Source organism: Canis lupus, chromosome 4 (assembly GCF_003254725.2).
Source record: "Canis lupus dingo isolate Sandy chromosome 4, ASM325472v2, whole genome shotgun sequence".
In the NCBI taxonomy this organism is placed as follows: Eukaryota; Metazoa; Chordata; class Mammalia; order Carnivora; family Canidae; genus Canis; species Canis lupus.
Genome location: NC_064246.1, coordinates 59,085,397 through 59,225,578, shown reverse-complemented (window position 1 = coordinate 59,225,578; position 140,182 = coordinate 59,085,397). Strand labels below are relative to the sequence as shown.

The 140,182-nt window shown below is 50.2% G+C and overlaps 3 protein-coding genes, 2 long non-coding RNA genes and 1 pseudogene across 17 annotated transcripts; 2 read left to right on the top strand and 4 right to left on the bottom strand.

The window, feature by feature from the left end:
• Positions 1–32,348: 32,348 nt before the first annotated feature.
• On the bottom strand, positions 32,349–45,657 carry LOC112651280 (uncharacterized). Of its 2 annotated transcripts, none has more exons than XR_007410317.1 (3): positions 45,524–45,657; positions 38,989–39,102; positions 32,349–37,573 (listed from the first exon to the last, which is right to left on the bottom strand). It is a non-coding gene; the product is annotated as an uncharacterized LOC112651280 (long non-coding RNA). The 2 variants fall into 2 exon arrangements; XR_003130710.3 differs by lacking the exon at positions 45,524–45,657 and adding an exon at positions 40,485–40,558.
• On the top strand, positions 45,071–84,498 carry TCOF1 (treacle ribosome biogenesis factor 1). 8 transcript variants are annotated; one of them, XM_049109236.1, is made up of 29 exons: positions 45,363–45,503; positions 45,823–45,939; positions 47,748–47,803; positions 50,666–50,811; positions 54,443–54,516; positions 55,268–55,454; positions 56,064–56,134; positions 58,048–58,278; positions 59,528–59,737; positions 59,950–60,045; positions 60,309–60,473; positions 60,631–60,813; positions 60,986–61,237; positions 61,328–61,537; positions 66,974–67,111; positions 67,301–67,486; positions 67,559–67,750; positions 67,910–68,050; positions 70,159–70,269; positions 74,411–74,597; positions 75,873–76,006; positions 77,444–77,557; positions 77,902–78,139; positions 78,631–78,716; positions 79,159–79,339; positions 81,162–81,713; positions 82,250–82,347; positions 83,337–83,380; positions 84,016–84,498. In XM_049109236.1, exons 3-28 carry the CDS (start codon positions 47,778–47,780, stop codon positions 83,361–83,363), a joined length of 4,236 nt encoding a protein of 1,411 aa, XP_048965193.1. In that variant the 5' UTR covers positions 45,363–45,503; positions 45,823–45,939; positions 47,748–47,777; the 3' UTR covers positions 83,364–83,380; positions 84,016–84,498. The 8 variants fall into 8 exon arrangements, with proteins under 8 accessions (XP_048965197.1, XP_048965191.1, XP_025290105.1 ...); XM_049109237.1 differs by lacking the exon at positions 45,363–45,503 and adding an exon at positions 45,522–45,539; XM_049109234.1 differs by lacking the exons at positions 45,363–45,503; positions 45,823–45,939 and adding an exon at positions 45,072–45,261 and having other exon boundaries at positions 78,634–78,716.
• Positions 53,502–55,379, bottom strand: LOC125754989 (uncharacterized). Its single transcript, XR_007410316.1, has 2 exons — positions 55,240–55,379; positions 53,502–53,763 (listed from the first exon to the last, which is right to left on the bottom strand). It is a non-coding gene; the product is annotated as an uncharacterized LOC125754989 (long non-coding RNA).
• Positions 84,499–85,143: 645 nt separating the features above from the next.
• Positions 85,144–107,815, bottom strand: CD74 (CD74 molecule). 2 transcript variants are annotated; one of them, XM_025434671.3, is made up of 10 exons: positions 107,807–107,815; positions 93,505–93,645; positions 89,792–89,964; positions 89,519–89,598; positions 88,932–88,994; positions 88,174–88,269; positions 87,759–87,846; positions 86,546–86,737; positions 86,002–86,064; positions 85,144–85,745 (listed from the first exon to the last, which is right to left on the bottom strand). In XM_025434671.3, the coding sequence occupies exons 2-9, from the start codon at positions 93,579–93,581 to the stop codon at positions 86,015–86,017; spliced, it is 819 nt and encodes a 272-aa protein (XP_025290456.1). In that variant the 5' UTR covers positions 93,582–93,645; positions 107,807–107,815; the 3' UTR covers positions 85,144–85,745; positions 86,002–86,014. The 2 variants fall into 2 exon arrangements, with proteins under 2 accessions (XP_025290456.1, XP_025290457.1); XM_025434672.3 differs by lacking the exons at positions 86,546–86,737; positions 107,807–107,815 and having other exon boundaries at positions 93,505–93,814.
• On the top strand, positions 106,142–112,068 carry LOC112651715 (glutathione S-transferase P-like; annotated as a pseudogene).
• Positions 112,069–115,950: 3,882 nt separating this feature from the next.
• RPS14 (ribosomal protein S14) lies at positions 115,951–122,770 on the bottom strand. Of its 4 annotated transcripts, none has more exons than XM_025434720.3 (5): positions 122,468–122,770; positions 120,010–120,160; positions 118,669–118,830; positions 117,063–117,139; positions 115,951–116,069 (listed from the first exon to the last, which is right to left on the bottom strand). In XM_025434720.3, exons 2-5 carry the CDS (start codon positions 120,156–120,158, stop codon positions 116,002–116,004), a joined length of 456 nt encoding a protein of 151 aa, XP_025290505.1. In that variant the 5' UTR covers positions 120,159–120,160; positions 122,468–122,770; the 3' UTR covers positions 115,951–116,001. The 4 variants fall into 4 exon arrangements, with proteins under 4 accessions (XP_025290505.1, XP_048965205.1, XP_025290506.1 ...); XM_049109248.1 differs by having other exon boundaries at positions 120,006–120,160; positions 122,468–122,518; XM_025434721.3 differs by having other exon boundaries at positions 122,365–122,482.
• Between the last annotated feature and the right edge of the window lie 17,412 nt (positions 122,771–140,182).

The window sequence follows — 140,182 nt, the reverse complement described above, 5'->3', positions numbered from 1 at the left end:
CACAGCCAAGCCACAGAAGGGCATGAGGCATCATCCTTCAGTGTTTAAGTTCTGTTTAAGATCCTCTCTTCAAAAAGGCTAGAGAAGGCATCAGGAATGTTTTAAGGTTTCTATCCAAGATGGTTACTTTGACAGGTTCATGGTGTAAGCTCAGCTTCCCCTGTAGAGCATCCTCCCCAAAGATGCAGGCTCGGGCAGCAGTACTGGCTGCAATGCATTCCGCTCTGCGTTCCATGGTGAGAAGGATGCCAGCGCCCTGCAATGGTGCTGGATGGAGGTCAGGCTCCCCAGAGGCAGGCCCGACTCCTCCCCCTCCTGCCTCTCCTCAGAGCCCATGGATAACAGCATTACATTCCCTGCACTTTAAGCTCCTCGAGCCCCTGGACCTGGAAAGGGCATGTAGCGTGTGGCACCCAGGAAGGAAGCACACCAAGTGGGAGCATGAGAGTCTGCTTCTGCACCCTTGCCAAGAGTTAGGCCATATCCTCCTAATGAGCCATTTCCTGATTCGAAAAATGCCTCCACAGGATTTCCTGGTCGTCTAGTGTAGTGGCCACTGGTTCTCACTTTAAGTCACACACTCGACTAGTGCATCATGAATTACAATAAATCAATGATCAAAGGTAAGGTCAGAGGTGTCTAAGAAAGCCATGCTGGCCGCATCACAGAGACTGTATTGCCCACCTGGATGAGCTATGCTCCCCAGTGGGCGCCAAGGGGGCATCTGAGGCCTGGTGGTTGTTGCTAGTCATTATTTGGGCAAAATGGCTCTGGGACGAAGAGCATTTTCCTCCTTGAAGCTGGTGCACCTCCTTTTGCATTTCTGGAGTGGGGTGGGGGAACACACCCCTGACCCTTGCTTCCAGACTTCTCGGCCATCTCACCGAGTCCTCATGTTTTAGCGTCAGGATCTCCATATCAGACATCAGAACCGAGAGTGGCAAGAGCCAGGGCACCGTAGTCGCTTGCCTTTAACCCTTCACGGGGCCCCAGTCCTGGGCATTTCAATGGCTCCTTTCTCTGGCGCTCAATGAAACATTCTTCCGAGCAGATTATTGAAAGCAGAGCTCTAGGCCCACAATGGGCGCTCTGTGCTCACAGCCGCTGCCCAATCTGTTTGCCCAGCTCGACTGCGGCCTCGCCTCTCCGCACACTCCCGCCCGCCGCCGCCCGACCCCGGCCCCACCTCGAGGCCAGCTCAAAGGGAGGCCGTATGAAAGGACTTGTTCTCCACCTTCTCAGAAGTTCCCGCCTTGGCCTCTGCCAGCCTTGGGAGGAATTAGCCCGATGGGACCCAGGCCTGCCTCCGGCCCATCCATCCGGGGCTCTGCCCACTTTTATGTCTGGAGATTTCTTTTCTTTTTTTGAATATATGTTTTATTTATTTATTCATGAGAGACACAGAGAGATACAGAGAGACAGAGAGAGAAGCAGGCTCCATGCAGGGAGCCCGACATGGGACTCAATCCCAGGACTCCAGGATCACACCCTGGGCCGAAGACAGGCACTAAACCACCGAGCCACCCAGGGATCCCCCTATGTCTGGAGATTTCTGTCCTCACTGGTCAATGGGTTTCTCTCTCTCACTCTCCCTCTCTTTCTCTCTCTCTCTCTCACACACACACACACACACACACACACCAGGTGGGACTTTCAGAGAAAGAGATGAAGCCCCAGAGAAGCAGACTGAGATCTGGGGTCACTTGGCTGATCCAGAGATCCAGAGAAGTAGAGGGGCTCCAAAAAGCGAGGGTTCCAGGCTGCCCACTAGCATCCCCTCCCGGGTTCAGGGAAGGAAACAGTTCCCCGAGTGAGAGCCCTGGAGCTGATGGCTGTACTCCAGCCTAGCCCTGCCATTTGCTAGCTGTGTGACTTAGCTACCTAAGTCGACCTCTTAGTGCCCTGGTTTTCTTATTTGTAAAGCAGGAATAATTATAGTAGCTACCTCATCAGGTTGTTGTAAGGATTACAACAGACAAGGCACGTGATGCTCTTAGCACGGTGCCTGGTGTCTAATCAGCTCTCATGAAATAATAGCTGTTGTTATTATTGTTACTATATTTAGATTCTATTGTCATTGTATTTAGTCTATTCCTACAAGTGCAGAGCCCTGGGAACAAAAATCAGCATTCCCTTGATCAAGTCCTTGTTCTCTTCCAAAATCTTTTAAAGATTTTATTTATTTATTCATGAGAGACACACACAGAGGCAGAGACATAGACAGAGGGAGAAACAGACTCCATACAGGGAGCCCGATGTGGGACTTGATCCTGGGACCCCAGGATCACGCCCTGAGCCAAAGGCAGACGCCTAACCACTTAGGCAACCCTCTTCCAAAATTTTCAATGGCTGGCTACTCACTGCCTATAGTAAAGGGCTAGAGCTCCTTGGCTTGGCTCTCAGGGGACAAAAACTTGATTCCCTCCTTCATGGTAACAGTCACTAAAAGTGTGAAGGGTAAATGGGTCCTCTCACTGCCATTTGTGACTGTCCTCATCTACTATATTTGGAGAACCTGGCTTTTAGCATCAATATAAGGAAACCCTGCCCATGGGGAGAAAGACGCTGAATCAATACCAAATTGAAATTTGGAGGTCGTAATAGTGCTATAATAGCTTGCCTTTAGTGAACACCCACTATGTGCCACGTGCCGTGTGTGAACATATTATTTCACTTAATTCTCGTGCAAGCCTATGACACAGGTAAAATTATTACCATTATCTGCATCTTCCAGACAGAGAAACTGAGAAGCAAAGAAAGGGTAAGTAATTTGCCCAAGCTCACACAGCCAGAAAGCTATGTCCGAGCCAGGATTTGAACTGGCTGTTCAAACATCTGTTATATTGAATATGCCACGATTCACTCTCCTGTTAGAGACCCTCAGTCTCTCACAAGGCTTCACTTACGGTTCCCCCTGTGCCCTTCGTGGTTAGATGCCAACTCTCTCAGTGCTTTGGCAGCCCCTGGCGGTCCCCGGGGTCCTGGGAGGCACCCTCACATCCTGGGTAGAGCTCCACTGCTTGGCCACTACTGGCTTCTGGGCCCGTTCCCTGCCCTCCTCATTCTCTCCCTGAGGTCCCAGTGCCTGCTCCAGTGGCTTCGGGACATCCCAAAGTCCTCTGAGGCAGAGGCTTCCCCTGGCTGCCTGTCTTCTAGGAACCAGATGTCACCTGTCAGCTCTGCCTCCCTGTGGAGCACTAGCCAGTCTCCCAGGGCAGCAGTCTTGCCGGGTTTTTCTTCTAAGGGACAGTGCAGCCCAGCCCCCACTGCCTCCTGGCCCTGGCTAGACAGCTCCAAGCTGGGGATGCTCACTAATGACAGGGATGAGGCTTGCCTCTGTTCCTATGGCAACTGCTGCGCTCCACTTAGTCAATCACTTTTTGAAGCTCCTGCTGGTGTGAGAGTTATTTTGCATAGACATACTTAACTCTTACCCAGGAACTCTGCACTGGGTCTTTAGATCCTTCCAGATCGCTTATAAAGTTGATTTTCTCTTTCCTCCCTTTGTCGAAGTCCCTTTATCTTGAAAGCTCAGCTCAAATCCCACCTCTTCTAAGAGACCTTTCCGGGTCTCTCCCTCCCCTTGCGCCTCCCCAGGTGGAGTCAATCTCTTGCTCCCCACACTCCCCTGGGGCATGTTTACGGCTCTCTTAGATCACAGTCTTCTGTTTCACAGTTATTTATGTGTCTCCCTCTGAGCCCCTGGTGACTGATCAGCCCATAGTAGGTGCTAAACAAACATTTGTTTGAATTTATTTGAATTTCCCTTTCAGGGTTTTAAAAAATTACTATTATTAACAGTACAGACCATTACTAATAATCCCTATGCTTGTAAAATTATTTACAGTTTATATATAGCTTCATGCTTGAGGGCACTGCTTTAAACCCCAGCTCCACCCTTGCTAGCTCTGTGACAGCGTACAAGCCTTGTAACTGCTCTCAGCTTGCTTCTCATCAGTAAAACGGATTGTTGTAAATATTAAAATAAATGTGTAAAGAGTTTACTTAGCACAGGGCCAGATGCTTGTGATGCCTCAGTAAAATGTTAGTCATTATTATAACTCATGGTCTCATTTGGACCCCACAAGAGCTCTAGGATGAGAAGTGCAGGGCTTTTGTTAGTGTCACCAAGGGCATGTGAAGAGGATGAGGCTCCGAGAGGGGATGTTCTGCCTAAATGTTCAGACCTTATTCAAGTGCTGCGGTGGGTACCTGTTGTCAGCTGTGGGGCCTTTCCGTCTCCCCTTTCCAGGTCATGAAACCTGGATTTCCCTTTGCAGAACTACTCCTTCCTACTGGTGGGTCCACTCTGAGGCAGGCTTGGATAATCAGTGTCAGATGTCCCTAGCCACAGTGATTAGTTCAGGGATGGGCAAGGGGACCCAAGTCTGTCCAAGGAGACTCACTTCTGAGATTTTTGTTTGAATTTCTGAGAACAAGATTGTCTCTTTGCTGCTGGACTGTAAGCCTAACTCTAGGCTAACTCTAGGGGCTAACTTGAACAGAGAGGAAAGCCAAGTGCAGAGGTGAAGACAGATTCATTATATTGTCAGCTGCCGAGGAATCCCAAAGATACAACAACCCCTGGACTTTGGCAGTGGGAACGGATACAGTCCTTCTGTCTCATGCCAGGTTGTGTTGGTATCTGCCATTTGCAGCTGAATGAATACCAACCATTGCAAATATACTATGTCGTCCACACAGAGATCAAGGATCTCTCTATTCCATTCAATCACATGACAGACACTTCTGGAGTACTTACTATGTGCCACCTACTTCCCCGGGCTGACACTATAGGAATGGATTAAGACAAAGCACCCAACCCTCTTGGAGCAGAGGTCCATTATCATCCCTCTTGACATAGGAAGAAACCAAGGCTCAGAGAGGAGGACACCCCGAAAGTACGTGTCCTTCAAATGATTCAGGGTGCCATGGTCCCAGATGAGGCTGGGTAGGAGCTGGGGGAGGCAGCTAGGACTGGCCAGTCACTGGTACGAAGGACTGGTTTAGGAATTCATGAGTTTTTACTCATGCCATGTCAAAGCAGGAAGGTTCTGGACCAAAAGCAAGAGGTTGGATACAGAGGCTGAGACTCCAGTCCCCTGGGTCCAGGAGTCTGGACAAGGGACATTTTCCTGGGAACAGTGTGGCTCTGAAATCTGATTTGGTTGATTCCCATGCTCCTGGCTGATTGGATAGCCTCTCCTCTTGGGCTACAACTCTGATTAATAAAGTCTCTCTAGCATCAAGATTATCCTAGGAGGAGGCTGCTTCTTCTGGGATCTTTCACTATACTTCTCAAAGGGAAAGGCCCACTTTGCAGCCCAAGCTGAGGCAAGTTTTTCTCCTCCATCTGATGACTCACCTCTGGGAGAGCCCAGTCTCTCCAGGGCTGGGCCCCTGGGGGAGGTTGTGATGTCTAGAAGTTGGATTTGCTCTCAGCTTGCTTTGTTTGTCTCTGACTCGTCTGGATCCTGCACAGGGTCTGGCATATAATAGGATGAATAAGTTTTTCTTAAATGGATGTTAGTGAAGTTTTGTTTGTTGGTTTTTTTACTCATAGCAGAGTTTAAGATGCCCATCCTGAGGCAAACTGACTGTGAAACTAATACAGTTTAAGCTTCAAGACCCTTCCCTGGCACAGGCCCCACTCTAAGTCCTGGGAGGGGCCCTAGCAATGTGTTCACATGGTCATGTGCTTCTGTAAAAATTGCACAAGTCATTTTAACTGTAATCAGTTGAGATCACTCACTTTTTCCACTCTGCCCTCCTTACTGTCAGACTTTCCTTATGTCAGATGGCTTTAGAATGGCCGTGGCATTTTTTGGGATCTGGCTAAGGGGAAGTTGCATTTAGTTTGCATTTTGTGGCTGTCTAGGTTTTATGAATAGTTAAGTCAGCTATTTCAGGATAGAAATGTCTTGAAGGACCCCCTTGCTGTCTACTGAGCCCACTTACTTGGCATAAAGACACAGAGGTGAAGGCTCAGAGTTGCATGGTGAAATGTGACCTCCAGGACCTGGTGGCAGAACTGTGTGTGCTGGAAAGGAGGGACAGTTTGAAATCCAGGAAGCTGGAAGTGAGGCTTCCAGCCTAGTAGATAGTTCTTCCAATGACCAGGCCTCTACAATGGTAAGCAGACTTGGTGCTCAGAAATACTTAGACAAAATGGAAGTTATTCCCTGTTGAGAATATTCTCAGTAAGACAATGGATACAATGATAAATGTACCACAACCCTCCCTTTCTTTTTTGTTGTTTATGGCTGAACTGTGTCCCTCTGAAAAGGTATGTTGTTATCCTAACTCCTAATACCTCAGAATGTGATCTTATTTGGAAATAGGGTCTTTATAGAGGTAGTCAAATTAAAACAAGGCCCTCAGAATGGGCCCTAATCCAGTATAACTGGTGCTCTTATAAAAGGAAGAAAGTTTGGATGTAGAGACAGGCACACAGGGAAATCCCAGATAGTGATGAAGGCAGAAATCACGGTGATGCTTCTACAAGGCAAAGAATACCAAAGGCTGCCAGCACACCACCAGAAGCTACAAGAGGGGCCTGGACCAGATTCTTTCTCACAGCCCCCAGAAGAAACCAATACTACCAATACCTTGATTTCAGACTTCTAGCCTCTAGAACTGGGAGACAGTACGTTTCTGTAGTTAAGCCACCCAGCATGGTACTTGGTTATGGTGGTCCCAGTAAACAAATACCCATGGAAATAGAAGTTGCCAGAAGACCTATGTCTGTAGACCACAAACCTGGGGCAATAGCACACACAGTGAGTACATCCAAGTGTGAAGTCCTATGTTTCATGCATTCCAACAATCACAAATCAAAAGGAAAAATTCAGTTAACCATGCAAGAAGGAAGAGCTAATTATCTTTCCACGAGTATACCTAAAATGGCACCTGTAGCTTCCCTCCATCCTCCAAGACCTACGCTGTTCCCACCATCTGGAACTTTCTCTCATTGTCCGCAACTAGGACTTCCCTACCTCCACCCCCAGAGCCTCATCCTGTTACCTGTGTGTGCTCCCCACATCATATTTAGAAAGCAACCAGCTGGGCTCTGCTCCAATGGGCCCAGATCCCAGATCTGAGATTCTAGAGAATTAAAGGGTAGAGTGGCCTGAACCCCATCCCCCCAAACCACCCTTCCTCATCACTTTTCACTCCTTCCCTGAGCCCAGAAAACCAAATCAGAGTTCTTTCCTCTCAGACCCTGAAGGAACAGTGCCTTCATGTTTGGCCCCAGGCAAGCATTCTCAATTACTCTGGAAAGGCCATCTAAACATTGGCGATTCTGCTGGGTTTTTCTTTCCACCTTTTCCTCCTCCTTCCCCTGGCCCGGCCTCCAGCCTCTCTTCCATATTCCCTGCCCCACAGTGTCCTCAGGGGAACCCAGCCCTCTCTTCCCCTGCAACCCACTTCCCACCACGCTTACCACCAGCCTGCTCTCTCTTATCAGACGACCAGCTCCAGTTGTTTTTCTTAGACGTCAATCTGAGGCTCTTGGCTAAGGATGTAGGGAGAAGCAGAGGGAACTCCAGGGTGGTTGGGCTGCAGGGTCCAGGCAGGGATTCAGTGGTTCACAATGTACAGGGTTCTATCTAGAGCACTTTCGGGTACAATTTGACTCATCAAGATCCTGGACTCAGCACTGAGAAGAGGGGATTGACCAGGACCCTTGGAATGACAGAAACCCAACTTGCCAGCTTAAGACAAGAAGGGGGAGTTTTTTGACTGGTGGAGCCAAGTGGAAAGAGATGGGGAAGAGTGGGACTGCTGGGATGACTTGTGTTCTTCCATTTTCACCTTTGTCCCTCTGTGGATGTCACTTTTATTCTACCGGGCTCACCAGGAGGAAACTCAGAGACACTTTCTTGGCCCAAGTTAAAAAGTCCCAGAGAGCTCACACATGGGGCTCTGATGGGGATGTTCAAAATGGGGATGGGGATGTTCAAAATGGTCAAGCCACAGCGAAAAACAAAAGTCAACATAGAATTGCCTTAAGACCCAGCAATTCCACTCCTAACCATATGCCCCCAAAGAATTGAAAATGAGGACTTAAACGTATACTTGCGCACAAACATTCATACAGCACTATTCACAATCGCCAAAAGGTGGAAACAGCCCAAATGCCTTTCAGCGGAAGGATGGGTAACCAAATTGTAGAATATTACTCAGCCATAAAAAGGAATGGAGATCTGATGCATGCTACAGTGTGGACGAGCCTCAAAACCAGTACGCTGAGTGAAATAGGTCAGACACCCAAGTTCCCATATTATATGAGTCCATCTGTGTGAAACAGCTAGAATAGGAAAACCCATAGGATGCAGATTGGTGGTTGCCAGAGGAATTGGAAAGAGGAAATGTAGAGCAACTATTTAACTGGCATGAGGTTTCCTTGGAGGTGATTGAAAGGTTTCGAACCAGATGTGGTGCTTGTACAACATGGAATTGAATTGCTGACTCACTTTTAGAAAGTTAATTTTAGGTTGTCTTAACTTCACTATGATAAAATTTAAAAGCTTCAGAGAACTCTCTCGTTGGCTTATCTTGGGTCAAGTGCCCAACCTAGCCAACCAACAAGGATCAGGGGTGGGATCTACAAAGACAGGGCAGCTCTCCTTAGGGTCACATGGTTGCAGTTGGGCAAAGTTACATTTCCTGAAGAGGTGGGAGACAGGGCACTCTTCTGGGAAAATGAAACTTCAGTTTAATAAATGAAAGAATGGCTAAAACATTCTGATGTCATTCTGATGACAGGGAACATCAGGGCTAAAAGAGAATCTGGAATTACACTATCTGTTTGGTGGCTACTAGTTAAGTATGGCCATTTAGATTTAAATTAATTCAGTTTCTAAGTGACACAAGCACCTTTCAAGAGCTAGTGGCTACAATATTGGACAACATAGATATAGAACTTTTCCGTCACTGCAGAAAGTTCTATGGGACAGCAATAATCTAAAGGTAATAGAGTCCAACCCCTTCATTTTGCAGGTGAGAGAAATGAGACCTGAGAAGGAGGGGACTTACATAAATACACACAGCAGTTTAGGACCTTGGCCAGAACCAACACTCAGGCTTTTTAACCCCTATCCTGATGATGTGCTTTCCCTAAGGTGGCGCACACAGTGGGGTGCTGTCTCTCCTCAGGGGGTTCTCAGCTTCATGGGAGAGGAGACATGCTCACAAGAATGACAGGGCAGCCCCTTTCATTCCTTTCACTGATAGTATTGAGAGGCTATAGAGGGCCAGGCACCCAGTCACACCAGGAAAAGCAGTGTACGCCACAGAGAGGATGATTGGCAAAAGGCCACACAAACGTAGGGGAAATGGAGATGAAATTTTTAATTGGAAAGAAGCTCTAATGTCTTTCTGTTTATAAAAGCAACATGCTCGTTGCATGCAATTTAGGAAGGCTTCAAAAATATTAAGGAAAAATAAATATCACCATAATCTTCATGACTCAGAGATTGTCATGGTTAACATTTTTATATATATATCCTTCTAGGCCTCTTTTTTCTCTGCGTTGCCAATTATAGACACATATATATGGATCAAAATGCATTTTATACACTTTATTCTGTCTCCTGCTTTTTTCGCTTAATATATTTTGTACATTTTTTTATGTAATCAAATGTAGATTCATGTCATCATTTTTAACATCTGTGAGAGATGAATTTTGAATAGAAGGTTCTGCAAGGCTACTTGATGAAATGGCATTTGACCAGGCCCTTGAAGGATCAGGAGGCAGATGGTAGCCAGGGCAACCTCAGCAGAGGAGGCAACTCAGACAAAAGTCAGGTCAGTCCCCTCTGCCCACAAAGCTGGCCATCGATAGAGGAGGGGATCGAGGCCCAGAGGCAGGGTTTAATTCTATCAAGGTCACGTGTGAGTTGGTGTTAAGGGTGAGATTTGAGTCCAGGACCCTAGCCCTTCATCCACGGCATCAACATCCACAAAGTCCAGCCCAGAGTCCCTCCACCCCATGAGCACTTGAGGCCCTGTACCACCTGGTTCTTGTTCCCTTTCATTGTCTTAATGACAGATGACAGCCCATCATAGATCATGCCGTGCATCTGCTTCATGCACTGACAGGGAAATTGAGGCCCACAGGAGGAAAGGCTGTCTGGATCACCACGCTAGAGGAGAACGATCACTTTCATGGAGACAGCCCGCATGCATGTCAGGCCACGAGCTGGGGTCTGGCCTCCAGCCCACCTGGGGACCCTCTCCTCTCCTCCTGAGGGCTGTGCCTGCGCCACCCTGAGTCACCGTCAGCCCGCTGTGAGTCAGCAGCATTCCTGGGGGCTGACAGCACTGCAGTGCGGCCGCAGGCCCTGCCTTGTGCCTCGGTGAGCCTGGCACATTCTCCAGCGAGGCCAGAGAGTCAGCCAGATGAGTGGCCTCGGGTCACGGCCGACAGCCTGGGAGCTGACCTGTCGGGGCCTCAGGGATTTGAATGACTCAGAGAAACCCCAGCGGCCTCTGTGCTGCCTGGGAGCCTGGCTCTGACCCCACACACTCTCTCTGAAGGAGACTGGGGTGGAAGGCCCTGGCCACTGTCCCAGCTGGGAGAGGTGGTGGGGAGGCAATGAGAAGATTCTCTGACACCCTCTCTACCCAGATTTGGGCAAGTCACTCCCCACCTCTGTGTGCAGAGGAGGATGTCAGGAGCACAGGCTTTGCCATGAGACAAGCTTGGGTCAGGGTTGAAGCCCCAACTTAGCCTCCGGCTCACACGTGACTGTGGCCAGTTACTTAACCCCGCAGGCCCACAGCAGGACCAAGTGAGACAGTGCATGGAGGGCACTTAGCACAGGACAGGACACAGAGACGACACTCAAGAATTGGTAGCTATTTTTTAAAAGGTTTTATTTACTTATTCATGAGAGACACGGAGAGAGGCAGAGACATAGGCAGAGGAAGAAGGCTCCCTGCGGGGAGCCTGACATGGGACTCGATTCCAGGACCCCAGGATCACGACCTGAGCCAAAGGCAGATGCTCAACCACTGAGCCACCCAGGCACCCCAAGAATTGGTAGATATTATTAAGGCAGTCAATATTATCCAGAGTCTTTTCTGGCATTCTCCTTTTATGCATTCGCTGATTCACTCATTCATTCACTTAGCCAGTGTTCATTGAGTGCCTCTGAGTGGGGACAGAGCTTGGAACAGGGCTTTCCGGAGAGGGGAGGTCACCTGCTAGAGGATGTTCGTGGTTAAAGCCTTTGCTGAGAAAATACAGACATTGGCCACCACGGTCTCTGCATCATGGAACTTACAGTCTACTGGGGAAAAGAGAGACCATACAGTTATATAGATAATAAGAAAGGAAATTACAGATATATGGTTGAGGGTGTCTAGGGAAGCCCACGCAGATGGCATGGCCAAGAGGTCTCTTGGGGCTGGGGGTTGAGGGGTGATGTTTATGCTGAGACGTGAGGGCAAAACCGTGAAAAGAAGCCAGCCTTGTAAGGAGGCTGGAGGAGGGCCTCCAGGCCAGGGCAAGAGCAAAGGTGAGGACCAGTGCCAGAAGGTCTGTTGGGGAAGCAGGGCAAGGAGGTGCATGGCGCTGCAGTGAGAAGGGGAGTGGCTGGAGAGGACAGGGAGTGTCAGGGCCTTTCAAGCCATGTGAAATGTGTCTCTTTTTTCCTAGAGGCGATTCCATGCCTCTGTAGGCTGGGGTTCCAGGCAGGGCAAGACCCCCCAGTACCTGAATCAGAACTAAGCTGGCAAGACCTTGGCCACTTTCCCACGGGGGCTGTCTGTGCTCTGTCCAGGCCGCTGTGATTCTCAGCCTTCCCAGCGCCAGCAGGACCCTTGGAGGTCAGCCCCTCCTCAAGCAGGGAGACCACAGCAAAGCCACCTGGAGGCTATTTCTGGCAGGGGGCCGAGCCCTCCAGCTGCATTCCGGGAGCAAATCGGCCTCAGTAGTTGGTCCTGAGGAATGCAGAGTCCACCTCTATCCTAGACACAAGGAGCCTTTTCTCACCCAGGCCCCTGGGTTGAGGATTCTGGGGCTGGAGGTCGCCTGATTTCTGCTATTCACGATGAAAACCTTTGCAGAGCAGAGAAAACACAGCTGTCAGTCAGAGGCCCGGCACAACACCGGCATCCCCCTCCCCTGCCCTGTCCAGGTCAGGGTCCTTCCCTGCCTCCTCAAGTTCAATCACACTGGCACTCAAAGACCTGCATCTTCCTTGACTATTCTAAGCAGGGATGACAGCCATAGACCATAGATCATCTCCTGAGCCCACTTCATAGGCAGGGAAACTGGGCCCAGGGACCAGAAGGGGCCACCCAACTGGATAATATGCTACCATTGAGAACTTGTTATGTATCAGGCAGTGTGGTAAGAGCCTGACCAACATTTCACAACAATCCTGTGATGTGGCCACCCATGTTACTGCCATGTTCCAGGGGAGAAACTGAGGCTTAGAGAGGTTCACTTACATGCCCAAAGTCGAGGAACTTCTAAGAGGATGAATCCAGATTCGAACCCAGGCCTTCTGACTCTACAGCTCACTCTAATGTTTTTTGTTGTGTTTTATTTGCTTAAATTAAATTTGTCCTCAAAGGAAACTTGTTACTACTACTACTACTAATGAAAAACCCATGTCGGGGAAAGGGAAAAATAAATGCAAGAAAAACCAAATAACGTTAGTAAATTCTAACTAAAATCTAAAAATACTGTTGCTGTTCAAAGACCTGGACCTGAGAGGTGCTCTCAATTGATGAGAGAGATCAGAATGTGTCGAAAGGGGCCAGTGATACGCCAGTACCAAAGGAGGGTTCCTCGTTGAAAGAATTTCAAAGCTAAAATGAGATTGAAAGGAGATTAGCTTTTCACTGTGTGCTTCCCTGTTATTCAGTGCAGTCTGGCTATGTGGTCCTCATCTGTGCTGTCCAGCAAGCGTTTCTGGGTTTCTGCCTCCCGGGCATGGAAGGATGACGCCACCCCATCCTTTTGTGGTGGGGTGGGGCCACGTGACAAGTGCTGGTTCCGGATTGTACCATATTATGAGGTGGGGCATTTCACTACTGGGGGGAGGCCCTCCAATGCTCTCTTTTCCAGAGTGAGGGCTCCAGAGTGAGGAGGAGCCATAGTGGATATGTAACAGGAGTGGGAACTAAGCCGTGTCGTTATAAGCCATCAAGACTTTCAGGTGCTCATTTACTGCAGCGTCATCTAAGTGTTCTGACTAACATGGCATACCATCCAGAATCATGCCGAAGATGCGGCCCCCTTTTTAGAGTCCACAGCCTCATCCATTGTGCTGTGCAGACACTGGCCAAGTCCGAGCCTTCATGTTCCTGTAGAAGCCATGTCTCTTCCCCTGGGTTCACTACCTTGGAAAACCAACTGTTTCCCCAAAGTACCCTTGACTTGCTTTGCTTATGCATCTCTCTCCGGCAGGAATGATATCTCCATATTAGCCAAAACCAACATCATGGTAGAGATATATTGCCTAGATTTGGATCTGGGCTTTGCTTATTACTAGCTATGTGATCCTAGGTTAGTCACTTTGCTTCTCTAGAATGGACTAATGGGAATATTAAAGTACTCAAGTAGAGATAGCAATAGGACTCCACTACTCACAGAACCCTTGGGAGGGAGGATTCAATGTGTTTCTATCTGTAAAGCAATAGAACAATGTCTGGCACATAGTAAGATGTTTATAAGCGTTAAACTATCAGTGTGATCCTTGCTTGCTGAAATCCTGCTTCGGCCCTGCTCCTGGACTGTGCATTAAAGATCGGGCCACTTTTCCCCTGATTCTGAGGGACACTTTGCATCCTGGGTGGAAAGGTTGGAAACCAAGTATATTAGATTGCCAGGGCTCCCATAACAAAGCACTGCAAACTGGGTAGATTGAAGCAACATAAATTTATTCTTTCATAGTTCTGGAAGTTAGATTCTAAAATCAGGAGTCAGCAGGGCAATGCTCTTTCTGAGATGCTGGGTAGAATCTTTCCTTGCCTCTTCCTAGCTTCTAGTAGCAGCCACCAATCCTTGACATGCCCTGTCTTGTAGACGTGTGACTCCACAATTTCTGCCTTTATCATGTAGCATGGTCCTCTCCTTGAATGTCCACATCCTCACATGGTGCTCTTCTCTTCTAATAAGGACAAAGTTATATTGGATTAGCACCCTACCCCCAATCCAGGATGTCTCTATCTCCAATTAAGGTCACATTTACAGGTGCTGGTGTTAGGACTGCAACATATCTTTTGGGGGGAACACAATTCAACCCACAATGGCAGGAATCAGAAGGCATGGCCCTTTGGCCTCTGGTTTTTCCCTGGTGGGTGAAAGGGGGCATAGAAACTGGAGGGAGAAGGTGAACGGGAGCTCTGATCTGGGTACCAGGACACCTGGTCTCTGCCAGCAGCTTCCAGGGTCACCTCGGATACTCCCCTCTTCTAGGCCTTGTTATTCTTCATGGTAAAGTGAGGAAAAGCATGGCCTACCCTCAACCAGGTTCTTATGAGACCCAAATAAGGCAGGGGCTGAGAAGATGCTTTACATCCTGGAAATCCATACACAGATGAGAAGACTAGCCATCTGCCTTTGACATCCCTCTCATCCTCTCACCTTCTCATCCTCTCACTTGAGCTGGGCAACGTTACTGAAATGGTAGTTTGTCCACCAGCCCTGCTAATTAAGCCTGCAGGAGGCTAGGCCCTCAGCGCCCCCCCTCTCTATCCCCAGGTTTCACATGAACTCATCCTTTCTCCTGTTCCTTAGCTCAGTTCCTTGGCTCTGAAAGTCTGTTTCCTCCCCTCTCAAGTGGGGAGAAGGTTGCTACCACATATGGTTGTTGCAAGGATTAAATTTAGAGGCAAAGCAGTTAAGTCAGCACAGTGCTTGACGCATGGTAAACTTGAATAAACATTCATTAATATTGATTTGATCATCACTGTAAGAAACAGCCCCCACCACATAGATACACAATGTACTGCGACCACCGCATGTCCCCTTAGCTGGGGGACCTTCATTCGTGCCTTCATCCTGTAGCCTTGGATTCGGCCCCTTCTCAGCGTCATGCCAGACCTCAGAAAGGATGGGCCTGGTTTATTGGGAGATCCCACCAGTTCTGCTCACAGTGTGGCTTGAGAATGGCCCCTATGTCTCGGATCCTTAGTCTCCTCCCCTGTTCAATGAGAGTATTAGCCTGGGCGATCTCTGGCAGGCCTCAGCAACTTGCTTGCTGTGTGATTCTAGCCCACAGGGGCCCTTCAAGGCAGTTTGGGCCCCAGACCTGGAGGGGCTGAGCAAAGGCACGGTGGGCAGAGCTCAGACGAAGGCCAGGACTTCACTCTTTCGCATTCTGCAAAGCCTTCCCTTTTTAGCCTACCTAAAACCACACCTATATACACAGCGCTAATACTGCTTCTCCCTAAAACATTTATTACCTGATATTGTACCTCAGAGTTATTTGGAGCTTACTTTTTCCCAAGCTCCCCCACTAGAATATAAAGCCTCTAATGATAGCACCCCAGTGGTTAACATAGGACTGGCCACATAGTAAAGTGCTTGACATATTGTGAAAGGAAGAGAGGGAAGGAGAGAAGGAAGGAAGGAAGGAAGGAAGGAAGGAAGGAAGGAAGGAAGGAAGGAAGGAAGGAAGGAAGAAATGAAACATTACCTACATCTGTGAATTGAGCCAAGATCACCTAAAATGCCTTTTCTTTCTCACCATTGCTGTTGCTAAGCGATGTCTTTTTGTATTTATCTGTTCAACCAATATTTATTGCCAGCTGGCTCTGCCCCAGGCGTGGAGCTGAGCCCAGGGGATATGGGGGCTATCTCCTCTGGGTCTTACATCCTCTGAGGAAGAGACAATTTAACATTTTACCCAAACGGTAAACTAGACTTGTGGTCAGTACAGGGAAGGAGAGCAAGGCCCTGCGCGACCCTGGAACTGGTCACAGGCTGGGGGTTGGGGAGGAGTTAGGGAAGGCTTCTCCAAAGAAATGATGTGAGACCTGAGTGGTCAGTCCTGGGATCAGGAGGAGAGACTGGCTCCCTGGTGTAGCCTGTGGCAACCCACACCCCCGCACACACACACACACCCCCCCACCACACACACACACACACACACACCCGCCGCTAGGGTCTGGCCTGCTTTCCTGAGGCCCCTTGCTCCCTAGCTGCCCAGCGGGACACCCTCTTGCAACCCAGCCAGGACCTCTCTCCTCTGCACCCCAAGACAGCAGATCCTTGCTCTCTGAGCTGTCCCTGCCTTGACGTGGGCTCAGCTGCCTGCCCTCTCCACAGGGCTCTCCCTCTTTGTCTCCCTTTGACACATGCCAAGGTGTTCCCTGACCTCTGCCCTGCTGCAGCTTGCAGATGGCCTCCCTCCTCTCCCATCTTACCTCCCCTGCAGTGGCTCTCTGACTCCCCTTCCCCCGTAGCTGGGGTGTAACCCCCCTTTTCTCCCCTGAGTCAAGACCTGACTGACCCCAGGTAGTGTTGAAGAACATCCAAGGAGGTTGCTGTCAGGCAGGCTCCATTTAACAGCAACAACAACAACAACAATAGTAGCAAGGACAACAATCACAAAGTGCTTCCCTGTGACACTTGTCTTAGTAGGTGGTTGAGCAGGGGCTCTGCGACACGGCTGTGACACGGAAGCCCTCCATGCCTTGCCAAAGAGCAGGGCCCGACTGTTCCACACCCTCATGTCAGGGCTTCTTGGGGCCAGTGAGTGAGCCAAAGGCCTGCTCCTTTTCCAGGAAATGCAGCTGTGCTCCCTTGTGAGGGAGCAGGATACTGTTGAGAGGCAGTCAGAATCATGGATCTTTCCAACGTGGGGCAGAACCTTGGAGAAGGGAATTAGATAACCATCCTGCCTTCTTGACATTCCATAAATAATGGTAATTACAACCGGTACCTTTTATTTTTTTTTATTTTTTAATGATTTTACTTATTTATTCATGAGAGACACAGAGAGAAAGAAAGGCAGAGACACAGGCAGAGGGAGAAGCAGGCTCCGTGCAGGGAGCCCGACGTGGGACTCGATCCCAGGTCTCCAGGATCACACCCCGGGCCGAAGACAGGCGCTAAACCGCTGAGCCACCCAGGGATCCCAACAACCGGTACCTTTTATCTAGTACTTACCATCCGGTGCCAGGCGCTGTTCTCAGCATTCCACATGTGTTAGTGGCCTGATCCTCATAAAAACTGTGATCCTCACTTTACAGAAGACCAAACATCCCCACAGCTACTGAGCGACTAGGCTGCGGTGGAAGTCAGTCGGCTCCAGAGTCAAGCTCTTAAGCTCCACTGGTATAGCATTTCCGAGTCACCAACATGGCCCTCGCAGCCAGACTCGTCCAGGCTCATCGCTACCCCAGCATGGAACACACGAGGGCAAAAGGACCGGTCATCACAGCCCACGTACGCCCCCAGCCCTTGTCTTACAGTCCAGAGGCCTTGTTCACAGTGATGGGTCTGGATGCCTCTTAGAAGAAAAATACAATTTTCTTTTCCACTCAACAAGCCCATGTTTCTCTCCCCTACCTCCAGCCCCAGTGTTTATTTCAGCAAGGAGATGGCCTTTGAAGTCCTCACTTCTTGAAAGCTGAGAGGGAAGGGAGGCACGGCAAACATTTCAAAGCATGTCCACATTTTGGTTGGAACGTGGAATTTTTTTAAGGATTAATAACAGTTTTTGGAATCCACCGACCCTGCTGCTTTTTCAAGGTGAAAAAAAAAAAAAAACCCCTTGAATATCACAGCTGTCGGGTTCTGGTGGGGGAGAAGCCCGTGAGGGCAGGGAGCAGTGCCAAGGGCCTCCGTAAGCAGAACCAGGCAGAGACTGATGAGGAACAGCCCCAAGTGTGGTCTGAGGGGGGGATTTCATAGATCGTAGCAAAGCCAGAGGAGGAACAACCAAATTGTTCCTAAAGCTCCATTCACTCTGTCTAAAGGATTGCCTTTCACTCCCGGGTTATGCCTTTCCTGGTTTGTGTGATGTCAGGAAGAACTCTCTTTAGGGAAATCGTGACTATATTCAATGATAGCCTTTTAAAAGTGTCTTTAGCAAAAGAAAATCATTGCCAATCCTATTTTTGGCCCCCAGCCTTTAGTTTTTAAATTTTTTGGAATGTGTCTGGTCTATGAAATCCCAGGTCTGAGAGTAGAGTTGGGGAAGAAGAACTAGCTGGACCCCAAGTTATCATAATCCAAAGTAGAAATGGGGGGCCTCCTAAGACTCCACCAAAGTGCCAAAGAGGTTCAGAGAAGATCTCTCCAGACACAGATCCAAGGAGAAAGGCTTCTTGGAGGAGGAGCTCTAGATCAGGCCAGGAAGGGCAGGGACCACTGCTCACCCCGGGGCCAAGACAGAGCTCCAGGGAGAGAGAAGGAAATGAGCAAAGCCACAGAGGAAGAAGCAGAATGGCCCTGGGGGACACCTGCTTGCCCACAGGCTCCCTCAAGCTGATCTCATGTACTTCTCATGACAACCCTGGAAGAAAAGTACCCCAGTCATCGCCATCTGACACGCTAGGGAACAAAGTCATGGGCAAGGTCACACAGCAAATAGAGGTAGAGCTGAGTTCTCACCCCGTGCACAGGGAAAACGTGGGGCCGTGAATTTAAACATTATTGCCATCTTCAAAATGGTGACAGCAGAACATTCATCCAAGCGCAGGGCCCTCCTACGTGCAGGGCCCAGTGTGACTGCATGGGTCATACTCCCAGGACCCGAGACCTGCCACCTGGCCCGGAGTCTAGCTCTATATATTCCGCTGCTTTCCATCAGATGGAAGAGTTAAGTTAAACAGAACCAAGACCGACAGTATAACCACATTGTTCCTTGGTGGCTATGTTTGGGGAGCTAAGATGATAGGTGAATTTTTTCCACATTTCTATGTAACTAATTTTTAATACAAGTATAAATTTCTTTAAAATAGAAAAGAAGAGGGTGCTTTGCCTTGTCACTTTCGTGGTTTTACCTATACAACAGGAAGAATTATGGAGTCTCCTGACCATTCTCTGAGCTTCCCTTTCAAGGTCACTTGTGGCTACCTGTCAGGACCAGAGTAGGCTGTGATAAACCAGAGCACATGGACCAATGGAAAGACCACAGCCTGGGAGAGAAACTAGGTCTACTTCCTGCTCTGTCATGCATGTGCTGTGTGGCCTTAGGTAAGCCCCTCACCCTCTCTGGGCCTGATGGTATATAGTAGGGCCCTTTCATACAGAGTGGCCTAAAGATCAATTATGGCAGTGGTCAAGGAGGCAACCCCACCCACCCACCCACAAAGATCCTTTCTGAGTGTCTTCCTTTTCCACAAAGACCATAGTGGGGAGTAAAGCAAGACAGCCTAAGGGAGAGGTGGGGCAGTATAGTGTGCAGAATGCTGAGCCTGCCATCAGGAATTCTCAGTTGGAGATTCACTAGGTGGGTACCATCTGCCCCTCTTAGCACTCAGAATAAACCCTGAGCTCCTTACCATGACCCTATATGACCTGTCTTGCCAGTCTCATCTGCAGATGTATGTGTCCTCCCTCCCTCTCTGTGACAATCAGCAATCATGCCAGCAGGCACCTTCCATCTGGTTCCCTACTGTGGCTTTATGCTTAGATATTCAATAAATATTTGATGAATAAGTGGATGAATGACCATCATAGACCTCCATTTGCCTATCGATGCAATGGGAGTATAGGTGTTACTCAGCTCTGGTCACCGATGCCTTTTCAAATATAGCACAATTTAGGGATTTCCTCCCAGAGACAGTAGAGACACAGAACATTTTTTTAAGATTGATTGATTGATTGATTGATTGAGGGTAGACACAGGGAAAGAGAGAATTCCCAAGCAGACTCCCCACTGAGCATGGAGCCTGAGGCAAGGTTCAGTCTCAGAACCTTAAGATCATGACCTGAGCCCAAATCTGGAGTTAGCTCCTCAACCACCCGAGGCACCCAGACACCCTAGACACACAACATTATACGTCAAGTTCGGAGAGGGTGTCCCCAACCTCTTTGAAACTTACCTCAGATTCCCTGATCTTGCTCTGAGGTTTTCAGATTTGAGAACAGAAAACCGTGAGATCAAGGGGCTGTTCCTTTGGTTCCAAAAGGTGCTCAGTATTTGACACTCCCCTTTCATGGCCTTTGAGTTTCCTTATTTGGAGGTGAAGGTACCCCTTGGTGCTCCCTCTTGCTGCCGTCCCTAACTCCGCAGCCCCCTTGCAGTCTGGGTTCATTACTCTTGCTCCCTGGTTGGCCACCCTGGCTCCTTCTGGCGCTGTCCCCTCCTCTTCCAGCCACTGGGATCTTAAGATAGCAAACTCGGGCCCCCTGGAGAAATAGTCTCCCTTAATACTAACATAGTCCCCATCTATAAAACCTTTCAACTTCATAAACTCGTAACTGCAGAAATCTGTCCAAACATTCCGGGGCGGTTGTAACTATTGGTGTTGGCTTGCAGACCTGAGCCGAGCTGCCAGGGCTTTAATGAGGAAATACTTAACAGTCCTAGCCCAGGGTGACGGCCAGGGAGGGCGGGGAGCCCGCTGATGGGTGCCAAGGAGCCATGAGTTGGCCCCCAGGGCACAGCGGATAGGACAGGCTATGGAGCGTTTTCTCAGAAAAGTGAGATTGACTTAATCCTGTTACCCTTTGCGGGTGTGGGCGGAAGAGGCGGAGATGGGTCAGGACAGCTGTCAAGAGCAAGAGCTTAGCCAGGGCTGAACTTTGGAGTTGAGAGCCCTGTAGCCAGACAGATGAGAAAGGCGCTTTCTCCCTCCCAGGCTCGGCGCGCTGGCTTTTCCATGATTAATGTGGAGAGAATGGCTTAGACGCTTCGAGGGCCGCCTGTGAGCAGAAGTGGCCCTTTCTTCCCTCCTCCTCGGGCGCCTGTCTGGAGGATGGTGGGCCGGGAAGGGTCAGCCGTGTTGGTGGGGTCTGCGGCAGGCTTGCCTGGAACTGGTGCAGGATCCACATCACTGAACACCCAGTCCCCACCCCGCCCCCCACCCGGCTCCCTGAAGAAGGGGGGGCTGCTGTGGACCCAGCCAGGCAACTACAGAGAAGCCCGTGGCATTTCCCCTCCCACAAGCCACATGAAACAGCTCTCAGGGGAGAGGGAGAGAACACACTTCAGAAGTGGGTGTGAAAATCTGAGCCTGGTAGATGAGGTGCCATCCACGACAAGGGGGCGACTCTGTGGCCTCGGAGACTAGTCTGAAGGAGTTCCCTTGGGTCTGGTCACTGGGAGAAAGGGCACACAGGCTGTGTGACAAGAGGAAACTGCTACCCCACCGCAATCCTACCAGAGGTCCCCTCCTCCTGCACTTTGCTGTGCAGACAGGGCTACAGTTTGTACCTGCGGCTAGTGGGCAATTCTATAAGTCGGGTACCCAGAGGTACCAAGCCACCAAGCCAGAGCAGCATACCTGACTACCCCACTGGCCCAGCCTGTCACCATACCTTGGAGCTTCAATTTTAAAAGGCTAGGGCTTGAGAGAGCCTATAAATTCCAGGTACATGGAGAAATGAAAGTCACTGTCATAGGAGCTGAGGGATAGGGTCTTTCCCAAGAGAGTGATGGATTGCTTTCCCTTCATTGCATCAACAGCTCTTGAGACCTTGACACAGGACCTTAAAAGGTCCTCCAAGACACCCATGGGATAGAGCCCTATTCTCTTCACAGGTTAGACCCTAGGAATTATACTTGAAGCCCCAGGGGTCAGGAAAAGGATTGTTTAGGTTTCTGACTAGGAAAGGAAGAAGAACCTGAGGCCCCAGAAAAAAACAAAACAAAACTGAATTAGATCATAAAATGGATTTTTCCCTTGGAGGTCCTCTGGCAACAGGCTGATTTTGCAGGTGGGACCTCTCCAGCTCAGAGAAAGGAGAAGATTAAACATGCCTCTGACTCCCCCTCACCCCAACCCCTGCCACACCACAGCACTGCATGATTCCCTCTGCCCAGGACTCCCTTTCCCTTCCTCTGCTCCCATCTCTGGAGAGGGCTAGGCATGCCATGACCATGCACACGCTCCCCCAGCTCCCAGCAGAGATTGGGCTTGGGCCAGAGGAGTTTCAGGGACCTCATCAGAGCTGGGGGGTGAGGTGCTTGCAGGCAGGAAAGCAACAGATGTAGGAACAGGAGTCAAGAAAGCTGATCTCTCTGCTAGAAAGCTGTGTGACTTTGAGGGGGCGCTTCTTCAAATATCCCTAATATTTGAAGAACCCATTACATTTGACAAGGCTCTTTCACATATGTTACCTCATTCTATTCTGAATCCCCTGGGGGCTCAGTTTCCTTGCATCAAAATGAAGGGATTGGACCTTCAAGGCATTTTGTCTCCCACGTTAATATTTTGCTTTATGGTATCTGATACATTTTATTGTTCGTTTTAGGATTTATGATGCTAAGATTCTGCATTCTGGGATTCTAGAATCTTTGGCTTCTAAAATTCAATGGTCTTTCGTTCTGGGAATATATGACTTTTTTGTTGCATGATTGTGTATGTCACTGTTTCCCAAGTTTCTATCGTATTGGTACCACCTTTACCGCCTAGGCTATGTCTGCATACCACCTGTATTATTATTCATTTAGTATTTTTCCTTAAATAGACTCTTTTTTAACTTAAATAAATGTCTTTAAAATGGAAACTTTATATCACTACTGCAAATGGAAAACCAGTCTCACCTGCCATAAATAGGACCTAAAAGTAAAAATAAATACAATAAAAACAATGTTATTAAATTCTAACTAGATACTGTTGCCTGCCAAAGGCTCAGAGCCCAAGGCCTGCTCTTAAAAAAAAAATCTATTTTTTTTTTAGCACACATGCATGGGCGCACACACACACACACACACACACACGAGCAAGCTCAGAGAGGTATTAAAAACGTGTTAGCATCAAATTAAAACAGTATAGTGAGAAGGACTTGAAAATATCACTGAACTTTTCATCTCCTTTTCCTTAAGTGTTTGTGTGTTTGGTGCTGGCCCTGGATACCACCTACGTTCATTGCGAAGTGTGTCCCTTCAGCATGCAAATCACCTCGCTCGACTACACATAGGCAACAGAACCTAGAATTCTTGCCTTCCAGGCCACACAAACATTGTCCAGAAACAACTGTCCACAATTTGTCCAGTTAGTTTCTTCTCTTCTGAGCTTTGAGCCAAGTCCTCTTTGCATCATTACAAAACCAGGCTCTCGAATTCACCTTGGGGCTTCCCTCTGCTCATCTCTGTCAGGGTTCAAAGAAGCTAGAGGAAACTTCGAAGCCTACCACCTGGAGACAGTGGCTCCAGAGCCAACATCAGGACTCCAAGCCCATCTGGCAACAGTTGGGCCTACGGTGATGCCTTTGCCTCCAGGACAGAAAGAGGAGGCGCAGCCCGGGCTGTGCTGTACCTCCAGGGTTAGGGAAGGTGGAGGCTATGGGAAGACTCTGGTGTGGCCTACACATCCCTGCAAGCTCAAGGCTGGGCTCACCCTCTTTGGAGCTGGCTACACAGCTAGAGTGGCATCAGGATGGGCACTGACCCGTGGGCAAGAAGACCCAAGTCATAATCCCCTTGCCACTGCTGGCCCCATGTGGGACCCTGAGCAAATCCTTTATCCCCTGTGCAGTCACTTCCTCACTGTAAAATTGGGATGGACACACTGGTCTGACTATCAGTTCCAATTACTTCTTGGGTGACACTCTATCTTAAGCATGTGTTCACACTTAAGTAAATGGCTGCTGCTATTGTCATTAAAAGAGTAATAATTATTACTTGAGCCTCATGATTTGTCAGGAAAGGGTAGGGTGGGCAGTGATTTTCTCATTGACAAGGTCAATACATTGAAATGTTTGGGTACACAGAAGCACATCAAAAATTTGATAACAGGGCATATACCTGGGTGGTTCAGCAGTTGAGCGTCTGCCTTCAGCTCAGGGTGTGATCCCGGGGTCCTGGAATCAAGTCCCACATAGGGCTCCCCGCAGGAAGCCTGCTTCTCCCTCTGCCTGTGTCTCTGCCTCTCTCTGTCTCATGAATAAATAAATAAAATCTTTAAAAAAAAAAAAAAAAGGAAAACTCAGTTTAAAAAAAAATTGATAACAAATTCTATTTCCCTCCTGCCAGTCTCCTGGTGCCTAAGAGCAACATCAGTCCCTAGACTGAATTCCGTTTCTGGAGCTGGCCACATGAAAACTTCTCCATGACAGTCACTTTGACCCCACATCCAAGGTAGCCTCTGTTTGACCAACTCCAGAGCAATTCATACAAAGCCAGAGCCATCTTCCTCTCTGCTCCTTTCATTCACCCTATGGGCATTCTCACATTTTGGCCTCTGTCCTAGCTCTTGCCCTCCACCGGGATGCCCTCCTCTCTCTGCCTTATTTGATCAGCCCCTCAGGGCCAACCTCGGAGACCTCACTGATGGTCCTGGCTGGATCACGGGTTCTCCTTCTGGCTTTGGGTAAGTCCCATGGCTGTGCCAGGTCTTAGTCTCCCCATACGAAATAAAGCATTAAGCATGTCCTCCAAGTTCCTCCCAAACCTAACATTGAGAATGGTAGATGCTGTAGTGCCCACCACAGGAAGGATGTGATCCTGGCTACTTGAACTCCCTTGGCTTGTTGATGACCTGTCAGGCTTGCAGTCAGGAGAGTGGGGACAACTGGCTGTATGGCCTGTGAAAGTTAATAGCCATCACCGCAGAGAGTGTAGGCAGCCAGAGGACAGGGCTACACCTACATTTACTGAGCCTCACATCCTCAGCCCAGCACAGTGCTCAACACCAAAGATGCTCAATAAATAATTAGCAAATGGATACACGTATGTCTGAAAAGCAGTATGGTAGGTATTATTAGTAAAAACTGAGGTTGGAGTCAGATGCAATCAAGCTAGAACTCCTTAACCATAAGCTTTAAAGAGAGAAAGCCCCTGACCAACGCTCCCCTTTGTGTTTGCCTCCAGGCTCAAACACCTGCATCAGCCCAGTCTAGAGGTGTGGGGGGGGGGGTGAGGGGAGAGAACAAGAACCCAATAACTTATTTTAACTAACTAGAGGAAACATCACAACTACAGGCAACCTTACCCCACCCAATATTCATTCGTTTATCTCAAAAACATTTCTTGAGAACATCTGTGCTGCTGAGGCTGCAGAGAGGGTTGGGGGGATAGGCATGGATAGGATCTGGTTCCTAGCCCCAGCTCAGAGAGGCACTTTTTGTATGACCTTAGACAAGTTTCTTCATAGTAGTCTTGTCTCCTCATCTCTAAACTTGAGAAGTTGGACTTGATGATATCATCTAAGGATTCTTTCCTTTCTTATTATCTGTGATCAAGCTGCAGGTCCCTCTGCAGGGAAGGAATGGAGATTTTCTTAAGGATCTGGGAAGTTGTCCATGCATTAAGCATTATCTGCAAACTAAATACATGAAATTATAACTCATCTCCTTGCATGTGTGTTGGAGCGGGATGGCTAATGCACTTCACAAAAGGGGCTCCAACTTTGAAAGGTAGAACCTCTACCAGGAGTCGCCCTGTCTCCCTCTGGTCCTAACTCTCGGAGCTTACAGTTTTGCAAATAAGATAGAATCCAAGTAACTTGACTACAAGGCAAAAAACAGACATGGGTTCTAAAGGTTCAGAGACAGACAAGACCTCAGTGACCTTTAAGGGGTCCCATCCCACTGAGAATCTGAGAAAAGGACTAACTGCCACTGGCAGGATGTCCTCATGCACCAGATTTTATGTCCAATTACCTAGTGGTCACAGGTCTCCTGATTCATCTCACAGACCTCAGATTAAGAATTCTTTATTTAGAGAAACCCATCAACAGATGTCAGGCAGGTCTGGAGCAAATGCCTAACTTGAATTCTTGAACAAAACCACCACGGAGGCTATTAGGAGAGACTAGGGCCACACAGGGTCCATGCCCCTGGGACTCGGGGGCAGGGGTTGCTGATGAGGTAGCAAAGGGAGGGTGGGGAGGAAGCTTAGATAAAATAAACCATGAGCCATCCTCTCTGTTCCTTCTACTAGACAAAGCAATTCTTTAAGCTGTTCTAAAAGACCGAACTCATAAGCTTCAAAACATAAACAAGCAGAGCCTCTTAAATCATTGGGGAATTGTCTATGAATATAATTATTGGATTACATTGTTCATAATAAAGAGAGACTGAGCTGAGAGTCCACAACCTCTGTGATTGGGTAGAGAAGGGCAGAGAATCAGGAAGGGTCCCCATTGGGATGAGACCCCCAAAATGATCCTGCTCACAAGTAAGACCACCAGCTGGAAAACTCTGCCTCCTTGCCATGAACATGTTCCTTGGAGTGCTAGAAACCTGATGGACAAGTAAGATTTTTCAAGTGAAATATGCTTTTGATCCTTAAGTGGTAATGATTTTGAAAGTCACAGCCACAGCCGCCAACACTAACAATTACACCCAGCAGTCTCATGGCCTAGGACAAAGGACCCAATGGCCAAGTGCAGTTTGATTGAGGCTGCCTGGCAGCTGAGGGCTCGGACCCCCTGAGTGAGGGTGGGGGCGGACTGGCTGGGGAGGAGAGAGGAAGTTCAGGCTGCTGAAAACCGCCTTCTCCCACTTTGCAGTATATCTGAATTGCCTAAGCTTTTTATTACCACGCAGGTTCTGATTCAATAGATCTGGGGTACACCTGGCAATCTGTATTTCCAGCAACCTACCAGGTAATGCTGATGACACCAGTTCTCAGGCCATGCTTTTATAGCAAGCTTCAAGGGAATGGCCCTGACAGCAGAGCATGGCTAAGCCCATGAACTTCGGAGTCAGGTAGACCTAGGTTCAAATCCTGACTTCCCCATTCCACTAGCTAACTAACCTCAATTACTGAGCTTCCTTGAAACTCAGCTCCTTACCTATCAAATATGAGTTAGAGGCAGGATTATTTGTTCATTCAACAAATAGGTATTTAGCGTCAACTTTGTGTCAGGCTTGGGCAGGCCCCGGGGATGCAGGGGTGAGTCAAAACAGGGCCGGGTTCGACAATCTTAGAGATAATGGATGTGAAGTCATCAGCACAGGGCCTGGTACATGGTAAGCACTCAACAAATGATATCTATTTTTATTAAGAGGGGGAGGAGTATCAGCCATTTTAAGCATCCAGGGGAAAGAATGCTTCTGTTAAATGCTGACTGCATAGAAAGATTTGGAATTCATTCTGTGAACCAGGGGACCCAGATGCGAAGAGTATACAGTCCCTCTCTCCTTGAGGAGCTCCTGGTTTTAGTGGAAAGATGGGTGTGTAGCCTGAGTGGCCCCAGTAAGCCACCCCACTCTCCCCGATGGTATGCGTCAACATGAGTTCATTCACTCTATTCTCACACTTGGTCCTGGCCACCAGCCTCTGCTCACTTCTCCAAGCTGGCACTGCTTCTGTCTTGATTGTCACACCTCAACTTTACTCTTCTTACTCTGCCAGCCAGACAGCCCGTAGACCTCCTACTCAGAGCCAGGCACCACTCTGTGGGCCTCCCTACCTCCCTGGCCAGGGGGCCATACCAGTCAATCAATCCAGACACTGAACAAACAATGATGTCGTGGCATCCTGAGACGGAAAGTCACACACTTGGCCTGCTCTCCAAATCTTCATACTATCCTCAAGGAAAGGCCTAGCTGGGCTGGGATAGGTTTAATCCAGAGGTTAGAGTTCTCAGAGGAAGGAAAGGCAGCTTGCTTCCAGGTGGGCTTAGCTTGGACACCTGGGTCTGGGCCTCCCTGTGCCTTCTTCCTGGTGTAGGCTTTGCTGCAGTGGGGTTCTAAGTCAAGGCCAGAGAAAAGGAACAGGGCGACATTTCAAGGAATAGCCAATGACAGGAGACCCAGAAGCAGCCCCAACCTTCAAATGAACTGCAAGTGACAGGGCCTCTTACAAAACCATCAGGGGCAGTGCTAGGCCTTGGGGACACAGTGAGGATCAGGGCCGAGCCCCTGCCCTCATGGAGCTTACAGTCTAGCCAAGAAAGCCTACGTGCTGGCATTCCATCACTGCTTGTTGGGCACTGTCAGGGGGGCAGCCGTCAGCAGTTCTTCCCCCGAGGCAGGACTTCAGCGGAGACCCATAGGAGAAGGGAGGCCAGGAGGGCAAGCATTCCAAGATAGATAAACAGCTCACGTGCAGTCTGGATCAAGAAGACTGGTCTGTAGGTCGAAGCCACAAGTGTGGGAAATTAGCATAGTGAGGAAGGAGGCCAGGGGCAGACCACAGAGGGTTGACCTCTCTAAGGAGCGGGGGGCTCTTCTGAGGGCAGTTGAGGGTTCCACGGTACAATTCAGCAGCACAATCACTCATCCCCGTTTATGGATGGGGAAACCGAGGCACCGAAGAGCAGTAGGTCACTGGCCTGAGGTTACACAACCAGAAAGTGGCAGGGCCAGGATTCCATTGCGGCAGCCTGAGGCCAGAGCCTATACTCCCAAGCACATGGTTACGTACATCCACAGACACCAATTCACGTATGTTAAAATTTAAAAAGAAAGAAAGAAAGAAAGAAAGAAAGAAAGAAAGAAAGAAAGAAAGGAAGAAAGAAAGAAAGAAGAAAGAAAGAAAGAAGAAAGGAAAGAAAGAAAGAAGAAAGGAAAGAAGAAAGAAGAAAGGAAAGAAAGAAAGAAAGAAAGAAAGAAAGAAAGAAAGAAGAAAGAAAGAAAGAAAGAAAGAAAGAAAGAAAGAAAGAAGAAAGAAAGAAAGAAAGAAAGAAAGAAAGAAAGAAAGAAAGAAAGAAAGGAAGGAAGGAAGGAAGGAAGGAAGGAAGGAAGGAAGGAAGAAAGAAAAAAGAAAGAAAGAAAGAAAGAAAGAAAGAAAGAAAGAAAGAAAGAAAGAAAGAAAGAAAGAAAGAAAGAAAGAAAGAAAGAAAAAGAAAACTGTACCCCGGGCACTGGGCTCAGCCAGAGCCCATCCAGGCAAATTCTATTTAAACCCACTTAACAAGGAGCCTCTTAATGATCTCATTAGCCCGGACAGGGCCCTTAGGAGACTTGAGGCCAGGCCCTGCTTTAAATGGGGCTCCTCTGAAGTGGCCACCGCCTGAAGCGGCCACCTGAGAGGGCGGGCACAAAGCCAGCCTGCGAGCCCCGCACCCGCTGGGCCAGGCGCCACGGGGCTGCTGGCCCGGTGAGACTCGGCCTCGGTGGGGCCCAGGGCGCCCGTCGGGTTTCCATTAGCTCCATCCCAGCCACCCTGTCCGCAGGCTTGTACGGACGGGTGGTCTGGCCCGCCACAGACAGCTCCTGCGCCATGATGGCGGCAGCCGGGAGCCTGTGGCCTTCCTCAGGCTTCACCCTCTCAGGGTCGGACTTCCGGCCCCCTCAGCCCTGGTCTGGCTCATGACCATGCCGGGGTTCTCCGTGACCCCAGACTCAACCTCCACCCTCTGTATCCCTCATTTCCTTCCGTCAGTCCTCCTGTTTTCCGGACTGACCGATTCTGATCTGTCCATGACCCCCTGATCCTCCGGGAGAGTTGCCATGGAGACCCCGACCAGACAGTCCCCCATCCACATGGATGCCTGCCTCTCTGGGCAGCTCTGGGTCCAGCATGAAGGGCGAGGGTCAGCATCCCGGCAGGGCCATGCCACCTTCCGAGCTGCCCCAGGAAGGCTCAGAGTGAGTGACCTTCTGAGAAATGAGCACCTGGCCAATCGTCCCACCGCAGGGTGCAAAATCCAGACAGGCAGAAGGAACTGATTCACCTTTCCAGAACTACAAGCCGAGGCCCTCCCAGCAGGCTGCGGCTGAGGCCCCTGCCTATTAATAGTCAAGCAGCTGTTTGCCTCCCTGAATGAGACTCTTTATTTGCAAGCTGCGTTGACAAAACAGATCCCGCTCCTTCCTGCCGGCAATATTTGGGGATGCAGGGGCCGCAGGGAGATGTTCCTTCCTTCCAGGGAAGTTGAAAAGGTCAGTGCAGGAAGAGACCTTAGTGGTGACCCCCCTCAACATTGAGGAGGCCGAAACTAAGCCTATTACCATCCCCTCGGCCCCCTCCCTCAGTCCTCCTCCCATGTTCCCAGCATCAGCCAAGGGCCCCATTCCTCCTCAAATACTGCCTCCTGGATAATCTCCCCCTCCTTTGTCCCAGCCTCAATCTAGAAGCTCCCAAGTCAAGTCCTTGGGTGACTGTGTCCCTGCTGACATCCAGGACTCATCTTCTGTGCCCCCAGCCTTTCGATCCACTGTGTCTGTGACTGTGTGTTCTCGCTGAGCTCCTGGCCTTTGCACATGCTATTTCCTCTGCCTGGGGCTCTTTTTTCCCTGCCGTCTTCCCGTGTTCAGTGGTCCCTTACATCTTGGTCTAAAAGAGACCAGGAAGCTTTGTCTCCTGGTACCCACCTCAGGGTGCTTTCATGCTCTGCTGAATTTACCCCCTCAGCTGAAGTTCTAGGAGGGTAAAGTGAGGCCTCTTTTTTTTTTTTTTTCATTGCATTTCTCTGACAGCCACAAGGACACTGTATGACATAGAACTAAATCAGAGGGCTTATAAATTTTTTCTCCTTCCCCAGACCTCCACAGTCTGATCAATCACTCAACCCTATTAATTCAACCTGGTTAAGAACAGGTGCTATGGAAATGTCGGTTTGAATCATGGTCCTGCCACTTACCAGTTGAGAGACCTTGGGTAAGTCACTTAGCCTTGCAAAACCTTAGTTTCCTCACCTGTGAAACAGAGCCAGCCATCGTGCCTGCCTCGTAACATTGTGGTAAGGAGTCAATGAGATAATGCTTGTAAAATGTCTAGCCCAATGCCTGACATATTCAGCAAATGTGAGCTGCAAAAATAACTTTCAACATTTTGATTTGAAGCAGAATCTCTCACCCATCCCTGCCTCCCCATTAACTACCACCCATGATAGTTGTTGCTGCACAGCACATGCTTTGAGAAATGCCTGTCTAGGCTAACTCCCCTGCTACTGAACAGGCAAGGCGTGGAAGGAACAGAGAGAAAAGCCATGAATCTAAGGGTTAGGTACTGTCACATGCCTGCATCTCTGCTTACTGGCCAGGGTAGCTGAGCCTGTGGCCACCTGCTGGCCCAAGAGATTGCAATGGCTGGCCTCCCAGGGAAAAACCAGGCACCAAGGAGCTGGCTGTCTTCATATCAGAGCAGCCTAGGCATGTGTTTTGGGTCCCCAAACCCCCCAGAGTGCCCAAGGCATGTTTTTGCCAGGAGTTAATGGACTTTGTTCCTTCTCTGCCTGATGAGGGTAGAGAGGGGCTGATAGAGGGTTAGGGAGGAAGGAGGCATTCATTCAAGCCTTGGAGCTGGAGCTCTTTGCTTCCAAGAGGTTGTTTGCTTGCTCCTCTAAGCTTCAAAGCCTTCTTAAATTGTCTTCAAAGAGTGAGCACTAATCTCTGCTTCCTACAGGACTTTTCAGTGCCCAAAGCACATTTACTTCTATGACCTCACTGGGTCTCTTAGCTGTCCTCCCTGTGAGCAGAGAGTAAGGCTCTCCCCAACTTGGCTGATGATACATTTGAGGCTCAGAAAAGGCCAAATGCCTTGCCCAAGGCCACAGAATGAGGACGTAACCACGCCAAGGCTGGAGCCGGGATCTCCTGGCTTCCCATCTAGCACACTTACCTGGCTGTTGTTCAAGATGAGTAGCTAGCGGAATGCTCTCTAAGCTCTTCAAGGCCTGGACCCTTTAAGCAAATAGCTCTAGGCTCCAAAAACATATGAAAAGATGTTCAACCTCATGGGGATTCAGAGAAGTACAAATTAAGACCATTGTGAGTTACCATTTTACACCCACGAGATTGGCAAAAAAATAAGGAGCCTGACAATACCAAGTGTTGGCAAGGATGTGGGTACTGCTGACAGGAGTGTCTGTGGGGATAAGTGATTCAGAAAACCATCTGGTATTATCTTATAAAGTTGATCATTCACTTTCCCTACAGCATAGCAATTCCACTCCCGGGCATGTATATTCCAAGGTATGTATACATGAATGCTTATCATTTGGACCACACTGGTTATTAAAATTTTGAAATAAATTCAGGCCAGTTGGTAAATAGCTGCTACTCCAAGTCTCTGTCCACCCATCCCCTTTACCGTGTGACCCTACTGCCCCTCCCCATGTTCTGGCTGCCCCAGCTCCTCTCCTGGGGACCCTTCCAACATTCCCATGATCCAGCAACAGTAAGGTTAACACCTAGCCTCTCATAATACCTCTAGGACTAGGTTCCAGCTCCATGGTATTCATTCTGATTACTCGGTGCCCTTACCCTTCCGATTGTTTGTTATTATTATATACACCCCAGAGAAACTCTTGTTCACATGCACAAAGAGAAATGCACAAGTTTATTCATAGCATCAGTGTTCTTGGTAGACACAAGAGCAACTGCAACAGCCACAATAACAAATCAACTATAAATAACTTGATGTGCGTGGACGGAAGATGCCCATCTGAGCCTCATCCTTCTGTTGGGTCCGAGAAGTGCTCAGAGGCTCTGGGCAGATGAAGGAGACAGGTGGGCCTTTCAGTGGGGCCCAAGCCCCATCTGATGTCATGTTGGAGAGCAGGTACGGAGCCCTCATTTCTGTGCCAGGTGTTACATTCCTTAGGGTTGTATCTTACTTCCCAGCTGAGGCGGCAGTTACCATGCTTCATTCCATTTCACAGGGAAGGAAGCCGAAACATAAAGAAGTACAGTGGTTTGCCCAAGGTCACACACTGTCAAGCTAGAGTTTGAGGTCACGTCTGTTGGATTCCAAAGCCCAAATTCTTCTTCACCACTGTGGGCTCACTGCCACAGAGTAGGGGCTTCTGGGGTGTAGGACCTGCTCTCCTCAGAATCCCCAGCATCTAGCACAGAGCCTGGCATATGGAAGATGCTCAGCAAACAGAGACTTGATATCACAAATTAGTCAGTCAGCCTGTTGTGTCAGACCTCAGCCTCTGGCCTGGCCTTGCTCCTGTCTGGTCCCTGAAATCCAGGCCAGAAGGTCATGTATCCCTCCAATTCTGCTTCCAGATCTCTTGACTTTGAACCTGGGCTTGTTAGTCATGTCTCTGGGAGAGGCCCCTCCAAATATTTAAACACAAAGAACTGGACTTGGGGCACCCGGATGGCTCAGTGGTTGAACGTCTGCCTTTGGCTCAGGTGGTGATCCCAAGGTCCTGGGATCAAGTCCCACATCAGGCTCTCTGCAGGGAACCTGCTTCTCCTTCTGCCTATGTCTCTGCCTCTCTCTGTGTGTCTCTCATGAATAAATAAATAAAATCTTCAAAACAAAAAACAAAACAAAAAAAAACACACAAAGAACTGGACTCTAGTTATGGATTCCTTTATTTTTTAGATGTTGATTGAGCACCTACTACATGAAGTGCAGAGCTCAGCTTGGGAAAACAGCACTGACCAGAAATCATCCTTGCTTTCTGAAGCTCTCAGCCTGTCCTGGGTGACCCAACCCTGAAACCACATCCTCCCAAAGAGCGGGTGCTGAAATGAAGCCCATGTGCTTGGCTTAGTGGCCCTTCAACCGGTCAAAGTGGTCAATCAAATTGTCTGGCACTGCATCACTTAGTTGGGTGTTCTGTCCCCACATGCCTCCTATCTGACCTTTTGCCTGAGAAAGAATTTGTTTTTGCTCCGGGAAGAGAGGTAGAGCTATGGAAAGTCCAACGTGCTCATTTATTTGTTTGGTTTCCTTAATTTAATCTATTTAACAAATAAAAATAAAGATAATGTGTTTGCCCAAATAGTGACAGGCTCCACCTGATGTGTTATTATGACACTTCTGGAATTAAAATCACACCACTGCGGCTAATGACTTCAGTGCCCAGGGCAGTGGGGAAGTACCAGGTGGGGTTAGGTTCCTGAGCCCCCGCCACAGCTCTACCAGTAACTGATGTTGGAAAACTGATTTGGCCTCTTCAAGCCTGTTTCCTTCCTTTATAAAACGAGAGTTGAAGCCGCTCAGAAAGACAACTTTCACATTCGCTACCTCATTTTGCCGTCATGATATTCTATGAGGAAGTCTCTTTGGTCCTAATTTATCAGTGGAGAAATGAAAGCAGAAGAGTCAGAAGAATCCAGATGACTCAGCCAATAAGCAACAGAGACAGGACCTCAATCCCGGCTCCCAGTCCCTGTCTGCCATCCTCTTGTCTTCACCAGGGTTTCTCAAACTTGGGAAATGGACATATGCCTTAAAAAATTTCTCACTGACCTTAAGAATATTTCCAGGGACCTTAGGGATCTTACAGACACAAAAATATAAGAACCTTCTCAGTTTGATCTTTGTGGAAATCTTGGTTTGTGGAGGGGGCTGTAGCATCACTGATTATCCCAGTGCCAAAGCGATCATAAATGCAAACACCAACACAGGTATAGTCACAAGACCATGCGACATTATCAGGCAGACATCCAGACAATCCAAAAATATTATCCTTAATTGTTTTAGCTTATCACTGGAACAAACACACAAAAAAAATTAAAGTCTAAAGGAACTTGTGGGGAACACCACCCCCCAATCTGAGATTCTGTAAGGCTGCCTTCACATTGCCTGAAAACCCCTCCCAGTTCTAACATTCTTTGAGTTTCCCTGGTAACCATCTGCTGGTGGAAATGACAATTAAGCTGTTCAGCTGCCTGGTTCACTTAGTTCCCCCATTATGGCTCCGTGCCAGGGTCAAGAAGGCCTGAATTTACCCACCTGCAGTGACATGCCAAAGGAAGAGGGAACCTCCCAAGCCCAGGGATGAGTCTCAAAACAAGGAGTCCGAAAAGCCTAAACCTGGATGAACATCATTCATTTCTCCACCACCCCATCCACTAACCCATCCGTTCTTCAAATATTCACTCCTGCCCGTTATATTCTAGGTCCTAAATTTGGGAGAGAGAAGATAGGGTGGAAAAAAAAATAAGCAAAGTTTACCAAAATGTATATAATGTGCTACTCTCAATGTTATATAAATGCATATATGTATATACCCTCCAATAACATTGCTTCCTCCTGGGCGGCTGGGGAGAAGGGTGGGAAGCTGGGAGACTTTTCTCCACATCCTTTTTGTACCTTTCTAGTTTTTACATCATGTGTGTGTATTGGCGATGCCAGAAATAAGTTTCAGTTGTAAACAACACTCCTGACTGCCATCCCAGTGCTCTGGTCACTTGAGCGGGCCAACCTCTCTGTGATGGTGGTATTGGTGGTGGAGTGATTTAGGGTGAGCAGAGTGAACAGTAAGAATCTTTTGGCCTTACTCTCCACGGGCTCTGTGGTCTTGTCCAAATGGCTGCTCACCCCAGAGGGTTCTGCCCACCTCTCCCCCAGGCTTGACCCTGCCCCAGCAGGGTGCTGGGCCCAGGATGAATTGCTTGGAGGTAATGGGGGTACCCCCCTGCTGTGGCCTCAAGAGACCTGTCTGTGTGGGCTGGCATGTGGTCACGTATGAGTGACAGTGACCGGGCACATGTGCTCTTTTCTTTCCCCAAATATTTTCCTTGGACCCTTCAGATGCTCTCCCAAGCCTGCTACCATGGATAATCGGCTTTCAGCTGCCGTGGTGTGCATCCTCCCGCCTCTCCCACAAGATCAGGAATGCAACTCCATACCCACCCCTCCCTCAGGAGTCACCTGACATGGGCTCAGGACCCAGGGCCAGAGTGCAAGGGGAGGAGTGGTGAGCCTGGATTCCACACACCCGGTTCCTCCTGAGACCTAGCCAAGTTCTGAGATGTAGTTAGATTTGAAGAGAATGGATCAATCCCTTTGGACCAGAAAACATTGGGACGTCCATGCTAGATGGGCTTCAGATGGCAGCCTCTCTGGAGACTCTTGTCAATGAGTCCTTCCCCTCTCCCTCCTGCCACGGCCTTCCTCCTTCCAGGTTCACAGCATCCCTGAAGCTCGAGACTGTCCTTATCCCTGTTTTACAAGAGAGGTGACTGGAAACCAGTGGTAAAATAACTTACTCCCAAGTTCACCACACCCGTAAATCTCTCAGGAAGGAATTCCAAGCTGGCCCAGCCCGGGAGCCCATTCTCTTCCCACCCCAGCACAAGGCCTCCTACGGAGGGCGCTATGCCGGCAAAATGGCCTCTGCCTACCACAGACTGCAGAAGCAGAGGGAGAGATTGACACTGTAATTATCTTAAAATGTAAAAATCCTTGTGCATCAAAAGACTCCATAAATAAAGTGCGAAGACAGGCCACCGACTGGCAGAAGGTAGTAGCAACAGGCCCAGAATTCGAGCTCCCACAAATCAGGAAGAACCACACAGACAGCCCAATGGAAACATGGGCCAGAGATACAAAGGCAATTCACAGGAGAGGAAATGCAAGGGACCAGAGAAATGATGAAAACGTTTCAGCCCCACTGATCAGAGACATACAAATTAAAAACACCAATGAGAGGCATTTGGCCCCCATCAGAACAGCATAAATTCCAAAGTCTGACAATTGCTAGCGTGAGTCTGGATGTGGAGCGACAGAAGCTGGCCAGCCCTTCAGATGCAGTCAGGCGGTGGCAGTGGGGGACGGGAAGAAGCTCCTGTGCCCAGGGACCCCTCCCCAGGTGCATGCGGAGACGTGTGCAAGGACATTCATGGCAGTGAGATTTGGATCATGAAAAACTGCAACCAGCTCAAATGCCTATGGACAGAATAGATTAATAGATTGTAGTACATATTTACAATGAAGCGGATTAAAAAAGTGGCAACGTATGTACTGAGCTCTGCACACAACTCGGATCACACAACGCAGATAAATTTCAAACAAAATGTTGAAAGAAAACAAGCAAATTGCAGAAGGCTATGTACAATATTATATCACTCACAAAAACTTGAAAAAATCTGCAAAGCAGTACTTTGCATGTTTTATGGATATATACATATATAGCATAAACATAAAAATATGTACAGGAAAGAGTCATGCCAACCTCAGGGAACAGGGTGGTGACTGTCTCCGGGCAGGAGGGAGGGGAATAGGCTGAGACATTCTGACTTATTGGTGATGTCTTTTTTCACAACCTAGGTTCCGGGAACATGGGAGCTGTATGTATACGTACCTATAGTTTTCACATGTCAAATGTTTAATTTTTTCAAAAAGCAGGGAGCCAGACTGTGGCTCCCAGGTCAGTCGCCTCCCAGGTCACAGATCACTGTTAGAAAATCTCATCTGCAGTTTAGCCATTGCTCCTAATTCTGTTCCTTGAGGATCCCGTGCGATTGTGTAGGCTGGCAAGTGCAGAGAGGAGGCTGCATCTCCCAGCCACCCCCTCCAGCGCCACCCCCTCCACCCCTCGCCACCCCTTCCAGTCTTTAAAGCAGATGGCTGTTCAAACAGCATGTTCTTTTCTGTGGAAAGTCCTTGAGAAGCCCAGATGCAAAGGAGGCTCAAAGAAATCCCACCACATTTGTCAGTGGAGTTCTCCCTGCTAACCACGGACGAGGCTCAACAAGGGATGCTCAGTGGGGAGAACTGAGCTGGGCGTCAGGACATCTGCTGTTGATATGCTGGGTGACTCTGGGTAAGCGACAACCCTCTCTGAGCCTTGGTCTCGCCACAGGAATGCCAGTTAAAACGTGTGGTCCAGTGTGGTGGTTCCAAACCTAGAAGCATCAGAATCAACTGGCGAGCTTTTGAAAGTGTTGAGGCCAGGGCCCCGATAATCGCAATTGCCTGAGGTGGGACCCTGGGAGTGCATTTCTCTTGAATTGCCAGGTGATGCCAATGCACTGGCAAGTTTGGGGATCAGACAGTCATTCCAGGTTGGACATTCACATATGTGAGAGAACTCTGTCCACGCCGCCTTATCTTCTCTCCCCACCCCCAGTGCCTTCCTGTATCTTTGTTAATCATCACCCTGAATAGTTGATGCCAAGCAGGGTGCTGGGTGAGAATGAGGGAGCAGATGAGCTTCCAGAATGCGGCCCCTCTCAGCCTCCCACTCCTTAGTAACCGCAGGGAAGCTGAGAAAGAAGGCGGGGAGGAGGGGCAGGCACTTGCACCCCCCCACAGGTGGAGGAGGGTCTGGTGGGGGGACATGGCCCATCTGCTGAATTCCCACCCCTCTGTTCCAAGGCCCAGTGGCTGAGCTACTGGAAGTGGTGCCTCCCTCCCTGCCCCCCATCCTCAGCAAGGGCAGGGAATCACCACAAATCACAGAGTTCTAGAACATCCGTCAAAGGCAGACCCATGTTTTCTCGATGGAAGCCATTCACGGCCGCCTTACCACCTGTACTATTATTTAATTGCTACTTTCTTTTACATTGACTCACTGCTTTTTTTTCTTGAATGTCTACTTTAGCCCCATTCTAAGCAATAATATCTGTGAAATAACAGGTTTGATGTGCTAGTTATTTTTTTGTCGAATACACATTAAAATAAATACATAAAGATTTCCATTTTAAAATGTCCATCTATTTATCTCCTGAAGCCACTCTGTGCGTCACTGCGCTTTCAGAAACACGGAGCTGGTCCAACCCTCTCCACTTACAGAGATGCAGACTGAGGCACGGGGGACGAGGGGGGGCTGCCACAGGCCATACCACGGGGATGGAACCCCTTATCCCCACAGATGTCCACGCTGGAGATTGGGGGGGGCACCAAAGGGCTTGTGATGGGGCCAAGGGTACCCTGGTGACCTTGACCTTTAGGGAGACCTTTCTCTGGTGGTGCACTGCCCCCTCCTGGTAGGCCCTTCTGCAGTGTGGCTCCTGGGAGGAACATCCAGAACAGAGGGCCTCCTCTGAAGGTGTGAAGCTGAGGCCTTCAGTCAGGGAAGCCATCCCTGAAGAGGTGGTATTCGCACTGGGCTCTGAAGGGTGACCAGACAAGGCCAAGCTCGAGAGCCTATTAGGAAGCTGTGATTCGTCCTCAGGGTCAGTGATTGACCCGGGTAGGGGGGAGATTTGATAGGCCTGAGAGAGAAGCGATGCCAAGTGCAGTGCGGAGAACACAGGGGAGGAGAGAGTGGGGCAGACACAGCTGGAGGGAAGAGAGGCGTGAAGTGGGACGGGCCTACCTCCGCCTCGAGCCCGCGGGGACCTCACCAAGCTGATTCCTGCCTCGGGGGCCTGTTTCCTTATCAGTGAGAAGAGAGAGCCAGGCGTCATGCTCTCCAAGGACACTTCCAGCTCTGAGAAATAAAACCACGTAAATAGGAAATTATGCTGATGAAGTTGTGAATCGCTACACCCCTTTGGCAGTTAATTCTGCTTTAGCTATTAAAATAAACCAGAGCATCCCCTCTGGCCCACTTTCATTCCATTCTACAGAAATTAAAGTTCCGGTCCGTAAGGATGTGTTTAGCAGGGTGTTGAGAGCAGCACTGTTGTATTAGCCAGAAGAGAAGTAACCTGTCCTGTGCTGTCTCCCACTCTGTCACCAGGAGTCCCCCTCCTCCCCGCCTCCCTGCAGGCAGCTGGCCTCCATCCAAACCTTGCCCCTCACCCATTAACTCAGAGCTCCTGGCCTGGGCCTTACCTCACCTTCCTTCTCTAGGAACAGAGCAGGGAACCAGTAAGGTGCTCCATAGGGTGCTCTGAGGGCTAAACCCGTAAGTGTGGGTATGTCTCGCAGCGCAGCGCCAGCTCACGGTAGGTGAGCTGCCACTCTTACTCAAAAGGCTGCAGCAGATCCCAGTCTCTGGAGAAATGGCTCTAATATGTCAGTCGGTGAAAAAAAAGCGAGTTGCAGAATTGTGTGTTTAATATGATCCCCTTTTGTAAAGCAGAAAAGAGAGATGAAAACGGGGAAATGGGAAGGGAGGATTCAAGCCTTATGGCAGGGTGTCTGTGTCTGTCTGAGCCCGGAGGGAGAATGTGAAGGGACCTGACACGGGACCCCAGAGGTTGCTGAGGGTGGGGGTGGAGGGATGGGGTGTTAGAGGGTAGGGAAGTGGGCTGGGAGTGAATGACATGAAGGACCAGCTTTGTCTTTATACAGCCCTGAATCGTTTGACTAATGATTTCAGGATTCACTTTTAAACCTTTTGTCAATCTTTAAAATCTCCAGTGAGATTGAAGAAAAAAGAAAGCAAGAAATTGTCATCCCAGGAGAGGGAAGGAGGCGGTGAGAAACCTACTGGCCTAAGTGACTTGGCCCAGGGAGAACCCATTGTTACAGTAGATGAAAGGGCCGTCTTTGGGTCCTGGGGGCAAAGGCAGCCTTCCCAGACAGGCCCCTCTCTTGAGAGTTCCAATGTCAGAAGGGCCTTTGTCCAACCTCTCCAACCAGAAGAAATGTTGAGGATCAGAGAGGTCAAGAGACTGGCCCAAGGTCACACAGCAGAGCCTGGCCAAAAAAGGGAGTGTCCTGACTCCTGGCTCAGTAGCTTCTCCCTTGTATCATGCTACCTTCCACTCTGTGCAGCAGCCATCCTGCTGGGAAAAGAAGGTTATAACGTCCCACCAGCTTAGCTTCTTTTCCCTCTGTTGATAGTCCCTCCTTCACTCATTTCCTGAGTGCCCTCACTGTGCCCTGCTTGAGAATTCAAGATGACTAAGTCATGCTGCTTACCCGAGAGGCACTCACAGTCGAGTGGTCTGGAAGCTTCTGCCTTCTACCACTAACAAAGACATCTTTTTCTAACTGGTAAAAAAAAAAAGAAAAAAAAATGCTCGGAGGCTAATTTTTTTTTAAATCCACTGTTTTGTTTGCTGCTGTCTTAATTGTTGCCATGTTATATTTTATCAGTTTAATGTTTTAATTTTGTGCTTGGGCCCTGAGGCAATTCAGTGAAGGGTATGATTTAGAAAATCAAGGAAATAAAAAAATTGTCCACAGAAGAGGCAGCCTCCCAGGAGCCAAGGACAAAGCATAAGTGCCTAAAATGAATTTTATTAGGAACAAAACAAAAACAAACAACCTGTTGCCAGACAGAAGGTATTAGACCATCCTGGTTTTGTTTTTGTTTTTTAATTTAATATCGGTTCTTCATTTTTCTCCAAGGTCAGCCAAAGACTCATGACCCAGTACCCTCTCCATTGACTTCTAGAAGCTTCCACATTTCTGCTTCTGGGCTTGTACTCACAATATGTGCCTTACCTGCTCTGCCCTCCTTTCTTCCTCAGGAGACAGACTATAACCACCCTTGCATTTTCCAATATTTGTTGACTGGGGTTAGGAATAACACAGCCAACAAGACAACCTCAAACCTGCCATAGGGGAATTTATTCCCTACTAAATCATTCATTCTCAATGAGGGTGATAATGCCCCAAAGGGGTGAAAATCAGTTTTTGGAGGGGTGAAAAGAAGCTTTTATTTACAAATTTGTATGCTCATCAGCCTGTTGACTTATCTCAGTCAGTGGCCCATCCGGCCACCCAATCAGGAACCCAGGCATTGCTATCATTTGGAGTTGTCAACTGTCTTCCAGCTCAGGCTGCTGGTTACCAACCTCATGGTGGCCCAATCCATGGTGGCTTCTGCTTTTTCCCTGAAAATTGAGACTCTATCTGTCTCTACTTTCCTCCCTGCCCAGTCTAGAACCCGGAGCCCAGAGACTGAGCATCTCTCTTGCCAACATTTAGACCCCTGTGCCTCTTTTCCTCACCCATCTGGCAAAACCCAAGGCCTCTAGATAAACCCTACTAAGTACTTTCCCCCTGCCTGCACCTGGGTAGGTGAGCTGTGAAGGAGGAAACCTCTCAGTGAGATGGGATAGGACACACGTAAATTAACGATCACCAGCTTCAAATGGGTTGTCAACATTGTCAGGCAACTGGGGATTTTGTGGGCAAGTTTGCTTCCCAAGTCGGAATGCTCATTCTCCTCCTTCCTCCAGACTCTTCACCACCTCTTCCTCGCTCTCAGCAGAGGACCTTGCCTCCCACTTTGAAGAAAAAATAGAAGCTCAAGATGAAATCTCCCTTAACATCCCACTACAAACCTACATCTACATCTGCACCCATCCTCTCTTTGTTCCTTCTTTTGGTTCTAGAGAAGTCATCCCTCCTCCTCTCCGAGACCAACCCCTCCACCCACATGCCTGATCCCATTCCCTCTTGCACATGCTCCTGAACATCACTTGCTGATTATCTCCCCTATTTCCTACACCCCTAATTAATCTCTCTCCCCTTGATCTGCCTTTAAACAAACCCAGCTCTCTTGCACCTTATAACACACCTCCTCCGACACACACACTGACCCTGTCACATTGTCTCTCTTCTCCCCTTCATACAGAAACTTCTCAAAAGACTCACTGCCTCCCTTACCCCTCCTTCACTCATTAGACCACTGCCACCTGAACTTCTCTATCACTCCAAGAGGTAGCACTCCCTAAAACCATCAACAATTGCCACAACTGTCATTAAAACAAAGCTCACGGTTCCATCCTCATCCCATCTGACTTCTTAGACCATTCCCCAGGGGCTTGCCCCACTTTCCTGAAACTTTTCCCTTGCCTTCCTTCCCTACACCCACCCTCCTGGGTTTTTTCCTACCTCTCTGTTTGCTCCTTCTTGGCCTTTGCAGGCACATCCTTGTCTGTGCAGCCCTACCCTGGGGGTACACCTCAGGGCTCCCTCCTGGGCCACCTTCTCTCCTCTGTCCGTGTTCTGCTCCTTGGGCAACCTGGCCCTCAGCCACAGCCTCAGTTATCATCTCTCCTCTGACAACTTCCCACCTTCTTGTGGGTCTAAACCCAGGCTCCCAAGTGCCTACCCGACATCTGTACTCTATGTCTCAAAGGCATTCCAAACTCCACCTGGCTAAAGTGGAACTTGTGCTTTTCATGCCCGCTCCCCCTTGTCACCTTCTCCCTGCTCTGCCCCCACCCCAGTCCTCTCCAGTCTCCTCTTTCTCAGGGAAAGTGGCTGCCTGCCAGGCTGCACAGAAACTTTGCAGTCCATCCGATGACACTCCCTCTGCCTTGCCCTCCATTCCAACACATCTCTATGACAACTTTACTTCCTGATGACTCTGGAATCTTCCACCACTCTCCACCTCTGCTGCCACCAGCATCGCCCTATTAAATTCTGCCTGGATGCCTGGCTGCACTCCTAACCCTAACTTGTCTTCCGGCACATACACATATGTACCCTATTCCACTCTCCACTGGGCATTCACACAGGTCACATTAAAATGAAAAATCTATCCTGTCCTTCGTGGACCTACACTGTCAGTGGCTTCGTATCATGCTTAAGATGAAAAGAAAGATCCTTAACATGGAATTTGCCTGTGTCCACCTTCCACCTTCCTCAATCCCCCTGCTTTTCCTCTACACCCTGCTACCAAGGCCTTTTCTCACCTCTTTTCTCTTGCATGGGTTCTTCTCTCTACCCCGGGGGTCTTCCCACACCTTCCACCCAGCCATTCCTCATCCACACATAGTTCAGATTTCCTTGCAAATATCACTTCCTCGGAGAATCCTTCCCCAACCCCCAAGAAAGGATAGATACCTCCTTCCTGTTAAGTGCTTTCACAATAATGGCTAGCATATATATAGGCACAGCACTATTGTTAGACGCTCTTCTGCTTAGAACTCAGTTACTCTTCATGACAACCCTGTGAGGTAGATATTACAATGATCTCTATTTTACAGATGAGGAAGCTGAGGCACAGCGAAGTTATGTAACTTACCCAAAGTTCCCTAGTTAACAAGAAGCAAAGTCAGAATTTGAACCCTAGCTGTGTGACTCCGCACAATATTTACTGTTCCACAAGAAAACTCAATGCTTTTCCTCTCTGCGTGTATGCACTATTTGTAACAATTTGTAACTTCCTACACTGTTTAGCATGTGTCTCTTCCTTCAAACTCTAAACTCTCTGTTGGGGTGGAGACTACTTCATCCCAATAGTAAGTACTGAATAAATATTTTACTCAATGGCTAAACGCAGGTTAGTCTCCTCCCTCTTTCTTCCTCACTGCCTTTGGTCACCTGGTCCTATTCCTGTTTCTTCCTGGAGAAGGAGTTCTTAACTCTAGGTGATTCAATTATGTGCTTATCCATGTCCTAAAACTGGTTTGAAAATGTTATGTCACATTCAAAATTTTCTACAGCAAAGTCTAGGTGGTTCACGCTGTCTTCAGTTTCTCAATGGGTCCATGAAGTTAAAAAGAGCTGATTCAAATATTTCCCAGCCTACCTCATCCTCTCCCTGCCAACCTCCCCTTGACAAGTACAACAGCCTCACATCTAGTTTTGTTCTCCACAAATCCATCCTCCACATTCTGATGATAGCAATCTCTTAAAAACACAAACCCGGGTCACCCTCCTCCATAAAACCAGTCAGAGATTATCTATCACCCTTGGAACAAAGTGCAAGCTCTGCTTAGCAGGAGAGGGTGCTGTAGGGCCTGTTTACTTCTCCATCCTCCTTGTCCTTACTCATCGCCTCTTACCCACAACTGCAGCCCACCAACACAGACTGGGTTCTATGTTTGGGCTTCCCAGCCTATACCAGGGCGATTTCTCCCGTCTATATACAGGCAGTGCCCTCTGCCTGGAATTCCAGTCCTCTCTTCTGCACCTAGAAATTCCTACTCCGTCTTTAAGCCTCAGATGAGATGCCTCTTTGGGGTTAGGTGCCCCTCCTCTGTGCTCCCGAGGCTGTGCCAGTCCTGGACAATGCGCTCAAGGCATTGAACCACAGTTGCTTGGTTACCAGATCTCCCTGTGAGCTTTGAGGGTAGCCACCATTTCTTATCCATCTTTTTATCTCTCCTTCCTAGGTGAGCAGTAGCCTAAGGTACGGTGCTCAAAAACGATTTATGCAGTAAATGAACAATGACAAATAGTCATGGATCGTAAAATCTATGGGAAGTGAATGCATGAGTGGGTAACTGGAAGTTCGGGACCCGAGAGAAATGCAGATTAAGATGTTCAGAGATGAGTAAAACCCTATCGCGGCCGTCACAGCGAACAAGGAGGGCAAATCCCTGCGGTGAGCAAATCCGGAGGGTTTAAGAGGGAGTCATTCATCGCTAGGCCGGGAGGCGGGACCGGCGGGACCACGCCCCCCCGCCAATGGGAAGCCTTGTTACTCGCCGAGCCTCCGCCCCTTTCGTCCGCCGGGGCGGGGCCGGCCGCTCCAGGAGCTAAGACTACATTTCCCGGCGCGCCGCGCGGCGCGGGAGAAAGAGGAGCCGGAAGTGGGGCGCGCGAGGTCCAAGGGCACGAGGGAAGTGGCGGGCGGGGACCGAGGGGGGCGTGCAGGTGAGCGGACAGGCCGAGTTTCGCCGGCATGGCCGAGGCCAGGAAGCGCCGGGAGCTCCTTCCCCTGATCTACCAGCACTTACTGCAGGCGGGCTACGTGCGCGCGGCGCGGGAAGTGAAGGAGCAGAGCGGCCAGGTGAGCGTGCGCGGGCCGTGCGCTCGGGCCGCGTGCAGGAAGGGCTGGAGAGCGGCTGCCTGCGCCCCCTCCCCCGGCGGCCTGGCGGCGCCCAGCGCCCGACCCTGCGGCGCCCCGGGGGGCGGCCGGGGGTCCCGAAGGAGCCGCAGCCTCTGCCGCCCTGTGGCTCCCTGCCCTGGGCCTCAGTTTCCCCAGCCCCGCCGTGGGCGGGCCGGGGTGTGAGATCCGACGCGCAGGGCTTTGTAATTCCCGCGCCCCTTACCTCCACCCCCTTCCTGGTAGTGGCGGTTTAAAGTTTCCCAAGTCCCGGCCACGTGGCTCAGCTCGGCCCGGGACGGCGGGTGGGCTGGAGGGTCGGGTCGCCGATTGTCGATTGTCGGAGGGGTGATTGCGGCCGCACCCCAGGGAAGGGGGAGGCGGCGAAAGGGAGCGCCAAGAGGAGGGGCCAGTGGCCCCTAATGGAGCTGAAGCTCAGGCCCTCATCCCTCCCGTACCGAGGTAGACAGCTCTGGGATGCGAGCTTGTGGTGGAGTCATTGCCTACTTCATTTTTTCCCCGCAGCTGTCTCTGGCGCCCAGGGTGCTGGTGATAGAAGGCTGAGCAGGTCCCCCAGCCCTCCCAGGGTCTACAGTCTTGAATCTAGTAGGGGAGGTGGGCACAGATCAAAGAATCACAAAGGTAACTGTACACTTAACACGTTAGGTGCCAAAAACGAGAAGCATAGGGTGATAAGACAGGGATGGCAAATTGCCCACATCAGGGATACCCAGCATTGCTTTCCTGGGGATGTGGATGCTGATTTGAGACCTAAGAGAAGGGAAGTGGATATTCCGGGCAGAAGTGCAAATGCCCTGAGGTCGGAGGCAACTTGTTGCATTTGTAGTGGCCTCTGGAAAGTCTATTGTGGCTGAAGTGTGGAGTTACAGGGTGACAGAGCAGGTGGGGAGCTGGCTGGAGCCCTACTGTAGTTAGTTGGGTCTTCATCTGAGGAGTAGCGGTAAGCCACTGGAGGGTTTTAAGCTGGCAAAGTGGATATTGACCTGATTAGTCATCCCTTTGGCTGTGGCGTGGGGTCTGGTCCTGATGCGTGGCTCCCAGAATCTCCCTAAAGGGTGATGGGCCCTAAGACGTTATTATCCAAGCTTTTCTCCACCCTCTCGACCTTGATTGCTTTTGCTTTCTTACTCCATTCAGATCACTTAACAGGTAAGTGGGGCAAGAGATAGTACCCATCTTCTTTGGGGCATTTGTCTAGGCGAAAGTATCCTGTATCCTGTCCTCATGGAACTTGTACTGTAGCAGGAGTAAATGAACAAATATTTTTTAAAAAAGAAGAAGAAGAAGAAGAAAGTTAATGATAGAGTGTGTCAGGTGATCTTAGGTGTTAGCTATAAAAATAAAGCAGGCAAGGAAGATAAAGAATATCAGGGTTCAGTTATAAATAGGAGGATGGGGAAGCCCCATTGAAGGCCTGACATTTCACCTGAACTTTCACCTCTGAGAAGGCAGAGACCTGAAGGAATTGAGGGAGCGAGCCATGCAGTTAGCAGGAGAGCATTCCAGACAGAAAGAGTAGCAAGCCCTGATGGGGTGGGTGGCCTGACACATTTGAAGGACAGTGAGGAGGCAGGTGTGTCTGGGGCAGAGCAGAGTGAAATTGGCGATTGGAATCTGTATTACCAGCTCATGTGCGGCGCGCTGGCTAGAATATCTCATTCAGGCCTGATAGCTTCCTGCTAGGCGAGTGCTCCTCTTATCCCCGTATTATAAAGGAGCCTGAAGTTTGAAGAGGTGAAGAGATCAGCCCAGCCAGTTAACAGAGGAACTCTGCCTGACTCCATATGCACCCTCTTGGCCATTCTGCCCAGATCTCAGATTCTCAGATGCTGCCCTCACCTCACACTGCTCGCTCAACCTCCCTGGGGCACTCGACACCCTGGGTTCTTGACATTTACAGAGTGGGTCATCTGGCCTCGGCTCCACTGGACTGGATTCCACCTGGTTCCCTCTGCTTCTACCAAGAAACTGGCACCATTTGGTTCTAGTCTCTTCCCAGTGGATGAATGGATTGCGGTCGTGCCTCCTGGGTGCCTTGGATGTCTGGGCTGTGGTTTGTACGACCCTGGGAAGATCGCCCCACCTGGCCTGTAAAAGACTTGAGAGGTCAGGGGTGAGAAGAGCCCTGTCTTGTGGCCTCTAAGTGTGGAGAGCACCAGGGAAGTTGGGGGCTGCTGGATAAATGCTAGCCTGGAACATTCAAACTCCAGTCTCCCAGAGGTCCCTCTCCCTAACATGTTATCTTAAAAGGTTTTATCTGGAAGTACTTACCCTCCTTGTCTCTGGAAGGTTTGAGTGGTACTAACATGGCCAAGCAGACCTATTTCTCAGAGCAAAAAGCCTCCCATGAGGTCATGGAGAGTTGGGCCCAAGGAGGACCTGTATTGTCCTAGGGGCTTAATTGCTGCTTTCTTTTTGCTTCTCCGCAGAAAAGTTTCCTGACTCAGCCTGTGACCCTTATGGACATCTATACTCACTGGCAACAGTAAGTCTGGCAGGTCTGAATAGGGATACCCCAAACCATCAGCTTGAAATAAGCTAGGATGCTAATCTGGTCTACAATCTGGCTGCATAGCCGACTGTGGACGCTAGTATCGCTCCTGAGAGCCAGGTCACAGGTATGGGTGTCTGATAGTGAGAGAGGTGTGATCAGTGCTAGTAAGGACCCCAGCTTTTCAGTGGCTTGTTAATCATTCAGTCACCAAACATCTGTTGAGTTCCTACCCAGTAAGTGCCAGGTCCTATTTTAAGTATGGAGATACTGTCCTGAGTGAGACAGACATGGTTCCTTCTCTCCTGGATCTGACATTGGAGTCAGGGAAGTAGGCATGCATCAAAGATTGAAACAAATAAATGTAAAGTTAAAATGGTAGTGAAGATTATGAAAAAGGACCCAGTGACAAATCCCATAAACAGGTTAGCCAAGCCTCATTTCGTCTTTAGGGGGAGGTTTGGGGGGGTTGGGGGCTTAGGGGAGGTTTCCCTGTGGTGACCTTTGATTTAAGGGCTGCAGAGAATGGGGGAGTGAACGAGGCAATAGGTCTGGAGATGAAGGTGGAGCAGACCTGGCAGGGGAAATTGCCGATGTAGAGACCTGTAGCTGCAGCCACAGGATAGAGGAGGTTGGACGGTTGGCAGGGCCCATCCCAGGCAAGGCCTCATCATCCATGGTGAGAAGTTGTGTCTTTGCCCCAAAACCAGTGGGAGCCATGAAAGGGTGAAGTAGAGATGGGTGAGATCACTCTGCAGGATGGCGTGGCTGGTTGGGGCTGTGGACACCATCATCTAGGCAAGAGCTGATGGAGCTTGAGACAGGAATAACAGAGGGGTAGAGAGTCAGACAGTGGATTCCAGGAATATTAGGGGACGAGACCAGGAGCTGTGGATGGTCTGGAGGGGCAGTCTTGTTGACTCCTGGTGCCTGGCTTGTGCACCTGCATGGAATGTGGGCCTGAGCATGGAGCAGGAAGCCAACCCAATTTAGAGGGAAAGATGGAGGGAAAGGGAGGAATGTTGAGTGTGAAATGTCTGTGAAACATGCAGAAACAAGGAAAGGGGGGATAATCCAAGGACCTGTCAACAGAGGATTGGTTTGAGACGGAGGGAGGGGATAACCATTCTCTCTGTGAATTGGCCTGACCATAGTCAACCAGGGGAGTGGAGTGAAGGACTTGCTGTCATGTCCCATGAGGAATGATTAGAAAATCCTGAATTGTCCAGGATTGACAAGAAGACAGGCAAAGGGACAGGTGATGTGTCTGTGCATCTCTGAAGACAAAGGGAGTGGGGTATTCTCCGGGGCTCTGAGAGACTGAAGTGGGACCCAGAAGTACCGCTTTAGGGAGACGGGTTGCAGCTTCTGAATAGAAGCTATCCAAGAAGGAGGTAGGCTACGGTTCCCTGTCCTCAGAGTTGTGTAAGTAAAGGCAAGAATGGTGCGCAAGAGATCCAGCTTCCGGTGGGAGCTAAGGTCTGTGAGGGCCCTGTCAGCAATCAGTTCTTGCTGTCCTCTGCTGCTAAGAGCACAGTACATGCCTGCACTCCCTCTCCCTCACCCTCTTCAGCGTGCCCAGGTGTCTGGATATTACAGCACTTCCTTCCCTAGAGAACCACTCCAGTGAGTCCTTCCTTGTCACTGGTCCCTTCTGTGGATGAGGGGGACTGAATGGAATGAGGACCTCACACACCCACTAGAGGCAGCCTGGCCTAATGGTTCCCAGCAAAGTTCAAACCCAGGGGCTAGCTGTATGACTTTGCGCAAACTTGGCTTCCTTGAATCTATGTCTTCATCTGTAAGATAAAGATAGTAAATAAGGTGCTAAACCTGACCATTGGAGGCATCCTCCCTACCGCCGTGCCGCCCCCCAAAATTTATTGAGCAGCAGCTACTGTGAGCCAGAATTGTTCTTGATATACCTGGAACTAACCAGAGAAAAATCCCTGCCCTTGTGAAACTTACATTCTGTTGGGAGGAGAGGGGCAGGATGAATTGATGTGTAATAAATGAAACCTAGTTTTCAGAGGAGTCTCAACAAAGTAGCCTTCCTGGGAATGAGGGATCCACATCCCAAACTATGGCAGAGTGTATCTATCCCAGCTGGGGAACATGGGGCAGAGACAGTGACACCACCTCAGGGTGGGAGGGTGAGGTCAAAGGGATGGTACTTGCTCAACCAGGAGAGTGCTTCTCCTGCCCATGCCCCAAACTTACTCTGACCCTGAGCACAAGTCACTTAGTTGATAGTTTCTTGAGATGTCTGCTACAGGCTGAAGATACATAGTAAGCCAGCAGAGGTTCCTGCCAGCACTGCTCCCCTCCTCTGCTAGGTTTGACCACGCGGTGGGGGAGTCAGGCAGGAAGTAAGTAGAATAACAAGAGAGAGAAAAGTGCTCTGCAGAAAATGAAACAGGATGGCAGGGCAGAGAATGTTGGGGGGCAGGGGAAGGGCCTTTGAGGTGGCTGTATTGGTGCTGAGGCCTGAAGCACCAGAGGACCTAAGGAGAGTCTTCCAGAAAGAGGGCACTGCAGGTGCTGCAAGTTCTGGAGAAGGGGGAGCCTGGGTGGCTCTTATGAGCAGCCTACAGGTGCTGGCACATTCCCACTCAGTGATTGTTAGCCACTGTCATTATATAATATTATCAACCCTTCTTGATTATTTTGAAGACTAATAGTTATAAAAATAGTTTATGAAATGGGTGAAGATGCAGAATACAAGTATATTACACCGTGTTTTCAAATTCTGTATGCATACTTCCTTTGAGGGAGGAGGTGGGTGTCTTTCTTTTTAAATCTCCTGGAGGTGCCCTTGCCACCTGGTTGGTATAGCCAGTCACCCTCGTCCTGCAGAACCTCAGAGGTTGGCCAGAAGCGGAAGGCAGAGGAGGATGCAGCGCTGCTGGCTAAGAAGACCCGAGTGTCAGACCCCATTAGCAGCTCAGAGAGCTCAGAAGAGGAGGAGGAGGAGGAGACAGAAGCTGAAGCCACCAAAACCAGTAAGAGTCCTGCATGCTGGGGGAGGCTTTGTTGGTGTGGGGGGCAGTGCTCAGCCCAGGGTCCTGTAGCTCTGGGGAGCAGGCTTTCAGATATTGGATTGTTCCAGGGGGAGAGTCCACCTCCAGCTTCTCCTCCAGTGAGCCCTGGGAAGACCAGGAGCTTTCAGAGAGAGATTGGAAGCGTCTCACATACCTTTTGCAGTATTTAGTTGAGCCCTTTCTTGTGCCAAACATTGTGTCCCAGGTACTGGAATTCTGGTGGCGAACAAGAACAGAGCTGGGCCCTTACAGTCTAATTTGGGGTACAATAGCTATGTTGTTATAAGCCCCTGGATGCTTCTGATAAAGATGGAAAGAGGCCCACATTTGTAGAAGATCTGCTGGAAGGATCTCAGAGGACAGCTAGCAGGCACCTCTTCTGTGTGGCCTCTGGGCTGCTGAAAGAGGGGCTGCTCTTCTTGTTTTGGAGTTAACACAGGCAAGGTGTTCCCAGGGGCTCTGGTTTCAGAGCTTTGGCAGGGGTGACCCCGTGAGGCCTCTGCAGCCCCTTCTCCCCAATTCCTCGAGACAGTTTGTGCTTCAACCAACATAGTTGTAACTCCACAGTGGAATCGTCCTTTTTCTCTGCAAGGTTACTGGGCTTTACTTACATAGAAGGTAATTTCTTGGTTTTTAAACGTATTTTCTGATTGTGAAAGAAATACAGGATTCATCATAGGCTATTCATTAGAGGGTATATGAAAATTACTGGTTAAAAAGGCAGGAAAAAATTACCCATATTCTTGCCACCTACGATTTGGCAAATTATTCTTCCATTTATTTTTCCTGGGCATTTTTTTTTTTCTGGACATGTTTTTAAAAAAATTCAAAATCATATTGAACATATATCTTCTATCTTTCTTAATCTTTTATTTATTTTTTAATTTTTTAATTTTATTTTTTTATTGGAGTTGAATTTGCCAACATATATAACACCCAGTGCTCATCCCGCCAAGTGCCCCCCTCAGTGCCCATCACCCAGTCACCCCAATCCCCCGCCCACCTTCCTTTCCACTACCCCTTGTTTGTTTCCCAGAGTTAGGTGTCTCTCATGTTTTGTCACCCTCACTGATATTTTCACTCATTTTCTCTCCTTTCCCCTTTATTCCCTTTTACTAATTTTTATATTCCCCAAATGAATGAGACCATATAATGTTTGTCCTTCTCCGATTGACTTATTCATTCAGCATAATACCCTCCAGTTCCATCCACGTCAAAGCAAGTGGTGGGTATTCGTCGTTTCTAATGGCTGAGTAATATTCCATTGTATACATAAACCACATCTTCTTTATCCATTCATCTTTCAAGGACACTGAGGCTCCTTCCACAGTTTGGCTGTTGTGGACATTGCTGCTGTAAACATCGGGGTGCAGGTGTCCCAGCATTTCACTGCATCTGTATCTTTGGGGTAAATCCCCAGCAGTCCAACTGCTGGGTCATAGGGCAGTTCTATTTTTAACTCTTTGAGGAACCTCCACACAGTTTTCCAGAATAGCTGTACCAGTTCACATTCCCACCAACAGTGCAAGAGGGTTCCCGTTTCTCCACATCCTCTCCAACATTTGTTGTTTCCTATCTTGTTTATTTGCCCCATTCTCACTGGTGTGAGGTGATATCTCATTGTGGTTTTGATTTGTATTTCCCTGATGGTAAGGGATGCGGAGCATTTTCTCATGTGCTTGTTGGCTGTGTCTGTGTCTTCCTCTGTGAAATTTCTGTTCATGTCTTTTGCCCATTTCAGGATAGGATTGTTTCTTTGCTGTTGAGTTTAATAAGTTCTTTATAGATCTTAGATACTAGCTCTTTATCTGATATGTCATTTGCAAATATCTTCTCCCATTCTGTAGGTTGTCTTTTAGTTTTGTTGACTGTTTCTTTTGCTGTGCAGAAGCTTTTTATCCTGATTAAGTCCCAATCATTTATTTTTGCTTTTGTTTCTCTTGCCTTTATGGATGTATCTTGCAAGAAGTTGCTGTGGCCAAGTTCTAAAAGGGTGTTGCCTGTGTTCTTCTCTAGGATTCTGATGGATTCTTGTCTAACAGATCTTTCATCCATTTTGAGTTTATCTTTGTGTATGGTGTAAGAGAATGGTCTAGTTTCATTCTTCTGCATGTGGATGTCCAATTTTCCCAGCACCATTTATTGAAGATACTGTCTTTTTTCCAGTGGATAGTCTTCCCTGCTTTGTCAAATATTAGTTGACCATAGAGTTGAAGGTCCATTTATGGGTTCTCTATTCTGTTCCATTGATCTATGTGTCTGTTTTTGTGCCAGTACCACACTGTCTTGATGACCACAGCTTTATAGAACAACCTGAAATCTGGCATTGTGATGCCCCCAGCTCTGGTTTTCTTTTTAATATCCCCCTGGCTATTCGGGGTCTTTTCTGATGCTTTCTTAATCTTTTAAAATTATAAATGCAAAACAAGTTCACTTTGAACCAATACAAAAGCATGTGGGAAAAAAATGAGAGGTTTTCTATCCTATCCTGGTTCCCTTTCCCCCGCCCCTTTAATATATCCTGGCAGGTAGCTTTGAAACCTCCCTTTGCATCTCTGCTGACAGCCATGCATATGTGCGCAAGCCCCTATCTAGGCACTATGTATAAAGCTTGGCCAATTTTATACTGACCGACGTTTGACGCTAATGAATTTGTATTTAATGAATTTTATTTAGTGATATTTAATGAATTTTCCCTGTGCTAATGGGATCAGAATTATCCTTTTTAAAAGAGTCCCTGTCGAGAGAAGCATGGGGAAATATTTGTGGGCAGCGTGATACGATGGCTGGCGTTTTCTTCAGAGTCCTCCTTGTTGAGGAAGGGTGCCAGAGAGGCTGCTCGACATCACATTGGCCACAAGTTGGTAATGGCTGGAGCTGTATGGTTCACTGTACTTCTACTTACAAATGTGTCTAAAATTAAAGAGAGAAGGAGATGGAATTAAATGCCCGGAAGAGAGTTAGACCATGCAGTTCATCTCCTCAGTGTCCTCTCTGGTTCACAGCACACCCTAGAAATATTGCCTGGTCTGAGGTCTGGGGAGACAGTACCTCCTGATGTAAGAGCACCAGGAATCTAGGTCTCAACATCTAACTAGTTCCCAGTTCCATGGTTCAGCTGCCTTTCCACTAGAAACTGTTGACATCCTGAGCAGCTTTCTCTGTGGTCTCGGGGCTGGCTGGCCTGCCACTGTCCCTGTCCTGCTAGGTGGCCCTTGGGCTGTGGTGTGGTGGCCCGCCCTGAAGTCGTGCCATGCCGTTGAGTGGTATGCAGCCCAACTGTGAGCCGGCCCTTTTTTCTCGTGGGGCTTCCGCGTCTCAGGACTCCATGGGGGATGTGGACCTGTGGCTGTTGTGTTGCCCAGCTCTCTCGCTCCTTCTGGATGTGGCTCCTGCCTACATCACTCCCACTACCACCTCCCAACTCCCCCCGCCCCAGCTCTTTTCCGTGAGTCTGGGCTCAGCCTCACATCCTCATGCCAGGACCAGGCAGCCATTCCAATTGCACTGTTCGGTGAGCTGAGACCTGTTGGCTGTTCTTAAATGAGAAAAAGCTCATCTGCCTCATCCCTTGGATGTTCCTATCTTGCAGCCCCAAGACTAGCATCTACCAACTCCTCAGTTCCAGGACCGGTTTTGCCATCAAGCACAAAAGAAAAAGGCGTGGTGAGTAGGACCAGCTCTGGCCTATGGGAGTGAATTGCCCTATGGGGGGACAGTCCCCTGCATCAGAGAAGGATAGTGTTGTGGGTAATTGCCCAACATGGATTCAGATGTTAGCCTTTATCACCAGTTGTGTGATCCTAGAGTGTCTCTTTACCTCTCTGGGCCTCAGTTTCCTTTTCCATAAGATGGGGACACTGCCCACTGCTCTGGACCCCTGGGCACAATATGCATCTGTAATAGCTCCCTCCCATCCCCCCACTCCCATCATCCCTGCATTGGCCTGTTCAGCCAACAACTTGTTACTGATCCAGTTATTTTCCAAGCACTCTGGGAGGCAGTGGGGGCACCACAGCACTAAGACACCTGTGGTTCTGAAAGCTCAAAGATCATTTTCTAGATTGAAACCACTTAGAGAGTGGAATACCATTTGCTGGTAGTCCATAAAGCAGTGTTAACAGACACAAAAAGGACGCGTCCCTGAGCTGCCTGGCACGCTAGCAACCATGAGAAGTAGTGATAAGAACCACAGCAGACTGCTGGTTACCGCTTAACAAGTGACTGCTGTGTCCCAGGAACTGTAATTAGGCTTTCTCCCTGCCTCTGTGAGGGCAGGTACCACTGTCAGCCCCATCTTAAAGATGAAGAAGCAGACTGAGGGAGGTAATTTGCCCGAACTCTGCACGGCTGGGAAGAGGTGTATGCTCATTGCTAAGCAGGCCGTACCCAGCGTGTCTGTCACTCCTCTTTGTAGGCAAAGACCAACAAAGCCAGCAAGATGGTCAACTCCACACCACATCCGGCCTCTGCCAAGGCAGTGGCCCACATTCTGTCTGGGAGATCACCCAGGAAGTCTGCAGGGCCCTCGGCAAATACCATCCTGGTCTCGGAAACTGAGGAAGAGGGCAGTGTCCCGGCACTCGGAACCACAGCCAAGCCTGGTGAGCAGCCCTGACCTCTAGACGCCAAGCCCCCTGAGTTTGGGCTGCGGAGGCAAGCCTCGGGCACTGCTTTATCCAGCTCTGGGACATTCTGGAATTCAGAAGTTTGTCTCCATGGCAGTAAGAGCCCCATGCCTTGATGAGGGAGGGTCTGCTGCAGGGACATGTCAGGCTTTGCCAGGGAAATTGGAGCAGCCTGGATGATGATGGATCATCTTCTAGTTTATGGTGCGCAGGTGGGTACAGGCCCACTATGGCGGCTGAGACGAAACTGAGAGGCCTGGGTTTGCCTCAGTTTCTCATGTCAAACAGGCGTTTGCCCTGCCTGCCTCAGTGTGATGATGGAGGAAGATCTCTGAGCCATCAGATGCTGGCTTGTGTGTGCTAGGACCTATTATAACCCTTCCCAGGGCCACAGAGACTTGTGTGGGAACACAGGGATACGAGTGGCATGCGCCTCAGCTGTGGGGCTTCAGGAAAGGTGGAGCTGAAACGCTGCGTGGGAGAGGCGAGAACACAACACCTGCCTCTCATTTGCTGGCGTGGCGGAGTGCTGGCGAGGGGAGTCTGAAGGATAGGTGCTCAGTCCTCTCCCTCTTCCTCCCTTAGGAATGGCATCAGCCAACCAGGCCGACAGCTCCAGCGAGACCTCCAGCTCCAGTGATGAGACCGATGTGGAGGTAATTGCCACCATCCTCAGGAGCTGCCCTCTGCAAACCTTTAACCCTCCCAGACGCCTGGCCAGGGCTTTGCACGCCAGCGTGGCCAAATCAATTCAGCAAGTGTTTCAGGGGCACTGGGAGCTGGAAAGTCTGAGGCCTGCAGAGCAGAGCCAGATGCTGCTCGTGGCACCTCGGGCATGAAAAAGGTCTAAGGTTGGCGGGGAGAGACACCATCGTGTCTGTGAGACAAGGGAAGGCTTTCTGGGAGAGGCAGCACTGGGAGGCCTTGGTGCACACAGGACTCACCAGGAAGGGGTCTGAGGGAAGAGTGTTTAAGTGGGAGGAGCTACACAAGCCAAGGCCCAGATGCAGGAGGGTGGCCATCCTGCCGTGTGGTCAGGGTGAGTTGGGTGAGGGGTTCTGGGCCTGTTGGTCAATGCCAGGCCTAGGCATATGGTCAGAGATGGTCAGGTGTTGGGCTGGGGCCTCCTCTCTTCCCTGAACTGTGGCCAGGGAGTCCTCCCTTAATGTGTGCCTAGGCCTTGGGAGTGTAGTGGCAGGCGGGAGTGCGTGTTTCCCATGGCCGTGGGGACGTGGAGGGGTCCCACAGGAGTTTGCCTGCAGTGCAGAGGAGATCACAGGCAGGGGCCATGTTCTGCTGTTGGACCGTAAGGACCACCAGGAGGCACTGGGTTTTATTCTAGCGTCTGTGAGAAGCCATTTCAAGGTTTTAGGGAGGCAAGAGGGCCTGATCTGTGTTTGAGAAAGATGGCTGATTGTGGCCAGGGTTGGACGACAGGGCAGAAAGAAGGTATAGTAAGACTATTGATGCAGCTGGTGGCAGGTGTCAGGCCTCCTGCTAGAAATAGAAAGGTGTGTGGAGGGAGGGCCAGGAGGATTCAGGGGTGGCTTTATATGGTGCCCAGAGTACTTCTCCCTTGCCTCCTGTCTCACCCAGTAACTGTGAAGATGGAGACCGTACTCCTGTCTACCCCAGGCCACTCCCCATGTTTCACCCCATCAGGATACAGCCATGAGGGCGCCCCGGGCGCCCATCCCTCCTCGCCCTGCCACGGGAAAGGGGGCCACTCCGGAAAGCCAGCAGTCAAACACACAGCCTTGGTGGGTCAGGGGCCAGCACAGAGCCCTAACAGCAGTGAGGAGTTTGTGATTGGGGAGATGGCTGCCCCAGGAACTCAGGGTCAGGTGAAATCTGATGAAGATAAGGGTAGGGCACTGCCGGTCCTGGAAATGTCAGAATTTTAGAAGTCTAAGAAAGAGCCCATAAAGGAAAGGAATGTGCCAAGAAGACTCTTGGTTAAGACTGGAATTCGGGATCCCTGGGTGGCGCAGCGGTTTGGCGCTTGCCTTTGGCCCAGGGCGCGATCCTGGAGACCCGGGATCGAATCCCACGTCGGGCTCCCGGTGCATGGAGCCTGCTTCTCCCTCTGCCTTTGTCTCTGCCTCTCTCTCTCTCTCTGTGACTATGACTATCATAAATAAATTAAAAAAAAAAAAATTAAAAAAAAAAAAAAAAAAGACTGGAATTCAAATCCTGGCCTTTCAGTCCTTGGGATGACCATCCCAATCAGATACTGTTGTTGAAGGGGCAGATGGGGTGAGGCTCCCAGTTGAGAGAGACTGGACTCTGTGTACTAGGTGGCTGAGGAGCATAGTTTTCGAGGGTTGTGTCCCCAAGGCTACACAGATGTGGGTTCTAGTCATGACTTTTCCCTTAATGCTGGTCTTGAGTGGCTTAACCTCCCTGAGCCTCTTGTCCTTTTCTAGAAAAGGAGTATAAAGACAGCATCTGCCTCAGGGAGTTGATTGAGAATCAGATGACACTAGGAAAGGACTTTGTAAACCATGAAGCCTCTCCTGCCCCTCAGAGTCAAAGATCATTTTTCCCTAATTGCATTTTCTGGTTCCAGGTGAAACCTTCAGTAAAACCACCCCAGGTCAAAGCCTCACCAGCCCCTGCCAAGGACTCTGTAGGGAGAGGGGCAGGCCCAACCCCTGGGAAGGCAGGGGATGTGACACCCCAAGGCAGAGGGGGTGCCCTGACCCCAGCCAGCAAGGCCAAGAAGCCAGAAGAAGACTCAGAGAGCAGTGAGGAGGAGTCTGAGAGTGAGGATGGGGCCCCCGCGGAACCACCCCACCAGGTGAGGCCTGGGGCCGGGCTACCCCTTGGTGTCCCCGGGACTCCCCTGCCCCCTGGGGGCCAGCCAAATGGCTACATGGTGAGCATCTCCTCTGCCAGATACAGACTCACCTTGGGGTTTGGGAAGTGGGAGCTGGGGGCGTGAGTTAAACAGCACTGGCAGCTGGGTTTGCCTCAGCCAGCCGTGTAAATTATCCTAGACAGGCTGCTTCTCACAGGGTGATCCTGCACCCTACCCTGTCAGTAACTCCCATGGACCTCAGTTTCCCTGTCTTATGAATAGGATGTGACCAGCTGATCTTATAGTGAAGGGACTTCAGTTTTAATTGCCTGGTCCTCTGGCTTCTCAGGCCAACTCATGCCTTGTTAGCTAACAGGAATCCTGTTCATTTCCATCTGCTGGGATGCCCTCCCCTGGGCAAGTGGCCAGGGCTCTGGGCACATGTGAAGGGAAAGCAGGGGGTTGGGAGGCTGTTGGGGTGGGAGAGCCAGGAGGAGGAAGCATCAGACCTCGGTGGGGAAAGGCCCCACAGTCCTGAGCTGGCCAGGGGAGACTGCGGGGGGTGGGGAGGCCTGCTGCATCCTGGCCCAGGCCGGGTGGCAAGGGGGAGGTACAATAAATATGGTTTGTTTTGCTGGGTGTTAAAGAGGAAGGTTAAGCGGCGTGGGCTGTAGAAATGGGCGATTAAAATGAAGTGCTCAGGGAAGGCCTTACAGAGATATCAAGGACCTGAAAGGGGGTGGGGTGGGGGGGCATGTGCTACGTGAACATTTGGATGAAAGTCATTCCGGTAGGGAGCACAGCAAGTGCCAAGGCCCTGATGTGGCGGGGGGGGGGGGGGGGGGGGGGGGGGGTCACACAGGATACAGTAGTGAGCCAAGCTAGACCAGGTGCCTGTGCTCACAGAGCTATCCTGCTGACGAGGAAGGCCAGCCCGGGGAGGTTCTGACCCCTGCCTATGGGTGACTTGGGGAGGAGCGCAGGGGCATCAGGGAGCACTGCCAAATGAACTGGTGTCTGTCTCAGACCCAGAGGAGAGGCAGTGGTAGCCAAGTGAGATGGGCAGGGCTGCGAAGGCCCCTGGAGTGAGAGGGTGAAGCTGATAGGCCAGGCCTGAGCACCAGTCAAGTCAGAGAGTGAGGGGAGAACCAGGGGCATCTTGTGGGCCCCAACAAGGCCTTGGCTTTGTCCTAAAGGTACTACCAGAGGGTGAGGAGAAGAGGAACAAACCACCCTTTCTCTTTACTAGGTGAAGGCCTCAGAGAAAATTGTCCAGGCCAAAGCTGCCTCGGGTCCTGTCAAGGGGACCCCTGGGAAAGGGGCCACTCCAGCTCCCCCTGGGAAGGCAGGGCCTTCGGCTGCCCAGGCCAAGACAGAGAAGCCAAAGGAGGACTCAGATAGCAGTGAGGAGGACTCCGACAGCGAGGAGGAGCCACCAGCTGCCAAGACGCCACTTCAGGTGAGGCCTGGGGAGGGAGAGTGCATGCAGCCCGGGCCCCTCCCCAGAAGGCCTTCTGAGACCTGTTCTGCCCCCCTGCACGAGCCCTGGACATGCTCAAAGCTCTGCCCCTTCTCACCCGTGGTACGTGTGGCATCTTTTGCCCTGTCTTTTGTGTCTCCTCATGTCCACCTTCTGGGCTCCCTTCCCTGATTCCATTTATCTCCTTCCAGGTGAAGCCTTCAGGGAAGACACCCCAGGTCAAAGCTGCCTCAGCTTCTGCCAAGGAGTCCCCTAGGAAAGGGGTCCCTCCAGTGCCCCCCGGCAAGGTAGGGCCTGCAGCCGGCCAGGCTAAGAAGGGGGCGGGGGAGGAAGACCCGGACAGTAGCACCGAGGAGTCTGACAGCGAGGAGGAGGCACCAACAGCTGTACCCCCAACCAGGAGCCCTGCTCAGAGGACCCATCTGTTGGCTTGTCCTCCCCCTCCGCACCTGGGCCCCATGCCCTGCATTTGCCTCCCTCACCTCCTGTCTCCCCTCCCAAACAGTCCCCTGTGGGCCCCTGCCCTGATCCTGTATTTTGTTATTCCCAGGCAAAGCCCTCAGGGCAAAACTCCCAGGTCAGAACTGCCTCGGGTCCTGTCAAGGGGCCCCCTCAGAAGGCAGGGCCTGCAGCCACCCCAGTAGGAAAACAGGAGGAGGACTCAGAGAGCAGCAGCGAGGAGGAATCAGACAGCGAGGGGGCAGCGCCAGCCCAGGTGAGGCTCCTGTCTAGAAGGCTCTTCTCCTCCTCGGTGTTGGTAGCACTCTCCCACGCGCACACCTATACACACCTGCACTCTGCTGGCCCTCTCGGTTTCTTATGTCTCTGCACACAGCCATGCTCCTCCCCTGATCCCGTGTGTCTCGCTGCAGGCAAAGTCTTCTGGGAAAATCCCCCAGGTCAGAGCTGCCTCGGGTCCTGCCAAGGGGCCCCCTCAGAAGGCAGGGCCTGCAGCCACCCAGGCCAAGGCCAAGATGTCCAAGGATGACTCAGAGAGTAGTGAGGAGGAGTCAGAGAGTGAAGAGGAGGCGCCTGCAGCCATGGCTCCAGTCCAGGTGGGGCCCAGGAGGGGCCGCTGTGCAGCCCTACCTGAACCACCCGCACCACTCAGCTCCCCAGAGAGCAAAGGGGAAGGACGGCAGCAGGGTCCCACCCGAAAACAGAGGGGGAGGGGGGTGTTCTGCATTCAGGCTCCTTCTCTAGTTTCTGACTTCTGCTTCCTCTCAGGCAAAATCAACTGTGAAAACACCCCAGACGAAGGCCTCCCCAAAGAAGGGCACCCCCATTACCCCTATACCTGCCAAAGCTCCCCCAGTGCGAGTGGGCACACCAGCTCCTTGGAAGGCGAGAGCAGAAGCTTCTCCAGCCTGTGCCTCGTCTCCAGCTATGGCGAGGGGTGCCCAGAAGCCAGAGGCCTCTTCAAGCAGCGAGGAGTCTGAGAGTGAGGAGGAGACTGCTCCCGCCCCAGCAGCAGGACAGGTGAGGCCAAGTGTATTCAGCTGACTCAGGGCCAGAGCTCATGTGGCCACTTGGGCACCTGTGACACATATCTCTTCCCTGTCATTCCAGGCAAAGCCTGTGGGGAAAGGTGTCACCGTGAAGGCTGCCTCCACACCCACCAAGAGGCCCTCAGGCCAAGGGACTGCCCTAGCACCCCCTGGGAAGGCAGGGCCTGCAACAGCCCCAGTGAAAACTGAGGTGCAGGAAGACTCCTCAGAGAGCAGCGAGGAGGAATCGGGCAGTGAGGAGGCTGAGGAGGCGGCTGCGGCTCCTGCTCAGGTGAGGCTGAGGAGGAGCCAGCCCATCCCACCCACACCAGAGCCCCAGGGCAGGGTGGAGGAGGGGCTTTTGTTGGCGGCCTTCACCCAGCCTCCTTGCCCACTTTTCATTCTGTTTCCTCTGCCTGTCAGAGGGTCTCCCCCTGGCCTTTTGAGCTTCCATTGAGATCCCTTATGCCTTCCACAAGCTCTGTTGGGCACCCCATCTGTCAGGTGCTGTTGAGTCTCCCTCTGGGAGCCCCAGCCTAGGTGGAGGCGTGGGCGTGTGCACAGGTTCCTCCAGCAGGGTGAGCCAAAGCTGAGAGTAGAGAGCCTGCACCTGGGCCAGCAGCATGGTAGGTGATAGCATCTAAGGATTTCCAGCGAGGAAGACCTCCTAGAGGAGGTGGCATTGGGAACTGTGGGCTGAAAGAGCTGGCCAGGTGAAATGGAGTGTTCCAGTCAAAGAAACTAGCCTATGTGAAGTCCCAGAGGGTGGGAGCATGCTTGGCCTGAGTAAACTGCCCCAAGCGGAGCATTTTGGTAGGATCACTGGGGCAGGTGGTGTGGCAGGGGCAGATAGCCAGGGGTTGGAGCCAGGATGCCTGGGTTCAAATTTCTGCTCCATCCAGTGATGAAATCCAAGACCTTTGTTTACTCTTCTGTAAATTGGGAATCAGCCTTCACAGGATTGAGAATTTAACGAGATCTCACCTATCACACACAGCAAGTTCACTCATCTGCCACCCTGAGGGTGGGCCGGGCTGATAGGGAACAGAATCAGGAGTCCCCTCCCAGCCTGGAAGAGTTAAGTTGGGAAGAGTGAAGATGGCTAACACCCTGTGTAATGGCTAACACTCACCATTTTATTTGTAATTGTCACACCCCCCAACCCCCGGCCATAACCACTCAAGAGATTAGTCATTTTTTCCCCCTATACCAGAGCATACATTTTCTATGGATTTTTTTTTCTTTTTTTTTTTTTTTTTTTTTTTGAATTTTTTTTCTTGTCCTCTTCTCACTGTTGCCTTGTGGGACCCAGGTTCCTGTAATTCCTAAGTGCCTCATGAGGTTTTGACCTGTGTGAGCCTTGCTGGTGTCCCAGCCCAACAGCTCCTATCACATCTGCAAGCTACAGACACATTCCAGACCAGTGCCTGAAAAGTTTAATTGTACTCATTGCTTAAGTATTTGTCTTCCCATCTGAGCCTCCCACCAGTACCATTAGACGGGGGTTCATTTGCTTTGATTTCTGGAGGAGGAGATTAGAGTTTAGAAGAGTTGTTTGCTGACCTGCTTCAGCCCAGCCAGCCAGTGAGGGTCCAAGCTGGGCCTGGGCCCCAGTGTGCCTGCCTCAAAAGCCTTTGACTTTCACATATCCTTCTACTATATCTTGGCCCAGACTTTTCCGACCACAGACATGATTGTGCTCTGGGGCCATTCTCTCCCCACTTCTCCCTCCCCCCTTCTCCCTCCTTCTCTCTCCCCTTCCTTCTCTCTCCCCTTCCTTCTCTCTCCCCTTCCTTCTCTCTCCCCCTCCTTCTCTCTCCCTCCCTCTCCCTCCCTCCAATAAAGCAGCTAATCCCTCTCTAGGGCTCAGATTTATAGCCTGATGCCCTGTCAGAAGATGGTGCCTTGCCTAGCTTCAGAAAGCCTGAATTGCCTCTACTGAGCCAGGCAGGTCTGATAGGAGTCTTGTCTGGAGGATAAGAATAATTAAGTCTCTGTTGTGGACTTCCCGTGAGGATGAAATGAGAATACTTGTATGGCCTCGCTCTCAAAATGCTGTCTGTTCACACTCAGTGGGTCCTACACTGTTCAGTATTGCTGGGGTCAAGTGAGTCAGATGGCCTCTGGTCTGCTCAGATCCCCCAGCCAGCTCAAAGGAAACCTTCCATGAGAGAGCTGAGGTTCAAAACAAATTAACAAAGACTGGAGTGCTTCTGGAAAACCAGATGTGCCAGAGTCTGAGGAAGGAGGTGATTCCTGATTGAAATGCCATAGGAAGAGAGCCCTGGTGTCAGAAGGGTGGGGCAGATGGTCAGTCAGCATGTGGTGAATGGCGGAATAAGCGCTAGGGCGCCTTTGGAGCCTGACCTTGTGTTCTATGTTGATCTTAACAACTTGGTTACATTTGCTTATCTGTTTTCCCGACTTTTGTAGATTCCTTAAGATTTTCTATATTCAAACCATGTTTTGTATGGTTTTATTTTTCCTCTTCAATCTAGATGGCATTTCTTTTTCTTGCCTTGCTGCACTGGCAATACTCTCTAGTACAATGTAGAATAGCAATGGTGAAAGTAGACACCTTTGCATTGTTTCTAATTTAGGGTATAACATTCATTCTTTCACTATTTAGTATGGTTTTAGCTCTAAGTTTTTCAAAGATGCCCTTTATCAGAATGAGGAAGTTTGGTTTTTTTTAAGATTTTATTTTTAAGTAAGCTCTATACCCAACGTGGTGGGGGAGGGTGGCGTTTGAACTCACAACCCCAAGATCAAGAGTCATATGCTCCACTGACTGAGAGGGCCAGCCAGGTGCCCCAAGGAAGTTCTTTCCTGTTCTTAGTTTGTTGAGTTTTTATTATGAATTGGAGTTGAATTTTTGTCAAATGTTTTTTTCTATTGAAGTGATCTTACTGTTTTTTTTCCTGTTCTATTAATGCAATATACTGCGTTTAGTTGATTTTTTTTTTTTTTTAAGGTATTAAGTCAACCTTTTGTTCTTACAGTAAATCCCACTTGGTCATGATGTATACGCCTTTTTCTTTGCTGGATTTGGTTTGCTAATCATTTAAGGATTTTTGTGTCTTTATATCAGGAATATTAGTCTGTAGCTTTTATGTGATGCCTTGATCTGGCTTTGGTATCAGGATGATTCTGGCCTCATGAAATAGGTTGGGTAGTATTCTCTTTTGTTTTCTGAGGGTTTATGTTGGATTGGTGTTATTTCTTCCTTAATAGAATTCACCAATAAAGCCATCTGGGCCTGGAATTTTTTGAATGTGGAAGATTTTTAATGACTAGGTCAATTTTGAAAATTATTATTGGCCTAATCGAGGTTTTTTTGCTTCTTGAGTCAGTTATATGTGTTTTACCTTCTGGTAATTTTGTGCACACTTAATAATTTGTGCCTTTTGGGGTGTCTGGGTAGTGTAGTCGGTTGAGCGTCTGACTCTTGGTTTTGGCTCAGGTCATGATCTCAGGATTGTGGGATCAAGCCCCACGTTGGGCTCTGCACTCTACATGGAGTCTGCTTGAGTGAGATTCTCTTTCTCCTTCTCCCTCTCCGCCCTTCCTGCTTGTAATGTTCTTGCTCTGTCTAAAATAAGTAAATCTTTTGTGCTTTTTCTAGACACTTGTGTTTTCATCTCAGTTGTCTAGTTTATTGGCATATATTCATAATATTCTCTTGTAATCTTTTTTAATTTTCATAGGATCTATAGTGATGTCCTGCTTTCTTTCTAACTTTTGGTAATTTGTGTCTTCTATTTCTTGGTCAGCCTAGCTGAAGACAGCAATTCTGTTGTTCTTCTCAAAGAAATAACTTTTAGTTCCATTGATATTTCTCTGTCATTTTCTGGGTTTTATTTCATTAATTTCCACTCTGAATTTTATTATTCTTTGGGTTTGAATTGGTCTTCTCTTTCTAGCTTCTTAAGATGGAATGTTAAATTATTTATTGTAGCTCTTTTTTTTTTTAATTTAAGAGTTGAAAGCAATGAATTTCCCTGTAAGGGCTGCATTAACTTCATCTTGTGAATTTTGAAATGTTGGGGTATTTATTCTTATTCTTTGAACATGAGTTATTGAGAAGTGGGTTAGTTTCCAAATACCTGGGACAGCAGATTTCTTTTTGTGATTGATTTTTTTTTTTTTCTTTAAGACTTTATTTGAGAGTGAGAACATGAGCGGGGGGCTGAGGGGGGTGTTGCAGAGGGTGAGCGAGGAGCCCAGGAGATCATGACCTGAGCCGAAGGCAGTTACTTAGCTAAGCCACCAAGGTGCCCCCTTGTGATTGATTTCCAGTTTAATCCCTCTGCACTAGAGAACATATTTTGTATGATTTCAGTCCTTTTAAATTTATTGAGACTTGTGAGGTCAGCTTAGTGCTGGTATCTTTTGTGTTTTCTTTTTAATCTTTTTTTTTAAGATTTTATTATTCATGAGGGAGAGAGAGAGAGGCAGAGACATAGGCAGAGAAGCAGGCTCCACACAGGGAGCCCAATATGGGACTTGATCCTGGGACTCTAGGACCACGCCCTGGGCCAAAGGCAGATGCTTAACCGCTGAGCCATCCAGGGATCCCTTTTGTGTTTTCTTAAGTGAATGTAAAAGACATTGCTCCCCACTGGATGGCTTTTCTGTGCTGAGCACATTGGCTTAGCCAGACACAGTCTATGCTTTAGAGGGCTTGCTTTCTTAAAGTCCCAATTCTTAGTTTCACTTGGTCTTGTGTGGATGAGGAAAGCTGAGCTATGGGACAAATCAGTGATCAGATGACCTCTCTGAACGAGTCAGGGGCCTAGAGACACCACCAGATTCCTCATTTTGCTTTTCATTAGCAGAGTTTGATTTCACACACCTGTCAGCGATCTCCCATCAAAGATTTTAATTCTTTGTTGCTCTCCTGTCTCTCGGTCTGTGTTTGCTTAGATGCCCTGAGGGGGGTTTCGGAGGATCCCTTGGCTATCAGTTAAGATTAGGTTAAACTGAAGAAAACCTCAAATAGCCATGATTTTCTCTATTCTGGCATCCTGAGTACCTGGCTCCTGCTTCATAGACCAAAATGACTGCTAGAGCTCCAGCTGTTACCTCAGCATTTCTTCTATCTAGGAGGAAGAAGACCCATGTTTTCTACACATATAAGAAAGTCAAATGGTGGGGCACCTGGGTGGCTCAGTGGTTGAACATCTGCCTTCAGCTCAGGTTGTGATCCTGGCTCCTAGGATGGAGTCCTGCATTAAGCTCCCTGCATGGAGCCTGCTTCTCCCTCTGCCCCCCCTCCCCCATGAATAAATAAATCTTAAAAAAAAAAAAAAAGTCAAATTGTATACTTCGATTTTGCTAGCCAGAAGTTAAACTAGCCACCTAGCTGAAAGGGAGCCTGGAAAACACTTCTGCTGTGGGTAGACTCGTGCTTAGCCAACACAAGAAAAGTGCTCACAGTAACAAGTTTAGGCGAGTGCTTGTTATGCACCAGGAACTGTGTTAAACACTGTGACTCTCCCATTTAATCCTTATGATAATCCTGTGGGTGGGCCTTGTGGTTAGCCCCATTTTACAGAGGAGGAAACTGAAGCCCAAGGAGATCAGTGATTTGCCCAGATGCACACAGCTATTAAATGGAGGAGCAAGAATCCAAACTCAGGCATTTGACTCCAGAATCAGTGTCCTTGGCTAACTACTCTGCTGCATCTTACCCTCTCCCTTCTGCAATTCCTATTTCTCCTTCTAGGTGAAGACCGCAGTGAAAACCCCTCAGAGCAAGGCCAACCAAGCTCCCACCAGAGCAACTTCAGCCAAAGGGGCAGCATCAGCTCCAGGAAAAGTTGTCAGTGCAGCTGTTCAAATCAAGCAGGAGTCCCCGGCCAAGGCAAGTGGAACCAGAAGCCCAGGAGAGGCTGGAGGTGGGGTGGAGAGAAGGACCAAGCAGTTGGCTAAGCCCAGACAGGCCCCCCGCACAGGTGGGAGGGACTTCTGCACACTCACACCATGGGAGGGCTTAACCTAAATGGAGCTGTGCTACCTACTTCCTTCCCTAACGCCACTACCTCTTATTCAGGTAAAGCCACCAGCAAGAACCTCCCAGAGCAATGCTGTCTCAGTGAGGGGCCAGGGCGCTGTGCCAGCTGTGGGGAAGGCAGTGGCCACAGCAGCCCAGGCCCAGCCAGGGCCAGTCAAGAACCCAGAGGAGGACTCGGAGAGCAGTGAGGAGGAGTCCGACAGTGATGGGGAGGCCCCCACTCCGGTGAGGCCCGGGGAGAGTGGAGAGCAGCTCTTGCTGTCCCTCCCTCCCCTAATTCTATTTCTCTGGCTCTAGGTGAAGCCCTCAGGGAAGACCCCCCAGGTCGGAACTGCCTCAGCCCCCAGCAAGGGGCTGTCCAGGAAAGGGGCCACAGCAGCCCCTCCCAGGAAGACAGGAGCCGTGGCCACCCAGGCTGGGAAGCCGGAGGAGGACTCTGAGAGCAGCAGTGAGGAGGAGTCTGACAGCGAGGAGGAGGCGCCGGCCCAGGTGAGGCCTGATGAGGAAGCTGCTACCATACGAGGCCTCTGAGCTGATACAACCCACTCCTCCCTCAGGACTGGTGCAGGGCCAGGTGAGGAAAGAAGACCAGTTTAAAGCTGTGGCTCCCGGGTCCTTAATCAGCTGCTGTCCTCCGTGTCTCCTTAGGTAAAACCTGGTATAAAGCCTCCCCAAACCAAGGCTTCCCTGCTGAAAGGTGTCTCAGGCACTCCTGCATCTGCCGAGGCCTCCACAACACGAGTGGACAACTCAGCCCCACAGAAGGCTAGACCAGCACCTCCTGCCAAGGTAAAAGAGGCCAGAAATCCCAGGATGTCACTAGGAATCTCAGGTTCCAGGGGGTCCTGGGGGGCTAGAAGAAGTCCCCTCCCTCACCTGGGCCTGGGACCGCAGGTAGGCATGTGTGTCTCCCCAGGTGGAGCTCCACTGGTGTGAAACCTCAGGAGTGAGAAGGAAGGAATGAGGAACTGGCTTTTATCTGGATGATTTTCCCTCTGTCCGTGTGCAGAAAGCAGCAGGAACGGCTGTGTCCTGCAGGAATTCAGGGAGACCAACTCTAGGATTCAGAGGGCTCATGCGTGTGCTGGAAGTGATTTACACAGGCCTGGTAGTCAACATTTAGCCTGGGTGTCAGGAGAAGCTGAAGAGGGTGGTGGCTGCTAAAGCAAACTGGAGAGCTCTGGTCCATCTAGGAAGATGGTCCCTGTCAGCTCCAGCACCCAGATGTGCCCCCTGTGTGGCCACATCTTCCTTTCCTGTGCCAGGCTGAGCTCCATCCCCTCTTAGATTTGTTTTCTTCACGAGTAAAACAGTGCTCCTAGCTCTGACCTCTGCCTTCAATGCATCAGACCAGACCAAGTACAAGCGCTGTGTCTCTCTGGTAGAGATAAAGGGATGAAAGATGCTGGCCCTGGCCTCGTGGGCAAGACGAAGTAGCTGGCTTATTGGAGAATATTCTGGCCGTGCTCTTTGCTGGAGCTGGGAGAACAGGTCTCTTAGAGGCCAGAAGAGGCGCTTGAGCGGAGCCTGAAGAGCAGGGGTTCGCTAGACAAAAAAGTGGAGCTAGGCACTCCGGGGCAGGGGATGACCAAGGGGAGGGAACGTGAAGTCAGGTGGGTTCCACAAAGGCCAGCCATCCTTTGGGCCTCAGTTACTTCTAGTTGCTTGTTACCGGTCACAGTTACAGAGGCCTACACATCAGACTAAGACACAGGGGTCCCAGCCTTGTTCAGACAGTATTTTGGGGTTTCTTCTATGTCTTAAGGATGCCCTGATCCAAGAATCCACTTATCTGCAGGAGAAAACCTAATTCCCAAGGCTTAAAGGGCATTGGTTACCTCATAATGCACAAAGCTTTGGGGTAAAGGTGGTTCCTTGGGTGCGACATCATGGGTGACCCAGATTTCTTCCATCTTTTGCTCATTGTCCTGGCAGGGCTGCAGCACCTCCACAAGAGCTAGGAAGTCCCTCAGCTGACCTCCCTTCCCCCTTCCCCTCCTCATTCAGATCTAAGGCATGTGCTTCCCCCCCCCCCCCCCCCCAACACACACAAAAAAGCCGCTCACTGATAAGGGGCTTGTAGTTCTGTGATTGGCTGGGAGAAAGGGCCACCTCCCCCAGGGCCTGGTGCGGGGGTGCTGCTTATCAGAGTCCAGGTTCTGTTAATGAGGAAGACATGGGGGCGCGGCTGTTGCGGTGTGCTGCAGTGTGCGTTGTAGCTGACCCGTTTAAAAAGTAGGAAATGACATAAATCAAGATCTAGCAGCTCTTGAGAAATTAGACTCGGGCAGCCTGCGTGGCTCAGCCGCTGTAGTGTCTGGACTCTGCCCCCGCCCCGGGCTCCCCTGAGCTGGTCACTACCAGTGCCTACCTCTCCATACTCTCCTCTTCTGGCCCCCTGATTCAGCTCTTGCCCAGCCAGCCCCCCTCATTTATTCCTGGCCTGGTAGGAGGGGTGGCAGCCTTGGGACACTTCCAGGTGGGTCTGGCTTTTACCTGGGGGTGCCACAGCCGATGTGAGCGTGCTGGCACCACTGCCTGCCCTCTGCAACCTAGTCCCAGGCTGCTGTCTCCTCTCATTCAGAGGCCTGACCAACAGCACTCCAGCCCTCAGGTTTGAGTGGCGGCTGGTGGCTGACTCCTACGTCCCTTTCAAGTTCAGAGCCAACTCTGGAGGGAGCATTAGCAAAATGGAAGCCTGTGTTTCCAAGTGGCCGTGGCACATGCCTGCGACTATCCTCCTGTGCGTGTAGTAAGGGGCTGTGCTGCTTTCCGTGGACAGCCGATATACGTGAGGGTCCTTGCTCACTGGCCACAGTTTCCCCACCCTAGTCCCTCAGGTGTGTTCCCCCTCAGCTAATGGTTCCTCTCCCCTACCCATGTGCTTGTCCCCTCAGAAAGAGGGGAGCTCCAAAACTGCGAAAAGCAAGGCCCAGGCCCCAGCACCTCCGGAGAAGAACGCAGAGGGGTCCTCCGAGAGCAGCGACGACGAGCTGCCAGCCACCCAGGTATGCCCTTCCTTCTCTTTGGGACACTGCAGCTCAGAGTAGGGTAGCAGGGCCTGGGGAGGGGGCTGGGGAGGTGGAGGGCGAGGGCAGATCTTTGCCATTTTAACAGCACTTTACGGTTTCCTGGTTGGTTCATTCATCCTCGCAGTAACCCCAGGAGGTAGGCAGCAGAGCATCATTGAGCATCCAGGCTTCAGAGCCAAACCATGTAGGCTCAGTGCTGGCTCTCCCAGCCACCAGTTCTGTGACCCTGGGCACACCCCAACCATTCTGAGGCCTGGATATTTGCACTGTAAGCAGGCAGGGTAACTGTCCTCCCTCCCGCATCCGGGCACCGTGTGCTGCCTGACGAGGAGCACCTGTCACTGCAAGAGGGCACGTGCTGTGGCCCATTTGATGCATCAAAAATCAAAGCCCAGGGAGTTGAAGTCAATTCCCCAAATTGTCATGACTCAGAACAAACCAGGTAGATGCTGGCCCCTGGCTCCTTGTGCCTCCCCTTCCTGTCTGGGGCTGGGAGGCTTCTTTGCGGAGCTTGGCAGAAGCCAGTGGGCACGACCGGGCCCTCGCCTCAGCGCCCGTGGCGCATATTCACATGCTCTGCTGCACCCGCCGTCCTCCCCGGACTGTTCCCCCTGAGGTTGGGACCAAGGCCACCTTGTCTCCCCAGCTTGCTAAGTCAGGCCTCTGGGTGAGGCCCACCTGTCCAGCAGATGGCAGTGCCCTTTGTCCTGTAGCCCCAGGTGCCTGGACATACTGCCAGTCCCATAAGTGGGGTCTCCGTAACCATCTCCCTCAGATTCCACACCACGTGCTGACCTGCCCACCAGGGAGGTCAGGTGCTTGCCACCCTGTGACAGGCTGGGGTGCTCACACCAGGTTATAAAAATCCTAATGAACAGCTCCATCTAACGCTGTCAGCCACTCTGTGCCAAACCCCGTACCTCCTTATTCTATTAAGTACCCACAACATCTCTCTGAGGGTAGGTCCTTCTCTTATCCCCATCTTAAGGAGGAGGCTCGGAGAAGTTGAGTGAACTAATTGCCCAGCATCACCTGTCCAGGAGCAAGCGGGCAGATCTGACATTTGAACGCAGGCCGTCCGCGCTGTGCCTGCTATCTGCACTGTCCCCTCTCCTAGGAGAGAGGAAGGCCAGCTGGGCCCTGCCCTCTGGCTGGCCGGGCACCCTTAGGAGGCCGCCGCCTCCTCTGAGCAGGATCGGGACAGCTGGGAGGGAGGGGGCTGCCTCGCCCTGCTTTGCGGGGGCGGACTAACACAATTAAAATGAACATCATGCTTAAGCTGAACCGTTTAATTGGTACGTTAGTCCTGAAGATTCTGGAGTCCCTATTAAAAAAGAAGCAGGAGAAAAGTTGGCGTTCTGTGCCTTTCCCTAGGAGGATTCAGGGAAGACGGCACAGCCTAAGGAAACTGCAGCCCCTCCTCACTGCTGGGGAATGTTTAGCTCCTTAATCCCCAGCTCACTAATTATGATTATTATCACTATTATGCATTTGTCAAGTACTTCTCTATTGACAAGTTTCACTCTGTTATTATTAGCCTATCAGTGGAGAAAACGGATGGATGCCAGGGTGGTAGGCAGAGTCTCGGGCTGGGAGGTGGAGGCGATTGTGGCTCCATTCCCAGGCTCCCTCACTGTGCCTCAGTCTCCCCAGCTACAAAGGATGGGCCCCAGCCTCTTTCTCTGAGATATACTTCAGGGGGTGGTGTTCTGTGGCTCAGCCCTGTTGTGCTGGCATTATGAACCCCAGAACAGGGTCTGTGCTGGGGTAGGTACCATATTAGTGTGTTAAGTTGAAGCCCTAGCATGGTTGTTTCTGGTAGGAGCTCCTGTCTGGTGCCTGGAAAGCTGACTTCCAGCCCAGCTCTGGCACAGTTTGCTGGTCACCCTGGGTGTGGCCACTTGCCCTCTCTTGAGCCTCAGCCTTCTCAACCTGTGGAGTGACATTCCCTGGGGGCCAGTGAACCACAAGGCTCCAGGCCCACCCCTGGGCAGTGGGGTTTCCTGGCCCCTTAGGGTGGGGCTGGCCCAGGACCTATGAAGCGGCCCTGAGGCAGTTCTGTGAGGGGCTCTCGGATGCCTCCTTGGCTCTGTCCCTTGCCCCCAGAGTTAGCCACCTGGGCTGGTCAGCTCCTCACTCCCAGCCAGCCCCAGACTGGAATGAGGGCAGAGTTGATGAGCCGAGCTGTGACAAGCTCCCCGCTCCCCCCGGGGTTGGTGGTTCAGCAGGAGGGGAGCCCCTGCACCCCCTGTGGGCCCTGGCTGCCTGGTGCCTGCTGGGAGGTCCGGCCAAGCGTTCAGGCTGCAGCAGCTCCCCGTAAGCCTTGGTCACCCCTGCATGTGCTGTGCTTTGCAGTTTTCAAAAAAAGCGCAGCAGAGCCCCTCCGGTGAGCGAGCCCGGGTTGAGATTACTAACGGCCCCTCAACAGGTGGGAAACTGGGGCCAAGGAAGCCCAGGGGCTGGCCCGCAGAGGTGGGATCAGAGGCGGGTTTCCCCGTCTCCCTGGGTCGCACGGCCCACTTTTGCATGATGCCCTGCCCCTGTACCCCTGTCGTGTCCCTGCCCCCGGACGCCAGGCCTCCCGCGCCGCCCCCAGCCCGGAGGCCGTGTGGGCAGGTGGAACGGGGGGAGGAGGCTTTTGCTGCTGAGCTGCTTTTAACATCCCAGACGTTATTGTTTGCCGCGGTGGGTTCGGTGCCTCTCCTCGTCCCCGACAATCTGTTCCTCTGTCTTCTCACATATATATAGATCCCCCCCCTCCCTCAACTGTAAGCCTTCTCCCACTTTCCATCCTTCTCTCTTTCATCATGTGGGAAGGCAGGCTCTGGAAGCGGCAGATCAGAGCAGCCGCGGGGGAGGCCGTTTGGCAAGGGTGGGAAGGGCCGCAGCCCAGCAGAGCTTCCCCCCTCAGGCGGGCACCTCTCTGCTTTACTTTTCATGCTAGCTCTCCCACTGCCCCCTGGGCCCCGTAGGTGGGCAGGCTGGTGTGATGGGCGAGACCGGGTCCCAGAGGTTGGCCTAGGGCAGCTTCCTGCCACTGCCCTGTGTATCCCCCCCGCCCCCAGGCCGGAGAAGGGGGGATCTCCAACAAAGTCTGACCTTTGAGGACAGGAGATGTAGCCTCATCCAGCTCCCTGGCTCCATGTGTGCAAGGCGCCCTTGCGTGCAGCAGGCATCTATCCACCTGAGCTGTGACCCCGGCCTGGTCCGCAGGATCCCAGGGAGCGGCCGCTTTCTCTCTCTTTTCGTGCCTCACTGGAAGATGTAAAGCCTGCCCAAAGATAGAACAGCATGAAGAACCCCCACGTGCTTCCCCAGCCTCAGCGGGTCTGCACTCGTGACCAGGCTTACTTTGTGCAAGCCCTCCCCTCCTTCCCCAGCAACCCTGGGGTACTCTTTTAAAGGACAGCCACCGCACAGCATCACCCCCTAAGAAACTGGCCTGCACAGTCAGTGTCCCCATTTCCCAGATTGTCTCGTGAATGATGGTCTTTACATCTGGTGTGTTTAGATAAGAGTTCACACGGGGCCACACTCTCATTGGGTTCCTTAAGTCTTCACCTTGGTTTTTTTCCTGTGCACTTTGTTTTGCTGAAGACACTGGGTCAGTATAGCTGAGTGGTTGCACCTTAGGCCACAGCTCAGGAGGCCACATCAGCATCTCTTGGGCAGGAGCAGCTCAGTTACACACAGTCCCCAGCTGAATCGTGTGTAATGGTTGGGCAGCTGAGGGCTGTGCTGCTTAGAGCACCCTGCTCGGCCAGCGTCTGTCCCTGAAGTTAGCCAGAGGCAAGAAGGCTGCACTGGTTCTTCTGGCCCTGGCTTCACTTCAGTGAAACTGTGCGACCCTGGGCAGCTCTTCTGGATGTCTAATTTCCTCCCCCAACCCATCCAGGGGAGCTAGTACTGCTGACCTCAGGGGCCACTGTGAGCTATTGTGTGGGTCTTAGGAGGTGCCTGGACTAGGGGTGCACAGGGTGCCATGGGCAGCCCGAGTGACCTCTGCCTGCCCTGGGTCCCCTGGACCCCTTGCCTTATAAAGTCCCTCCCCAGCTTCCCCTTTGCCTGGCCAAGCCTTTAATCACTGGGGGGGTATGTTTTGTTTTTGTTTTTCAAGGTGATTAAACCCCCTCTGATTTTTGTCGACCCTAATCGTAGTCCAGCTGGCCCAGCTGCTACCGCCACACAAGCTCCAGCTGCAGACACCCCGAGGAAGGCCCAGGCCTCGGAGAGCACAGCCAGGAGCTCCTCCTCCGAGAGTGAGGATGAGGATGTGATCCCCGCTACGCAGTGCTCCGTTCCTGGTGAGCACAGGCCCACTAGGCTGGGCTGACTCTTGTGCCGCAACTGCCAGGCTCCCCTGGGAGGGCTCGCCAGCACACACACATGTGCACGCTCAAGCCCCATTGAGGCTGCTGGCTGAGTTACCCGGCACGTTGTTGGCCAGGAAGGGCTTGGGGCCAGGTCTCTGCAGCCTACATTGGTTCATGCCGATGAGGAACTACCTCTGACCTCTGTTTCCGGAGGAGTATTTGCCAGGACTTTCTCTGCCAGCTCCAAGGGGTGGAACCACACCAGTGGCTAGGAGCTGCAGATAGTAGGTTTCTACGTAATCTAAGGAAGAGCTTTGTAACAACTAACCGCCTGCCTGAACGAGGAAGGGTGCTCTGAGGTGGTGGTGAGCCTCCCAGTCCTGTTGGCATGTAAAGTGAGTCAGGGTAGTCTAACCAGACGTTGTAGGCAAGGATTCCATCTGTCAGTGGGAGACAGAGCTACATCTGGGATTTCTTTGACCTCTGAGCATCTGTGATACTCCCAGTGCCATCAGGAAAATGGCTAATGTTGTCCTGATGCTGTGAGGATAATAATACCTGATTTTGGTAGGCTCATTTAATACAGAATAACACCAGAGGAAAATGTCAGTATAATCCACTGTCTGGAATAATGACTGACATTTTAGAACTGTCAACTTTACAAAAACTGGAGCTATATCTGTTTTTGTCGAGGTCCTACTGGGCACATATGCCCCTGATTTTTCCTTGATGTACTGTGATGCTACATATTTACTGTGTGACTCTTGCTGGCTACAGAGCAGTCCTCAGGGTGGGCTTAGTGTGGTTTATGCCAGCGGTGCTTTGCTGGAGGGAGTTAAGGGCTTCATGGTTTGGGGGGTTATCACTGACAGCACTACATTGAACACCCGTCACTGAGTCTTTGCAAATGATCGTGATATTCTTAGGAAGACTTCTGAGAGCACAGAAGGTCCCGTTTGGTAGCAGTGCTCCCCATCATTGCTCAAAGCGCTGGCCTGGCCAGCTGAGAGGCAACATTGTCTAGGCCTGAAGTGTGGGGAGGGGCCAGGAGAAATTCTGGGGTCACTGCCATAGCAGTCCTGTGATCTCCCCTGAGCTGGTGACACAGAGATAGTGACAGCTCCTGCCTGCGAGGCTCAGGGAGGTGGGGGGAGGCAGGCTTTTGCTGCAAATACCGTGAGCATTGGGCCACGTCCCCATAAGGGCTGGTAAGTGGGGATTGCTACTTGGGTGCCCTGACTTGTACCCCATCCCACTCCATTTCAGCCGGTAGAACCAACGTGACCCCACTCACGGCCCACCCAAGGCCGGCTGTCAGAGCCAGCACTGTTGGGGCCAGCGGCGGTGAGGCATCCGGTCGGGTGTCAGAAGGCAAGAAGCAGGAGGCACCCATCACTCAGGTACCTGGCAGGCAGGGGAGGGCTGTGCAGGCCACCTGGGGGCAAGGTACCTCCCTGCCCCCTCCGCGCCACCCCCCAAAAGTAGCCTCCCCTTGTGGCCAGCCCTTCCCTGGCTTGGTTGCAGGCCTGAAGCGGCTCCCGGGTACCTCTGAGGTGTGAAGAAGAGCAGTCTGGGAGCATGGCCCCCAGGCAGAACCAGGGCAGCTCCGCGTGTCCCTTGGCAGCCGTTCCAGTGTGGTTGTGCTTTTGGTCTTTTTCTCTCTTGGTTCGGAAATGCCATGAACAAACCTTGCCCTTTCTCAGTGTGGATACTGGCTTTCACTGTTTTCAATGCTTTTCTGCTAGGCCTTTGCCTAAGTCTGCAGCCTGAGCAGGATAGGGTTAGAGGCTCACCATGTGAATGGCGGAACTGAGTGCTGCTCCTCAACAAGACTGTTGAGGCCCGTCTAGGGTCAAGCAGGGCCAGAACCCAGGTCTCCTCACTCCTGGTACACAGCTCCTGGGCCACGTGGGTTAGTTTTCCTGTCCCATTGTGTCCCGTTCCCCACCACCACCAAAGAGGGCAGGATGGAATGGGGCACCTCTGTCCCAGAGGGGCTCATCATGAGGTGCAGCCCAGGAGAAGCTGCCTGGGAGCACGGGTGCCATGGGTAGCTGTGCTGTGGTCACTGCACCCAGCAGCCTGCATCCATTCGGCCATTCAGCCAGCAGATGGTGCTGAGCATCTGCCCGCACCAGGCACTGGCGATGCAGAAAGAAGACAGGGAAGTCCCTTCCCTTGTGGGCCATGAAACAAGGAAGCCAAAAAATACCTGAGTATTTTGGGTGGGTGCTTTGAAAGAAACTGAGTATAAACTAGAGAATGATGGGGTGAGCTGTTTTAGGAAGGATGGGCAGGAATGGCCTCCCCAAGGAGGTGACATCAAGGCTAGAGGAGTCCTCCAGGCAGGAGAGCACAGGTGTTGGGACCCTCTAGGGAAGTGCTGGGAGGGCCTGGGGGGTTTGCAGGGAGCCCCGCCCCGCTCTTCCCATTCTCACTCCCTGACTGGTGGCAGATGTGGGAAGCCAGGCGGCATCAGGGGGACCTTTGAGGAAGTTTTTGCAGCCACCAGGCCAGAGACTTTTCCCCAGTGCAAGCTCAGATTGAGTTGAGGGGCCTCGGGTGGGACCCAAGCTGCTTCCCTCCGCTAGGCTAGAAGCTGTCTTTGGATCCTCTGAGAACATCATGATCACTTAGAACCTGAAGCCTGGCCCCATTTTCTGCCCACATGTGGCAGTATCCCTGTGACTGTCCGTCCGTCCCCCACTCTCAGCCCCATGGCTCCTTGTGCAGATACATACAGGCCCCTCCTACCCCAGCCAGGATCTGACCAGGGCATGGCACAGATGGCATCCTGAGAACCTGAGAGTCTCAGGGCTGCCTGTGGCTGTCCACAGGTGACAAAGAGGAACCCTGCTCACCTCCCGCTGACCCAGGCTGCCCTGAAGGTCCTTGCTCAGAAAGCCAGTGAGGCCCAGCCTCCTGCTGCCAGGACCCCGTCTTCAAGTGGGGTGAGCTGGGGAGCTGGGTGGTGGTGAGGCCAGGCCCCACCCTGGAGGGGGACAGCGATCAAAGATGACAGAAAATAGAAGGGAGGGCCCAGGCAGGGCTCAAGTCCCAGCACCAGCACTGACCTGCCCTGTGAGTGTAGCATGCACACGTGTCTCTTCCCCATCTCCCCCCTGCTGCCCATCTGAGCATTTGTGGGAAGGCTACGAAGTGAGGCCTGGGTGCGAAGAGCTAAGCGGCATTTGGTCCTGAGGTGACTAGGGTGCTCAGTTGCACCAAGTCTTAGTTCCCTTCATTTATTCTTCTACCCTTTTTTTTTTTTTTTTTTTTTTTTTAACCAAACTAGGTTGACCATGCTCTGGGCACACTCCCTGTAATGAGTCCTCAGATCACCCCTGTGCAGGCCAAGATGACCAACAAGCTCAAAAAGGCTGAGGTCCCTGCAGTCGAGCGAGCCACAGCCACTCCTGTGGGACACCCCAAAGCCAAGGCCTCTGAGACCTCCAACGACAGCGAGGACAGCAGCGGCAGCTCTTCAGGGAGTGAGGAGGATGCTGACGGGCCCCAGAAGGCCCACAGGCGGGGTGAGGGTCCCAGCAGGAGAAGGCTGGGTGGGCCCGGAGCAGGGGAGTGGCGGCCGGGCGGAGCCCTAAGCTTGGGCCTCCACTGTGTATCTCCTTGTTCTGCAGCATCTCCACTGTGTATCTTCCTTGTCTGCCTCATCATCCCGTGCTGGGCCTCAGTTTCCCTCCCCCTCCATGAGGAGGTTGGTCTACATGATACCAAATACCTTCCAGCTCTGCAGTGTGGCCACTGCTGACTTTTTGATATCAGGCTCCCATTCCCAGGGTCATCCCCCCACCCCACAGAAAAGCAGGGCCACCTAAGTAGGGCCTCAGGAATTAGGAGGAAAGGTTTTAGCATTCACGTGTCTTGCTTAGAGGGCTGCAAACAGCCATTGACCTTGGAGGGAGTCATGAGAGCAGGTACAGCCTTGGGCAGGAGGGTGAGGGATAAGCAGAAGGCTCAGGCCATCATCCCGGGGCCTCCCAACAGCTGACCTGTGCTCCCCCAGTAGGTCCAGCCCCCTCTGCGACGGAGACCTTGGTGGAGGAGACCACAGCAGAGTCTAGCGAGGATGAGGTCGTGGCACCCTCTCAGGTAACTGCGAGGGAGGGGACTGGCACCTACCTCGGGGCCTTGGGGTGGGGGTTCAAGGCCACCCCCAGGGCCGCGTGTTAGCATAAAGCCACCAGCAGTGGACTCCTGGAGTCTGTAGCAAAGACTTGCCTTGACTTTAGAGGAGTCCCAGAAAAAAGGATATTTTGTAATAGATGGGATTTCTTTAAGGTTATCCTCTGTACAAGGCAAGCGCTGGTGATTTTCCGTTCGCGTTAGTAGTGAGAAATTGTCTTCTTAACTGTGCCCAACGAAAATCTGTATTAATTAAAATGGTGCAGGAGGTACCTACAGAGGGCTCAAGTGCTCGCCGCCTGGCCCGATCTCTGGGGCTCTGGGGATGGCTTCCTCACGGCAGGCCCTGCACTGGAGGGGAAGGGGGGCTGGGCAGGATTCCAACCTCGTTCACACTGGCTTTCTTCAGTCTCTCCTCTCAGGTTATGTGACCCCTGGGCCAACTCTGGCCAACTCCCAGGCTTCAAAGGCCACTCCTAGGCCAGACCTCAACCCGTCGGCTTCCTCTACTTCCATCAGCAAAGATGCCCCAGATGGCAAGCAGGAAGTGGAGCCCCAACACGTAGCAGGCACTGTATCCCCTAAAACAAGTGAGTTAAGGGCCATAGGAAAGACACAGTGGGACACGAGGGACAAGGCACTGGGCCCCTTCTTTCCCTCCCACCAGTATGGTCTTGTCTGTCGCAAGGGCCTCTCCAAGCACTGCCCGGGGCCCCTTGCACAGGTGTCTGGCTCTTACAACCTGGGATGGCCTGGAGGTCGGGTTATCCAGTTCTGTGGGACACTGGTGCACCTGATAGGCTGATCCCTGCCTTAAAGCGGCCTTGGCTCTCTCTAGATGTCCCCGCTGACTTTCCTTCCTAACAGACAGACTGCTGGTATGGGCTGTAGGAACTCGGACAAAAGGCAGGAGCCATTTGTGGAGAAGTCTCTAGCACATGGCAAAGACCCCCAGGTGATGGCCTGGCTTGTCATAAAGCCTCAGGACCCTGGCCACTCTAGGCCTCTGTGCCCTAACCACACAGTTCAGGGGAGATCCATCCAGTCCGTGTCCAGGCGTGGCACACACAGAAAGCAGTCACCTGGTGTCTGGGGAGCAGACCAGAGTACTGAGGTCACCCAGCCTGGGGCATCCGCCGGCCCTGACTTTGCCAGTGCTGAGGGACAGGAATCTCCGACCAGCATGCCTGGGACAGCTCTGGGCAGTCCCCAGCTTTGGTGTTCGAGGGTGTTTGTCAACAGGAAACAGAAGTGGGCTGCAGGGAAGGAGGTTGTAGCACACAGGCTGTGCCCTCCTCAGCTTCCCTCTCCAATCAGCACCCCCAGCCCTTGGCCAAGAAGCACCAAAGGACTGAACTGGGCCTCCGTCTGTCCTGGGACCCCCTCTACTCAGCCTGCCATGTGTGCCTCCCCGAGCTCCCCACAGTCCTGGAGCCAGAGCTGCTGGAGATCCCACCTGGGCCCCACCCTCTGCAGGCACAGTCCCCGAGCCCGGGACATGGAGCAGGGCAGCAGCTGGGCGTCCTTCAGAGCCCAGCATGGAGGCACTCTTGTGTCTGTGGAGACCTACTGAGTCACCTGGGAAGTTAGGGGCGGCATTGGGGCACTGCCGATGTCAACCCACCACCACCGTCGTTGACTTTAGCTGCAGCTCCCGGTGCTGGGTCAGCAGAGCTCGTTTTCCTCCCCAGCATTCTTTGTGAGAGGCGGGTGCGACAGGGAGACATTTTCGAGGGGGCTGTGGAAGGTTTTTTTCACACGTGTAGTCAGCACACAATTATCAAAGGAGAGCAGAGGCGTGGAAAATTCTAAACAAAGGCTGCACCAGAAGTCACTCTGGCAGGCAGCAATCCTGCTGAGTCAGCCACCACGTGTGTCTGCGCCATGCCCGTCGCCCCTTGGCTGCCTTGTCCCCTGACCAGCTTCTGTCATGAGTCTCTGACTTAGAGGCCTCACCGTTCATCTAAGTCCTTATTTTACAAACAAGGAGACTGAGGCTGTGGGAGGAGCGCGGTCCCACAGCAAGTGGTGGTCGGCAAACCTAGAAGTCTCTTGCTTCCCAGCTCTGGACTTCTGGCTGGACAATACCATCTCCTGTCTGACCTTTCATTTTGTTGATAGATTTTATGCCCCTTCTTTAACATTCTAGAGTCCTTTTCCATGTCCAACCTGACTTAAATTTTTAGTGCAAGGAGACAAAAGAGTGAAGTTAAAGAAAAAAGCTCAGTTAGAAACTGCTGGAAAGGTGTGGGCCAGGAGACCCGGATAGGGCAGAGTGACCACTGGCCCGCCCTTTCCCCGTCTGTACCATGGTCAGAGGAGGTTGACTGGGTCCCTAGACCCCCTTGGTTCTTAGTCAGTGAGCCTGTTTCCCGACTCCCTGGTCCGTGACCCCACGTCCTCTCTCCACAGGCAGGAGAGAGGCTGATGCCACGCCTCAGAAGCCCCGGAAGCCCAAGAAGGAGGCCGGGAGCCCCCAAGCCTCCACGCTGGCCCTGCAGAGCGACATCAGCCGACGCCTCCTGAGTGAGCCCTGGCCCCTGAATGAGGCCCAGGTCCAGGCCTCGGTGGTGAAGGTCTTGACAGAGCTGCTGGAGCAGGAACGGAAGAAGGCCGCCGATGCCGCCAAGGAGAGCAACAGGAAGGGCCGGGTGGGCCGCAAGCGGAAGCTGTCGGGGGACCAGACAGCAGCCAGAGTCCCCAAGAGCAAGAAAAAGAAGCAGCTCGTGGCCGGGGGAGGTGGGGAGGGTGCTGCTGGCTCACCAGAAAAGGCCCTCAGGACTCCCAAAGGGAAAGCCAAGAGAGATGGAGCAAGCAGTGACATCAAGGAGAAGAAGGAGAAAGAGTCTCCTGGCTCTCTAGAGGCCAAGGAGAAGCCGGAAGGGGAGCCGGGGACACTGAAGGTTGAAGGTGGAGACCAAGGCAACCCAAAGATCAAGAAGGAGAAAAAGAAATCAGATAAGAGTAAGTGGCGGGCTGCAGACTGGAGCAGACTTCCAGGCCCTTGCTGAGGTCAGCATGTGATGGGGGGGCGGGGAGGGGCAGGTTCAGCAGGCACGGAAGGGACAGGCTGAGAACTGCTGGGGTGGGATGATAGTGGCAGAGCCAGAGCTGGATCCCAGAGTCCCCAGCAGGTGGGCTGAGCTGCCAGGGAGATGCAGGCTGCCACAGGGTGCGGGGCGTGGCCTGCTCCCAGGTCCTCACTCACAGTGGGTGGCCAGTCAGCACGTGCACTTCAGCTTCCTGCTTCTGTGACCCAGGCACCTAGATGGCAGGTTCCCCTTGGGGCTCTCAGGCCAGGGCAGGTAGTCACGGAGGTCTGTGGGCTTGTATTTTGATGGGTCCCCAGAGTGTGGGGGGGAGGGGGAGAGCAGGGGACCTGGCATTGGGAGGAGTGGTTTGAGGATCCCTTGAGACCAGCCTTGTGTCCCTTGACATTACATTGACCACACACACCCACAAGCATCTGTTTACTTAGGGGGGTTATTTTTTTTTCTTAGAAAAAAAAGACAAGGAAAAAAAGGAAAAGAAGAAGAAGGCAAAAAAGGCCTCAACCAAAGACCCTGACTCACTATTCCAGAAGAAAAAGAAGAAAAAGGTAGCGTGAGTTCCTGAGGGGTCTTCAGCCAGAAGAAAGACCCACACCCGGTCCCCAGGGTGGATGTGATCAGCTCCATCCTGTGCGTGTCAGGGTACCCATGGGGCGGGCCAGACCCAGTCCCTGCCCCTTTCCATTCTCAGGTGCCAGGGGTTGGGGGGCCCGTGAATCGTGACACAGTGGAGAAGCTGGGTGGAAGGCAGGTGCCACTCTGAGGAGGGACATGGTCTGTGTGTGTAGAAGCCATGCAAGTGACCCCGTCTGTCTGTGAGGTAGAAGGATGTTCTTGGGCTGGGTGAAGACAGGAGGGGCAGGGGCAGGGAGGCCAGCCGGGTCAGCAGAGGTGAGAGGAAACAGTCCCTGGGTTGTATGTATCCCAGCTGGCCGGGTATCCTCTCTGCAGAAACGTAATCCTCGGCTTTTTTTTTCTTTTTTTCTTTTTTCTTTTTTCTTTTTTTTTTAAGATTTTATTTCCTTGAGAGGGAGAGAGAGCATGCAAGAGAGAGAGCACAAGCCAGGGGTAGGGCAGAGGAAGAGCTAGAAGTAGACTCCCTGCTGAGTGGGGAACCCAACGTGGGGCTCGAATCCAGGACCCCAGGATCATGACCTGAGCCCAAGGCAGAGGCTTATACCTATTGAGCCACCCAGGCACCCCCACTCCCCTCTGCTTTATGGGTTCTAAAGGCTGATCGCCAGAATAGGGGAGCCTCCACACCTTACATGGGTGCAGTTCTCACTGTGCCAGCAGGTCTTCAGCTGTGTTCAGAGCTGGGCATCTGTTGGCTTCAGAGTCCTGGGCTCCTTCCTGGGCAAGTGGGGCCCCATCCCTGCCCTTGGAGGTCCCTGTATACCCACTATCTGTTGGGGGGGAGCCATGCGTCCTCAGGAGAAAACCATTGCAACTGCTCCTGGGAGGAAGGGGTGGGCAGCATGGCGGGGAGGCGGAGATGCTTCAGGTTCAAGAGCCTCTCGTACTTCTCTCCTCACAGAAGAAGACAGCAGAGCAAACTGTCTGAGGGGCACAAGGCGACAGGTATGCTTCCTGGCCTGGAGATCCGTAGTGAAGGTGGGAGGGTAACTAGCATCCGGCAGGGTCCCCGGGGCCAGGCAGGGAAGGCGCAGGGGCTCAGAAAAGTAGTTCCATCCCTGAAGGTCAGTGGGGCTGGTGAGCTGATGCCAGAAATCAGAGCTGCAGAGTCCGAAGGCTCCAGAATGGCGATGGCAGTGACCTACACAGTGCTCGCTGGGTGTGGGCACTCGGCTGGTTCCTCTTTGTAGAGGAGGAGAGTCTCGAGGTCAAGCACTGCTCAGTGGCTCCCCACCATCGTCCACTTTGTCTTCCTTGTGACTCTCTAACTGGAGGGCATTCCTCATGGGGAGGAAGGTGGTTTCCTTGGGGTAAGCCATTCTGATGGAGCTGGGCTTTCTGGGTGTGGATGAAGGGGCTGACTGGACCCCCGCAGCCTCCTGGGAATGGGGGAGACCCAGAGCCCGCCTGGCCGGAGCATGAAGCGCTCGGCCCGGTTCCTGGGACATGGTCCAGACTAACGTGCCCGCCGCTGTTGATGGTCCTCCCTGCACCAGAGACACCAGATTTTGATTTGATTTTCTTCTCTTGGGAGAAAAGGGTCAGGAAATCTTACATCTGGATGTGTTTCCTTCACCCAGGGATTTCTTAGCCAAGTGGTGACCAGCCCCATGCCTCTGCCCTGTGCCCACCGTGGGCTGGAACTGAATCTTTAGCTTCCCCCGTCCCCAGAAGAGGCCAGCCAGCCACAGTGTCCACGCTGGCCAAGCTAGTGAGCCCTGCAGAGGCTGGTCCGAGGAGGAGGAGAAGCTTCCAGCTCCAATGACTGGCACTCACTGACTCCGCGTCTGACTTCTGTCCTGACACAGAATGCTTCATAGAGATGTGTACAGTATATATATATTTTTTTAAGAGACCTGCCCCTCCCCCTTCAAACTGACACTCCCAGAGGCCTCGGGACCTTCCATCCTTTGACCTGCAGACCCAGCAAGGCCCGGCCTGCAGCTCCTCCCATGTCCCTGGTCTCTGGTCTCTGGCTGATGCTGAGGCTTTGTCCTCTCTGTTTTTCACATTTTGTTTGTGGTTTTTTGTAACAACTCGGAAAATAAAAGGCTTGAAGGAAAGGTGAGTTCCCAGCGCATCCGGGACAAGTGTGTTACACTTATTCTTGGAAGGGAGAGTCTGGCTGGCCCTTGGAGGTGAACAAACCGTCGCTCCGGGTTTGTTCTCAACTACACATCGGGGCTCTGGGACGCTGTGGTGAGTGGAACAGACAGGTTGCCAGAGAGCGAGACTCTGCAAAGTGCCCCAGGTGCCGAATCTGTGTGGGGAAGGCTACCTGGAGGAAATGGCATCTCAGCTCTGGAGGACCTCATGTATCGTCATGGTCGGTTTGTTAGAGAAGGCCAGGCGGATATCCAGAGGCAAGAAATGGAAAAGGGGGGTGGGTTTCTTTTTTTTTTTTTTTTTTTAAAGATTTTATTTATTTATTCATGAGAATACACAGAGAGGCAGAGACACAGGCAGAGGGAGAAGCAGGCTCCATGCAGAGAGCCCGACGTGGGACTCGATCCCAGGTCTCTAGGGTCACACCCTGGGCTGAAGGTGGCGCTAAACCCCTGAGCCACCCAGGCTGCCCTGCCTGCCCCATGGGCATCTTGGGTTGGGCTCCCTGCACTCTGACCTCCCACCCAGACCACTGGTTTCAAGGTCTCGGTTATCTCCTTGGGATAAATGAGCCAGATCCCAGTAACAGTCGGAGCCAGAAGTGTTCTACTCACTACTTTTATTCTCAGCCCTGAGGGCCAATGACAAGCTTGGCTGCGGAGAGGGAACTGGGGGTTGGCAGAAAGTGAGGCATCGCTGTGGAGGGGCTGGTTCTTCCTGGGTGAGTGTTGCTGGAGAGAGGGAAGGGGTGGCTCCCCAGCTGAAGAGGCTAGAAAGGGGCAGGAACAGCTAACATGTTGGGTGTCGGAGAACACTGTCCCCTCTCCCTGCACCTTCCATCTCGTCCATGGGCCTGGGTCTTGGGGCTCCAGGTTGGAGGATGAAATGGGAGTCCGCCTAGCTCTTGGGCCACCTCCTTGGGCCACACACTCCTGACAGATGGGGGCTTGGGCAACAGAACGTTCCTGCATCGTTAAATCTGTGCTGTTCTGACATGACCTGTGTCCCAGGATGATGGAGAGCCAGGTGCCAGGGTGTTGTGAAAGGAGCTGCGGGGTGGGAGACAGTGAGTTGGGGGAGCAGTGTGTAAGGGAAGGAGAAGAGGGGCTAGGGTCGGGTCGGAGGATAGAAGGGAGCAAGGAAGCAGTGGCCACGCAGCGTGGGCTACGTGCTGGCATCCGCATCTGCTGTTCTCAAATGATAGCTAAGGAGAAGAGAAGCAGCAGGTTAGGGTTGGGGTCACCTGTTGTCCCTGCCCCTTCCCGGTATCCTGGGACCTCAAAGCAGTTGAGGACTCTCCACCCCTCCCATCCCTAGTAGTGGTCCTCAGGTGTGAAATGGATGTCTGGGGGAGGTTGGAGAACAGCCCGGGGTCAGGCCATGCCAGCCCTCCATCCATGAGGGATTCGGTCCCTGGGGGGCTAAGCTTGGGACCAGATGACCCCTGCAGGGGCCCTTACCTTGGCCCAGGTCCTACTTGGCCATGCCCAGCCCAGATGACAGGTCTTCCATGTCCAGTGGCTCTGCAAGGGAGCAGCAAGTGCATTTGTCACTTGGCAGTCCAGCTTCCCACACCCATTGACAAGGGGCCTGGGTCATCCTTCCCAGCCTGGCCACCAGCCTCATGCTGGTGGAGCAGGCGCCAAAGGGCAGGACTCTTGTTGGATGGCAGCAACCAGGTGTGGTCGGGGAAGGCCAACGGAGGGAGTGATGACGTGAGATGGGTGGGCCTGCGGGCTCCTGGGTGCACCGTGGGTGGTGCACGGCTGCGTGAGCGTCCGCGATGAAGGACGGGACGGAAGGACAGATGAGAGGTAGATGAGTGGATGTAAGGAGAGGAAGGATGGATGAGCAGATGAGCGCACAGGCAGGTGATGAAGTGGATGGACAAAGCGGCAGCTGAGTGGCTGCCCCCCCGACCGGAGCTCGGGTGTCCGGCCCCACGTGTGCCTTCTTGGTCCTTCTGCTCCTCTGACACTCCCTGGCCAGGTAGGCACTGCTTACCACTGCAGTTATGGTGCCCGTGGCTCCTGGTGTGGGGGACCTCGGTGCCGTTGGGGAAGACGCACCAGCAGTAGCCGGTGCTCCCATAGCACTGGAGCGGCTTATAGTTGCCGTTCTCGTCGCACTGGGGCCTGAACATGCCAGGGTGGACATCGGGGATGCGGCTGACCTCCTCCTGGCACTTGGTCAGTGCTGAAGCGACAGGCATGGTGAAGACACAGTGAGTGAGTGGGCCCCGGGCCAGAATCTCAGCAGAACCAGAGAGCCACATACCACTGCTGTGGGCCTATGGCCTTCTGCCCAAGTGGCTGGACTCACTCTACCCATTGCATAGATGGGGAAACTAAGGCAGGGACCAACAAGGTCTGAGATCAGAGAGGAAGTGATTGGCCATGTGGCTAACTTATCCCAGAACTCGCTGATTTGTGGCCCTCAATGCCTATTGAAGTTTGGATTTACACCTGTGACTCTTATTTTCAGGGAAAAACAATAGGCATCTTGGTAAGTCTGAGCTTTTGTTACTAGAGTTATCCAAGTACAAATGGGGCTTTGAGGATGTTGTAGAGGATTCATACATCAGCTGGGAGTTGGTCAAGATGGCCTCAAAGGTGCCTTCTATGAATCTATGATTAGAAAATTGGAGGCCTGTGCTAGGGTGGGCCATTGATCTTCCACTTCCAAAACTGAAGCCCAGAGGGAAGACACCTGCCTAAAGTTGCATGGCATATTAGTGCCAGGATGAAGACATGGCACTCTTGAGACTTTAGGGCTGAAAATCTTAACATACATTGTCCACAAGATGGAAAAACCCCACGTCCTCTTGTCTGGCACTTGCTGGCTGTGTGAGCTTGGAGAGGTCCCTCTGAGGGTGGTGGGGTCATGAGGCCCGCTCAGCCCCCTCACTAGAACCCACGCAGTGCTGAGTGGAGAAGGTCGTTGTGACGACACCTGGGATATCTCAGGTCATTTTGCTCCAGTCCCACTTATGCAGTGCCATCCTCAACAAGGGAGGTCTTCCTCAAAAGGGAGAACTGAGGAGGAGCAGCCAAGCCCAGAAGGAACAGGCAGGAGAGACAGGAATAAGAGTTGAGAGACACGAGGAGTCCCGGTGCTTGGAACTGGGAAAGCTCTAGGTCCTAACCTCTACAGCTCCAAGGGAGCCCTGAGGGAGCTTCCAGAAACCCTGGCATCCCAGGGCTCCTGCTCCCCATACCTTTTAGTGGAACCTCAGTGCTCTTCTTCTCCAGGGAGTTCTTGCTCATTTCAAACAGGAGCCACTGATACATCCAGTTCTCAAAGACCTAATGGGAAAGAGGCAAGGGGTCAGACTCCAGAGCCCCCTCCAACCCTGCCTGGCTTTGCCCCTGGGGACAGAGTTGGAGGATCCAAGAGGGGACCCAACACCCCAGAGTCCAGCTACAGCCTGGTTCCCTCCTAGAGACTCATGGGCTTGGGTCAAGGCAGTTCCTCAACCCCAGGCCCTCTTCATGTCTGTGGCTTTGTTGGTGCTGGTGCACCTCCTCTGGCTTCCCGAGGATGGCTTCCCGAACCACCTCCTACGGCGCCTTCCCCAGCCCTATCCTAGGTGTCAGGAATGAGAGGGAGCCAGCGCAGGGAAAGCTGCTGACCTTCCAATCCAGGGTCTCCATGGTGTTCTTAAGGTGTTTCAGGTTCTCTGGGAAGCTCCCCTTCAGCTTTGGGTACACCTTCAGGGGGTCCGCCTCCTGTGGGGTAGCAAGGCAGGAAGGAAGGTCCAAACAGAGCTCCCTGGCAAGGTGAAATGTGCAGCCCATGTTCCCCTGGACCTCTGCATAATGGAGCCAAAGAGTGGGGAGGCAGCAAGGGCCCTCCAGCTGCTCTGCTACGTGATCCCAGGGCTGGGAGTTTGGAGACCCAGGTTCCAGACCCGGATCTACCCATAAAGCCCCAGTCTTCTACTCCTTGCAGACTCCCACTCACCTTTCAGGTCTCCCCTCCTCAACACTCCCTCCCCTCCCCCCACTCAGTTGGGTCCTGGCCTCTTTCCTCACTAAGCTCTCCGCATGTCTGTGTTAGCCTGGGACTCCCATGGGGTTGGAAGCACAGTCTGATTGCTTCCCAGTGTAAGCCCACAGCCTGGCACAGGGCCTGGTGTAGAATAGATGCGCAGCAGAAATTTGGGCAGGAAAGATGGGCATCTTGAGCAAGTCACTTTCGGGCTGTGGGCCTCAGATTCTCCAAACACTCAACAAAGTAGATGGCAGGGCTAGACTCCATATGACATTTTAAGGGCCCCACTGGTATTCTTTCACTAATCTGGTGAGCCCAGAATGGTGCAGACCATGGAGCGTACTGTCATGGGCACCCCGGGTTGGGCAGGCAGGACCACCAGCCAGATCCCACTCACCAGAAGCAGGTGCATCACGTGGTCCTGTGTCATGTTGCCGTACTCGGTGGCATTCTGTGTGGGCTGTGGAAGGAAAGAAGAGGGGGTTACCAGTACTGACCCTCAGAGGAGGGGTCCTGGAGCAGAGCCAGCAGCTGGGGTCCCAGGTGCTCAACAGGATCAGGCCCATCTCTGCCACCTCCAAGTGTGAGGACAAGGATGAGAGCTCCAGCAAGTCACTTTACCTTACTGCGGCAAGGTCCTTACTGGGCAAATCTGCATAAGCTTTACTGCCCAGGGCTTTGTGCCTGCCCAGCAGATTGTTTATGACAAACATGACCCTATAGGACATCAAGGACTTTGGGAAGGGAGGGGGCTGTGAGATGCTCTGCAGAAGCATTTTGTAAACCTCCCAGGGATGGGATGTTCTCTCCAGCCCGGGAGCCCTCCTCTTCCTAAGGCGGGCTCTGTCCTCCTCCAGCCATCCGTGCCCCCACCCCTCAGCTGGGCCTTTCCTGGCACAGCTGTTCTCCCCTGTCCCTCGGCACCTGCCCTGCACCCAGACTAGATAACACTTCCCTGTTCCACCACCCTGGGGTTGTCCTTACCCCCTGGGGCAGGCTTTGAATGGGCAGCGCCTGCATCATCATGGGAGTGGCCACCCTCATCTTGCTCAAAGGCTTGGGAGCTGTGGGAACAGGAGGTACAGTATGAGTGTGGCCCAGTGCTAGCGGGGGGGGAGTACTCAGATCAGGGACCAGATGAGGGTGTGGAATTCTAGGCGAGAGGGAGGAGACAGTGGGTCCGGCTGGGGGCAGGATGGGGTCTCAGAAGTGAAGGATGATGAGTGGGGGAGGGGAGGTTGGAGGGGAGGCACGCACGCTTGGGAAGCTTCATGCGCAGGCTCTCCAGCTGCAGGTTCTGGGAGGTGACTGTCAGCTTGTCCAGCCGGCCCTGCTGCTGGTACAGGAAGTAGGCCGTGGTGGCCTGGCCAGCCAGGAGCAGAGCCACCAGGACAGAAAAGCCTGTGTACAGAGCTCCTCGGCTGCATTTGCTGTTGGGGAAAAAGAGAGAGGTCAGAGGAGAGTGCAGAGGCGGCTGCCCCAAGGACTGACCGAGAGTGGGGCAATGCCCCCCCATTTCCGTCCGCTCCCCCTAACACACACATAAGCACAAACAACAAGTGCAGTGGCCATGCAGCCTGAAGACACTCCCCCAGCCCCATAAATCCAACCACTGCTGCTCCTGCAGGCCTCCTAAGCACAGCTGCCCCCGGACCTAGGAGGAGTGGGGAAGAGCCAGGGACAGAGAGCCCTTGTCCATTCTGCGTCTCTGTCCCACCTGTGTACCACGGGGTCTGCCAGGGGGTCTCCTGAGGACAAGCACTGCCCTCAGGGGAAGGAGGTGCCCCCTACCTACCCTACGACTACAGGGAAATTAGAGAAAAGGGAACTAAGTGGGACTGGACAGCAGAGTGGGTGGCCCACCTGAAAATGAGAAGTGTGGCCTTGACATTTTAGGGGCAGGCAGGGGGCAGTGGATGATGTCAGCTGGAGCAGAGTCAGGTACCACACCCTCTGGGGACACATCCTCCACTCCGCACTCTCCATGTCTTTGAGCAAGTCTCTGCCATTCTCTGGGCCTGTCATGTGGGGGCCTCTCACCTCAGCAATTCTAGGATTTGGTGGTTTTCTTCTTTGAAGCAAGATCTGACTGTGACCACAGAAGTATTTCAAATGGTACTGTCCACCCAGGGGGTTTCAGCAGGGGTACAGTGCCTGAGCCTGTGTGACCGGAGAGTGTCTCATATTTCCTAAACGAGTTGGCTGCACAGGGAGGGATGGCCAGGCCTCAGACACTCAGTCCTTGGAGCAATTGGCCGAGGATACAGTTTTGGGGGCACGTGAGTCCCAGCTCCGGGAATGTAAGGATCCTGCCCCAGGACCCTGAGAGTTCCTGGCCTCTTCTCTGCCACCTCACCCTAGGGCTGGGGCTACTAGAACTCCGCTAGACACGTCAGGATGACACTGCACCCCCTTACTCCAGGAACCAACAAGGACAGTTCAGGAAACTCTAGGAGATCCATCTGCCTAGTAACTCATGACATCACACACATAGCTCATTCTCATTGGCTCTCTACTTGCCAGTCCCCTGCGTGTGTTGGGCCAAGGTGCAGCCCAAAGGATTGTTGTTCTGTGAGAAGAAAAGCAAAAACGCCACGTGAAGAAAAGGAGGAGACCAGGCAGGAGGGGAACCCAAGTACCACTTCTTGGCCTTCCGCAGGAACAGGGGTGGCCTGGCCTCTGTGAAAGTCCACCCAAGCCTGGGTCTTGCTTGGGTTCAAGCTCTCCAGCTCATTACCTACATGCTCACCCCTTCTGCAACCCTACACTCAATCTGGGTATACTTTCCACTATTCCTTCTCTGAACCTCAGTTTCTCATGAGGTCTAAGAATCTGGAGAGTCACATTGGAGATGGGACCTAGAGTGGAATCCTGGCTCTGTTACCCCCTTAGTTCAGGGACCAGGGGCAAGTCACTTAACCCCTCTGAGTGAGTAACTTGAGGTAGGAACAGCTACCCAATGGGTTGTTATATAAAATAAGATCATGAGAGTAAAGCTCTTCACTCCATACCTAGGTACACAGTCAGCACTGAGTACTATTCTCAGGGGAGTTATTTGTTAACTTTAGCGTCTGGTATCCTTCCTCTTTTTGCCTCTTGAATGTGGGCCTTCCTTCTGGTTCTGGATGGCTGCCAACTCTTGCCACCTGTCTCTTCATTTCCTCCTTTCCATTGCCTCCTTCTTGAATAAATAATAATAATAATTGGCTGAAGTCAGGAGCCAACCAGAACTAGCAGGAATCATGATGCAAGTGTCGTGAGGCAGAAGCGTTCACAAAGGGGTCTGAGAAACAGGCTCAGGGCTGGCATGGACTGAGCACACAGGGCCAGGGCCAGTTTTAGAAGCAGTAACCGAACTCAGGAAAACCAGGCAAGGATTTGAGGAGGGGGTACCCTCTCTGTACCCTGAGATCACACTAGGTCTGCAGCTCACCAGGTGGCTCTCCCTGTCCTCTCCGAAAATCCTGCCTCCAAAAGGGGGCCAGATGGTAGGGTAAACTCATGCTTTGAAATCAGGCCAGTCCTGGGTTCAAATTCTGACTCCAACATTCGCTGTGATAACTTAGGTAAGATGCTAACTAACAAAGCCTCAATTTTCTCTTGTGTAAAAATGGGGATAATACAAGTATCCGACTCATAGAGTTACTGTGAAAATTAGGGTTGGGTTTTTAGCACATAACTAACCATAGAAATTACTAAGTGTGGCTGAGGACCAGTGACAGGTAGTCCGTGAAAGGGAACTATTATCAGGACTACTGTCATCATTGTTTTTATTATTCCTGAGACCCAGAGAGAAGCAGTGATTTGTTCAAGTCACATGTGGCAGTAGCAGAACCTGGACCAGAAGCTAGCCCTCACAGGAGAGTCAGCCCTCCTAGCCCTGGGATTCCTTGGGATTTTCACAGATATACTCTAATGGTCTATATATCTGGTCACCTGTTCCCCAGAATGCTGTTCTTCATGACATCTCTGAGTGTTTCTCCCAAACCCCCTTTCTGCCTGGCAACAGTTGACGTCACGGCTGTAAGTCCCTCTAATTTGCAAATGACTTTTTTTAAATTTGAGATTTTCAGGTCATCTCCACACCCAACATGGGACTCAAACCCCCAACCCTGAGATTAAGAGTCGCATGCTCTACTGATGGAGCCAGCCAACCCCTTCAATGTGCAAATTACTTTTTTGAAGACTGGGGAGAGTGGGGCCATGGGGTAGCTGCATTCTAACCCTGCTTTTTTTTTTTTTTTTTTCCGGGAAACACCTGGATAAGACAATCCTGGGGCTGGGAGAGGGGTCCCGGGGCCCTCTGGATGGCCGCGCTGGCCCCTTGCTGCAAGGGAGAGGGACACAAGGGACCGGGCATGACCCACATCAACCTTCAGTCCCTTCTAAAAACTTAGCCAGAGCCCCGCTTCCCTTTCCTGACCCCTTCCGGCATCTCTCAATCCCTCCTGTAATGGCAGACGTGTCCATCTACTCGACAGACACCTGCAACTACCTTCCCTGGCACAAACTCAGACGCTCAGCCATGGTGGTTAGGGAGAAACGCCACTGTGATGAGCTGCTTCCACCATCCTCTTTGAGGAACTCTGTCTCTCCATCTAGGATCCATAACACTTTTCCAAAGGTTTCTAACCTAGTCCAAGGTTTCTAACCTAGGATTTGTGGTTCAGCATCAGGGGGTCTGTGAGGTCCCCAAAATTGTGTGAGACCCTAGGGAGAGAATCCAGGGTTCTCTTGTGATTTTGAGAAGAGAAGTGTATCACGCAAAGAAATGTAAAACCCCGGCCTCAAAGAAGCCCCCTCATTTTACAGGAGCGAGGACAGAAGCCCAAAGCAGGCCAAAGACTTGCTCACGGTCACCCGGAGTCAGGGCCGGAATCCGTCCCTCCTGTGGCTCCCCGTCTAGTCCTCCTGCGGCACATCTGTGTGGCCCAGGATTTTCAGTGCTCTCTCCTGCGGCTCCCACATACCTCTCTGGGGCACCAGGGCGCTGGCCCAGTATGGGCAGCTGCTCATGGTTGGAGATGAGGTCGCGCTGGTCTTCCATAGTTCTGGCCTCTGGTCTTCCCCACGCTTCCTGCTGCTGCTGCTGCTGCTGCTGCTGCTGCTGCCACCACCTGTGTATCTGGGACCCTGAACCCCTGGCTCACCTCTTGAAGTTGGAGCTGAGGAGGGATCTGATTTGTCCACAGAAGGCCACTCCGCCCACCTCGTAAAAGTGGAAGTGAAAACCCCAAAGCTGGAAATACCCCCCTTGGGCAAAGCTGCCTCTAACAGGACAGGATGGGGAGGCGGGGGCTCCCCAGGCAGGTAGAAAGGCCCGCATACTTCCATTGGCTGCTCAGGACCGGCATCACTTGTTTCTGGGCAGACCTTTGGATTCATAAGGCACTTTGGATATTTTGAGAAACAGGCAAATATTCACCCCTTAGAAGGAAAATCACTTTGAAACAGAAAATGCCTTTGTCTCCCCTTCTTCCCCACTGATGAGTGGATGCAGAAGGTGGGGCGGGAATGATGGGCCCAGTGTCCCCCATGCTCCCTTCTAACTTGAGCATTTTATGAACCTGAGTCATGGTTTTAAGGTTCTCGTCTAATATTTGCTGCCACTTACTAAGCCTTCCTTTGTGCCAGACACGGTGCTAATCATTTTACATACTTTGTTCATTTTTTTTAAGATTTTATTTATTTATTCATAGACACAGAGAGAAAGAGGCAGAGACACAGGCAGAGGGAGAAGCAGGCTCCATGCAGGGAGCCCGATGTGGGACTCGATCCCGGGTCCCCAGGATCACGCCCCAGGCTGCAGGTGGCGCCAAACCGCTGTGTCACCGGGGCTGCCCTACTTTGTTCATTTAATCTTTACAACAACACTTTGTTGTTGTTGTTTTTAAAGATTGTATTTGTTCATGAGACACACAGAGAGAGAGGCAGAGACACAGGCAGAGGGAGAGAAGCAGGCTCCATGCAGGGAGCCCGATGCGAGACTCAATCCCAGGACCCCAGGATCACAGCCCAAGCCAAAGGCAGACGCTCAACCGCTGAGCCACCCAGGCGTCCCTACAGCCACACTTTGAGGCCTGTTTTATTTTCTCCATTTATTAGGGAGATACACTGAGGCTTTGAGAGGCTCCGTGCTGGCCCAGGATCATGCATACCAGAAGTAGGGAGTCTGTGTTTACACTCTCCTCTTCTGTTATGCTGATGTCCAAACCATGTGGTTCAAATTCAGGACAGTGGAGGCCTCTGCGGAGGACCTGAAAAGGGGGGCTGGTGGAGATTTAACTGTGTTGGCAAGGTTTTATTTCTTACTATCTGTGGCTTACCTACCATATTTCTTTTATTAATCTTTATGTCTTTTGTGTGTTTCAAAATTTACATCAATAAGTTTTTTTAACAATTTTTAATTTAAGAACTTTGTGGTTTAGGGGCACCTGGGTGGCTCAGTCAGTTAAGAGTCTGCCTTCAACTCAGGTTATGATCTCAGGGTCCTGGAATCGAGCCCTGCATCAGGCTTCCTGCTCAGAGGGGAGTCTGCTTCTTTCTCTCCTCCTCCTCAGCTTGTGCTCTCCCTCTCACTCTCTTTCTCTCAAAAAAAAAAAAAAAAAAAAAAAAAGAAAAGAAAAGAAAAAAGCTACCTGGGTGGCTCAGTGGTTAGGAGTCTGCCTTTGGCTCAGGTCGTGATCCCGGAGTCCTAGGATTGAGTCTTGCATCGGCTCCTTGCATGGAGCCTGCTTCTCCCTCTGCCTGGGTCTCTGCCTCTCTCTCTCTGTGTCTCATAAACAAATAAAATGTTTAAAAACAACAACAACAACAAAGTGTTGCTGTAAAGATTAAATGATTAAATTCTATCCTGGGATAGAATCCCACCATCAGGTTCTCTGCGAGGATCCTCCTTCTCCCTCTGCCTGTGTCTCTCATGAATAAATAAAATCTTTAAAAAGCAAAAAACTTTGTGGTTTGTAGATTCAGTGCATCTTAGATTTCAAGAATCAAGGGAGATAGTATATGTATTTTGAGGGGAGGGAAAAAGAGCAGACGTGGTCTTCAATGCACCAGACCTGAGTTCAAATCCCAAGTCAGAAAGACCCTAACCACATGACCCGAGCCAGTCCCTTGACCCTTCTGAATCGGTTTTCTCCTTTGGAAAAGAGGGACAATAATACTGAACTTGCAGAGTTGTAAGATTAAATAAGCATTTATGAGCACAAAGCCTGGTACCATAGGAGATGCTCAAGAAATGAAACTGTTATTCAAATATTTACTAGGTAAGATATCTTCTACATCATCAAGACAAATAAAATCATGTATCCATGCAAACTTGAGCACAGGGACACCTGGGTGGCTGAGCGGTTGGGCGGCTGCCGTCAGCTCAGATGTGTGACCCTGGAATCTGGGATTGAGTCCCACATCCGGCTCCTGCGAGGAGCCTGCTTCTCCTTCTGCCTGTGTCTCTGCCTTTCTCTGTGTGTGTCTCTCATGAATAAGTAAATAAATCTTAAAAAAAGACAAAAAAACAAAAAACAAAACTTGAGGGCGGCCTGATGGCGCAGCGGCTTAGCGCCGCCTGCAGCCTGAGGTGCGATCCTGGAGACCCAGGATGGAGTCCCATGTCGAGCTCCCTGCATGGAGCCTGCTTCTCCCTCTGCCTGTGTCTCTGCCTCTTTTTCTCTCTGTGTCTCTCATGAATAAATAAATAAAATCTAAAAAAAAAAAAAAAAAACCTTAAAAAAAAAAACTTGAGCACAAATGTTCATAATAGTCAAAAACTGGAAACAACCCAAATGTCCTTCAACAGGTGACTAGATAAACAAATTGTGGCTCATCCATACAATGGAATACTACTCAGCAATAAAAAGGAATGAACTATTGATACACAACCTGGATGAATCTCAAAATAATTATGCTATATGAAAGAAGCCAGAAAAAAAGAGAATATGCTGTAAGATTCCATTTAGATAAAATTCTAGGAAATACAAACTAATTTACAGTGATAGAAAAGAGATGAGTAGTTACCTAAGGATTTGGGGGGGGGTGCAGGAAGGGATAAAAAGGAGAAATGACAAAGGGGCACAAAGAAACTGTGGAGGCATTCTCTTGATTGTAGAGCTATTTTCATAATGTATGTATATGTCAGAGCTTGCCAAATTATGCACTTTAAATACAGAAAATTTAATATGTGTCAATTATATCTCAATAAAACTATTTTTAAAATAAGACTTTTAAAAAATATTTCTTAAAAGACAAGTGACAAAGAAAAATACTGTATTTTAAATGTTTCTATAAAGAACATAAAAATTCAGCTTATGAGACAGGAGAAAATCTTTTTTTTTAATAAATTTATTTTTATTGGTGTTCAATTTGTCAACATACAGAATAACATCCAGTGCTCATCCCATCAAGTGCCCACCTCAGTGCCCGCCACCCATTCACCCCCACCCCCCCGCCCACCTCCCCTTCCACCACCCCTAGTTCGTTTCCCAGAGTTAGGAGTCTTTCATGTTCTGTCAACAGGAGAAAATCTTTACAAATTATATATCTGATAAGGGTCTAATGTCCAGAATATATAAAGAGGTATTAGAACTCAATAGTTACAAGATAACCTAATTTCAAAGAGGCAAAGGAATTCAGTAGATTTTTCTCCAAAGATGTACAAATGGTCAATAAGCACATGAAAAGATGCTCCAACATCATTAGTCATTAGGGAAATGCAAATCAAAACCACAATGAGGAGCCACTTCACACCCACTATGATGGCTATAATCAAAAAGACAGGGATCCCTGGGTGGCGCAGCGGTTTGGCGCCTGCCTTTGGCCCAGGGCCTGATCCTGGAGACCCGGGATTGAGTCCCACGTCGGGCTCCCGGTGCATGGAGCCTGCTTCTCCCTCTGTCTGTGTCTCTGCCTCTCTCTGTGTGTGTCTCTCATGAATAAATAAATAAAATCTTTAAAAAAAAAAAAAACAATAAAAAGTGTTGACAAGGATGTGGAAAAAGTTAAACTGTCGGCTCTTGCTGGTGGGAATGTAAAATGGTGCAGCTGGGATGCCTGGCTGGCTAGGTCAGTAGAGCATGTGACTCTTTTTTTTTTTTTTTTTTAAGATTTTATTTATTTATTCATGAGAGACACAGAGAGGGAGAAGCAGAGACAAGCAGAGGGAGAAGCAGGCTCCGTGCAGGAAGCCCGATGTGGGACTGGATCCAGGGACTCCAGGATCACTCCCTGCGCCAAAGGCAGGAGCTAAACCACTGAGCCACCCAGGGATCCCCAGAGCATGTGACTCTTGATCTCAGGGTCATGAGTTCGAGGACCACAATGCAGGAAGATTTTACTTTAAGAAATAAAATAAAATGGCACAGCTACTTTGAAAAACAATTTGATAGTGTCTCAAAAAATTAAACACAGAGTTACCATATGACCCAGTAATTCTGCTCCTAGGTATCTACACAAGAGAAATGAAAACAAAGCCCTACACAAAAATCTGTACACAAATATTCATAGTGCCATTATTCTCAATAGCCCAAAAGTGAAAACAACCCAAATAGCTACCAACTGATGAGTGAATAAAACGTGGTATACCCATATAATAGAATATTATTTAGCCATAAAGAGGAGTTAAAATCTCAACAGAACTGTTGTTTTTAAAAAATAATGAAATACTGATTCATGCCACAGAATGTTTGAATTCGGAAAACATTATGCTAAAGGAAATAAGCCAGCCATAAAAGACTATATATTGTATGATTCTATTTCTGTGAAATGTCTAGAATAGGCAAATCCACAGAGAAAGAAAGTAGATTAGTAGCTGCCAGGGGCTGGGGGAGGGGTAGGGGGTAGGGGAGGGAGGATACAGAATGATTGCTAATGGGTACAGGGTTTCCTTTTGGGGTGATGAAAATATTCTGGAATTAGATAGTGGTAATGGTTATACAACTTTGTGGATATGTGGAAAACCACTGAGTTGTACAATTTTAAAAGCTTGAATACAGTGCTATGAGAATTATAGCTGAATTTAAAAAAAGATTTCTTGGTAAGGATGGCTAGAACATGCATATAGCTTTGCTTCCTCTCTCAAATGACTTTTTTTTTTTTTTTTTTTTTTTTTTTTTTTTGTAAACTATAAGAACAAAGAGGACAGAAGAGAAAACAGCAGCAGAAGTTTGGAAGCTAGAGAGCATGTATGGACTAGTGGTAACTACCATAGCAGACCCCAAAAAACTAAATTTTAAACCTGCAGCTAGAAAAGCTGAGAAGCCACCTATTTACATGGAAGAATAGGCTCAGGAATTGGGAATTTAGGTAACTGGGTGGGAGTAAAGGTGGGACTAAGAAGAGGAGGATTGGTTGGAAGTCTGTTCATGGAACAGTTGGATATCCCCTTCTTCTCAGAGAAGACTGGAAGTTTATCCCCAGGCATAGTAAAGGGCATAGGCTGGTACTAAAGCTAAGAGTCCCAGCCTTCTCCCCCCCTCCCCTCAGTTCTCAGAATGCTAAAAGGCAGGCCTCTCCTTCCAGGTAATACATGGAAAGATCCTTCTTTGGAGAACATGACCGTACCAGTAAGAATGACCTAAATATTCTGACATTGGGGCTTCCCCCATAAACAGATAATGCTATAGGGAAGCCCTCAGTGGATAAGCCCTATTCATTACAGCATCCATTTGGTCTTTTAGACAATCAAGGATCATAGAACCTCTGAAGAAAGCCTCCAACATAAAAGAGAATGAAATAAACAAATAACCCAAACCCCCAAAAAGCTCCATGGAGGAAACAAATGGCTATGACTAGCCCTAGGGACATAAAATATGATACTGTACCCATGAAACAAGAATAGGATGCTATAAAGATATAAATACTCTTAGAAGAAAAATACAGTTATTGAGGATTAAAAGTACAAGGGCAGATATTAAACAACTGGTAGATGGAAGATAAAGTTTTTTTTAGATCTCTTAGATTTATCTCTTAGATAAATTTCCTACAAGGATAAAAAGAAAAATCAGAAAGAAGAGATAAGAGAATTAAAGACTAGTCTGGGAAGCCCAACAGTCAAATATCAGAGTTCGAGAAATAAAGAATGGAGGAAGTCAAGGGGAAAAAATCATCAGTGAAATAATTCAGTATCATTTTCAGAACTCAGTTTCCAAATTGAAAGGGCCCAGTGAGTACCAAGGAAAAGGCATAAAATAGTTTCAAATGAAAGGACATCATGATTGAGGTTTCAGAAAAATAGTGACAAAGAAAAGATTCCACAATTCTAAATTTCCAAAAAGGAAAAAAACAAATTTTATACAAAAATAAACAAAAAAACAAAATGGGAATCACAATGACTTTGGACTTCTTAACTGCAACCCTGGAAACCAGAAGATAATGGAGCAATGCCCTCAAAAGTCTATGGGAAAATGATTCCCAACCTAGAATCTTTACTGAATCAAATTATCAAACACATTAAGGATGTCATTAAAATATTCTCAGATATTCAATGTGTCAAAAATTTTCCTTTCTCAGAAAACTTCAGGAGGTTATACTCTACCAAAATGAAGGAGTTCACTAAAAATAAGTGAAGATCTGGGACATGGGAAATGAAACTCAACTTGTGAGAGGGAATGGGGATTCCCAGAAGGGTGGCACACAGAAATTCTAGGAATAAAACAAAACACCTACATCGGATCAGGCCCAAAGGCTCTGAAAGATAGCTCTTCAACATGACAAACTTGATAGAAATCTGATATGCCTAGATGTAGAGAGAAAATTTAGATATTTTTTTAAGAGTATGAGATTAAATTGTGATAATTTCATAGAAAATTAAGTAAATGAAGGAACACTTATGCACTCTTGGTGGGAACATGAACTGGTGCAGCCACTCTGGAAAACTGTATGGAAGTTCCTCAAAATTTAAAAATAGAACTACTCTATGATCCAACAATCACACTACTAGGAATTTACTCCAAAAATACAAAAACAGCAATTCAAAGAGATAACATGCATCCCTATGTTTATTGCAGCATTATTTATAATAACTGAACTATGGAAGCAGACCAGCTGTCCATCAACAGAGAAGTGGATAAGAAGATAGAAGAGAAAACAATGGAATATTATTCAGCCACAAAAAATTTAAATCTTGCCATTTGCAACAACATGGATGGATCTAGAAAGTATAATCCTAAGCAAATACGTCAGTCAGAGAAAGACAAATATGATTTCACTCATATGTGGAATTTAAGAAACAAAAGAAAATGAGCAAAGGAAAAGAAAAAAGAGACAAATCAAGAAACAGATTCTTAACTATAGAGAACAAACTGATGGTGACCAGAGGGGAGGTTGGGGATGGGGATAGATGAAAGAGGTAATGGGGATTAAAGAGTACACTTAGCATGATGAGCCCTGAGTAATGTACAGAATTGTTGAATTACTATATTATACCACTGATACTAATATAACATTGTATGTTAATTGTACTGGAATTACAAAAAAAAAAGAAAAAAAAACAAATAAAAAAAAAGAAAGGGCACCTAGATGGCTCAGTTGGTTAAGTGTCTGTTTTTGGCTCAGGTCATGATCCTAGGGTCCCAGGATTGAGCCCTGCATCAGGCTCCCTACTCAGTGGGGAGCCTGCTTCTCCCTCTCACTCTGCTGCCTCCCACTGCTTGTGCTCTCTCACTCTCTCTCAAATAAATAAATAAAATCTTTTTAAAAAAAAAAAGAAAGAGGGATCTCTGGGTGGCGCAGTGGTTTAGCGCCTGCCTTTGGCCCAGGGCGCGATCCTGGAGACCCGGGATCGAATCCCACGTCGGGCTCCCGGTGCATGGAGCCTGCTTCTCCCTCTGCCTATGTCTCTGCTTCTCTCTCTCTCTCTCTGTGTGACTATCATAAAAAAAAATAAATAAAAATAAAAATATAAAATAAAATAAATAAAAAAAAGAAAGAAAATTAAGTAAATGAAAAACCAAGATAATTATTAAGTGTTGGGAAAATGAAAGTTATATAGGAAATGAATAGTAATCCTAGTACACTGTAGCTCAAATTGAATGCTGTATACATTGTCATAATATGGTAAACTTTGAATGCTAATTATACATAACCAAATATAGACTAGAGGCATAAGGGATGATGAGAGGACAGAAAGAGTGACATAGAGGAACAGAGGATGAAAAAGGGCTAAATCTTCATCTTCCACTGTGAAAAACCAACCAGATAATGTATAAATTGAAAAATCAGGAAGTAATACCGGAAGTCATTCAGAGATACAGAGATAAATATCCAAAGAATTAGCTAAAAAATATTTGAGGGACGCCTGGGTGGCTCAGCAGTTGAGCATCTGCCTTCTGCTAAGGGCGTGATCTCAGAGTCCTGGGACCGAGTCCCACACTGGGCTCCCTGCATGGAGCCTGCTTCTCCCTATGCCTCTGTCTCTGCTTCTCTCTCTCCTGTGTTTCCAATGAATAAATAAATGAAATCTTTAAAAAAAATAAAAGTAACTTTAAAAATTTTTGAAATAGGAAGGTGAGGAAATGCTATTTTTCACGCAAGCCTTATAGATGTATTTGATTCTTTAAATATGTAAATTTGTCCTTTGATACAAAGTAAAACTAAATTTAAAAATAAAGAAAAAAATGCATCAAAGTCAATCGATTCTAAGCTGATTGTGAAAACAGAATGGCAGTCCAAATCCTCTCCCTTATGAAGCAACTTTAGGCTAAGGCTGAGGATGACCCCAAAGACCAACCTGGCCTTGCCCAGAGGGGGCTGGAGGCTAATTCTAGCCAGGAGGATGGACTCCAAACCTGAGTTTCCCCAGGGTAGGCAGGAGAGGGCTCCCTCCATTTTTCTAACAGGGTAAGAGGTCCCAGTTGTCACAGGCCCCACTGCCCAGGGAAGGAGTCCTGTGCCACCTGTCTCCTTGCATGGGGGAAGTGAGATAAAGTGATGGAAAGCAGGAAAGCTAGGTATCTGATACACCCTTAGAGGGATACAGGTTAAAGCAGGATTCAGCTCCCCCATTGTTCAGGTGGAGAAAGCTTGGCTCAGAAAGGGGAAAAGAACTGGCCCAAGTTTGCACAGTGCTGAGACTAGTCCTGCAATTAAACAAAAGAGCTCTGGGCAGACTTCCTGTATTCACATCCAAGTTCCAATAGCTGGATCACGGGGCAGAGGAAAAGAAAATACAAGTAGGTGTGTTGGAGACATCTTTTTTCCAGAAAGCAAGGAAATGCTTAAAGACTACTGGGATATGTCAGGATCCAGGATGTGGGGCGACTGGGTGGCTCAGTTGGCTGAGAGTCCGACTTTTGATTTTGGCTCAGGTCATGATCTCAGGGTCATGAGATAGAGCCCCACATCAGCTCTGTGCTCAGTGCAGAGTCTGCTTGATTCTCTCCCTTCTTTCCCCTCTGCCCCTCCCCAGTTCTCATGCTCCCTATAAATACATACATACATACATACATACATACATACATACATAAAATCTTTATAAGGAGACTCCTTAAAAGAAAAAAAAAAGACAGATCCAGGATCCAACTTGAATGGGCACCTGTTAGCCAAATAGGGGACAATTTCAGAATCAATTAGAATAATTTAACTTGCCTCTTTAGAAGAAACTATAGTTCAATCCCAGTTGATAAAGAAAATTCTTCTTTACAGAAGAATGCAAGAAAACTAACATAAAATAAAAGATAGAATTAGAAAATCACCTTTTTATAACCCCAGTGTAATAGCTGGTTCAGGCAAGAGCCACCCATGGATGCCAAAACCATGAGTTCAAAGGTTGGAGGGGGACAGGATACCCACACACTGTAGTATCATCCCGAAGGTCCTTGCTGGTTGCAAAGAGGGAAAGGCACTTTACAATGATGCAGTCTTGCTGTCACCACCAAGTGATCAAACTTAGCATTAACAACAGTGGGACAACCCTACATTATGTTTCCTAATGGGGTGTAATATTCTGCATCAGGTGAGAAATATCTTTGCTAACAAAATCATTAACCTGAATTTACCCTTAAACCTAAGTTCCAGTTTATAGTAATTAGAGGGATAGAAGAACAAGTTAAATGACACTACGAGGAAACAAATTCAAAGATAGTCTGCAAGACAGTGACTGTTATCATTAAAGAGTCAATGCCATGAAAAAAGTGTGTGTGTGTGTGTGTGTGTGTGTAGAAGGTTTTATATTTTAAAAGATCAAAGAAATGTAGGAGTACCTGGCCAGCTCAATCAGTGGAACATACCACTCAATCTCAGGGTTGTGAGTTCAAGCCCCATGTTGAGTGTAGAGATTACACAAAAACTAAAAAAAAAAAAAAAAAAAAAAAGAGATGAAAGAACTGTAATAACCAGATGCAATTTGTGAATCTTGACAAGATTCTGGTTTGAAAAAAAGCTATAAAAAGACATTTTTGAGAAATTGAGGAAATTTGAATCTGGATAGAATATTAAGAGGATATTTGGGATTTATTGCTTTTCTTAGGTGTGATAATGAAATTCTTTACTATAAGTGAATATCTTTTGGGAGCTGAAGGCTGAATGAAATACTTGGAGATGATATGACATGATGTTTGCAACTTACTTTCAAATAGTTCACAAAAAAGATACAGATAGATAATAGATAATATTAACAATAGTTGACTGTAGATGGTGGGGTATAGGAATGATCACTTTTCTATATGTTTGAAATTTTTCATAATAAATGGTTGGGAAAAAAGGCAATTGTATACAAATCCTATATAGGAACTGTGTTGGGTGCCAAGAAGACACCACATTCTCATCACTGTTATATTGACACTTGTGGGGATAGTGGGCTCTTTTGCAGCATAGGCACATAATATGTGCTGTAATCTTTGTTGGACTTTCTCAGTAACTATCAAAAAGTTTTTTGGTCTTTTTTCACAGGAAAAAATTCCAGCTCTACTACTTACTAGATGTGTGATTTTAAGCAGATCGCTTCCTTTTGCCTCCATTTCCTCATCTGTAAAATAGGCATACAATAGAATCTATCTTATTGGATTTCTGGGAGAATTAAATGAGTTAATACACATGTGCCTGACACAGAGACTAAGTGTGCAGTAAAATTTCGGTAGCTCTATGATTTTTCCTGAAAACTTGCTAAATCTGAATCAGGGACCCTGTCTGTGTACAGAAACTTGGAGCTGCTCAGCAAAAGAGAGTAGCAAGCATGTTTGTTTGAGCATGTTTATCCTCCCACCTGGGACCTTCCTGGGAGTCTCATAGTGTACACGTCAAGCTGGTTAGTTGAAATGCCTGCCCTCCCCTGGTCTCAGTACTCCAGGCTCCAGAGGTATGAGCTCCTGCCAGTTCACTTGGGTAAGCCTGGGGGTGGAGTCTCCCGGGACATCAGGCCCACGCTGTTCTCTTCCTTCGTCCCTAAATCCCTGACAAAGAAGAGCTGCCCCAGGTGGCAGGCAGGCAGTGCATGTCCAGCGCTGTCCATACCACACACGGCCCAGCCATATTTTGGTGTGGGGCTTCAGTGGATCCTAGTACCCTTGAGCCATGAACACAGAGCCAGGAAAGGGGCTCTTTGTGGGGAAGGAGCAGATCTGGGCTCCAGTCTATCTGCTACAGTCGCTCCAGGCAAGTTACTTACTTTACTTCTTTCATTCACTCGTTCAATAATTATTTATTGTACATCTACTTTGTGCTAGACACTATCCTGGGTATTTGGGCTTTATTAATGAACAAAGCAGAGAACTATCTCTGCCCTTACAGAATTTACATTCTACAGGAAGATAAACAAGTAAACTATATTGTTTGTTAGAGAGAGATGAGCAAGCTGGAAAAAGGTATTGCTGGGGCAGGTGGATGAGGGCAGGTTTCAGCACTTGATAAGGTGCTGGGATGGGCTTCACTGGCAAGGCCAGATTTGAGCATAAGCTTGAAGGAGGTGAGGTAGTTTACCAAGCCCATGTCTGGGGAAGAGGGTCCTCAACAGAAGGAAAAGCCAGAGCAAAGACCTCATGGTGGGGATGTGCTTGGTATGGCTGAGGAAGAGCAATGAGGCTAGTGTGGCTGGAGTGGAGCCACGGAGCTGGATAGTGAATGGACATGAGGTCAGTGATGTATGCAGCCAGACACTGTGGCTATTTTCATGACTTTGGCTTTTACTCTGAGTGAAATATCAAGAGCCACGGGAAGTCTTTGAGCACCGGAGTGCTGTTATCTAATTGTGTTTTAAAAGAGCTACTTGGAAAAAATAAAAATAAAAAATAACATAAAAAATAAATAAAAATAAAAAATAAAAGGGCTTCTTGGGCTGCTATGCTGAGAATCTGCGCAATAGGGACAGATAATCTCCACTGACTCGTGGGACTGCTCTGAAGGTCTAAGGAGAGCCTGGATGGAAAGCACTTTGTAACAAAAGGCCCTGAATATAGTCCAACGCTTCTGGGAAAAAGAGACTAGCTATTCTGTTTCTTCCCACCTTACCAAAGGCACAATTGAGCAAGGAAAGGACTTGACTCACCCAAGGTCAGATGTTCTACAACCAATTTAGGATCTGGAACTCCTAGACTCTTCTCCCAGATGCCATCTGGCAGGTAGGTAAATAGCCTTTGGACTTGTGATCTCAGCTAGTGCCTCTGAACAGGACTGACTGAGTAGTCCTCCCCTGTGATTCATTCACCCAACAAGTATGTGCTAAGCACCGGTTCTATGCCGGGCACTAGGATACAACGGCATTTGAAAATACCTGGTGAAGGCTGAACCCCAGTCTCTGGTGGAACAGAAGTCAGATACCAATCAGAGACTAGGCTACCAGTGGCTGGAGTTAAGCTTAGGGATCAGGAGTCAGTCTGTGGCTGGGGTCAGGTCACAGCATGAAGCTAGAGGCAGGGAGACCAGTTAGAAGGCCGTAGTGAAGTCAGACTAGAAAGGCAAGGCCTGGTGGAGCCTACGGCTGGGAGCATGGAATAAAGGGGACGAAGAGTAAGAACATCAGGAGGAAAGTCCACGGGACTTGGGCCAGTCTGGATATGGAGAAAGGGGTGGGACCAAGATGTTGCTGAGCATTCCTACGTGGGTGACAGGGAAGATGATGTCATTCACGGAAATAGGAAGTCCTTAGCACATTTGAGGAATAGAAAGAAACGGCATACGTCTGAGCATTTTGAGCAAGGGGGAGAGTGGTTTCAAATGTTCATGGAATAGGCAGGGACCAGATCATGCAGGCTTGGGTGTTAGTGGATATTATTTCAACACAGTGGGAAGCTAGCAGAGGGTGAGAGGCAGGAAAGGGCTGCTTTTGGTTTATGTTTTAAAATGATGTGTGGCATATAGATTTAAGGGGAGCAGGAGTGGAAGCTTGGAGACCAGTTAGGAATGAAGTAGCTTAGGTGAAAGATGGTGATTTCCGGTGGTGGTGGAGATGGGGAGAAGTGGATGGATTCCATAGCTGTTTTGAAGGGAGAGATGTCAGCACCAGCTTTGGGAATGAGATCACTGATGGTGCCTGTGTTTGGGGCACAATAGATGGTGGCATTCATCAAGATAGGGAAGATGGGAGAGCACATTCTGTGTCAGACAGCCTCCAGAGTTTGGTTCTGGCTATGTTGTGTGACACCCACATGTAGACATCCAGTAGATGGTTGACAGTACCAGACTGACACTTAAAAAGAGTGAACGTAGACGTCTGTAAATGATCAACTCGCAGATGGTTTAAAACCATGGGACTAGGGCTGACCTCTGGGGACCCTCAACATTTAGAGACTGGATGGAGGAGCAGCCCTGACCGTGGTGGAGGAGCCATCAGGAAGAAGCAAAGCCAGGAGAGGGTGCACTCACAGATGCCAATAAAGGAGCGGAGGAGGAGTGTTAACTGTGTGATACCGCTGCGAGGACAAGGTGGAGGAGGAGGCCCATTGGGCTTGGTCACGTGGAGGCCATGGGAGACGAAGACAGGAGGTCAGTGAATTGGGTTGGAGGGTGACTGGGCGGAGAAGTGGTGCCAGCATGCAGGGGGAGCAGGGAGGTGGGGGGGCAGCAGTTGAAGAGGACTCAGGTCACGGTTTTTGAGTATGTTTGTGGATGGGAATGACTCAGGAGGGAATGGGCAGGGGCTGATGGTGCTGAGGGGTCCTGCCGACTCCTACACAGCAAGTCCTGAGGTGCTTCCGCAGAAGCTGCCCCTCCAAGCAAGGCCGCTCTGTCACCCAGCCTCCTTCCCAGTGCCTCCTGTCTGTGGCAGCCAAACGAGCTCCTTGACACGTCTCTTCTGCTCCTCGGGACTCAGCTGTCCTGCTTCTGCACGGCAGCTCACTTCCCAAGTGCTGCCACCAACAGCACCATCCACTGGATTTGAGGAAAAAGTGGCACTTCCTGAAGTACACCAAGGCCTTCAGTCCTGGCTTTCATTCCCTCTTGGTGTCTCACCTCTTTGAGTATAACTGACTCCCACATGGTTTCTCATTTTATTGTCACAACAGCCCTATGAGCCTCAGGGAGATAATGAGATCTATAAGTAGGCGCTAAGCGTGCTGGTAAGTGGCAGGGACTTGAACGCAGGTCTGAGTTATCTGCAGATCCCATTCTCTTAACTACCATGTCATGCAGCCTCCACAGACCTCTTACTCACTTCGGCCAGTCGTAGTGAAGACCATGCCTCCTGTACCCCTAATTCCCATGGGATAGATTTGAAAGGCAGATGGGATCCTTCCCCCATCTTTTTTCATGGTGGCAATTTCTACAATTACTCTCCAGACAAGCTCAGTATCAGTTCACCAGGCTTCTGTCCTACCCAGGAATGACCTCTTTCGAGCATTTCCTCACATCCCTGATGTTTACATGCCTCCAGGGACAGAGAGCTCACTACCTCCACGAACAGCCTATTCTAAGCAGTATGATAGCATAGCTATCCAAAACACGGACTCCAAGCTTTGCGCAGTGGCAGTATCGGAGCCAATGAGGTTTATCCACGGAGCGTTTATTGCTAATCAAAACACGGATTCCAGCCCACATTGCTGTGGGTGAATCTCAACTCTGCTACCTACTAGTGTCCAGTGCCTCAGTTTCCTCATCTGCAAATGGCAATGATAGTTGTACCCACTTCCAATTGTGATTATGAGGATTAAGAAGATGCTACATTTAAGCTGCTTGGTAAGCATGTAATACATTTCAGCTATTAACATCATCATCACTGTTTTTCCTGAGGGAAAGCTACAGCTTACCTTACTATAGTCTCCACCCATTGGGCCCTTGGAATAGTACCCTCTTCGGCACTCACCTGCGGTTCTGCAGTTCTCAATTTTCATTTTCTCCTGACGCAGGGTTTGGATTTGTTTTTGTTTTTAGGGTTTTGTTTTTTTTTTTTTGGTAAGCCCAGTTATTCATCATGCAAACATGGTTTTCCTGAGATTATTTCTCCTTGACAGAATCCCTGGTTGTTTGCCAGGCAAGCTCAACATTGCCAAATACATAACTAGGGTGGGAGAGTGATAGCTGAAGGCTTTGCCTCCTCCCCTCGTAGGCCCTCTTGTTGGCTCTCAGGCTTTTGCACTCCCTGGATTTAGAATCTTGTCAGTGGGGGCCCATAACTGCATATCTACCATCAGGGCAAGATTAGGTGATGATGAAGAGCCCAGATTCTGGAGACAGACAGAGCCAAGTTCAAATTCAGACTCGTCTGCTTATTTGCAATGTGTGATCTTGGCCAAGGCACTCAGTGTCCCCAAGCTTGAGCTTCTTCATCTGCAAAAATGAGGATAACCACCTTGCTTACTTCATCAGGTGCTATGAGCATGAAGACAGTGCATGGCGTGTAAAACACTCAGCACAGTTCCTACCTCAACATTTGCCATGAATATTCTTAGGGCTGTGTTGTCTAATAGGGCAGTCACTAGCCACAAGTGGCAGTTGAAGCCTGAAATGTAGCTAGTCTAAATTGAGATGTGCTGGATTTCAAAAACTTAGTATAAGAAAAGAATGTAAAATATTTTAATAATTTTCATATTATTATGTTGAAATGAAAATATTTCGGATATATTGCATTAAATAAAATATAATTACTATTATTTTTTCTACTTTATTAACAGGTTTACTAGGAAATCTGAAATTACATGTGGCTCAGTTTTGTGGTTTGCATTATATTTCTTTTGGACAGTTTATTATTACAGCTGAGCTTTTGTTGTTTTTGTGGGGGTGATGGTGGTAATGGTTGGGTTTTTTCTTTCTAGTAGAGGAGAAAAAAAAATAGTACAACTGGTTTTGGGGTATTTGAATTTCAGCAGCTGTACCTGTCTCTTATAGATGGTATTTGAGCTGCAAGGGCTCTTTGGAGATTAAGGAGATCCAATCTCCTCTGTAAAGATGGGGAAACTGAGACCTACTCACAGGCCCATGGGATAACGCCTAGGGTGGACCTCAGATCAGAACCCAGACTTCCCCATTCCAGCAGGCAGCTTCCTGTTAGAATGATGCTGCCACCTGGTGGTCACCCATGAGTGAGCGCTCTAACAAGGAGCAAGACTTGGCTGCCGTCTACGTCCGTCCCTGTTCTCTGCAGAAGCGAGGACGGGAAGATCCTCGTTCTCCACCTCCTTGCCAGTCTGCCTGTGACCGGCCCCAGCATGCCAGGGGTATGAAGTGTGCAGGATTAAATCCCAGCTCTGTCCCTTTCTCGCCATGTGCCCCTGCACAAGTCACTTATCTCTGATCCTTGGTTTCCCCATATGTAAAATGTGGGTATTAACAATACTTACCTCAAAGTGATTACATGAGGCAACACCAGTAATTTGAGTCAGTAAATATCTACAAAGCACCACCACTTATGCACTGTTCCTGGTACTGGGATATAGCAGTGAGCCTAAAAAGTCCAGTGGTTTTCAGGGTGTGGTCTTTAGACCACAGATAGGCAGCAGCACCTAAAAGTTTGTTAGAAATGAAAATCTTCAGGCCCCCATCCCAGATCTACTAAATCTGATACATGCTCAAGGTTGAGAACCAGCAGACTTAGACACATAGAGGTATGTATCGGGTGGAGTTGAGTGCTATGAAAATGGCAAATAAGTGGTTAAATATCTTGAGAATAATAGCTGGAGGGGGGTGGGGTAAGTATGGAATGCTAACTGATCGGTGGTCTGGCCGAGCCTGTCTGATAAGGTGACAAGTTCCAGCAGAGATCTGAAAGCAATTATTTAGAGAAAAGGTTAAAGGGTATGCCTTTTGTTCTTCCAGACACTTCCTATATTTATAGTAAGTCCTGGGGATATAATACAGGTGACTGTGGTTAATATTTCCAAAAGATACTTCCTGCAAATTGCACACACAGATTCTGCTTACATCTCATTGGCCACAATTTAGTCATATGAACTACACTTAACTGCCTGAGGAGTCTTTTTATTTTTATTTTTTTAAGTAGACTCCATGCCCAGCATGGAGCCCAACACAGGATTTGAACTCAAAAGATCAAGAGTCGGATGCTTAACTGATTGAGCCACCCAGGTGCCACTGAAGTCTGATCAACCGTACATCTAGCTAAAAATTGAGATTCCTTTTTACAAGAGAAAATGAAAAAGAAAAAGCATACTGGGAAACAATGGTCTCTGCCACACTGAGAGATTCTGATGTAACTAGTCTTTAGGGGCCTGGTTTATACTTGTATGCCTCCAATGATGGGGAGATTCCTATCTCACAAAGCAGTTTTATTCCCTCTTTGAACAGCTCTTTTAGAAAACTCCTTGATAACTCAAGTCTACCTCTCTACAACTCCTTGCTGACTGCCACCACCACCGCCACCCGCACTGCAACCATGCCACCCTACACCATCATCTACTTCCCTGTTCGAGGGCACTGCGAGGCCATGCACATGCTGCTGGCTGACCAGGGCCAGAGCTGGAAGGAGGAGGAGGTGACCATGGAGACCTGGATGAAGGGCTCACTCAAGGCCTCCTGTCTTTATGGGCAGCTCCCCAAGTTCCAGGACGGAGACCTCACCCTATACCAGTCCAATGCCATCCTGTGACACCTGGGCCGCTCCCTCGGGCTCTATGGGAAGGACCAGCAGGAGGTGGCCTTGCTGGTTGTCGCGAACAATGGTGTGGAGGATCTCCACTGCAAATACGTCCTCCTCATCTACACTAACTAGGAGGCAGGAAAGGTATGTGAGGGCACTACCAGCTTACCTAAAGCCTTTTGAAATGCTGCTGTCCCAGAATGAGGGGGGCCAAGCCTTCATTGTGGGCAACCAGATCTCCTTTGTGGACTACAACTTGCTGGACTTGCTGTGGATTCACCAGGTCCTGGCCCCCAGCTGCCTGGACTCCTTCCCGTTGCTCTCGGCCTATGTGGCCCACCTCAGTGCCAGACTCAAGCTCGAGGCATTCCTGGCATCCCCTGAGCATGTGAACCGCCCCATCAATGGCAACGGGAGCTTGTGGAACCCTGGGCGGGAAGCTGAGGGGCTGCCTGACTTCCTTTCTCCCTGACCAATAAAATTTTCAAGTGAGAGAAAAAAAAACAAAAACAAAAAACCTCCTTCCAAAAGGCCAAATCCTACAACTTTAGGACTACACATGATTCATTGCCCCTCCTCCCCAAAACAGATTGACCAATATTAAGTGTCTTTGGACCACTAGGGTCAATGGCTCCCCTGAAGCCATGTCTTGGGAAAGGTTTTCCTGATCTTGCATTAAGAGATTGAAAATGACCTTGATAGTAACCTCTTAGATGAGAGGGAGCCACATCACCCAGGTCAATGAAAGTTAACTGGAAGGCTAGTGCTCTCACTCAGGCACAACAGGAAGGAAGCAAAGCAGGAACGTATTCAGTTCTAATCCCACTGGACTTTTGTAATTTCTTTTTTAAGATTTTATTTATTTACTTATTCATGAGAGACACAGAGAGAGAGGCAGAGACCTAGGCAGAGGGAGAAGCAGGTTCCCCCCACAGGGAGCCCGATGTGGGACTCAATCCTCGACCAGGGCTCATGCCCTGATGAAAGGCAGATGCCCAACCACTGAGCCACCCAGGCATCCCTGTTTTGTAATTTCTTTAGATTTTGCAGTTCAGTAATTCTTTCTTCTCTTGGCTCTAATCTGCCATTGAACCCATCCACTGAATATCTAATTTCAATAACTAATGTATTTGGTTCCTTTTCAGACATCTGATTACTTCTATTTTGCCTACTTTTGGGTTCCATTGGTTCTTTAAATATTTCATATGTAGTTGTATTTTGTTCATTCTAACGTGGAGTCTTTGGGGTATATAAATGTTTGTTGACTCTTGTTTGGGTACCTACTTTCAAGTGTTGGTATCTTTCTTGGGGGGAGGAGGGCTCCTATTTGGTTGAACCTTATCTGTGGGAACCCAGAGGGCCTCAATTGTGGTTCTTTCCAGATTTGCTTTTACTTTTTGACTGGAGCACGGAACAGTCCTACTCAGGACTAATTAGCCCAATCTCAGGACTTCTGGCTTATTGTGAAGGTGAAGCTCAGCGCCCTCATCTGGAGGCTGAGGACAGAGTTAAGGGCAGAGCCTAAACTTAACTTCCTGGCACAGACTTGGTATTTGCCAGGAGGGCTACCCCAACTTTCTTTGCCTAAGAGCTCTGTGTTCCCTCAGCCATTTCTTATTAATGGACTTTCCCCCTCATTTCTTGAATGCCCTTGGAGATTTTTCTTCTTTCTTTCTTCTTCCTTTCTTTCTTTCTTTCTTTCTTTCTTTTTCTTTCTTTCCTTTTTCTTTCTTCTTTCTTTCTCTCTCTTTTTTTTTTTTTAAGATTTTACTCATTTATTCACGAGAGACAGACAGAGGCAGAGGCACAGGCAGAGGGAGAAGCAGGCTCCTCGCAGGAAGCCCGATAGGGGACTGGATCCCTGGACCGTGGGATCACAATCTGAGCTGAAGGCAGATGCTCAACCACTGACTACCCAGGAGTCCCTCCTTTATTTCTTTGAGGCATAGGAATGCATATACTTATGTTATTGAGGATCCAGAAAGGCTCTTTAAACTATCTAGTTTATAGAATCTATTTAGTTTACAGAAGTGGGAAGCCCGTTCACCTATTCTTTCAGTGATTCACTAAACAAATCATTACTGAGCCTATACTTTGGAGACTGCGTTGAGGGCTGGGGTCGGAGACATTGAATGAGACCTACTTTGCCCTCTCAGAGTTCACAGGTTATTGGGGAAAATAGGCTATTAGAATGCAGGGGAACAGTGGTGGCACATGGGAAATAGGGGTGCCATGAGAATTCAGTGAAGCACCTAGAGGGGCAGCCAGAAGGGGGACTTTGAGAGGGATGAAGAACTGACTCTAACAGATTAGCAGAAGACAGTGAGGTGGGGTGGGGGAAGAGATGCTGAAGGAGCCAAGCTGGAACATGAGCAGACGACTGAAGGGCCAGAGAATTGAAAAGTGAAGGGAAGTAGGTATGACTTGAGCAGAGAGAGGGTTGTGTGTGGCTGGACCAGATAACGAAACATGTGGTGTAGGGGTAGGTAGGGGCCAGAGGGGAGACAGGGAGGCTTGTTTGAGAGACTCATAGGAGCTCAGGACAGAGAAAGGAGGCAGGTGGGCAGTAGGGACCCTTTCTAGGGTCCTGGTTGAGGTTGCAGCTGTAGCTCATGGCATCAGGCTCACCTGCCAAGGCTGGGCTCTCATGATCCGTGTCACAGGTGGGCGATGGCTCATCCAATCCTGCCCTGCATGCCTGTGGCCAACAGACTGCTCTGTTCCAACCCAAGCTGCGCAAATTGGCTCTCCTTGCAAACAAAACCCTGAAAGGAACTGCTTTCAAAGACCTGACTGACTGCATCCCTGGTTACCAGGAAACAGCAGGACAAGTTGCAAAGTCCCATCACAGGAAATAAAAAAGAATGCTCTAACAACCGCCAGCATTTTTCCACCAGGATTCCAGCCAGCTGTCATTCAAGCTCCTTGGCATAAGAACTCAACAGGCATAATACCAGTAGCTTCTTCAGAGCCTGGCACTGTGCTCAACACTTTCATCTTATTTTTTATAACCCATGAGGCAGCCTGTTATCATGGGAATTTTCATTAAATGGCTGAGTGGTTATTCCCCTCAAGCCGCAATCTCAAGTTTACCATTTGAGGGTCTATACACCATATCCTGCCTTAGAAACCAGGCTGTAAGTACCCTCATTCATTTCCCTCACATTTTTGCTTTGTAATTTTAAACTTACCCAAAAGTTATAAATATCATATGGCTTTTCTGTATACCACTCATCCAGTTTTCCCTATTAACATCTTACACTACCACAAAACGTTTATCAAAATTAATAAACTAACATTGGTACATTACTAATTGAACTTCAGGCCTTACTCGGATTTTTACCAATTTTCACACTAATACCTTCTTTCTGGTTCAGGATCCAATGCTGCCTTTAATTGTCTCTGTAATCTCTGGTCTTCTCTCATTTTTCATCACTTTTGATGACTTAAACCCTGTATTTTGCAGAACGTCCTCTAATTGCGTTATGGGTTTTTAGAAAGAGTACCATAAAGCTGAAGTGCTCTCATCTCCTTGAAGGAGTATAGCTGACCCCCAAACGACATATAGGCTTGAACTGTGTGGGTATTCACATGTGGATTTTTTTGATAGAGTGCTGTAAATGTTATGTTCTCTTCCTCAGAACATTAATAATTTTCTTCTCTCTAGCTCACTTTATTAACCATCCAACAGTGTAGCAGCCACCATCACAGGGCCCTATGCTAATCTTTTGCAGAACACTCCGTACCATCTGCTGCCACTGGGTCCTCGGAGGTGGATGCAAGCTTCCGGAGAGCAAAAACTTTTTTTAATCACTGATGAAAATAGGGCTTAGTGTGTATTTGTGGGGTGACTGAATCTCTATGTACTTTATGTACTGATGTGGAACAATCTCTAAGATCTGCCAAGTGAGAAAAAGCAAGATGCGGTAGAGTGTGCTCCCAATTTGCACAGAAGGTGTGGGGGGCGAGTATACACCCACATGTGTTTATATATGGCTCAAGTCTGGAAGCCTCCTCTTCTGCTCAGACTACACTTGGCTCAACAGTTTCCACTCTGCTCCGGCTCTTTAAGAATTAGTCCATTTTTGGAACCAACATCTCTGCTTTCAAAACAAGGTCTCTAAGGCCTCGGTCGGCTTAGATGATGGAGGCAACAATGCCACAACAAGCAGCGTGGAAAAGACCAACTGCATGCAGCACCGGTACCTTACCTCTCTCCTTAGGCTAGTCCTCCCAGGAAGTCACTTCACAGAACACAGGCTCACCCTGTCCAATGTCAGGGGCCTAACCAATCCCTCCCATGTTCCTGTTTGGCAAGTTATCTACATCCTTTCATATCTACTAAATGCCTCCTGCTTTGTCCTGTACCCGTGACTGCAGGTCAGTCGCACACATGCCCTGGTCAAATGGAGTTAGGAGAAAGAATCAAATATCCCCAAAGGAGAGAAGACTAGAGTCAAAATAGCTTACACAAAGGCAATTTATTAACAGAAAATAGTTTGAAGAATCCTGTTCACAGACGGCGACCACGGCGACCTCCCTTCCTGCGGGTGCTATCGGAGGGGATGGGGGTGACATCCTCTGTGGGGAGGAAGAGAAAACATCATTGCCTAGAGATGGATGGGAAAGAGTCCAGGCCTCCCTAGACCAGTGGTCTAACACACCAACAGTCAGTCCCGCTGCTCCCCACATGAATTTTCAGTATATAACAGACATGGATTGCCCCATCTGGTGCTTCTTCAAAATTTCTAATGTGGTCTGAACTCAGTTTTCTGAAGGGAAAACTGAGGGTCAGAAAAGGCACTCAACTTACATGATGCCAGAAGCAAGTGGGAAATCAGCTTTCTGACACCCAGCCCACTGACTCTCTAATGGAAAGATTCTCCTAACAGGGGCAACTAAAGACTCCCTCTTTTCCAATAGATAAAAAGTTGAAAATATTCTGAAAAAACAAAACCTTAAGATTTAAGGAAAAGGTCAGAACACTAGATGGAAGGGTGCTACCATGTGCCCGGAAAGAGGGATAACACCTTCTTAGGAGCTCTAAGGGGCCAGGAGCTCACAGGCATGAGGGGGCAGGCATTACAGACGTAGGGAACTCATTGGGATTCTCAACCATGGGTGTTGCTGTTCCCTGCATTATTTTTCATCATCACAATGACTGGCATGCTCTAATACTTAGTAGGCAGGGACCAAGGATGCTGATGGTCTTATAATTCGGGGACAGACCATACAAAATGCCAGCTCCTTTAAGAAACACTGAAAAGGGGAGACAATTCATCTCCCTTCAGGTTCTACCAGCCACTGTCTCAAGCCCTGCACACCAGGCAGTGTGGGAACAGTTCAGAAACCAAACTGTGCTGTCCCAGTACAGAAAGGAAGGTCAGCGTTTACATCAAGGTGGTAGGGGTGCTTAGGGAGAAATTGTCACATGGTGCCCCTTGAGACCCCCATCGACAATCCAACCTGCAAATAGTCCTCAGACCAGGCACTGCATCCCAATGGTACAACACAAGCATTCTGGGGTCAATGATTCAAAGCAAATCCAAGTGCTAGCTAGAGGGGGGTACTTACCAATCCGCCCAATCTTCATTCCTGAGCGGGCAAGGGCTCTGAGGGCTGACTGGGCCCCAGGTCCAGGGGTCTTGGTTCTAGGAAATGAGGATCTACATTAAGAAAAGCTTTGTCCAACTTGTCAGCGGTTCTTTCTAAGATCCCACAACCCTCTAGTTCAGGAATCTGCAACTTTTTGTAAAGGGCCAAACAATAAACACGCAAAACTTACTGGGCCATGTATGTTTTCTTTTCATACTTTCTGGCCCACGGATCAATTTGTGCTCTGCTCTGCCTGCAGCCCATTTAAGGGACTGTCCTTCTTGCCAAAGGCTGTAAATTTTTTTTTGGTGATCTGTCCATTTCTAGCTCCTCCTTTCCCCCCAAACCAAGACACTAGCATCCCTCCAGAGGACCATTTTATCGGGTCTACTGCCCACACAGAATTTTTTTTTTTTTTAACATTAAACTCTATGCCCAACGTGAGGCCTGAACTCATGACCCCAAGGTCAAGAGTCATGTGCTCTGTTACTGAGAAAGCCAAGGGCCCCCGATACAGCAGTCATCTTTAAAATCCCCAATCTCTTGAGCACCTGGGTATCTCGGGTGGTCAAGTGTCCGACTTTTTTTTTTTTAAGATTTTATTTACTTATTCATGAGACACACAGAGAGAGGCAGAGACAAAGGCAGAGTGAGAAGCAGGCTCCATGCAAGGAACCCAATGTGCAACTTGATCCCAGGATCACGCCCTGAGCCAAAGGCAGATGCTCAACCACTGAGCCACCCAGGCATTTCAGCTGATTTCAGCTCAGGTCATGATCCCAGGGTTGTGCTGAGGATGGAGTCTGCTTAAGATTCTCTCTCCTCCTGTCTCTCTCCCACCTCCAGCCTCATGTGTGCTCTCTCACAAAAAAACAAAACAAAACAAAACAAAACCCAGTCTCATCAAGTCATTACTATTAAAAAGTTCTTAGGCTCCCCCCACCCTCTTTGGCTAAAGTCCAAATCCTTACTGCTTCAAGATCTAGCAGGAACTTGCTCCTCCCTATCTCTCTGATCACACTTCATGCAACTCTTTCCCATAGATGTACCAAGTTCATTCCCACTCAGACCTTTTCCCTGCAGGTTTATCTGGCTATAATACTCTCCCCCTGCCCTTCCTTCACTGGACTAATTCCTGGCACAATATTTAGGTCTTAGATGAAATTACACTTTATCACTAACTCCCATTCCTCACACTGTACTTCTTGCTTCCCAGCACTTGCCACAAATGGAAAGCACATGCTCCCCTACTCAGGCTGTTTAAAGTCAGACTCTCCTACCAGCCTAGGCATCTCTACACAGGAAGAGTAAAGGCTACAGCTGACCTTTTCCATCATTCTTTTCTAGTGCCTAGAATATATCAACTATGCAGTTCAGTGCTCAATAAACACAGTAAGTTGGGGAGGGAGGGAGGGAGGGAGGGAGGGAGGGAGGGAGGGAGTAGAAGCAGTGGTGCAGCAATCAACTATAAAATACAAACACAAAATGTCTTGTGCAAAGTCACAAAAGAAAAACCAAACCTCAAATCCAGGTGCTCTGGCACCCATGCCCAGGGATCTCACCATCCAGCCCCTGCCTTATGTACCTATTTCCTCCTGTGGCTCGGAGTTTGATGTGGAGAGCAGTGATGCCCAGCTCCTTGCACCTCTGGGCCACATCCTGGGCAGCCAACATGGCAGCGTAGGGAGAAGACTCATCTCGGTCAGCCTTCACCTTCATCCCACCAGTTACGCGACAGATGGTTTCCCTGGGAACAAAAGCTCACAGTCATTTCTCGCATCCATCAAGGATCCTGAGTGCTTATCCCATCCTACAAAGTAAAGAGTGCCACAGTTCAGGTATGGCAGAGGATGAAGGTCAACTTGAACATGTATCATCCTTTTTCTTCTTTAAAGATTTTGAGTACAAGCGGGGGGAGGGGTAGAGGGAGAAGCAGACGCTCTACTGAGCAGGGAGCCCAATATGGGACTCAATCCCAGGACCCTGGGATCATGATCTGATCTTGCACACTCCTAACAAGACTGTTGTGGGTCCTGCCCTGATGGGGTTCAAAGGCTCTAAATAACTGAACGTTGTATTGACAATATAAATTTACCTTTGCATTTAATCCTACCAATTACAGGAAGCCAGAGTGCCTCAGAGGTTGAGGGTCTTGCCTTTGGCTCAGGGTGTGATGCCAGGATCCAGGATCGAGTCCCACATCAGGCTCCCTGCATGGAGCCTGCTTCTCCCTCGGCCTGTGTCTCTGCCTCTCTCATGAATAAATAAATAAATAAATAAATAAAATCTTAGAAAAAAAAATCCTCCCACTTGCTTGATGAGACAGGCACTATTAACCTCACCTTATATGAGAAAACCAAATTTGAGTGACTTCACATGTCACTAAAACTTGCTAGTAACAGCCAGAACCTGTATGTAGAGCAGACTTCCTGTCTACCCCTCCTCCTACAAAGTATGAACAGATTGAAGATTCAAGAATTACACTTTAGAGAAAATGAGTGGGAAATGATCAGAAGAGGGAGACAGAACATGAGAGACTCCTAACTCTGGGAAATGAACAAGGGGTAGTGGAAGAGGAGGTGGGCGGGGGGTTGGGGTGACTGGGTAACGGGCACTGAGGAGGGCACTTGACAGGATGAGCACTGGGTGTTATACTGTATGTTGGCAAATCGAACTCCAATAAAAAAATACAAAAAAAAATAATTACACTTTAAAGATCATGAGGGCACAGAAGATATCTCTTTCTCTCATAATCCAAGTGCCTGGGAAATCACAGTATTTGTGGCCAAACACCCAAACACATTTCCTTATCTGAACATTCTATTTAATTCTTTTAAGAGAATCCCATTAGCCACCCAGTTCCAGGGGCATTTCTTCCCCCAGACCCTTGCCAGTGTGGTCTGTGCCTCTTCACCCAGGTACTCACTTGCCAGAAAGATCAGTGACATGGACAAAAGTGTCATTGAAGGATGCAAATATGTGGCAGACACCAAACACATTTTCTCCTTCAGCAACTTGAGGTCCAAGGCTGATGACCTGTTCTTCCTTCTTTTCCTTCCCCTTACGAGGTGCCATTTCTGAAAGGAGGAAAAGAATCCAACATTAGTAATAGACGAGATGTTGCCACAATCTTCTTCCCGGCTATCAAAGGAAATCTCCAAGTTTTGCTCCTCTGTGTCGTGTTTCCCTCCACCCTGATCTGTGTAATCTCATCTCTGCCTAAAACTCCTTTCTCCCTGCATTTAGGGGGCTTTCAATTGATGGCTGAAAAAGCAAAGTACTTTGAGATAACCCTTCTCCTGAATTTACCAAAAGCTCAGCTCATAGCATTTATAGGAAAGCAGCTTAGAGTTCTAACAGCAGATTGTAAGTAGCCCTCAAATTTTTAAGAAGTGGGCCTCAAAAGCATGAACATCACACTGGCTTCGGTCTCTGGAGACCTTTAAGTTCAACTGACCACTCTGCAAATCTAGGCCAAGCAATCATCCCTGGGCCTTACTGCCCTCAGTATACCTCCTGAAGAATTGCTGATGACTTGTTCTTGGTGACATAGCAGGTCAGCTGCAGAGCAGAGAACCAAGTTTAGGGATTCCTGGTCTACATCTCACAATACTTCTAAAGCCAGGACTGCTTCTGGTTTCCTGCCCTCCCCTCCACCCCCCATACCATTTACAGTTTAGGCTCAAAAAAGACTGTAAGAGCACATCCAAAAAGGTTAGTGAAAGACCAAGGCCAATAACCTACCCATAACTGGTGACACCTGCTGCCTAAACTCTGCACCAATCCCTTGGCTTAGAATCCAAGGGTCCCTTACCCACATATCCCTCTAGCTCCGTCCCCTATTCTATCCTGTGCTCCACCAGATGCCTCCAAAAGCCAGTTTAAATGCTATCTCCCATCCTCTGACAACCAATCTCCCGCTATCCTCTTTAGTCAGTCCACAAACTGACTAAAACCAAATTCTTAAACTTTTACTAGAATGGAGCATTGAAGGCAATATCCAACATCCTCTTGGAAGGCTAAGAGAAACGCCCCATCCCCGAAACTCATTGTCAGCGAAACCAAGTTATAACTCTAATCTGCCGTGGCCGGCAATGGAGGTGCAATTACACGGTCACAGGCCCTGGGGGAGGCGGACACTAGAGCAGGAGGAACGCAGGTGAGGATAAGGTGGGACGCTAGGAGAGGACCACTTGGCCATCAAAGCCTCGGCCCGCCCGGCCCTCCAGAGAGTCAAGATCCAGAGCCATTTCCTAACGTTTTCAGAAGACGGGGGACATCAGAAGGGCTCGGGTGACTCGGGCTGTACCCCTCCGGAGGACAGGCGCGGCCTTGCCCAAGTCTGTGAAGCCAGGCTGACCCTGAACACCGGTCCCACGCCCAGGCCCGCACTCCCTTCCGGTGTCAGGACGCCCCGGCCCCGTGAACCGCGCGCATTCCAGAGCTGGAGAGGGCACTTCCGCTGCTCTCCCGGACGCCCCGGGGCCCTCCCCACAGGCCTAGTGAGGGGTCGCAGCAAGGGCCACCAGCGCAGGCCTCGGGTGTACCCAAAGTTAACTTCCCGCGCCCAATTAGATCCAGCAGAGCAAGAACTGTGAGGAGGGCGCCAAGCGCTCACGGGAAGTGGAGCTTCAAGGTCGGCCGGGAGGAGCCCGGGAAGACGCCGGCGGATCTCAGCTGAGGGGGCACGAACACCGATCCCTCCAGCGGCCCCTCCACAAATGCCCATTCTCCCCAGCCCGAGGCGCCCCAGAGCGGTGCTGACAACGGTCCTCGGAGGTCGCATCAGAGTCCCACAGACAGCGCTCAGGCCAGCGAGGCACGCTCCCCGCCCCCCCTTCCGGCTCGGGGCAGCGCGCCCTAAGCGCCCAGGGCTCGCAACGTGCGAGGCTCCGCAGTCACCCCGGAGGGCACCCACACGGGCCGTCCTTCCGGATTCCCTCCTCGAGCTCCTCACTCCGCCCCTATGGGACCGGGGCCGCGGTCAACCCCGTATCCCCAACCAGGAAACGCACTAGGTTATCCGGGGTCGGGCCTGGGGCCGCCAGGCGGCCGGCGGAGCACAAGTGACAGGCCACCCCCGACGAGGGTCCGCGCGCCCTCGCCACCCGCCTGCCGCGCGGCCCCTGCCGGGGCCTCTCCGGCTGGAGCCGGAGCCGCACTCACTTCACTCCCCTCACTCCCACTTCACAGGCCCCTCCTGGAGGGAAGCCCGCCTCCTTCCGAGACAAGGCGCGCCCCTCGGGCTGCGGGCGGCCGGCCGCGCCCCTCTCGCCCGCACCTCACTCGGCTGCCGCCGAAGCCCCCCGGGCCCACGACCCCAGCCCCGACGGGTGGCCCCTGCCACAGGATGCCGCTCGATTGTCCTCGCCCAGGCCTCCTACCTGCGCGTCTTCTTCAGACTCCGCGACCGGAAAGAGAGAGCGGGAGTGGGCGGGGCGACGGGTCACGTCCGCATCCCCGGAAGTGTACGCCCGAGGTCACGCCGCGAGGCCGGCTCCCGGAAGGTGCCCGCTTTGAGCGTTTCCACGGAGTTGAAGACTCGCCCTCGGGAAAGGCGGTTCACTGAAGAGAGCACCAAAGGAGGCGATGTCGCTGCGAGCGGGTCGGCCTCGGAGGCCGCGCGAAGCAGCGACATCTACTGAGTGACGCGGACCAGTGTGCAAAGACAGTCGCGGCCGCGGCTAGAAGGACTTCCTGTATCCTGACCCCGGGCCTCGTGCGCCCGGGGGCAGCAGCGCTCCTCGTGGCGTGGAGGGTAATAACAACAACAACCGCGATCATCAGAGATTGGGTCTCCTACGTGTACTCGGCAGAATAAGAAGTTATTCCGTATTTATTGTATACTAGCTCGGGCTGAGCAATTTATATGCATAGCTTCATTTAATCCTCACAAAATTATCAACTAGGTAACGGTTTTGATTTTTCTTTTTACAGATAAGGGATCACTGAGATCACACATTTGTGGCTGATTTAGAATTCTGACTGCAAAGCCCCTATGTTTAAAATGCCACTTCCATATATCTCTCTAACATATGGAAGAGAGAATGTATAGATGGAGATATGGGGAAGGGCCGAGAAGTAGGTTGTGTCTGTATGTATGTGTGTGTGTGTGTGTGTGTATATATATATATATATTTTTTTTTTTTTTAATTCTGAATGGAGCCATCAGAGGGTTTTGAGCAAAAAAATGACAGAATCTGACTTCTGACTTAGTAAGATCATTGAAGATGCTCTGTGGAGATTAGACTCCCGATGGGGGTGGAGGTGAGGGGCTAACATAGAAGGAGGGGTTCTGGGGAGCCCTGGTGGCCCAGCGGTTTAGCGATGCCTACAGCTCAGGGCGTGATCCTGGAGACCCGGGATCGAGTCCCACGTCAGGCTCCCTGCATGGAGCCTGCTTCTCCCTCTGCCTCTCTCTCTCTCTCCTCTCTGTGTATTCTCAAGAATAAATAAATAAAATCTTTTTAAAAAATATAAAGAGGGGTTCCACTTTAGAGGGGAGAGATATTAGTAGCTGAGACTCAGGTGGCATCAGTGGGGGCAGAAAAAAGCGATCAAAATTTGATTATATTCCAAAGATCCAACAGGATTTCTTGCTAGATTACACATGAGGCACAAGAGAAAGAGAATTGTCAAAGACAATTCCAGCGTTTATGGCTGGAGCAACTGGAAAGATGGCATTGCCATCAGCTAGGTTGGAGAAGTCCGAGAGTGGAGTCGGTTTTGGGGGGAAGACTGGATGCTCAATCTTAGGTCCGAGTTTAAGGCGTTTTTTGCACATCGAAGTGGAGATGCCAAGGAGGTTTTTGGGATAGATGAGTCTGGAATTGAGGAGAGGTGTCTTCAGCATCTAAACATTACTGGAAATCATAAGACTATTGATGACCACTGAGGGACTGAGTGCAGATAGAGAAGATGTCCAGGGACTGAGCATCAGACCGTTGGGATAAGAGGAGGTGATAGCCAAGGAAAAAGAAGTTGGAAATGGCCAGATGGGAGGAAAACTGAATATGGGGGAGGGGGTGTCCAGGAAGCCAAGCGAAGAAGAGGAACTAAGGAGAAGGGAGGAGGTAGCTATGCCACAGCACGGAGGGGTAGATGTGAGGTGGGGCTGAGAATGTGCATGGATGCAGCAACATGGAGGGCACTGGGGACCTGGACAAGAGCAGTTTCAGTGTGTGTGTATCAAGGGAACGTTTGAATGGAGTAGATTTAAGAAAGGATTGAAAGTAACGTGTACAAAGGACAGGATGAGAGATGAGGAAATGGGCTCAAGAGGTTCTTTCGGTTTCTCTTTTTATTATTTTTTAAAGATTTTATTTATTTCTTCATGAGAGAGAGAGAGAGAGAGAGGCAGAGACACAGGCAGAGAGAGAAGCAGGCTCCATGCAGGGAGCCTGATGTGGGACTCGATCCCGGGACCCCAGGACCATGCCTTGGGCCGAAGGCAGGCACTAAACTGCTGAGCCATCCAGGGATCCCCTCGGTTTCTCTTTTTAAAGGTTGTCTTGGGGCACCTGGTGGCTCAGTCAATTAAGCATCTGCCTTCAGCTCTGGTCATGATCCCAGGGTCCTGGAATTGAGTCCCACATCATTGGGCTCTCTGCTCAGTGGGAAGCCTGCTTCTCCCTCTCCCTCTGCCTCTTCCCCAGCTCATGCTCTCTCTCACTTTCGATCTCCCTCAAAAAAAATAAACAAAATCTTAAAAAAATAAAGGTTGTATCAATAACATATTTGTACACTGTTGGGAATGGTCTACTAGTAGAGTGAAAATTTGATGAAGGCGCTGTGTCCTTGAGCAGGTGAGATTTGCTGGGCTTTAGTGTCCACAGCGAGGAATTGGCTTTCCACAGGAGCGTGGGTAGTGTGTCTGTGCAAACGGGGGAGAGGGGAGGTGCTGCAGGGCAAGCGTGTGTCGGGGTGGGAGCTCGAGTGTTCTCATCAGGGAAGTAGCACAAGGCTGGAGATGGGTGACGGTGGGGAGTATGGGAGGTTGAAGGTGGGAGAAGGCTTGTGATGGCCACTAAGATCTAGGGCACTAGAGGAGAATTCGGAGGCAGCATTACGGGCCCACTTAAGGTTGGTGGTTGTTGTTTTCTCCAGCCCTGTTCAGCTGCACAGATGCAGCCACTGCATAAACAGAGCATTGGATTTAACCAGAGCTGTGGTTTTGTCGAGAGAAGAGAACTCGAGAGAGTGGCAGGAGAATGAGGGTGAGTGTGCAGGAGCAATGATCATGACCAAGCATGCCATTGGAGCTGGATGACTGGGGTCATGAGAGCATCCAGGGGCTAAGGGACACCATAAAGACCATGGGGCCAAACAATCAGAGGTTCTGATGGAGCAAGGGACAGCTGAGACAGCTGGAGTCAATTACCTGCTGATACTTTGGGTGCAGGTCAGGGGCCGAGGGGCACGGAATTGAGATGTCGGTTGAAAGAGGAGTCGCAGGCACTGGTGACAACCATGGGAGGGAGTGGCTCTTCGTAGAGAAGAACAGATCAAGGGCCCAGAGGCCAGGGTGATAGCATCCTCTGCGTTCTTGGTCTTGAAAGGACCAAGAACTAAAACAGGATAAAACAGGAAGCGACTGACTGAGAGTGATCCTGAGTCCAGGGACAGTCCTTAAGGGTGGCAGGATGGGACCCAAGGGCTGGTAGATGTCTTCACCGAAGTGGAGTAGCGCATGCTAGCTACACGTATGCGGTGACAAGATTCAAAACTGGTGCCCTTTGTGTGTGTGTGTGGGGTGGCCTGGAAATAACAAGAAGCAAGAGGACAACATGCCCACATGCTGTGGTTCCTACCTGCTGCCACAGGCTGCAGAAGAAAGGGGAAGCCACGGGGAGGCCTGCAGGGAGATGCAGCATCCTCGGGGGAGAGCCAGAGTTTCTAGGACAGGATGGGAAAGTCCAGAGAAGACACTGAGAGAGAGGAAATCCCACTGCTGATGGCCTGGAATTCCCGAGGGCAGAATTCCAGAAGGCTCTGAGGAACCGAAGGAGAATCAAAGGCGGGAGTGGGGGTGGGGGGACCAAAGAGGAGCTACCAGGGCCACACAGGGACCAGAGTGGCAGCGACAAGGGAGGCCCTGGGTGCAGGGCGGCAGGCGAAGGCAGCAGAGCTTAGTGACAAGCTGCAGCTGCCCGGTGAACAATAGTAGCAACAATGGCCCCTATGTTAATTGCACACTTACAGCACGCCAGGCCCCAGCTGGATGACTGGGGTCATGAGAGCATCCAGGGGCTAAGGGACAGGTGCCTGTAGCATCTCACTGAGTCCTTTCAATCACCCTTGGAGGCAGAATTTTTTTTAATTCCCCTCACTTACAATGGAGGAAACAATCAGCCAACAGCCATCAGTAGTAGTGACACAGGGATCTGAGCCCAGGTGATCTGGCTCCAGAGCCCCGATGTTTTAAATCTCCAATCTGGGTGTTTTCTAAGTATCTGTTGAGTGAGGAAATGAAGAATAGGGAATTTCCCTGAGAAATCCAAACCCAGCCCTTTGCTGGTTCCTCCAGCCCAGGCTGGAATGCTCCATACTTCCCATGTCTAGCAAGAGTTCATATTTTTTTTTAAGTTTTTATTTATTTGACAGAGAGAGTGAGAGAGCACAAGCAGGGGAAGAGGGAGAAGCAGACTCCCCACTGAGCAGGGAACCTGATGCTGGGCTCCATCCCAGGACCCTGGAATCATGACCTGAGCTGAAGGCAGACGCTTAACTAGCTGAGCCACCCAAGCACCCTAACAGTTCATACTATAATTTGCTCATGGGTTCCATCCTCTGCTCCCCTTGGAGACAAGTTTTGTGACAGGGAGCAAGGGAAGCATGGGAAGAGGAAGCTGTGGCCCAGAGAGGGTGAGCTAGTTCACCATAGACACACAGCCAGGAATCAGAGACCCGTTGTAGCCCAGTGGGCACTAGGGCTTGGAGGTGGGGCGGGGCCCAGAGCAGCTCCCTGTGTCCTTCTTGGAAACCTCCAGTTTCTGTCCTCCACGGGCTGTGACCTGCCTGCTGCTGATGCTCACAGGACTCACTCGTGGTTGAATGTGCAGGCCCCGGGCCCTCTGAGCACTTACCCTGCAGAGGGAAGCATCACAGGGCCTCTGTCAAGGTCTCTGTGAAAGGAGGAAGATGGGCAAGAAGCACGGCATATGTGCAGCAGGCTTTGCAACAGGGCGGGAGGGATGTCTGTGGGGGGCAACAGAAGGCTAGTCTAGCTTGGTCAGGGGCCTCTGGGCAGGTGCTGTTTAAATAGAGGCCCAGAGAGTGAGTAGGGGCTAGGGGTCAGCCAGGACAGGGAGAAGAGGGTGGGAGAGGATTCCCAGGCTGAGAAAACAGCTTGTGGGAAGGTCTTGAGTCTATATAAAATGTGGATCTACTTAGGATCATTCGTGGAGAAGTTCTGTGTGGCTAGAGGGGAGGGGGTGGTGGGGAGTGGGCTCCCAGATTGAGGGGTGAGAGGCTAAGTGCCTGGATGGGCAGTCCCTGTGTGTGCTGCTAGGCCCAGCTCTGCCCAGGGAGGGAGACCAAGGCAGCGGTCCCAGGGAGCTGTAACAGGACGCCCCCCCCCCCCCCCCCCCCCCCCCCCCGTCCCGTCCCGCCCCTCTCAGCCCTGAGCGGATCAGAGGGGCTGAGAATGCCTGCTCACGCCTAGGTTCCCCACTAGATGGCGCATGATCCCCACATTGCGGGGAAGGACCGGCCTTGGCTGAGGCTGGTGTGGGGGGATGCTCTTGTGTGAGGGACCCGCTCCTCTGTTTCTGAGCCCAGAAGTTGGTTGGGGGGTATGAGTGTGAGTCTGTGTGTGTAAATCTGTACTTCAGTCAGGACATCCACCTGGGACACGGTCATGAGATGGCCTTGGCAATGTAGTCTCCATTTATGCCTCATCTTATCCCCAGGAGCTCAGATTTTTATCCTCATTTTCCAGAGAGGTAGCCAAGGCTAGAGAAGGTCAGGAACATACCCAAGGTCTGGTCCTCCGGGCTGGTTCTGAGTGGATTAAGTGGTTAGAGGTGGCTGCCAGGCATCCCAGATCTGAACCTAGGCTCTGCACTTCACCATGCTGCAGGGCCGGCTTTCAGAGCACCTGCTCCGGGTCACCCTGGAGGGAAGAGCAAGGCAATGGGTTGGGGGTACCAGGATATGGATTCTGGGGCATTTACCCATTCAGCACACTTGTGGAGTGCCTACTACGTGCTAGGCTCTGTGCTAGGTGTTGGCAAATGATAAGGCAATGGATAGCACAGACCCAAAGCAGAATCTAGTGGCAGAGACAGCCAGCTGAAATGCTGTGAGGGAAAGAGGCCAACCCAGACTCCAGATGACCACAGGGCTGGCCTCATTCTCTCGGAGGGGGGTAGGGACTGGACTCCGAGGAAGAGACCTGGAGGGTGAGAAGGCACAACCAAAGGACATAGCTAGCATGAGGGCTGCCAACGCAGAGAAAAGCTTGAAGGAGGGGGCAGGCAAAGAGGGGGAAAGAGGTAAGATCATCCAGGAAGCCAGGAGCTTGGTGGGCCCTGGTGGGGAGGGTGCCATGGGAAGGCAGCCACGAGCTTGAAGCAGGGTATGGGTTGTTCTGATTTGTGTATTTCAAATTTCACTCTGCCTTCATTAGGAGAATCAGGTAAAGATAGTCATGCAGGTGAGAGATGGTGGCTCGGAGCATGATAGTAGCTGTAAGGATGGGAGGACTGAATCCAGATCCGAGAGCTGGATTGGAAGTAGAATCTATAGGATTTTGAGCAGTGAGTGCACAGTGGGGCCATTTACCAAGGTGGTGGAGCCTGGAGAGGTCATGATTTCTGTGGAGGGTGGGAAGCTCAGGCCCTGTTACTTTTGCAGCTCCCTGTAGGACCTCCTAGTAGAAAGATGGGGCAGACAGTTGAGGCTCACTGGAAGGTCTGGGCTGCTGATGTAACTTTAGGAGCCTCTAGATTGTTCTAATGTCGAGGGATTGGGGGAGGTCACCCAGCCCGCAGTCCAGGTGGCTTACGAATGGAAGGTAGCAAGGGCCCCATCGCAGCAGATGTGCAGAGGAGCCTGCTGTCAATCACAGCTGCTGGGAAGGGGAGGCCTCTTTGAGGGAGGTGGAACGAAACAGCCTCTGAGGGTGCCAGAGACCAGGACCGGGTGGTCCTGAGACTGTGTGGAGGAGTTGGACATGCTGACCCTCTCTTTGTCTGGTTAGATCCTCCTTCTCCATGGCACTCCCCCCACTGCCATCTGGCAGGGCCCAGAGGCAAGACCCTGAGGTGGGGGTGGGGAGGCCAGCCTCAGGGACAGGCTGTAATTTCAGCTGGGGGCAGGGTTCCTGAATTTCAGTGCCACCTGGTGTGAGGTTCCTCTTTCTGGCACCTCCCCATGATCTGCTCTGCTGACAGTCCCTCGTCCCCAACCACAGCTACTCAGCTAGCTTCCCACCTGGAAAGGCATTGAGTCAGGTGGCACAGCATGGGGGGCATAGGGAGGGGTAATTGGAGGGGGCTGCCAGGTTTAATTAGTGGTTGTGAAGCCCTGGAAACTGCATCTGAGAGCACCCCACCCCCACCCCCAGACTTTCATCTTCAAAACTTCCCCACCAGCCTGGATGAAAGGGCCAGGGAGGGGCCAGGTATTAATAGTAATTATTAGTTTCGCTAATAAAGAGAAGAAACAGGATTATCACCAAGCCTAACTTGTTCTCCCCTCTTTGTCTACCTTCTCTCCTTCCTCTGGCTCTACGTCTCTCTTCTTTCCTCTTTCCTTCCTTCTCTATATTTTTCTTTCTCTTTTATCCAGGCCTTGCCACTTCTATGTGTCTTTGTTTTGGGGCCTCAGGATCCTGCCCTTCTGGGTCTTACCGGATCTTTGTGTTGGGGCATCTGGGGCACCAGGATATTTGGGGAGCCCCCAGTGCTTGTCTGGGTGGTAGAAGGAGAGTGGGAGTAGATGTGGGGGTGTGTGTATGTATGTGTGTATTAGGGTGTCTGTGTCCATTAACTCATTCATTCACTGTTTTACAAGTAGTTCCTGAAACCTACTAGATGCCAGGCACTGGATTGGGCCCCAGGAGTTCAATGATGAACAGGACAGATTTGGGCCCTGCCTGTGGAGCCAACATCCAAGGGGAGAAGAGGAACAACGAACAGTAAACTGACAAGTACATTCGAGGTCACAGATCGTCATGCACAGGGAAGGGATGGTGGCCACTTTAGACTGAGGGATCAGGGAGGTCTCCCCAAGGAGGTGGCATTTGGGCTGAGACCTGAACATTGAGGAAGATCCAGTTATGAGACAAGATTGGGAAAAGGATTTTTGGCAGGGAGAACAGCCCTTACAAAAGTCCTGAGGTGAGAAAGAGCTTGGAATGTTCAAGGATGAGATAGGAGGGTAAGGAGCAGGGAGCTAGATTTAGAAGGGGAAAGTGAGCAGAGCTGGGCCAAGGCCAGTGCATGGGTGTGCCCCCTGTGCACTCACACCCCCTGGTGCACTCACACTAGGCCCTACACCTGTTCAAATGCTCTGCTGTCACTGTCTTGAAATTCTTATTTTTGAACAGGGGTTCTACATCTCCATTTTGCACTGGGGGAGGTTGGCAAAAGAAGTGAATGTCTGTGTGTAGAAATAAGAGGGCTACTTGGCTGGTGTTTGATTGAAGGAAGGAAAGAAGGAGGGGCAGGGGGAAGAAGAGAGGGAGTAAGTGGGGAGGAAAGGAAGCACTGTGCACATATGTGTGAGCTCATCTGTGAGGCTGTCGCAGGACCACATTAGCCTAGACCAGGGGCTGCTATTACGTGTGAGGGGGCTCACACTCAGATGTGACCCCAATGTGTCCCCAAAGTCTGGTGGTACCTGTCGCCAGAGGGGCTCCCAGGAGCTGTGTGTACCAGGCCTGAAGCAGCACCATGATCAGGGAGTGAGGCCAGGCTCATCCCAGGCCCCACTTTGGGAAACAGGGTGACTCCTCCACTTCAGATGGAGGCAGCCCTGTCTTGCCTCTTAAGACTTGAGACTTTGGAGCCAGATAGAATTTGAGTTCAAATGTGACTTTGACACTCTGCCTGGTGGTTACAAATAACTGAACTTTGAGCAGGTGATTTGCTTCTCCAAGCCTCAGTTTCTTCATCTGTAGCATGGGGGTCACTACTTAAAATTGTTGAGGGGATTATAAGAGAAGAGTTCTTGGCCTAGTCAGCTTGGTAAATGTTGACAATAGTAGTTATTATTGCCATACAGTCTCTGGAGCCTTGGGGAAACATTTGCATCTGCCTCTGAATGCCTGCATAATCATGAACAAGCACCAGGAGGATTCTCCTGGGCCTCAGTTTCCTCTTCTCTTAAATTGGAATGATAACAATCTAACCCATCTCTAACCAGAGTGGTCAGGACGGAACAGTGTGATCTCTGTGGAGCGTCTCTGTAAACTGATGTGTATTGTTGCGTTGTTGGCATATACCTGACCATTTGGGAGCAGATTTTCTACAAATCTGCCCACCTGGAGAGAAAAGCACCCCTGGGTTTTTGGCAGCGCAGAAAACTCAGTCCCTGGATTCCCAGCCCTGAGTTATCATGCTCATGCCGGAAAGTCTGCCTGAGAGTGAACCTCAAGTTCAAGATCTGCATTTGCACCAGGAAGAGGAAGGTCCAGAAGCTGCAGCAGGGAAGGGGGAGGATGAGCTGAGGCAGAACAAAGGAGCTGGAGCCCAAATCCCCATGGCCTTGCTGCCTGCCTCCCTCTAGGCAGCAAGCAGCCGAGAAGCTATGAGAAGTTGCCTCTGACAAAGGGCCCCGGGTGACAGTGTTGGAGTGGGCCGATCGCCACTTTATCTCCCCCATACACTCCCAGCAGCTGATTTGCAGGTTCCTGCAAAACTCATGGGGAGCCCAAAGTTAGCACCAGCCCAGGAAAGAGAACCCCTGCCCCGGAGGAGTCCTGGTCAGGGGACGCTGGAAGGGAGAGTTCGAAAGGGCCCTTGGCCATCTCTGAGCAAAGACCAGGAACTCTGGGTCCATGCCTAGGGGCAGCCACCACCCAGCAAGGTGACCTTGGGGCTATTTAGCCTTTCTGTGCCTCAGTTCCCCCATCTATAACACATTACATCTTCTCAGTGCTGCTGGGAGAACTAAGTGTTCTCAGGTCCTCGGCTATACCTGACACACAGTGAATACTTTAACAAGCATTTGCTGCTATTATATTCTTTAACAGATGAGGCCACCCAGCGAGTTGTGACAGTCTGTCAGATATGCTGATAGACTACTTCAAAGCCCTCCTCTAAATTTGTTGTATTTTTGGCTGGCAACAATCATTCATTCGTTTATTCAGCGAGTATTTATGGAGCATATTTATAGTAGCCAAGCGTGGCAGATAGGGGGCCCCCAGGACTGATTGGTCCAGGAGGAAGGGCATTTGGGTGAAAACTAACATTTATTCAGCTTGAGCCGTGGGCACAGTTTCCGTGTGCTCAGATTCCCACGAGCCTGGAGATGGGTCTTTGCCAATTAATAGCGGAGATCGTCCAGGTGAAGCCACAGGCACAAGATCACATGGCTACTCGGTAGCAGCACTGGGACTCACCCCAGGCTCATTTCACTCTAAAGTTTACGTTTTTCTGGGGCACCCAGATGGCTCAGTGGTTGAGCATCTGCCTTCGGTCCAGGTTATGATTCTGGGGTCCTGGGATCGAATCCTGCATCAACCTCCCCACAGGGAGCCTGCTTCTCCCTCTGCCTCTCTCTGTGTGTCTCTTATGAATAAATAAACGAAATCTTAAAAAAAAATGTGCTTTTCCAAATCTAGATTCCAGGTGTACCTTCCAATTGCCCCTCCCCTCCACACCTGGCCCCTACCCCCACTTTGGCACAGCCACACCCCTAGAGGCCAAAGGTTGGGCTGTTTTCTGCTGCCCTCTGCAGCAGGATCTTTGTCATTTCCTCCCCGGTTCTCCTGACCATGCAGAGCAACCTTGGGGCTTTCCTCAGAGGGGAAACCCGGCCTGGAAGCAGCCCATGGAAAATGTGGCTGCGGGTGACTCCTAATGTTTGTCTCCTCAGCTGCAGAGTATTTGGGTGCCAGGGGCCGGGGCGAGGTGGGGGAGGCTGCCCAGATGGGTGCAGATGGGTGATCCCCCACAGGCAGCCAGTGGCAGAGATCCAGTCCCTCTCTTGGGCTCTGTTGCCTGAGACAGGTCAGAGCATCTCTTTGGGCCTCAGTTTCCCCACCTGGAGAAAATGGAACTGTAACTGAGCTCTAGCACCAGGCCCTCTCTGCATGGCATTTGGGCTGGGAGTTTAGGTGCTGGTGGCGGGTCTTGTCCAACTTTCCTCTTGTACTCTCGTGGGGCTGAAATGGGACTGTCTGTGGCTGCAGGAGGACTCCGAAGGGATGAAGAGCTAGAGGACGTGCAAAATTACGTGAAAACCTTGATCATAAAACATAACTAATGATTTTACTGTAATGGGGCCGGGCAGATCATCATCGGCTGAGCCCCTCAAAGTCCAGCTCCAGCTTCTGCCTCACCCAGACTCCCGCCCAGACCCAAGCCCCCAATCCCCAGGCCCTCTGAAGGACCCGAGAGCCTGGGGGCCGGGCTAGAGCCAGGGGGTCTCTGGGCCTGGCATGACAATCCACCAACCAAGTAGTCATTCACCTGGAGGAAACACCTGTGGGGCCTCCCCGCAGCTGCCCTGACATCCTGCCGCGCCAGGTTTGCACCTTGGCTTTCCCTGCAAGCGGAGACAGGAGAGGGAGCTTGGGAGTAGGAAGAGGAACCCCGTGGCTAACCAGAAGGCATCCTCCTGGCAGAGCACAACACTTGCTTTATGCCCAGATTGGGAAACCCTTTCTGCTCTCTGGTTTCAGTTTCCCCATCTGCACAACTCATGACCTCAGGGAGCCCTCCTGGGTCTCCTAGCCCTAGACAGTAGGTTTCTGACTTCTGCTCTCCTCGGGGCTCCTCCGGCAGCAGCCTCCAGCAAATGGAGACCAGTTCCACCCTCACGGCCTCCAGCTGGGGTTTTCACCACACTCCCCCGCTCCATCTGCTGCAGTAGCCCCCATCCCCAGATGCTCTCCAGAGTGGACAGAAACGAAGGGAGGGAGGCAGGGGCATGGCTCCTCCCCAAGAAGATTCAAAGGCAAGAGTTTCACTTCCAGGCTCCTGCACATGGATGGAGAGATGATGATGCGGATTGATGGCTGGTGAGGCAGCTCCACACAGACAGGCCAGCACCCTGGGCCCACCGGCACGCCCACCCCCTTTGCCACTGGCTGGGCCAGATGGAGGGGGCAGCCGAGGCGAGGGCTCCCTGCCCCTCACTCCCCAGGGACTCTGCAGGGGCCTGGATATCTATCCACACAAAAGACATGTTGGGGGCAAGCCTTATCCACAAGCAGACTTGGGGCAGACTTGGAAAAACATTCAAATCTGGTGGAATCACTATTGTAACATTATAGAACCATAGGATGCTGCAGAATTTTAGAATCTTGGAGGCACAGCATCCTAGAGTTTTAGAAAATGAGGCATAGATTTTAGGTTTCTAAACCATTGTCCAACAGTGTAGTCACTAGTCACATGTGGCCAGTGAGTACTTGAACTATGACTAGTCTGAATCGAGATGTGCTGTAAATGTAAAATATCAATGGATTTTGAAGATTTGGTACAAAAGAAAGAATTTAAAACATCTCATTAATAGTGTCTTTATATTAATTGCATGTCAACATGCTAATAGTTTGGGTATATTGAATCAAATATGATATATTGCTGAAATTGATTTCAGTTGTTTCTTTGTATTTTTAAAAATGTGGCTACTAGAAAATTTAAAATTCAAGGAGTGGCTTGCATCATATTTCTAACAGAGCTGTTCTAAAACATAGAATCATATTTTAAAATCTCAGAATCAGGGGGACCTGGGTGGCTCAGTTGGTTAAGTATTCAACTCTTGATTTTGGCTCAGGTCATGATCTCAGCATCATGGGATCAGCCCCAGGTGGGACTCCATGCTCAAGGAGGAGTCTGTTTGAGATTCTCTCCATCTCCCTCTGCCCCAGCCCCCGCATTCCCACATGCTCTTAAATTAATAAATAAAACTTAAAAAAAATCTCAGAATCATGAAATTGTAACATTTCAGAACCTTAAAGTGATAAAATTTTAGAGCTAGATTTCCAGATCTTTACATTGATGACAGTAACTCTCAGAGCCTAGAAGAATCTGAGAATTTTGGTCTTTCTTTCACCCAATATAGGGATCCTTCTATCCCATCCTGACCAGTGCTGACAAGCTTCTGCCTACCACTTTTGATCACCTGCCAGAAAGTTCCCTGGAGCCAAAGCTACTGGACTTCTTGAATGCTATCTCTTCATGTTGGGTGGGATCTACCCCCTGCCCTTTTTCTACCTTTGAGATTGGTTCCCAGAGTACCTTTCAGGGCCTCCCAGACAAGTCCGCATGAAAAGTGGGGAGTCTGAGTCCTGTCCCTCTGCCTCCCAGGCTGCTGTCTTATAGACTGCAAGGCCTACCTTGACAACTGTTCCTAAAGGTGGACTTTTAAGTACCCCCAAGCAGGAACCTTCAGCTCCAGATAACCCTCTATCCTTCCCCATCCCTTAGCAGAACTGTTTCTGGGATCCCAATAACAGAGGAGAGGGAGTCCTTCCAGCCTCTCTCAATTTGTAGATTGTCCTGTCTGTCCATCTGGATAACTAGCCTGTACCTCATGGTCTCGACCCTGCCCTATTTCCAGCTCCAGATAGATGGGGGATGGGTGGCTACAGGCACTGGGGCATGGGGTGGCACAGGAATCAGGGGGTTAATTTAGAGTGCCCTGAATCTGCTTGAAAGAGACTCTTAGCGGAAGTAGGAAGAGGCTTTTTTTCCAACAGAATCAGGAATTCCAAGGCAGGACTAAGTGGCAGTGACTCACAGGGCCTCAGCAACACACAGGAGGAAGATCAGAGGTCAGAAAGGGAAGGCTTCCTGGAGGAGGTGGGACTTTTGAAGGAAGGGGTGGGAGTTGGAGTTATGAAGAGGTAGAGGTAAGGGCATTCTGGGCAGACATGGCTTGTGCCCAGGCCTTGAGGGGCCCAGGCTGCCTGGAGTAGAGGGGTCAGAGGTGGGAGGGCCACGAGGGTGGGTCAGCTGGCTGAGGACAGCCTGTGGGTTAGCTTCCGGGGATGTATGTGTACGACAGAGAGAAGGGATTCCAGAGTTAAGGAAAGTAAGAGTAACAACTATAGCTGTATATGGCCTGGTGCTAAGTAGCTTCCTGATACCTCATCTACCCTATGAGGTAAAAGTAACTATCCCCATTCTACAAATAAATGATTGAAGGCTTGTTCAATGACAGGAAGAGAAGGCTGACCTTGGATTCCAACCCTGGACAGTCTGGCTCCCAAGCTCTTAAGCACTGGATGGAGGGTGGTTGGGGGAGAAGGAAGGTAGGTGGGGGTAGATGGTGACTATCATACCATAACCACAGGTTATGACTGGGAGTGAGTGGGACTATGTGCAGTGTGTGCATGGGGGGAAGCATCCCTGCATCTCCCTCACTCTTGTCTCCTTCAGCCCCACTCATCTCAGAACAGACCCAGCCCAGCAGGTGGGTGTGAAGAGGGGCCTTGGAGGGACACCTGGGTGGCTCAGCAGTTGAGCACCTGCCCTTGGCCCAGGGCATGATCCTGGAGTCCCAGAATTGAGTCCACATTGGGGTCCCTGCAGGGAGTCCGCTTCTCTCTCTGCCTGTGTCTCTGCCTTTCTCATGAATAAATAAATAAAATCTTTAAAAAAAAAAAGAGGCCTTGGAACCATAAAACTTCTAGGCTTATTGGAGTAGATCAGCCCAGACAAAAGTCTGACTGCCATGCTAGTCACTGAGCCAACGTCCCACCAGGTCAGCTCTGCCCCCTGCCCCATGCTGGCACATTTGCAGGGGCCCAGGAATGGTATCTACACTTGATCCTGGGAGTCCTTGCCTGGCTGGAGCTACCTCTTCAATTTCTGTTACACACACAGTAGGACAATGGGGGAAGGCTGCCAGGCAGGGTCCTCCCCAAGTCATCCTATGTCACTGGTGTTGAGGCCAGGCCCTGCTCCTCCCTGGGCCTTGGTTTCTCCATTTCTGTAAGGAAGCAGATCAGACTGGCTCAGGAATCATAAATCAAGAAGCCAAGGGGGCCCATGATGCCAAAACTGGGGGGAGGGGCGATGAAGACAGGAGAGCTGAACAAAGTGGGCTGGGTATATGTATGGAGCAGTGGGACCAAGGAAAATGGGACAGCAGCCTTCAGACCAGGTAACCTAGACCATCTCTCCCAGCTTCACTGAGGCAATGGCAGGGGGTGGGGCTACTGGGATCCTGAGCCTCAGTTTCTTCAACTAAAGAATGGACATCATAATGCTTAACCCTACCCCACTGGAGTGGTAAGAATGAACTAGGACAATTGATGGGAATCTTGGAGAGAAATGCTCCTCCCTATTGATGAATACAATCTTTTTTTTTTTTTTTAAGATTTTATTTACTTATTCATGAGAGACACACAGAGAGAGGCAGAGACATAGGTAGAGGGAGAAGCAGATCCCGGAAAGGAGCCTAATGTAGGACTCCATCCCAGGACCCTGGGATCACGCCCTGAGCCAAAGGCAGACAGACGGTCAGCCACTGAGGCCCCCAGTGCCCTAAGAGCAATCTTTTGATTTGAGTGGTGTTAGAAGTATTTAGCTCCAGGGAATCAATTGAAGAGAACTGAAGAATGAGGAAGCCAGGGAGTGGAGGAGTGGATGAGAAATGGCCTGGAGGTAAGGGCAAGGTGGTGCAGAGCACCCCTGACCGCAGCAGAGAGTTTTGGGAAAGAACAGGCCCTCCAGGCCCTTGGCACCTGCCATGCTGATGGCGGCTGAATCTTCCACTCGGCTTGCCAGGCTTGAACTCGGCCCTGGACCCTGCCCTGCCCTCAGGGGACTTTGAGCCCTTGCAGTGACATCATTTAGAGACCACATGTCCTTGTGTGTTTTTCTTTCACCAGGTCGTAAATGGTGCATGACAATGAACACATTAAAGAGGGACATTAAGCTATTTACATTTGTTTGCAGAAGCCATTACCTCCTGGCGTGAGCATTGTGAAGATGTTCACCTCCTTTGCTGTTCTATCTGTTCCATGGTCAAGACAAACCCACCTGCGGGCAGGTGGCCTGCAGATCCTGTGTAGCCGCAGCTTGGCATTTTTGCTAGCTGGGGGATCTCCTGCTGGTTAGCCAAATCTCCATTTTCCCATCTGCAAAATGGGGGTGAAAAATCTCTACCGTGTCTACTTCTCAACCTCTGTGTGGTCCTCAGGACTCGGTTAACAGAATGAGAAAATGCTTTTGGAAACAAAGGAAAAGTAGGATACTTGAAAGAGACTGTGCTAGATGAGCCAGTGGTCTGTGGTAGCTCCGGAGAGTGAGGGATGGTCTGGGGAAGGCATGACACGCATCTTTAGGTTCTGTCTGAAACAGGAAACCTGGCCCCAGATGTGGGACAGCTTTGGAAACCAGCTGCAGGTACTCTCCAAGGATCAGCAACAGCAGCAGCGATGAAAGTGGGTTTATAGCAGGGAAGGAAATGCCTGGAAGGGAGGGAAGGGAGCAGGGAACCCAGGTGCTCTTGGATGACCTGGGGGCTCATGGCCCCTGGGCACCTGGGAGGTGAGGTGAATGCTGATGAGAACCCAGTTTTCTCGTTGGATGGACCTGGATTGGAAACCTCCTCTGCCACTCCTGTCTGGCTGATCTTGGCGAAGTTACTTCACCTTTCTGAGCTTCATGCTGTCTGGGTTGCTGAGTAACAAACAGAAAGCCGGTGGCATGCGCCAGAGCAAGTCATGAGTGGCTGTTAATTGCTCCTTGTCCCCCACTTCAGACAGTCTCCGTTTGCTTTCAGAATGTTTTATAGCCATTGTTCATCCGAAGCATGGTTATTCCACCCATTTCACAGATTTTCTCCTTTATTTGTTTAAGAGATTATCAAGATCTGCCAGGAAGAACTCACTGTGTGTGTGTGTGTGTGTGTGTGTGTGTGAGAGAGAGAGAGAGAGAGAGAGAGAGAGAGAGAGAGAGAGAGAGATTGGGAGGGAGAGAGAGAGGAGGGAAGGGGAGGAAACTTACACCATGTGGTCAATGCTGTAATTACGGTGACTGTATTCTCCAAACCACAGATGAGGTCACGTGGTCAGACAGAGGCTATTTTCTGCCTTCTCTCGAGTCCAAACATGAAATCACATGTAGTTACACATTCATTGAATCACCTTTTATTTTTTTAAAGAAGCAAATGACATGAAATTTGGATTGTCCTTGACAAATCCCACTACAGTCCTGGAAAATCACTAAATCCATGACTGAGGCCCATAAAGTGCCCGGGCAGGAGCAGGAAGACTCCCTGAAGGAGGTACTGCTTAAGTGGGACCTTGAAGGCTGAATAGGAGGTTTCCAGACAGAGAAAGAGGAGGTGATGAGGTGTCCTGAATGCCCTCAGGACAGGACTTACCCTTCCTGCTCTAAAGACAACCCTTCTAGGAACTGGGGATGCTGGCTGAAGTCAGCAACTGTGTCTGTTTTCAGTTACTTTTCACTTTCATTGTTCCAAAGACCTCCCGGGGAAACAAAATTGTTACAGGCCCGTGTAACAACATCTTACCATTGCATTGACTTGTCCTCTCTAAAGTGGACTATGCATTCCTCTGCATTCCTATGCACAGGGGCCACCTCTTCTTGTTCATCTATGTGTCCCTCTACTTGTCCTCCCCCCTAAGGATGGCATGAGGCAGACTATCGGAGAGGTACTAAAATGTCAAATAGGAGTGCCTGGGTGGCTCAGTCGGTTAAGCATCTGACTCTTGATTTCAGCTCAGGTTTTGTCTTGTTCGTTTGCTTTTTTTTTTTTTTTAATATTTTTAATTTATTTATTCATGAGAGACACAGAGAGAGGCGAGACACAGTCAGAGGGAGAAGCAGGCTCCATGCAGGGAGCTGGATGCGAGACTCGATCCCGGGACTCCAGGATCACTCCCTGGGCCAAAAAGAGGTGCTCAACCCCTGAGCCACCCAAGAGTCCCCCAGCTCAGGTCTTGATCTCAG

Coding starts and splice junctions, on each gene's coding strand:
- TCOF1 (XM_025434320.3), top strand. CDS start 45,154: ATGGCCGAGGCCAGGAAGCGCCGGGAGCTCCTTCCCCTGATCTACCAG. Junction 67,751..67,909: donor AGGAGGAGGCGCCGGCCCAG/GTGAGGCCTGAT, acceptor GTGTCTCCTTAG/GTAAAACCTGGTATAAAGCC. Junction 70,270..74,410: donor ACGAGCTGCCAGCCACCCAG/GTATGCCCTTCC, acceptor TTGTTTTTCAAG/GTGATTAAACCCCCTCTGAT.
- CD74 (XM_025434671.3), bottom strand. CDS start 93,581: ATGGAAGACCAGCGCGACCTCATCTCCAACCATGAGCAGCTGCCCATA. Junction 88,270..88,931: donor ACGTGATGCACCTGCTTCTG/GTGAGTGGGATC, acceptor GCTACCCCACAG/GAGGCGGACCCCCTGAAGGT. Junction 87,847..88,173: donor TGGAGACCCTGGATTGGAAG/GTCAGCAGCTTT, acceptor CTTTCCCATTAG/GTCTTTGAGAACTGGATGTA.
- RPS14 (XM_025434720.3), bottom strand. CDS start 120,158: ATGGCACCTCGTAAGGGGAAGGAAAAGAAGGAAGAACAGGTCATCAGC. Junction 118,831..120,009: donor GTCACTGATCTTTCTGGCAA/GTGAGTACCTGG, acceptor TTTTGTTCCCAG/GGAAACCATCTGTCGCGTAA. Junction 116,070..117,062: donor AATGAAGATTGGGCGGATTG/GTAAGTACCCCC, acceptor TCCTCCCCACAG/AGGATGTCACCCCCATCCCC.